At 46.4% G+C, this 103,641-nt stretch overlaps 13 protein-coding genes across 15 annotated transcripts; 6 read left to right on the forward strand and 7 right to left on the reverse strand.

Moving 5' to 3' along the window:
- The first annotated feature begins 6,548 nt into the window (after positions 1–6,548).
- Positions 6,549–7,118, forward strand: LOC6597170 (cuticle protein LPCP-23). The gene has a single exon (XM_002022312.1). It carries the CDS (start codon positions 6,549–6,551, stop codon positions 7,116–7,118), a length of 570 nt encoding a protein of 189 aa, XP_002022348.1.
- Positions 7,119–9,281: 2,163 nt separating this feature from the next.
- Positions 9,282–10,544, forward strand: LOC6597169 (zinc carboxypeptidase). Its single transcript, XM_002022311.2, has 2 exons — positions 9,282–10,012; positions 10,082–10,544. The coding sequence occupies exons 1-2, from the start codon at positions 9,282–9,284 to the stop codon at positions 10,542–10,544; spliced, it is 1,194 nt and encodes a 397-aa protein (XP_002022347.2).
- A 760-nt stretch (positions 10,545–11,304) lies between these two features.
- LOC6597168 (carboxypeptidase B) lies at positions 11,305–12,634 on the forward strand. The gene has a single exon (XM_002022310.2). It carries the CDS (start codon positions 11,311–11,313, stop codon positions 12,424–12,426), a length of 1,116 nt encoding a protein of 371 aa, XP_002022346.1. The 5' UTR covers positions 11,305–11,310; the 3' UTR covers positions 12,427–12,634.
- Positions 12,635–13,840: 1,206 nt separating this feature from the next.
- Positions 13,841–16,752, forward strand: LOC6597167 (cytochrome P450 4d8). Its single transcript, XM_026989879.1, has 4 exons — positions 13,841–14,067; positions 15,154–15,607; positions 15,685–16,244; positions 16,310–16,752. Exons 1-4 carry the CDS (start codon positions 13,911–13,913, stop codon positions 16,660–16,662), a joined length of 1,524 nt encoding a protein of 507 aa, XP_026845680.1. The 5' UTR covers positions 13,841–13,910; the 3' UTR covers positions 16,663–16,752.
- LOC6597199 (probable cytochrome P450 316a1) lies at positions 16,677–18,554 on the reverse strand. Its single transcript, XM_002022308.2, has 4 exons — positions 18,265–18,554; positions 17,776–18,208; positions 17,173–17,723; positions 16,677–17,108 (listed from the first exon to the last, which is right to left on the reverse strand). The coding sequence occupies exons 1-4, from the start codon at positions 18,419–18,421 to the stop codon at positions 16,780–16,782; spliced, it is 1,470 nt and encodes a 489-aa protein (XP_002022344.1). The 5' UTR covers positions 18,422–18,554; the 3' UTR covers positions 16,677–16,779.
- A 15,380-nt stretch (positions 18,555–33,934) lies between these two features.
- LOC6597198 lies at positions 33,935–34,697 on the reverse strand. Its single transcript, XM_002022307.2, has 4 exons — positions 34,584–34,697; positions 34,357–34,524; positions 34,167–34,292; positions 33,935–34,098 (listed from the first exon to the last, which is right to left on the reverse strand). Exons 1-4 carry the CDS (start codon positions 34,644–34,646, stop codon positions 34,021–34,023), a joined length of 435 nt encoding a protein of 144 aa, XP_002022343.2. The 5' UTR covers positions 34,647–34,697; the 3' UTR covers positions 33,935–34,020.
- A 4,378-nt stretch (positions 34,698–39,075) lies between these two features.
- On the reverse strand, positions 39,076–39,843 carry LOC6597197 (pupal cuticle protein G1A). Of its 2 annotated transcripts, XM_026989874.1 has the most exons (2): positions 39,277–39,843; positions 39,076–39,150 (listed from the first exon to the last, which is right to left on the reverse strand). In XM_026989874.1, exons 1-2 carry the CDS (start codon positions 39,841–39,843, stop codon positions 39,076–39,078), a joined length of 642 nt encoding a protein of 213 aa, XP_026845675.1. The 2 variants fall into 2 exon arrangements, with proteins under 2 accessions (XP_026845675.1, XP_002022342.1); XM_002022306.1 differs by having other exon boundaries at positions 39,076–39,843.
- A 1,590-nt stretch (positions 39,844–41,433) lies between these two features.
- LOC6597196 (cuticle protein 76) lies at positions 41,434–42,024 on the forward strand. The gene has a single exon (XM_002022305.1). The coding sequence runs from the start codon at positions 41,434–41,436 to the stop codon at positions 42,022–42,024; it is 591 nt and encodes a 196-aa protein (XP_002022341.1).
- Positions 42,025–43,076: 1,052 nt separating this feature from the next.
- Positions 43,077–44,553, reverse strand: LOC6597195 (protein late bloomer). Of its 2 annotated transcripts, none has more exons than XM_002022304.2 (5): positions 44,405–44,553; positions 44,154–44,333; positions 43,961–44,095; positions 43,708–43,887; positions 43,077–43,644 (listed from the first exon to the last, which is right to left on the reverse strand). In XM_002022304.2, the coding sequence occupies exons 1-5, from the start codon at positions 44,429–44,431 to the stop codon at positions 43,534–43,536; spliced, it is 633 nt and encodes a 210-aa protein (XP_002022340.1). In that variant the 5' UTR covers positions 44,432–44,553; the 3' UTR covers positions 43,077–43,533. The 2 variants fall into 2 exon arrangements, with proteins under 2 accessions (XP_002022340.1, XP_026845619.1); XM_026989818.1 differs by having other exon boundaries at positions 43,529–43,612.
- Positions 44,554–52,408: 7,855 nt separating this feature from the next.
- On the reverse strand, positions 52,409–54,620 carry LOC6597194 (pickpocket protein 28). The gene is made up of 6 exons (XM_026989774.1): positions 54,063–54,620; positions 53,740–54,000; positions 53,477–53,681; positions 53,148–53,418; positions 52,836–53,094; positions 52,409–52,771 (listed from the first exon to the last, which is right to left on the reverse strand). Exons 1-6 carry the CDS (start codon positions 54,608–54,610, stop codon positions 52,525–52,527), a joined length of 1,791 nt encoding a protein of 596 aa, XP_026845575.1. The 5' UTR covers positions 54,611–54,620; the 3' UTR covers positions 52,409–52,524.
- Positions 54,621–56,846: 2,226 nt separating this feature from the next.
- Positions 56,847–67,203, reverse strand: LOC6597191 (DNA N6-methyl adenine demethylase). The gene is made up of 8 exons (XM_002022300.2): positions 66,981–67,203; positions 66,797–66,904; positions 64,097–64,175; positions 61,523–62,517; positions 59,198–59,335; positions 58,299–58,750; positions 58,043–58,219; positions 56,847–57,892 (listed from the first exon to the last, which is right to left on the reverse strand). The coding sequence occupies exons 1-8, from the start codon at positions 67,123–67,125 to the stop codon at positions 57,803–57,805; spliced, it is 2,184 nt and encodes a 727-aa protein (XP_002022336.2). The 5' UTR covers positions 67,126–67,203; the 3' UTR covers positions 56,847–57,802.
- On the reverse strand, positions 59,406–60,828 carry LOC6597192 (putative mediator of RNA polymerase II transcription subunit 12). The gene is made up of 2 exons (XM_026989894.1): positions 60,373–60,828; positions 59,406–60,309 (listed from the first exon to the last, which is right to left on the reverse strand). The coding sequence occupies exons 1-2, from the start codon at positions 60,799–60,801 to the stop codon at positions 59,521–59,523; spliced, it is 1,218 nt and encodes a 405-aa protein (XP_026845695.1). The 5' UTR covers positions 60,802–60,828; the 3' UTR covers positions 59,406–59,520.
- Positions 67,204–76,532: 9,329 nt separating the features above from the next.
- LOC6597190 (ras-related protein Rac2) lies at positions 76,533–78,354 on the forward strand. Its single transcript, XM_026989749.1, has one exon. It carries the CDS (start codon positions 76,684–76,686, stop codon positions 77,260–77,262), a length of 579 nt encoding a protein of 192 aa, XP_026845550.1. The 5' UTR covers positions 76,533–76,683; the 3' UTR covers positions 77,263–78,354.
- The last annotated feature ends 25,287 nt before the right edge of the window (positions 78,355–103,641 follow it).

The following is a 103,641-nucleotide window of genomic DNA, read 5'->3' on the forward strand; positions in this document are numbered from 1 at the left end:
TGATGTATGGTTAGTGCTTCAATACAATTTCGACTTCACAATATACAGAAACTTAAATGTTGTTACGAACCTTTCTTTTTTCTTTGGGGCAAGGCCGGCTAGCCAGTCATCCCACTGCTGGGTGCTTTCCAAGCACTCAGGTCGCAAAATATACATACTGATTGGACATCTCGGACATTGAAACAACTAAAAAAACGGACAAAACAATTTCAAACGGACTCTAATCGACAATCAATATCCCATGTACTTGCCCTAACATAGACGTGGACCAGGTCGAGGTGTCGGTGTCTTACCTCTGACGTGCCCATCCTACCTGAGATCCGGGTCATAACGTTCTGAATCTCCCTGCCATGTGCAGTCACCCTCTCGGTTTTGCGGATCCTCCTCCCCCATACGAAACAATTAGAAATTCATTATTTTATTTCCTTATAATTTTTATCTCAACTTCACAATTTTACATATGGATACCTGTACTACCCTACGCATGCCTATTCATGCCCCACTCATCTTATTCTTACGGGTGGTTATATAAATAAATGGATAGGAATAACTAATATAAGAAATATAAATAATTTTATATATGTATGTATGTATGTACGTACATATATAAGAAAAAATATATAAATAAATATGGACGGATTTAAATTAGAACTTTAGCAATTATATATAAATGGGGACATCTAAAAAAAAAGAATTGAAGTAAATAAGTTACCTAATGCCATCCTCTCGCTGCCTAGCAGGGCGATGGACCCGCGCTCCGGCTCAGGGTTCCGTTATTGGAAGAGATCGGAAATCTTCTCTCGTAACGGAATCGAAGAGCGCGCGGATCTCTTGCCTATTTTGGCCCTGCCACTCTGTCTAAAACTAATTACGCCCATCTCGCTTCAATGGTGTTTTGCCTATCGATATCTTTTGAATGCAACAATGTAATACTGGAGATAATATTGATATTTAAATATATCGATATGGCAATGATTTGTAGGTGATATTTTGTTTGGACTGGCGAAAATATTAATATGCATATTTTTGTGAGGTATATAATTCTCAGCAAATTGACATTATTTCTTCTTCCACGTCCAACGCTAATAGACACGCGACTTTTGATTCTACTCGATATATCAATAGAAAACATCGAGTGTGTTTTTTTTAATATACGATGATACGTCACGCCGTTCTATTTCGGTCAGTCTGGCAGGGATGCTCTTGGCGGGTCACTTTTGAATTGTGCTTCTTTTCAACTAAATCTGAATACATTCGCTGTTCTAAGGCCTTTTCACCTTGAATTAGCTAAAATAACCAGGTCCCAAAGGAGTTCCTACCAACGAGTACATTCGTACAAATAACTGCGCCTGAACTACATAAAAACGAAAAAACACATGTGTAATCCACCCCGACACCCATCGAATCCCCCTCTCCATTCCCACTACCAGGGCCCACCAGACTACCCTTCCGATTAAGCTGCCTTTGACTGCATCCTGTGGGAATTTTTCGGCACTGCACACGGAAGCGGCGCTTGAATAATAAAGAAAAGGAAAACAGGGGAAAGTCAACCAAGACGCAAAGGTGTGGAGGAATCTTTCGCTTTGAATATTTAAGTGGCGCTGCGGCAGCAGCAGCAGAAGTAGCAGGATGGGTAAAGCAAACCGCAGCTAACACAATTTTCCGTACCGTAACCCACGTTGCAAGAAATGTGCGGAAATTTGATTTAATGTCTGCGATTTTGAGCCTTTCCACGGTTTCAAAATGATTGGGCCGCGCCGAGCCCTTGTTCTTGCGGAAATGGGCCGGTCCTGGCAGATTTTTGAGTGGCGGCGACCCTGGGGAGATGCTTTTCAAACGGCAGGAAGATCAATGCACATTTTCTTAAAGGCAGAATTGAATTATACAAACGTGATATTTCTTTGGGCCATGCTTAAACGACACAGCGCCAGCCTGTACAATGTAATTGCATTAGTGACACAGACAAACAAATGCTTTCAGATAGACCTTTATGGTTAGGTGCAGGATCACAATTTTTTTTCAAGCCTTCAGCAGACTCTCAGCTCACTCGACTCACCAGGCGAAATCTGAATCCCAAAACCCAACACACAGGCAACCACTCCACGCTTAATACATACGAAACACGCACTTTTGTTTGTTTTCCTGTGTAGTTGTCACATTTTTTTTCGGATATCTTGAATTTTTTTGTACTAATATTTATATTAGCAGCAAAATTAGTTTTACACATCGCAAAGAAATAAAACACCTCATGTCCTGAAACGAACTGACGCAAACAAATCAAGGCACTCTGAGAACCTGTAGCGAAGTGTGGAACAGTGCAATTTTGTGACATTTATATAAATATGTAAACATATTTATATGTAAAGTACTGTTGTGGGTCTAATGAGGAATGAATCCGGCCCGTGGCCTTACTAGAATATACAATTTGTGTATATGTTTTATGTATTGTAATTCTAAATGGGATACAGGCTAAGCCCTGTTTAAACGGGGTAGCAGTAGATTGGCAGAATTTACTCAAAAATAAACCCCTTGCTGCATTGAAATTTAAATAATTAGCCAGAACAATTTCGCAATTGCAAAATAGTCGGAAATAGCCTTTGTTGATGGAAAAAATCAAGAGTTTTTTGGTTTAATCCACAGCATAGTAATTAGAGAATCTATATAAATGATTTATTGAAATACGAATATACTACATGTATGTACATAGTAACATGCACATTTCTTTTGAAATGTGAGCTACGCATAGCTTGGCGAAATAAATAATAATTATTACAATTTATACACAGCCCGTGCCTTGGCCTGGGCTGGCGCCTGGGCCTGGGCCAAGTGCAAGTTTCACAATTTACAAATTGCTTTTAAATGGGCTGTAAAAAAGTTTTAATGAGTTTTCCCACCCCCCACCAGCCGTCCGACTTCTAAGCACCACATCCCTCGTGCACCCATTCCCCCCCATCCTCCTCCTCCGGTCGGCTATTGCTGTTTATGCATTTTCATTATCATTTTCTTTCATTTTTTTTGTAAGTATTTTGTTGTTCGCGTGTGCTGCCCTGCCCTCCCGTTTTCCGTTTTCCATTTCCATTTGTTATTTAGCAAGTATTTTTCGTTATTTTTCATTTCAGTAAAGTTTGTCCTGCCAGTGGCACAGGGCGATGGGCGTGACACTTGCTGTGCCATTGAATGGAAAGCGCTTGGACTCGGACCGAAGGACGCTTAATGAAATTATATCAATCGGGGGGGATCAGCCAGGACAGCCACCCCCAAAGAGCCAGGTCCTTCCAACGTCCAGGCCACGTCGCTCTGGCATCTGGCAAATGACATTTGCTTTCTCCAATTGTTCATATTTTCATTAAGCGCAATTTGAATTTCCCCAAATGTGTAGCCCGCAATCATTTTCTCTGGCAGTACAAGCTTCAACTTCGGAATCGGATAGAGCCCCAGCTCCAGATCCTGTTCCTGTTCCAATTCCAGTCACTGCCGCAGCCACAGCTTCAGTCCTTCCTGTTCCTATCCCCAACACTGGTTGTAGTATGTTGCCATTTCTAATTTCGTTCTGGTTCTGGTCAAGTACAAGGTCCGTGGGCAGGTCTCACGTCAAATTAAATCAAGCTGTAATATAAAGAAAATTGAAGCCAAGTCCCCTTTGTGCCATAAAGCACGGCGATGAAGAAGAACAAACCCTCGGCGCAGCAGGGGAACGCTCAACGTCAAGACGCGATGAGGCAGGAGGGTGGAGTCATGGGGGTGCAGCAACTGATTGGCAATATAACACCAAGGAAGCTCTGGCTTCAGTCCACAGAGGCCCTTAACCCGTATGGAATGGCTAGGAAACAGAACGAGATTAAAACACATTTCAAACACATAACGACGGCTGAGTTCTATTCTGTTCCTATATGAAATATGAAGTGAGAAATCCGCTGAGAATTATAATTTAAATCACGATTTAGAAGCCGATATGGAACCTCTTTTAAACTGAATGAATTTTGATAGGTATCCAACTAGTACTGCTCCGAATCAGAGCATTTTCCAATTCGGACATACATACATATGTGCCGGAGTCTGTGCGGCTCTGAGTGCAAAAACATTTCGGTGGGTCCTGTAATTGCCTGTAAATAATTTCCACTTACCAAATGGCATTTTCCAACTGCACTGGCCTCATAAATACCACCGCGAACTAGCCAAACCGAACCGAACCGAACTGAACCAATTTATGGTCCACACTTAATCTAAGCTGTCAATGTGGATGCAACAGAGCAACCGGAACAGGCCAAAAACCCTCTGAGTGGAGGGGGGAAACACTACTCGCATCGCATCGTAATTGCCGAGGGCATTACGACAAAAACGTAAAAGTGTTACGTTTCGAATTGACCAAAGTGAAGAAGTCGTAAAGTTTTAGTTGCATTCTGCCCTGGGGCTGTGCCTGTGCCTGTGCGGGTGCCGTCTTCGTCTTCGTTTTCGTCTTCGCCCTGGCATCGGACTCTTAATTTATGTTTCAGTTCCAATTAGCCAAACGAGGCGCGGGCTTTAATGCTCCTTTCAGCCAGTGGTAATTGACTTTCGGCCTGGCCCTGACGCGTCATTTGTAATTGTATATCAGCGGCAGAAGCAGCAGCAGAAGTAGCAGCAGCAGAGGAAGGAGGGGGCGGGGAGTGCATGCCAGGCCAGCAGCGTTTATTAGCCATGGCAAAATGCAGCTAATTGAAGTTCAAATTGCGCTGCTTCCAAGAGTTGCAAGGTAAAAGGAAACCGTTCAAATGTAGGTACTCCCAATCGGCCTCCCACTCGCACTCACGTGTGATTCCTGTCAGTTCAATAAACATTAAGGCAGACGACAATGCAGACCTAGACGTAAACGAAGACGAATCCACTTAAGGCCACGTAAGCATCAAAAAAGAAAAATTCGAAAATAGCCGCCGAGAAATCTCTAGTTGACTCTATCTATCGACTATAAAATACTTCCTACTCGCGGAACAAAAAAAGAAAGACTAACGCGTTTCATTCAATGCTGGATCGGCTAGCTATATTCAATAGAATTTTTGGAAATTATTTGGCTAATTTTTAGATATCCTGCACCCGACGAAAACAAATAATAGGACTATAACTGCTATATCTTCCGGGTAAGATAACTTGTTTCTTTTGTCTGTTACAGCATTTGTCCCGTATGTGTGCGGGGTATCACAAGAAAGCCGAATAAAGCGAAAGCCAATTCAAACACTTCCCACACAAAAGCAAAGGAAATAAAATCAAGCATAAATGCAATAATACAATTTATGTGCCAAATTTCATAAGGACCATAATGGACACAGCATACACTCCCCAGCACACAGCAATAATATACCATATCGAAAGGAGCCAACAAAGGTGACTCTGAAGTCGGACTCGGAGTCGGAATCGATGTAATCGTAATCGCATTTGATGCCGAGATGTTGATGCTATTTGTGTGTCATTTTCATTGCGAAAAACTTTTCCGTCTTTTCCGGCTAGCGGCAACGGTCAGGGCAACAATGTCCCCCAAACAAGCGCGCTTCCATCCATCGTTCACCCTCTCTGACACCCCCACTTCCAATCCCTGTGCCTTTTGTTGCTTTTTGGCCAAGTTAACAACATTTTCTTGACGTTTGCCAATTGCATTATGACTCAATTGGGGGCTGAACGAACGATTTTATGGACAGGAGACGGCAATACTGTGGCAACATCAACGCCAGAGCTGGACGCTTCAGAAGAAGATGGCTACGGAAGGAATAGCAAAAGTTGATCTAGGATCCGATGGTGTTCCGCATCTGTGAAAGAACTTTCATGACCGACTTCTTAGAGGAGCAGCAGCAGTGAAAGCCCCACAGATTTTACTTAATTCTGCTACATTGTTGTTCTGTTTGTTACACACACGTACGTACTCGTTCATATAGCCGTATGTTTATCCGGTATCCGTTGGTCCGATTGAAAGGCTTGAAGAGCACACGAAACGGAAAATGCATTAACAATTTGGCTGCGTCGTTAATGCATCTCCAACGGGCCATAAATTGTGCTGGCCGTTGTATGTTTGGGCAATGCCGTGCACTTGATGGCCCTTCAGCGGTGAGCTGCCGCCTCCCAACATCATCTCCAGCTCCATCGCCATAGCCATCGCCATCGCCATCGCCGTGGCCAGCCGTGGAATGTGGAGCAAGTGCGCCGACCTTAGGACAACAGGCCAGGCCCGAGCATTATGCAATGCCTAGGCAAAGACGTGAATTTCGGTAATTGGGTCGACGACACGCCCTTCTCCAGCACATGCCACACTTGCTCCGAGCCTCGATGGCTGTGGCTGCGGCTGTGGCTGCGGCTTCGGCTGTCAATGCTGAATTGATTTGCCACGATCAAGAGATCGAGAAATGGATTTCTGAAAGTCACGCAAAGCCCAATTGCAAACGGGTTTAGGCCGTGCGGCAGTGCGGGCGGGAACATTATGAGTAATTGCCATTGCTGTGGGCCATATGCTGCCTGCCTCCTATATATGCCCCAGCGGCGGACCCAAATGGCAACAGTTGCTACAGATATCCCACAGCTTCAACATGGCCCATCAGTTCCTCAGCTTTGCCGCCTCCCTGCTGCTTATCCTGGCCCCCGCCTGGGCCGGCATCATTGCCCAGCCGACCATCGGCTACTACGGCGACGAGCACGCCGTTGCCCACACCCAGCAGAACGTGGTGCGTAGCTTCGACGGCACCGTCTCGCACTACGCCAAGTCCGTGGCCACACCGTACTCCCAGGTGCACAAGCAGGACACTCGCATCAGCAACAATGTCTACCAGCCGGCGATTGCCAAGACTGTGACCTACGCCGCCCCAGCCCAAGCTGCTGTCTACAACCATCACGCCCATCCGGAGCCTCAGCTCTTCACCCAGGCAGCTCCTCAGGCCGCCGTCTACCATCAGGCAGCTCCTGTGGCCAATGTCTACCACCAGGAAGCTCCTCAGGCCGCCGTCTACCATCAGGCAGCTCCTCAGGCCTCTGTCTACCATCAGGCAGCTCCTCAGGCTTCAGTCTATCACCAAGCTCAGCCCGCCGTCATCCACTACTCACCGGCAGAGTCCGTTTCCCACATGAGCTTCGATGGCTTCGGCACCCATTGGGGATTCTAAGGGACTCATCTCTCTTCTCTAAGTTGTTAAATTAATTTTAATAATTACATAAATCGTGCGTTGAAAGAATTTCTTTGAAGATTTTTCTCAGTAAGAGTACCTTTGATGAGGGATGGATTTGCAGGAATGAAACTGCAATCGATAGCTTTTGGAACACAATATACGTAGCTCCTTTGAAAATATCTCATAAGTGTTCTCGAACTTCGAGCTTTCAAATGCCCGCTCCACATTCTATCCGAAAAGATAGATTTCAAATTTTGATTGCAATTAATTGAAATGGGTATCTCGACAACAGTCCCATAGCTTCAATGTAAACTTGAGGTATGGGGTAATTCATCTTTCACAAGTGCTTTCAAAAGAGCTATAGTAGAGTACAGAGAAATGCATCTTGCACTCGTAGATCGCAATGCTGATATGTTTTTGTCTTCATACCCTACTGTGACGTGGTTCAGCGACATATCTCAGATGTAAATGTAGGAATCTTTTCACATTTCCGTCCGCATCCCGGTGGACCTGGCTCACGAGTCCTTCGCTTGGCTAGGAGTTGGTCTCCGGATGCTCTTGCCTGCGGCCCGCTCCGTGCTTATCGCCCACGTTCGGAGGCTGCGTAAACAAATCATAAAAATCCACACAAAGTGCACTACAAATAGCCCCAAGTAGGACATTAGCTTGGGTCCTTGTTCGGTCCGTGCCTGGTTGCGGGCCAGTCGGATGGGAATGGAAAGCCAGTGGGGTACGTGATTTGTGCAGCGCAAACTTAAAAATCGGACATGGAAGCTACGTGACTCGCATGGCTCGCAGTCCAAGGACCTTTCCGAGAGAGCAGGATAGGAAGCAGTCGGTAGCCAGCAGCCAGCAGCCAGCAGGAATCAGGATGCTGCCATCGACTGACACAGCTTATGAACTAATAATATTTCCCCCTGCCCTCGTAAATTATGCACCTGGACAACTGCTGTGCTCGAGTGGCGTAATCTGGAAATTGAAATCACATTTTTGCAGCCTCATTAATTTTGCAAAGAATGATCTAAGGACAGAGCCCCGGCCATCGCCGTGAGAGTCAATAGTCAATTTGTGTTCAAAGTTTTTTCCACATAGTTTTGCATAAATGATAGCTTCATTAGCTGGCCATCAAAGTAATGGCCAAAATGATTACCAGAATGGGGTCCAGCCACTGTTGGAGGGCACTGTTCTCTCCCATTGGCGAGGCAAATTGAAAAAATGAGCAAATGGCAGAATGAAGCCATAAACTCCGCTTAAATGCAATAGTCCGGGATACCCAGAAGCCCCCACTTTTGTCCGCCACTTGAGTGCTAAAAGGCGCAATGATAAAATATTTGCCTGGCCCGGGCCAAGGCAAGTAAATTGTTGGCTCAAAAGTTGAAACAGCCAACAAAAACTCCGGGGAGAGAGCGCGAAAGCAGAGATGAAGAAAGGCCGTGCTGTCAGTTGCTGTTTTTGTTTAGTTGTTGCGGCTAAAGTTTGCTCCGTCCTTGTCCGGATCCTCATGGCCATCACGGCCAGCATGGCCCCATGACCATTCGCATCGCCATCCACATCGCCGCCACGGCCAAAAGGAAAGCCGGCAAAATAAAAATGCAAAAAAATGCCCAGTAAGACGTATTTATCAACATAATTACATTTTTTAATGGCTTTTTAAACCGCAAAATGGCAAAGCCGTAATCCGAGATAAAACTGGAGCACAAAAATGTACGAAATAGAGACAACTTCTTTAACATTCCCGGCTTGTTCCGGAGAACCTAGAAAATGTTATCTCAATTAGTGGATCGTACGCTGAAAGTGTTTCGTATACAAGAAGATACAGTGAGGCTTTCGAGGATCTTGTCATAGATACACATATCTTTGGGGCTGTGCGGGTGGGAAAGGATTAGTCATTGGCGGATATATGCATTCGCATACGCACGATGAGTCTATTGGCGATTCCACTGATTCAGCCAGAGCCGATCTCGCATTCCCTGGAAAACTGACGGACTCATGCCAAGTTGGATATTTAGTGCATGCTGATACGATTACATAGTTTCTGCGCGACACAAGCCTATATAAGGGCTGCTACATGAAGGAAGCAAGTCAGTGCAACTGGTCGAACTTTGTGGCAGCATGGAGCGAGTTGTGTGTCTTCTTTTCTGCATCGCTGTGGCAGCCGCCATGGACTTGCCCAATCCTGATGAAGCAACACCAACAGTCGACTGGACGGATGAACCAACATTTACACTCGGCTTGCAAGATGAAACAGAACTCGACTTGGAGGATGAACCAACACCAACACTCAACTTGGAGGACTTTTACGGCTACAACAGCATGATGGAGTATCTGAGAAACCTGAGCCAGACCTACTGTTGCACAGTGACCCGCCAGTCGCTGACCACCACCTACGAGAACCGATCCGTTGAGCTCGTGAAGATCTCGGACGGGCAGGGGACGTCGGAAAAGAAGGTCATCCTGCTGGATGCGGGTACCCACGGCAACGAATGGATAACCACCACAGTGGCCCTGAAGATTGTACACGAGCTGGTGGTGAATCAGGATGCGCATGCCAGACTCCTAGAGTCCTGTGACTGGTACGTACTGCCCATGGTCAATCCGGATGGCTACACGTACTCGCTGGAGCAGAAACTCAAGCTCTGGCAGAAGAACCGCTCCCCGCACGGGGGCCAGTACGGAACCAATCTGAATCGCAACTATGACACGCACTGGAACTTGACGGAAGATGCCCCAACACACAGCCAATACTATCCAGGGAGCTCCGCATTCTCCGAGTTGGAAACCTTGGCAGTCGGTGGTCTCATGCGAGATCTGGTGGAGACGAAACGCGAGTTCCTCTACATAACTCTGCACACAGAGAACAAGTCGATCTTCTATCCTTCGGTGTTCGATACGTAAGTTCTACATATATTAAACCTCGAAATCGGCTCAGTTTTTATCTCTCTCGCTCTCTCTCACTTCAGGAAGACAGGCAAGACGGATGGGCTCCTCCATGCTATAGCTCAATTGGCCAGTGGCGCAATATTCGAAAAGACGAGGTCGGTGTACGTCCCCAGCCTGGCCTATGGATACGACGGTGTTGGCGGCACCAGCCTGGACTACGCCTACGAAGTCGGCATCCCATTGCTATTTGCCTTTGAGATGCCCGAGATGAGGGCGGAGGCTGAAAGCAAAACCACCTTCATCACCCATCAGGCCATGGAGGGTTGGGAGGGAGTCAGGCATCTGGCGTTGGGGGCGCTCGAAATGTATAGCCCCAGTAAAAGCAGTTCCAACACCACCAGTCCACCATCTGATGGCTCGAAACACGCCAATTCGACCTGTGCCCCAGCCACGAATGATGCCCCATCTGTAGATGGGAGCTTTGGTCTTCCCGCAGCCACTTTCAGTGCGCTTCTGGCATATCTGGCCTTGGCAGTGATGTAGTAGAGATAATCACTGATCAGCTCCAAAAACATTTTTTTTTTTTTAATATTTAGAATTACGAATAAAGAACAAATAAGAAACTATCAAACGCACAGTTAATTAATCACCCCATACAAGTAGAGGGCAATGAAATTTATAATTGTATGTGTTTTTGAATTTGCTCTCAGAGAGATTGGAAAAACTCCAATGAATTTGATTTCACTTTCGATGCTCGAGCGAGTGACGCGCCTGCCAAACGCCACATTGCATCGTCGGATAAACTCAACCTGTTCGAATTGGATTTATACTTTGCAAATTACATCAGAATAAGCTATAGCTATGGACATAAAATATATAAACATATAAGTATCAATCGGCATTCACTTTCCCCGCGAGAAAATTCATGGGAACTCATCTACAGTCTTATCAATTGTCAGAGCCCAATCTCAAATAAGAAGCCGTTGTGAATTCTGGTGAATTCAATTGATTAAAAGTGAGCTCTAGTGTCCAGGGGATATTGGACTTGACTCTCGTTTGCTCTACAGCTGATGAAAGACAAGGACTATAATATTGATCAATCAGATAAGTCATATTAATTATGAATGGTAGTATTTTAATATTTCCATTCGAGTGTCGAGGGTAACTGCAGCTTCGACCCCAAGCAGATGTCTCTCCTGATGCCCGGCCATCGGCGAACGATGCTATATATAGCGCCGATGATCGAGGACAGAGCTAGTTCCGCTGCTTCTCGCTCTCTGGAAACATGCGGAGAGCTCTGTGTGCGATAATGTTGTTCGTGGCCAGCGTCGACCCCTCGGCGACGCTGGGGAACGTAGGATCGCCAGAACTGGATCTGAGCGATTACTACAGCTACGAGGGGGTGATGGATTACTTGGATACCCTCGCGAAGGACTACCCCAATCGGGTTTTTTTGAAGGATGCAGGCCGGACCTACGAGAACCGCATGTTGAAGACGATAACCATATCGAACGGCGATGGGGTGCCGGGAAAGAGAACAATCTTTATGGATGCAGAATTGCACGCCCGAGAATGGATGACCCCCATGGCCGCGCTCTATGCCATCCACCAGCTCGTGGTCAATTTCGCGGAGAACGCCGATCTACTGAAGAACTTTAACTGGATCGTACTGCCGCTGGCCAATCCGGATGGCTACGAGTTCTCTCGCAACTCAGACAGGTGGTGGCGCAACAACCGCTCCCCGAACGGCAGGCAGTGCTTCGGGACCAATCTGAACCGCAACTTCGATGTGGCCTGGGGGCAGGGATATTCCGAGCTGGCAGATCCCTGCACCGAATCATACGCCGGCAGCGAGCCGTTCTCCGAGGCGGAGGCCCGCCTAGTGCGGGACATAATGCATGAGTTGGTAGACAACGGGAGTGGCACAATGTACCTGTCCCTGCACACAGCAAACCGATCGATGTTCTATCCGTGGGTATTCGAGTCCTCCCCCACAAGGAACCATCACGAGCTCAAGGAGATTGCTCGGTTCGCCACGGACAGGATACTGAGGGAAACGGGTACACAAATCAAGCCAAAGCAGGCCTATTACTACGGCGGAATGGTGGGCGGTACGAGCCTAGACTACGCCTTTAAGGTCGGCTTTCCATTGTCCTTTGTGTTCGAGATGTCGGGCCTGGCGTTTGGTGTGGAGTACAAGTTCTTTCCACCGCCCACGGCCATCCGAAGGCTGACGACAGAGACCTGGGTGGGGATACGCGCGCTGGCCGAGAAGGCCATTGAGAAGTATCCACCCGGGAGAGCCATACCTGCGATTCAAAGAAAACCTGTCAGCAATAGGGCGCCAGGGAGTCAGGACTTAAACATCCTTGTTGGTTTACTGAGCACACTTTTGGCATACGTAGCCAGCCATTTCACTATTTAATAATTGAATATGTTTTCTATAATTAAAACGAATGACTGGTGTTGTTTTTTTTAAAGAGAATATTACCACCGTGTGCTGTAAGCTGCCTCCACAGATTTTTGTATAAATTTAGTTACGTTCGAGCTCTGAAACTGGTTTGAAATGATCCATCGAATGCATAACGATTGCATTGCATGTTGTTAAAACACTTAATTTGCAAATAAAGCCGTTTAACTATTATGCATACACTGCACAAATACACAAGTTTTATACAAATGTTTGTTTTTTTTAGGGCAAGGGAATTCACAAAACTTTAAGTTTAAAATTCCCCCCGAAAATCTGTAAATTTTCGGCATTGGATTCTCTGGGGTTCTTTGAAATAATTTCAATATCCATCCATGGGCTGTCTCATCCTCTTCCCCGTCTTCCCCGTCTTCCCCGTCTCTCACTTCCCTTATTCACTTCATCAGTCGATTCTCGCAATACGCACACGCATACGCCGCGTTGTCGGCTCGTCTATCAACGTGACTTGGCTGCTTCGTCTGGTGGATATGTACATATGTACTTATTGCATGTACGTATGTACATACACGGTGGACTTGCATATCACTGGCATTGTCGGATGCATTTCACATGCTGCAATTAACGCAACAAATTGCATTTTTAATATGCAAAATTAATGCAGAAAATCTTTCTGTCCGATGCAGCGAAGCAACAGAAACAGAAACAGAAATCGAGACAAAGACCTAGACTGAAACGAATGCGAAACGCGATATCCAAGGATTTTATTTATAAAAGTCATTGTGAAAATTGAAAATTCACATTCTGTCTACAATTGACCGCCGCCTGTCGCAGCCCACATTTATACTCTCTCCCATCCCGTAGATACAGATACTGGTCGGTACGAGGTACGAGTATTTTAAAAATAATAAAAAGCCATTACAAAGTCAAAGTTGCCTGGCCCAGGAAACTGCTGTTAATTAGTTTTTTCGAAGGCTGCTCCGGCAGCTGACCGTCCATCTATCCAATTGTATACCCATCCATCCATTTGTTACCTCCACCGCCCTCCATTCTGGAGGTCAGGTCAGGGCAAATGTTTTAATTTCCGCACGAGTGTCTCTAACGGAAATTACTTCAAAAAAAGTTCACGACTCCTGGCCAAATGCCCCACAAAACCCACGCTGCCAATGAGCCCCGGGGGAACGGACTCCTCGTTATCGCGCGACGGGCCAGGCAATCGCCACTGAATCGAGAATAATTAACATAAGTAATCGTGCCATTTACTTACACTTGCTCAAGATACTGGTAGTCCGGTTAGATTAGCACAAGTGCCGCTCAATTATCGGTTTGGGTCCGAATGGCATGCACTTTGTTTTACATTCGAATCGGACTCCGATTAGATAGATACTCGCACTGGCAATCGTAATCGTAGTCGTAGTCGTAGTCGAAGTGCGCCTTGCAGGCCTATCCGATCCGCGGATCGTCTGTTCGAGTCAGAGTGCAAAATGCTGCTGTTGGTGCTGGTCCTACTGCTGGTGGCCGTTGGCTGGCTCGTCCATCGCGGCCAGGCGGAGCGTCGCCGGGCCGTGTCCAATCTGCCGGGACCCATGTGCCCCCCATTGCTGGGAGCCCTGCACATCATGTCCAGCATGAACCCAAAGAGTATGTAATTAAATCGATCGTAATAATGTCCTGTCTGTAAAAACGATAATCGATAAAGTGCTCTCAAAACCGAATCAAAACTGAATTTTGTAGGGGGTAGATCGCTGATTAAGGTCCACCCCATTCCATCCACATTCTCCCTTTTTCCGCTGATGCACGCGAACGCGAAAAGCAATTACAAAACCACAAAAAGTTTTCAATTGTTTACGAGCACACTTTGAAATGTACTATTTATTGCATATCACTTGACAGAGAGAGAGGGAGAGAGACAGATCAATCTACGCTTTGCTGCATAGTGAGCATATTCATTCATTTGTTTTGTTCTCTTGCTCTCTCTTAACCGATAAGAGCTAGGTGTAATCCAGATGGGATTCTCTTTTTTTATAATTCTCGTTTTTTTCGGAATTCATGCTCTCTTGGTTTTTTGGAAGCTTCATAGAACAATACGATAATGCTGCTAATCTTCCCATAACCTACTGAATCGCCGATTCTAATTGAATGAACGAATGGTCTACACATACACACAATACTTTAGGCAATATTCTGAAAATGAAATGAATTACTTATTGATGCTGTCAGACAGAAAATAAACCACAGATTTCAGGGCAATCTTGGAGATCTGCAAATAGGGCGGATTCCTTTGAGCGGATATGGAACTTGGGACTGCCAACTGGTTTGTAGGAATTCGCAACACTACCCTTAGCCTCTGTTGTAATTATTGGTATACCAGTATCAATGCACTTGGAACCATAAAGATGAAACAAATATATACCAACTGCCTTTATCATGCAAACATTTAATCTTACTTTAAAAATACTTTTTTGTGCCAAACATTCAGTGCAGATTAAGAGGTGTTTATGTTTTCAGTAAATAGCACTTAAGCAGCCACTTGAGCCCAGTACCTTATCATATTTGCATTCAGATGTGGTTCAGGGGAACTATGGAACACATATGCATATCTATTAATATTGTTAATAATTATTTATGAGCTTCAAAAATCTTTGGACTAAAGAGTTAATGATAACGCTGCCTTGAGCGATTAAAAGTTATCATCAATGTTTTTTTCCTGATCTTCTCCAACCGCAGCCTTCATCAAAGTAAGCGGTGAGAATATGCGCAAATATGGACCGCTGCAGCGGGTGTGGATTCTGAACCGCCTGCTGATAATGAGCGCCGACTCCGAGATCAACGAGCAGCTGTTAAGCAGCCAGGAGCATCTGGTGAAGCATCCCGTGTACCGGGTCCTGGGAAAGTGGCTGGGCAATGGGCTGCTCCTGAGCGACGGCAAGGTGTGGCATCAGCGCCGCAAGATCATCACACCCACCTTCCACTTCTCGATACTGGAACAGTTCGTGGAGGTCTTTGACCAGCAGTCCAACGTCTGTGTGGAGCGCCTGGCCCCTCGGGCCAATGGCCAGACCTTCGACGTCTACCGGCCCATCTGCATGGCAGCCCTGGACATCATTGCGGAGACTGCCATGGGCACTAAAATCCACGCCCAGGCTGCGGAGAGCACTCCGTACGCGGAGGCAGTCAACGAGTGAGTCCAGTCATCCATCCATCCATCCTCAAAGAGAGCAGAGAACCCCGTTCCAACTCATTAGTCTCTGATTGCAGGTGCACTGCTCTACTGAGCTGGCGCTTCATATCCGTCTACCTGCAGGTGGAGCTGCTCTTCACGCTGACCCACCCGTACATGAAGTGGCGTCAGACGCAGCTCATCCGCACCATGCACGACTTTACCACCAAGGTGATAGAAGAGCGCCGGCGGACACTCGAGGAGCAGCAGGGGTCCAAGTTGAGCCCGTCTCCCGACGACGATGTGGGCAGAAAGCGACGGATGGCCCTGCTCGATGTACTGCTGCTGGCCACTGTCGATGGGCGTCCGCTGACCAATGACGAGATCCGCGAGGAGGTGGACACCTTCATGTTCGAGGGTCACGACACCACCACCAGCGCACTGTCCTTCTGCCTGCACGTGCTGGCGCGTCATCCGCAGGTGCAGGAGAAGATGCTGGAGGAGATACTCCGGGTCATAGGCACCGATCGCAAGCGGCCCGTCACCATCCGCGATCTAAACGAGATGAAGTACCTGGAGTGTGTTATTAAGGAGTCGCTCAGGTTGTATCCGCCCGTGCCCCTGGTCGGACGAAAGCTGCAAACGGACTTCAAGTACAGTAGGTGTCAAGTAGTCTAAATAGAGTGCTTTCTCCAGGCTCCACTGCTCCCCATCTTCTTGCAGGCCACTCCAAGTACGGCGATGGCGTTATTCCGGCCGGATCTGAGTTCCTCATCGGAATCTATGGCATGCAGCGGAACAAAAACGAGTTCCCCCAGTCCGAAGAGTTCATCCCCGAACGACACGAGAACGGGGAGCGATATTCGCCCTTCACCTTTATCCCCTTCAGCGCCGGGCCACGGAACTGCATCGGCCAGAAGTTTGCACAGCTGGAGATGAAGATGATGCTGGCCAAGATCGTGCGCGAGTACGAGCTGCTGCCGCTGGGCGAGCCCGTCGAGTGCGTCATCAACATTGTCTTGCGCTCGGACACGGGCTTCCAGTTGGGAATGCGCAGGCGCAACGATACACAATGAAAAGGTATAACAGGTGTTGATCTGATGCATTCGTGCATTTAGAGTTTACATTATTACATTCCAAAATATATTCATAAATATTAAACAGTATTATTAAACGGGTCCATCCTTGTGATCCTATCGTGGCTTCAGAGCCAATTGAAAGCCATTAGATGAGCCCAGAGAGAGTCGTAAGTCGAGGCGAGGGGCATCACCATAGGGCAGCAGCTCGAAGTTTAAGAGGATTGGGGCGATTAGGGTCTTGAGCAGCACCATGCTGAACTGCTTGGCCGGACAGCAGCGTGGACCCATGCTGAAGCTGTAGATCTCTGGCGGGGACTCCAGAAATCTCTCCGCCCGAAAGTGGCTCGCATTCAGATAGCGGTCCTCGTTGCGCTGCATTTCAAAGAGATTCACATATATCTCGGCGCCAAAGGGTAGAGTGCCGTCCCCCACCTCGCTATGAGCTGTTGGGGATCATACGAAAATCGGATCAAAGATATATCGTATCTCATTGATACGAGCACTCACTGTAGGGCATATCCTCGGTCAAGTGGCGGCCGACAATGACTTGGGGTGGGTAGAGGCGCAGCGTCTCCAGCAGCACGGCCTCCAGGTAGGGCAGCCGTCGCACGTCCCAGCTCTGGTCTTCTCTCTGAGCCTTCCGTAGCTCCTCCAGGCAGCGCTGCTGAACAGCCGGATGACGGGAAATCGTGACTAGGGAGAAGCAGAGGGCCGAGCTGCAGAGCAAGTATCCTAGATAGTTGCAGGTATTCAGCTCTGCACAGATGTCGTCGTCCGAGATTTCGGGATTATGGTTGCTGGCCAGCAGAATCTCCAGCAGTGATTGATGCCACTGCGCAGGCAGTGGGTCAATGCGATCCACCACCACGTTTCCAGCCTTGAGTTGCTCCTCCTGCTTCTGCAGTCTTCGGCATCGATCGATGTGCTCTTTGTGCTCGTCATTCAGTTGCTTGATGAGTTGCGCCTGTCGCCGCCGTAATAGGGGAGAGCTGACCCAGAAGGTGAAGCGGTTCACCGACTGCAAGCTCAGGAATCGCTTTCGGTAGATCTCCGTGAGGCTAAGGGAAAGAAGCGATGCTCTCAGAGGAATCTATGGGGCGCGTCACTCACCAAGTGAAGGCCTCGGAATACCCCTCGCTGGGGCGCACGCCGCAAGTGGTCAGTACCATCAGATCCCGCACAGCGGGTGCCACAATCGTCCAAGCATCGAACACATCGCGTTGTTCTGCATGGTCCGCCAGTGTCAGCTGCAGTAGCACCGCCTGCTGGCGACACAGCTCCGTCAGCGGCAGCATGTTTCCCTTGTTAAAGATGCTGCCTATGAGCCCGTGACGCTGGGTCCACTGGTTCTTGTCGCACATGAGAACGCCGCCGCCCAGCCAGTGCCGCATCAGCTCATAGCCCGTCTCCAGATGTTGCTCGCTCTGCAGGACTTGTTTGGCCAGCTCGAGGTCCGCCAGCGGCATGAAGAGTCTGTGGAAGACCCAGAGGCGGGTCACAGCTCCGTACTTAGCCAGATACTCGTGGCTACGCTGGAAGAAATCTAACAGGCCAAATCAGAACAGAAACGTTCCCGCAGGAGCCTCCAGCGCCACTTACTTTGCGGCTTGAGGAACAGCAGCTTGTGCATCGCCCCCATCAGGGGCCAGGAGAAGGGTCCTCCGAGATTCTTGATCAGCGACCGCTGCCGGCGCGTCCTGAAATAGTTGATGGCCGAGGCCACGCAGAAGCACAGGAATGTGGTGGTCAAGATCATGGTTGCAACTGAGCCACGGAGCCGCTCCTCTCTATGCTAATCGAACCCTTTATGGCCGTTGCGATTGGTGTCACTAATCTCTCAAGTGCCTACCAAAATTGGCAGTTCTTATCGGTGGAAAACACTGGCAAACGGTGTACTTATTTAATGTGTGAAATCGTTCCAGCCAGGGATGGAATTTTGATGAAATCCTTGACAGTTCATAAAGTTTTTACTTTTCTCGATAGGACAAATATGTCGAAGAATATGTTGAGTTGAGAAAAGCCTGTGAATTTATTTTAGAAGCAGCTGGGGGTTTAAACTATAAGTATCCTTATCCTTATCTTTTATAAATTGTAATATTTCAATGACAATTTTCAAATGCGTTCCAGTTTGTGTTCCACAAAATGTTGTGTAAATTATTTGCTACATGCGTTCCACAGAATGTTGCCAGTGTTTTGTCAGCATGTTGCCATAGCCAGCAGCATGTTGCTATGATGGCAGGAATAAATGGTCGAATTTTATGTTTTCTGGAAGCTGTGTAAATCGACTCAAATTAACGTTCTAAAACTGTTACTGGCACAATTCTAGGGGAAATTACTCAGAAGATTGGTTTCTACGATCGAGGATAATTTTGGAACCCCGAAAATCTTCTTCAGAGCTAATCAAAAGAGTGTCTCTGTAACCTCTGTAAAAATATGTATGTACATCGAATGCGCGTTAACAAGCCAACTTGATTGGCCAAGACGAAAATTGCCAATACCCAGCGGAGGCGCAGGAGTAGGAGGAGGCAGATGGGGGCGTGATGTGTGCGCCATCTGTAAGATACGAGACACAAGATACACCATCGAGATTGTGGCACGGAATTTGCTAATAAATATTTAAATACTTACCTAACATTTATTGCTGCTGCTGCTGCTGATGGGGGACTCGCAACAGATTCAGAACTATTAAACCAACCAATTTGTGGCAATTGTCTGGGGGGAGGGGAGGGGGAACGTCTCCCCAGACCGCTGCCACTTGGCCAGCGGGCATTATCCGGGCCCAAAAGCAGCTGTTGTCCTGGCAAACAAATCTTTTGTGGACTGTGGTTGTCGGGGTCACGGCGAGGGTTGGTCAGCTCTCAACCCTTTCCAGAGTTGAACTGTCAAAAGTACATTTGCCTCGGTTACGCCACAGAGGAAATATCCTTGAAGCATGTAATGACAATATCAGGCGGCCTTCCCATTCTGCCCTGCGGCCCTTTGGGGATCTGGGCTCAGAGTTTCTCAGCAGTTGAGGAGTTAAGCAGTTGAGGAGTTGAGGGGCCTTGAGTGCTGTGTGTTGTGCTCCATTTTCATTTTGCGGCGTTGATGAAACTTTAATGACACACCACACGCATCCAACACTGGAGGCCATGTGTCCAGCTTCAGCTACAGCTACAGCTACAGCTACAGCTCTGCTTTTGTATCTCTAGTACTTTTCTGCCCAATTTCATTTTGGGGCAAACAAAGCCGGCTAATGGTGGCTAATGAAGCCAGTTTTATTGGGGATTTTTTGGGTCGGTGAACCCCAGAATAGAGCACTCCCAGGTTGGCCATATCCCCATCCCCGGCACTTTGGAGTGTGTGCTTGCATGTATTTATGAGGAATTCATACGTCAATGTCATGAACAACTCGAATGGAGCCCCAAACGGAGTGCAATGGCCAACAGCCACGTGACCAACAGAAAGCACCAAGCAGCAAGCAGCAAACAGCAAACACCAAACACATCCTGGCCCTGTTCTCCCGTATGCAAATGAACAAAAAATTAGATGACTGCGCTATGACAACGACCAGGACAACGATGACGACCAGGACGACGACGACGACAGCGGTGACAATGAAAACTGAGCGAACTACTCGTACGAGTAAAAAGCCAAAGTCCGAATGTTGTTGCGGTTTACGCAAAAAATGGCATTGCAAAAACAAGGGAAAAAGGTGCACCGAAAACGGCAGCAGGATACAAATCCTTTCACAGGCCTCCAGAACATGCGCCTAGTTCCTGGCTGGAAGGCAGGATAGAAAGCTGGCGAAAAAATTAAAACAAAGACATAGCAACAATTTACATTCCCATTGTTCGCCTCTGTCCTCCAAGGGCACAAAAACCGCCAGATGGGTAGATACACAGATACATGCACCGTCACAGTGAGTTTCAGAGCGTTAAGACGGTTTACACATTCGAAAAATACTCTAAAAGGCCATATAATGATGGATTTAAAGCAGTTTATAGAAAAGAGATTGGCTTTACTAAGAACATAAATGCAGATACAGCTGGCTGATATTTTCGAAACGCACTGCACATTCGCCTATAAATTGCAAATGCAGTTGGTCAGCCGGCAAGTTAGAGAAAGAAACGAGAACACACACGACACCGCAGCAAGGACAACGATGATGATGATGATGATGATGGCGATGGCGATGGCGATGGCGAGGAGGAGGGCTGTCAGCGAGAGGCACGCCACTAGTCACCGCTAAAAAATTGAGGCGGAAAAGACATAAAACCGCCTGAGAGTGGTCGATCAATACGACACATACTATGCCCTATCGGGAACAAAGAATATATAACTCAGATATGGTAACATGTGATGGAGGAAAAGGGGTTTAATGAAAGTACTTCCTAATTTTAGCCACTCCAAAACTGGCATGAGTTGTATCACGGCCATTTACTCGTTTGTTGTATGCAGGGTATTTGGTAGACCATGTGGGTCCGGAATATTTCTCGCCATTGTCGATGTTGGCATTGTTGTACGGGTGGCGGTAGCTTCTCGCTGTTTGCTGGCACCAGGAAGCATTTTGCATGAATTGCCCATAAAAGTGATATGCACATCAAGATTGTCTGATATGAGTGGGGCGATAAGCGCAAAAATTTGCTTACTGGGCTCCCACCGACTTTCGAGCAACTGCAAATTGTTGAAAATTGTCGGAATTCGCTAGAAACTTTAAGGTCTCTCGCTGGGACACAGTCTTAATCAAGACAAACTACATTTGGCTAGACATTTAATTCGCGAGTGCCGCAAAAAGGATGCCATCAGTCTCAGGCACGCCCACCTCCCATTAGCCATCAGCCATTAGCCATCAGCCATCGCCCATTATGACATTGGGTTCGGTTCGGCGCGGTTCGGTTCGGCCCGGTTCGGGTGTGCTGTTAGCCCACACACTCGCATATTAATAGCCCACTATCCTACATACTCGTAGCTTAAGCTCCCATGCTACCAAGATCCCCAGTTCCCAGATGTCATATGTCAGGCAGCTGTAATAATGCTAGCTGATGACTGCGTTATGATTACTGTCAACGGCAGGCACACGGCACTCCATGAATAAGCAGATGAGTCAGAGAGGGAGTCAGAGCCTCTTACTTTTATGCACATACATAGTATATCCTTGCGGGCTTATCGCGCCACCCACCCTGCCCCGTTCCACATGTGACTTGAGGCGCCCCGCAGCGCCGCTGTGGCAACAACTTTGACTCTGCAACAATTTATCACAGCCAATTTAACCACTTAAGTGTGGAAAAGGTTTCCGGCAGAGTCAAAGTGTGCACTACAGCCATACACATATGTACAAATGTACACTTATACATACTCATACGCGTGTGAATAAATACTCGTATATGTATACATACTCACAATCCATATCCATGTTGAGTAAAATGAATGTAAAATAAAATATTGAATGAAATAACTTTGGCAACAAGGCTGGCCTGCCCATGTCCCCAGCGGCATTTCAGGCACGAAACTGACCACGCTACACTCGGAGAAATATATGAAGGAATGATTCAAATAAAACGTTTAATCTGGGGTCTGACTTTCTGACCATCTGCTGACAATTTGGAGAGTATATTTCTGATTTACCAACATTCTTTTTTCTCAGTGTACCACCGCTGACCCCTCAATGTCTGCATATGGATGCGTGTGTGGCATCTGTGTGTGGCAGTGAGTGTGCAAGTGTGTCTGCTGGCAGCATTTATTTGTTTACAATCTGTTTGCGCAAAAGCTGCCGCAAGGCTTAAAAATCTGCATTTGCATTCTGACACTATTCGTGGGTACATATACGGATAAATGTACACACATACATATGTGTCTTCATATACATATGTATGGGTCCCGAAGTATTGGCTAATTGAAGAAGACAGTTACCTTGTAGGTACCTTCCATACATGCCATCGATTCTGAGCGATATTGATAATCATCTATCAGATTAACAGAATATATATTTTATGGATATATTTCTATATCTTTATATATTTAGGTTCGTTCGTAGAAGAGTGGATAGCATTGGCAGCCTCAAGCCTCTGCTCCTTTTCGTGTGGGCCAATGGGATTGGTGTTACGGAAGGAAGCGGGTTAGTGCCTTCTTCTTGGTCAGCAGCTCCTTAAACGTCTTCGTGTGATTGCGGTTCTGCGCTCTTCGCCCAGGAAGTAGTCAGACGGAGGCGCATCCACTGAAAGAATCCTGCCTTAGAATCCTGTTCACTGCTGAGAAAGCTGCTGTTGCCTAGCAGAATCGGTCTTATGGAGCTTGCAGATCGAAAGTCAGAGTGCAGCGACCAGAAGAGAACTGCTGGTGGATTTTTATGCACACCCACGGTACTGGGATCTTCGCCCGCCTTCTCGCCGTGGTACATGGATCCACATGTACTTTAAATACGCAGTACCGGATCTCCTTCGATTGGGAGTTTGTTTGTTTTTCATTTTATTTCTATGTTTCTTGCTTAAATATAATATTTATAGACACAAGCTTTCGTGATCTCCTTAAGAGCTGAAATCCGCCCGACCGTCATTTATTCAACTAAAGCGAGGGACTCATACCACATGAAAATCCGCTCCTCTGTAACCTGTTAATTGTTCCATTTAACAGCTTGGATGAGTACGATTCAGACCCATTCGCTGCTCACTCTTCGCCATATGCGGAACAGGGTCTGAAAGGGCTTAACCGTAATGCGGGGGGACCACTTATGTGAGAGGGCATCAAATCGGCTTTCGTCACACTCTCCCTCTCTACCCATCTCACTCTCACTCTCTCGTGCTTTTCTCTCTTTCAGACGAACACACAGCCATGCGAGTATGTGAATAAAAGTGCAAATTCATGTTTAGTTTGACAAAATCTGTTTAAATCCAAAGAGCAAATGCCAGCAGTCAACTCCGCTCAGCTCTCTCGCATGAGAAGGATTTGAGAGGAGGAAGCGGAAATCACAATCAGGAAGCAGAAGCAGCAGGATTCAGAAGGTAAATGGGTTCCTGGCTTCTGGGGCTGTGGGTCAAAGGGAATTATCCGCTGTCAATGAGCTCCCAGTGGAAGAACACGGACCAAGACACGAATACTTGTTGCTTGAAAAGGCAATTTTCACACTCATTAAAAATTTGCATAATTACACCAGCCTCCCCCCAAGCGGAGTCGGAGCTCGGTGCCCCAACCGGAGGACTCGAGGACACTACGGACACTCATAGCCTGCAGCCGGAGCGCAAATGAGCTTTCCATGGAACTCCAGCGTGAAGAGTCGCGGCCCTCTAAGCGCCACGCGAATGTTGAATTATAAATGCATGGAAATTAAAAACAATTACATGAAATTACATTTAACACCCCCACACAAACACACACACACAAATATGTATATATTTAAACAAATAAACTGTGCATAATGATGCTAATCCCTTAAGTCAGCCCACGGAGAGGCCATCGGTGTGGACTGTGGACAGGGTGTGGCTGAAAAACGGGCTATCAATTTGCATTGCGTTTGGCTCATTAGCGTCCAGGCTGCCGCTTGCCACTTGTACATTCTGCCTGTCTATGGAATATTTATACAATTTATTGCCTTGTATACAACATTCGTCCTCCGAGAGTAGATTCAGAGGTTACAAACAAAAGAAAACTTCACAATTGTTCTCATTTTCATCTGAATCCGAGAACACTGTACGTATGCATTCAATATTATGTTCCTGCATTAACAATACGTTATTTTGGAGCACACCTCGCCGTTCAACCGCTCATGAAATTTGACAAAATACTGCGGTTTTCGCAGTGTCCTGTTCGGAGCTGCGCACACATTCCATAAGCTTGAATTACAGCGAAAGCCAGAAAAATATTTATTTTACATATTTTCGATGGCCGATAGCTACCATAAAGCATACTCGAAAAGCGAGTAATTAAATGTCAACAGTGTTGAGTCGGACAAAGAGCCAGCAAACAGTTGTTATTCGATGAAGAAACCAAATTGCATTCCACTAAAAGGCGAGCAGATTCGATAGCAGAGATTATCAAATGACAGAACAAAAATATTTAAAGCACTCCCCCACCATTTTCTGGGCATCAAGTTTGAATAATATTCAAGACATCCAACTAGGACAGGAGACACTCCCGACTCCCACAGACTTGTTCAAACTTATTGGCCAGAATCGCGGAATTTGCAGTGAAAACTGCTGCGTCGCTAAGCCGTAAGTCCGACAAGAAAAATCACTTTTCCCCACCCGACGAACAGGACAGCAGAGGCCATGGGAAGGAGGACAGGGATTTGGCAGAGATTTGCTTTCGATTTTCGATTCAGACTCCGATTTCCGACTGAGTCCCGCTTAATATGCCAAACACAATTTGACTTTTATTCAATATGCAAAAGATACGCGTCAATTTGTTGTTTGTCTGCTCAACTTTTTAATCTTCATTCTCTGGGCTTCCACTGCCGTCCACCTCGTGGAGGAGTCGAGGCGAGTCGAGTGCGAGTGCACTTTAAGTCTTTAATCGGGAGATGCTCACGTGGCTGGCATTAACTTCGGGCTAGTGGCAACATAAAAGATGTTGCGGCCAGATTTATGTTGGCAGTTTTACAGTTATTTTAAGCACTACCCTAGACAAACCGAGTTAGTCCAAGTCCGAGTCCAAGTCCGAGCGGAGGCGAGGCGAGGTGAGGCTAGCGGCGAGGAGAGCTACTTAAGCCCGTGCTGAGCAAACTTTTGCAACTATTAAAGTATTAAGTAGAAGTGGATAAAGAGAAGCTACCGCAGTCAGCTAACTGTAAATGCATTCCTGCCACAGCAACAGCAACAGCAGCAATAACAGCAACAGCAACAACGACGGCAGCAGCATCAGGTTGCAATGGAAAACTTTGTCTTGGACTGCTCTACTTATGCGGCATGCCCCAACACTTTCTGTTTGTTCGAGGACAAGGCAAAAACTGGCTTAAGCACACATAATAAGCGTTGGGTACCGTGCCCCGTGGTGTGGGTGTGTGGCTGGGTCAGAGCATGTGTGTGTGCGCCAGGGTTGCCAGCTGCATTGAATAGTCAATGGAATCCATTAGATAATGTCTATCTACACTGTGATTTTCTTGCACGAAACGAACAAAAGAAAACTGGGGTTACACTTCTCAGACAAACTTTCAGATAAATATGCAGGACACATGACAACCCTGCCTGAGTCCCTTTGCGCTTAACATTTTTTGACACATGATAAGAGCAAAACGAAATGTCAAATGCTTTTCAGCTTCCTACCACTCTTTCTCCCCAGCCCCCCCGTCCATCCACCCCGCATTTTTCCTATAATATGCATCCTCTTTAGCCTTAAATCAATGTTGACAAAAGTTTTATTGGATAAGTTTGTTTAACGACAAGCAAAAGTACGAATAGACGCACACGAAAGGGCAGGTAAAAAGACGAAAAGTTCTACTTTTTTGTTGAAAAATCAAATTGAGCAAAAGTTGATCTCAAACAGAAAAAGAGGAGAGTGGAAAGCTTGAAAAGTTTTCTGCAAAAATCGTTGGACGCGATAAGTTTGTAATTTGATTTGTGCTCAATGTGCGCGCAATTGATTAGCCATTCTACCAGTTCATGAATACCCTCAATGCCCTGGTACTCACACTCGCACTAACACACATACATTCAACAGCTTCTTATTCACCTTGCAGCCAAGAGCAGGTCTGGAGGCAGGAGGTCCTGCTACTACTATCTTCATTTGAAAGTTCGCCCTCTGCTCCAGTAAAATTTTGCGGCAAGCACTAACAACTGTTGCAGGACTCTTTCCCACACACACAAATACACGCCCACCAACAGACTGGCAGCATTGTGGCTTCCGACCGCAGACTCCTGCTGTTTAATATGCTGTTAAATTGCATTAAAATTTGAAAGAGTTGGCATGCAATCGGGGTTTTGGTCAGGCCTTCTTCCATGTGGTGCTTGTGCCTGTGCTGGTTCTGGTTCTGGCTGGCTTCCTAGATAAGCGCATTACAAGCTGCAGATCAGTGTGACCGTTTATGGTATAACCAGGCAGGCTCCAGTTTTCACTTACTTTTGCGTTTTCAGCCAAAAAGTTTCGTTTTTGTTTTAAGGTGCTCCCTTTTCCACGAATTTGTGGCACATTTTCTTAAGTGCTGTTAGGCGCTCAACATCCTCTGTTATCAATTATCAATTATTATAAATTTTCAATGGTTTAAGGACCGTTAGAGAACAAATATTTATAAAGAAGGCACGAAGGCAATGGTCTCAAATTTATGTTAATACATCAACAAGTCTTATATTTTTTCTTTTTGCTCTTGAGATTCATTTTGTTGTATAGAAAGGCGTTTACGTTTCAGTTCGGTAGAAAAGTGTTTCCGTTTTGAAAAAGGGAAAATCTTGCGCTTTGTGGAAACGGGAGCACAAAATATTTCGTTTTCAACAGTAAATTGGACATTTTTTGCGACAGTGAATATATATTTTTTTTATTTTTTATAAAGTACTTATATGGAGATACTGTATTCTGATTTTCAAGAAACGAGATGTTCTCTTGGAAAACATACGCAAACTGAACGCAGAGCTCAAATGTCAGCCAGCAGTAATTGCCTAGGAAAATAATTGAAAATGAATTGAGAGCGTGGAGTGAGCAGGATCCTGCTCCTGCCGCTGCTCCTTACTCTGACCCAGCCCCTGCCACTGCCCCTATCCCTGTTATTGCTCAGGACCGACCAGAGTGAGAGCTTGTAGCGCATTTAAAATGCAATAACCGGATTAGATTGTGTTGCTGCCGCATCAGCATGTCCTCGCCGGACTCGCAGTTGTTGCTGTTGTCGCATGTTACTCTGGTATTTATAGAGTTTTAACGCAATCGCAATTTCGGTTGACATTTTGCGCTCTCGGCCATTTTCCATCCTCCATCCTCCATTGTGCTCTCTGCCGTGGCCGCTGGCTGTCGATAGACGTCTACAGGTAGCTCGTTGCTGTTGCTGGCCCCCAACTTCAGCCCCAAACAAAGCAGCTTCCCATCTTCCTGGCCACCCAGCTCCCGCTCCCGCTCCCGCAACAGACACACACGTATCGCTGTCTGCTTTATGAAAAATGCATTTTGTCTGTCGTCGCTGTTCCATGAAGCGCACCACGGCCGTGTGGCTAATATTATTTCATTTGGCTTTGGAATACGCCATTCTGTGGCTGATACTTTATTTTGTCATTTGAAAATTTCTATTCATTTCTATTTAAGTGGCATTAAATGAAAATGCTTCAATTGGTCTCCGATGTTACTATTGGAGCTTACATATTGAATGGATTTTCAAGATTGTGGGCATCTTTAAACAACATGAAATTGAGAAAATGGCCAATAGGTGTTTGTGTTTTGGTCTAAACACAGTGTGAGTGGTCTAAAAAAAGTTACAGAAGTGAAAAGACCAGCTTGTTAGGTGTTTTTCTAGAATATTTTGGATTTGCTGTTGGGCCGATTGTTCCTATAAAGATACCTGCATAAGAAAGCATATTTTTAATCATTCAAAAACCTTTCAGTTCTAAAGAAAAGAAATTGGCAGGAAGGAAAGGCACTCGTGCATACATAATTCTATGTCTTACGATAAAATCAGAATATCATAAGCAAATCACTTAGAAAGCTAATCAAATATTCGAAATTTCACTTTTTCGTTTACGTATGCCAAAATGTGAGTGATTTTCCAAGATTTGTTTAAATCTGGCTTTTCTTTTGGCTGACACCCATCTGCACGAATCACTTTTAAGAATAAATATCATAATTTTTGTTCAGCCCAGTTCGGCCTTCCATCAATCACAAATTTGACACTTGCAACACCTGTGGCTGTGTAAGCCGCAGCATCCACATCCCCTTGGCAACCACTACCACGGCCTGTACCCTTGCCCTGCCCTGCAGTCCTTTTCGGGGGAGGATTTTTGTATGCCGTATATGCCATATTGATGTTCGTACAAATTAAACCGAATGCAAATAAGTCAATTTCTGCTCAAACACGAGCGAAATTAATGTGGTACAAAATAAATACGACAAGATAAATGTATTTGGCATTGAGCGGGTGCCAAGTAACAAGATAAACGGATCCCCATCCCCATCCCGAGCCCCATCCCCATTCCCATCCGTATCCGTATCCGTGTCCCCGATGTGCTAATAAAAATACACGAGTCCGGGTCCTGGGCCGTGTCCTTGCAGACAGCGTGTGAAGAGTGCCCCTGGCCCTGTGTTTCCCTGTGTTTTCTCTCACGTTTAGCATTTCAAAAGGCGAATTGTTTATTTTTTTGTGCTTTTCCTTTTCCTCTTTCCTTGAGCTTTTCCATTCAACGCTATTTATCAGCCTTTGCCTCTTCCCATCTCTCCCTCTCTCCCTCTCTCTCTCTCTGGCTTTCCTTTGTAACCCAAGTTCACTTTCGTAGCTCGCTTTTGCAGTTAACTTCTTTGTAGTTTCGCTTGCTTATTCATTTCCCTTTTCCCACACACGTGAAAAGTTATTTTTTTTCTCCCACAATGAAAATGAAACGCATTCGTCCTCTCTCTTTGGGAGTGTGGAAAATAAGCGCAAAGCTGGAAAACTTGTCACGTGATAAACTCCGAAAGGAAAAGAATGTCACGTACCAAGAACGCAGCGACAACCTTTGCCACTTAAAGTTTTAAGCTCTGAGACAGAAATATGTTTTAATTCCATAATCAGCTTGCACTTGGCCGAAAACCAAAATCAATTCCCCATTGTTTGGCCAGCTAGAATGAAGGACCCATCCCATTCCATCCCATCCCATCCCATTCCATTCTGATCCCCGAAAAATCGCAGCATACTTTGGCGTGCGACAAATGCTGGTCACGTATAGCCCCCACCCCAGTCAGAGGGCGAGGGACAGATGTTGGGGTGCACTTAGCATTGCTACATAATTTCTGATGGCGCCATTTTAAGAATTATGAATGCCACGTGACTTTTGCCGGGCAAATGAAAGGACCCGGAAATCAGGGATGGCAATTTCAATGCTGAGCAATACCGGAATGATACACTTTTAAGGTTGTTGCCAGAAAATGAGTCCCAAAGAATGATATTTTTATAGGTGTATGAATCAGTATGGGTGTTTTTTGAATCGGAGTTCACGGAACTGTATGATCATGAGGGAATAGGACAGCCCAGCTGATGGCAGGGGACACTCTCTCTCCTGCGATTTGCCTTCCCTTCAGACAAAAAGCCGTTGAGTGTTAAGTTTTGCAATCGAGCACTGTAAAGATATATACAATTTGTAGCCCTATTAAAACCTACCCTATTGAGCTGTTTATGGCTTTTTAGATGAATCTATCCGTACGGGTGTCGCCTAATTATGTTTGAACATCCTCCTTATAAACTGATAAACTAGTCACCATTTTATCTAGTTAAATCAAAGGTGTTTTTATTGCCTGTAAACCTAAGAGTACAATTCGAAGCCCTTTAGCCCCACAAGCCTCCCGATATGTAGCGGAGGCTTAAAGCTGCTCGGCTTTCGAGCTGAATTTTAATTTATATCGTCTGGCAGAGAGCGGCCTGCCCTTGTGGCACCTCTGCGACCGGTCAAAGGTGTCACACATAAACCATTCAATCTGACAGTCAGCAGTCAGTCGGAGGAGGGAGACAAGCGAGACACAACCGATAGAGAATGACAATGCCCAGCGTTGACCGCAGTCAAACTTTCGATTTCAGTTTGTTAACGTGGCAAACAGGACACAGGTATACAGGTATACAGGACACGTTGCCACGGCACCATTTCACCATTTTACCGTTAGGTGGGTTAGCCGTGTGCTGCAATTTATTTTTTCTGCACATTTGTAGAGAGTATTGGTCGGTTTTTGCTGCTGCCCCTCGTTCCACATTTCCACACTCGTTTCGGTGGTGCAAATTGCGCACGAAACATGCGAGTGGGTGGGTGGTTGTTGCAAAAAACCAATTTGTAATAAAGACGGAGAGGAGAGACATGTTCCCGTACTACTCCCACCCGTATTGTGGGGCGGAATGAATGAATGGTGTGGCGAGGCGTGGAGGGGGATTATGTGGCATCAAAAGATGTTGACACATCACGCAGTCGGTATTGTTGGCGTCTCTGTCTCTGTATCTGGCATTTGAATGCTTTCAATTAACTCTATGTAGATAAATAGGAGAAACTTGCCGCGTTGATTGTGCCACAGTTACTCCGGAGAGCGGATCCTTGCTTTAAAGGCTCGCAAAGCGCACAACAAAAATGAAACATTGCACAACAGTAAATTACGCGAGGGCTGGGGCAAAATGGCGCTGGCGGAAATTGCATTATCAGCGTCAAAAGAGCAAAGGCGCACAGACAACGTTGCAGGCCCCCACCCCACACCACACCACCCCCCTTGGTGGCATGTTTTGCCGCCGGCTTTTGCCGCTTCCACTTCCTGCCCCGCCGTGGCGACGAGACAATGAGTTGTGATAGCACAACTTTTGCAGCGGCGTCGCATAATTACACTTACACGGGACGAGCGGGGAGAGGGGAGAGTGGCAAGGGGCAAGTGGCAGCCAGAGCGAGTTACTGTTACTCAAGACTGATGAGCAGTTTATGACTTGACGCTTTCGCAGGGCTTTTAATACCGTTATTGTGGCGCATTTGTAACTGGCAGTTAATAACGGACACGATGCGACGCGCTGCAGTTTCAGCTCCAGTTCCAGCTCCAGCTCCAGCTGCAAAGTGGATTACCCCCGGTTGGCCATTGTCTGTGTGTGGCATGCCCCGTTCATGATCGTTCAAGCCCATCATCCGCAGCATTTATATGAAATTTTAATGAATTGTAAAGCCAGGACATCTTGGAGCAGCCAGAAGCAGGGATACCACATACCACACACATGTGCTCTATCTGACAAACATTATCAGACAGAGAGACAGACGGAGAGAGAGGGAGAGAGCTGGAGAGCGGGTCTCCACTTCAAGTTCAATAAAGTTGAGTGCCTCGCACAAATGGAAATTTTACGCATACGCCATCTGAGAGAAAGAAAAGCGGGGAAAAGTGCCCTTTAAAATCACTTTATTATGCGAGCGTGTGAGAGCATTTTCCAACCCCAGCCTCCCCCCCGTGTGTGTGTGTGTGTGTGTGTGTGGACACATTTGTTGGGGCGACAATTTATAAGAAAATTCCAATCGAACTCCGGGCATCGCTGGGCAAATGTCTTTCGGCCGATAAAAACGTACCCGGCACGCGCTTTAATCATGAAAAATCATATTGAATGCTCCGCTCGATCCCGTCCCCCGTGCATCCAGGATAGTAGTAGGCGTGGCAGCCATTAAATGAATATTTCAACAAATTTGCCTTTACAAGCTCTCGCTCTGCAGGATATCTGAGAGGAGACACACACACACCCACACCCACACACTCGCCAAACAGCTGCACAATTTCCGTAGAAAACTTAGCATTGGAAACTTTTGTGTGCGACTTCTGCCAACAGCAAAAACAACAACAACAAGAACAATAGGAAGGGAGCTCAAACTTTGGGAAGAAGCTGCATTTTAAATGCCCTTTAGAACTGATCTATTGACGGCCAGCGAGTAGCCAATCCAGAACATACATTTTGTGTACATACTCGTATTAGAACAGTGTTTAACATAGTACATCAGGAAGCTTTAACCAACAAGAAGAAGCCTCTATTAGATCTAGGATATCTAACTCTATCCCTCTCTCTTCAGAGAGTGTCCCTCTTTAAATAACTGCAGCTTACATTTCGATGGAGATAATAATTTCTTTACAAAGCTTTTCAGCTTGTTGTTGCCTCCCTCTTTAGTCAAAGCTAATGTCTGCATCGGAATACCCTTCCATGCATACCCTTCTCTGACAAGTTGGAAGTTTCCGCCGCATGCATTTCAATTGCGTTGCCGTCGACGCCAACGTCGACATTTACATGCCAAGTCATTGGCCAAAGTATTCCTCCCCCAAAACCCCGAACCCCCACGAATGCCAGCACCCATGGAGAGCGGCCGCCTGCACTGTGTCTTACATCTCTTTGACTCTAATAGATTTTAATCAGCCGCAGGACATACGCCTGGACGAGGACAACGACAACGGCAACGACGACGACGACATGCTGTTATGGCCCCAAACCGCTTGGCGACAATCGCAATTTCTCCAAGAGAATCGCCCCCAGGGGCCTGGCCTGGCCGTCGCAGGCTTTAATTATGCCAGTTGTGGAATTAAAAGTATGAAAAAAGGAACACGAATATTCAATTTTTGGGCATATTTTTCCAAGTATTTAAATGGGAGCTCAGAACACACTTTTCATCCCCAATTTGGTTCTAGCCAGCGGCCGGCGAAGCACTCACAAAAGTAGATGAGTGTTAAGGTGTGAGTGCTGGGGAAAGCGCGTTTTTTCCACACAATTTACCCGCAACACCTTCGGGGCAGCGGTAGCGAACACCTCTAATGAGCCACTCCAGACCTAAGCACTTTTCACCCGACCCCCACACACACACACACACACACACACATCCTTGAAACTTGCTGCACTTTTCAGCACTTCGACACGTTCTCCCATACACACATACACACACACACACACACGAGGAGGTGAGGAGGTGGGGAGGTGTGGCAAAAGAGTATTTTCTCTTTTTTGCGTAATTGGCCAAATGCTGAGTGATGTGGCCGGACGGGCGACTTTATGGCCAAGAGAGAGAGGCGGAAAAGTGGCGAACAAATTTAATACCCTTATCGGTATCCGTTGCTGGCCATAAAATGGCCCGCATAAACCAGAAGGGGATGCGGAAGAGCATTACACATTTCGTTTGGCCCATCTGAAATATCAGCCATGGACATCTGGGCCAATAAAAGTGTCAAATGAAATGCGTATAATGAGCATCGTTGTCCTCCTCCAATCGAACGATGTCCGACTGCCGCTGGATGATGACTCCTGACCGACTGCGAAAGTGTTTTAAAATGTAAAGTGTCATTATTTGTGTGCATCGTTAAATTTCATTTAAAGCAACGCCATCAACAGCATTAACATCAACGGCAGCAGATGACAGTATTGCCCTCTGGTATCGCAGGACCCCCTGGCGGGGGTCACAGCTTCCGCTTATCTGCTCATTGCGATCTTTATTGGCTGCCGTTATGGTCCTGCGGGTGTCCATAATTCCGCATGTAATTTGATTACCCACACAACCCCCACAATTGTCAAGCATTCCCCCATCCTTCTGTCCCCCTTGATATCAACAACTTCATCGACACTTCGAGGACATTTCCAGGAGGAAACTTTAAGGAGGAGAGTGGGGCAGAAAACTTAATGTTTGGCGAGTGTGAAGGCAACTCTTAATTAGTCCAATTATACAAGATTGTATTTGATAATAATCACATTAATTGCTCATGGTATAGACGGAATATTCTCAGGTATGTATTTCCCAAAATTTCCTAACGAAACGGGGGGTCTTCACCATCGTCATCCTTTACCCTCAGGCAAAAACACGTAAGCAGCAAAATGCAGATCACCTGGGAGGGGATAGGGAGAGGGATAGGGATAGGGATAGGGATTTGTTACATAGCAGATCAACGCTTACCGCTGCAACCAAAGTCAGCTTGTACCAGTGGTGGGTGACCACCAGCTCGACGACTCCTCCCTGGTTCCCAGCAACGATCCAGAGCGACATCTTCCCCAGGAAGTAGCTAACCAATGCGAAAATAAGCTGAAAGTATCTTGAAATGCATATTAAACTGAAGCTATCTACAGGTTCTCTGACTGCAACACACCATTTGCATAAGCTTAAGATTCTGGCGTATCGCCGCATATAGGCCCGCACAGAGGATGGCTATAAGGAAGGAGTTCAAGACGAAGCACAGCACGAGCAGAAGTTTGCCTTTCATTGTTACCTCGTTTAGGTTTTGACCGCCCTCAATTATGTCCAATACATTGAAAAGCTGTGGAATGGGATGCGCCATGGGTTTAGCTAGGGACGGATGTCGCTGGGCTAACTTACTACCAATAAAAGAATGCTAAGCACCACTGAGATCTTTAGAACAAGCACGGTGCAGAAACACATCTTCTCGACCCTTTTGAAATTTTTAAATATTATTGTTCATCCAGTCCCAAGCACAATTGACAATTTTCTCCACCCAACGGAGAATAGTAAACCAATATGCAAGTACATCAAAGCATAGCAAGAATAGGGGACACACACAGGAGATCTTGAGGGCCCAAACGGAGGTTCTCGAAGGCTCGTTCGCCATGTTTCAGTAGTGTTTATAAAAATGTGACAACTTTTCCAGCGCCAACGTAGTTATTTACAAGTGTTGAGCCACAAGATGTTTAAGTGGCCCTAACTGGGTTCTGCCACATGTGTCGAGCAGCCAGGAGGACAAAGGGGCCACCAGCAACAACATGGTTGACAATTTCCAGTTGAACGCACAAAGCAGAGACGTCTCCTCCTGCTCCTGGCTGCTTGGGGCAGACCCCCCGCTCGGGTTCTGTTTGTGCTCCATCTGCTGATGCCTCCTCTGTCCTCTGTCGTCTGTCGTCTGTCGTGTCCTTTCCTATCTTGCTAAAATAATCGCCACAATAATCTGTCAACGACAGCTGTTGATGTCATAAAAACCTTTTGAAGATGTGAAGATGTCGTTGTTGTCCTTGTTGGGGCCCACATACCCCCCACACCATTTACATCCACCCTCAACAGGCTAATGATAATTTGCCACAATTTACACTCAAACCTGCCACAGCAACAGGACTCCCCCCAACCACAGCCACTGGCCTTCCCCGCACTGTTGGCCCGGCCCCAAATGGCTGCGATAAAATCATTGATGAAGCCAGAAGCTAATTGAATGTTAATCGCTTGGCATTGACATTGCACGTGGCAGGCAGGCAGCCAGCCAGGCAGCATAGCAGGCAGGAAGGGAAAACGAGAACCAGGGTTAAAAGATAGACAGGTCGGAGAAAAGAAACCTGGAATCGAGTCGACACAGATGCGCAGATAAGGCTCAAAGGTAAGCGGTCAATTTGCATAAAGTAATGATAAATCAACAGCCAAGACGACCTTCGAAGGGCCGCTCGCCTGCCCCGCTCCCCCGCTCCCTCCACACACCAACCAAATCCATTTGTTTTGTCCCGCAACAAGACTGCAAATAAAATACAAACAGTCTTTAAATTAAAAATTAAATTTTAATCAGCCTCGGAGCTCCGCGATGCGTATCAGCGGAGGGCTGCCCTTTGTCTGGGTCTTCGTCTGCGTCTGCGTCTATGACATATCGCGATGGCTGTCGAGATGGGATGGGATGGGATGAGACGAGTCTGCTTTCTTTTCTACTTCAGCCCGAGTGGCTCTGGCATTTGTGCATTACTTTGTGGATAAGCGGAGCAATTTGTTTGCGCTGGCGAGGAGGGGAGCCTGGGCCTCGTTGAGGAAGGCGAAATTCAAGGATCAAAATAAGTAGCGTTATTTCGGAGTATTCAAAGTTTATATTTCAGTTAATGGACCACTAGCTGCCGGGGCTATCGGCTTTGTTCAAAGTTGAAACATTTAAAATTAAAGGAGAAACATGGTGAGTCGACTCACATGTTTATCCCGAAGAAAGCTTACTATTTGGTTATGCCTCTGCGAACAATGTATTGTATTGGCTATTAGCACCCATAGAAACTGACGCGTGTACCGTGCCACGGAAAACATCTAAAACAGACACAGGCCACAACAAGGCAACAAATCTACATACATTTGCTGCCTGCTGGCGAAATGTTTCTGTTGCAATGGCATGCTTCAACTACGGCTGTCCCTGACAGCGGCAACATTAAACGCACTCACAGTTGCAAACTCAGGCCAGGAACAGGGACTGGGACAGGGACGGCCCTTTTCTGGTTCTGCGGAGTCCACGTCCACGCCGACATACAGATACACGCCTAGATGCAAATGTAAATGCAAATGCAAATACAAATACAAATAGAAACGGACAGACACCAGAGCCCCATCAGATGCATCAATTGTCTAATTGTTTGCCGAGACAGAGTCGTCATAATGTCCATCAAAATGCTGTGCCATGCCCCACAGTCAAGAATGCAGGGGGGAATGCGTGTCGTGTCCTTGTTCCGTCTAAATGTCTGTGACGGCGTCGCCTGACCCGAGCACTCGTTCGCCTCAGATGTGGCATCCAGTGTGGCGTCTGCCAGTGAGGCAGGCAGTGAGTCAGGCAGTGAGGCCCGTGGGATAGGTAAATTTGATTTATGACTTATTATGCGTCTTATGTCCAGCCATAATTTAATTATACCAGTACACAGCCCTGTGCAGGGCACTACAGTCTGCTACAGCACAAAACCGAAACGACTCTGTCTGCAGTTTTTCGCCCTGCCACACACCCATACACATGCCCCCACACACAGATAAATACAAAATCTGCCACACATAATGCTGTTATTTAAATCATGAAAATTCGCTTACCTAAATTGCATTGCAACAATGGCATGTCCTCACTCGGCTACACTGGCGGAAAAGCTGTCCATCTGCAAGGACGAGAATACTCTGAACAGAAAAACTACTAAGAAAGGGATTCGAGGCAATGATTTTCCCTCAGTGTAGGCCTGCCGTCACTGCCTCCCTGCTTTTCTGTGTCATCTCTCCGGCAGCTTGGCCAAAAATTTAAGCCCAAATGTAAATGTAATTAAAGTGCAGTTAGGTCACACAGATACTCGTACGAATGTATCTGTGTCTGTTTCTATAGAGATGCGAGTGTGCTTGGCATGCGAAATGAAATTGAAATAAATTATTGACTAATTGTCAACTCAGACAAGGACAATGTGGCACATCTTCTTCTTGCTGTCCGTGTGGGCCATGAGGAATGAAGCATGGGGCGTGTTTGCAATCAAATCGCAAATCAAAACCAAACAACAACAACAACAGCAACTGCAACAGCAACGACAGCTAATTTGTCAGGGAAAAAGTAGAAGCCTGAGACACCCCTCACTCTACTCTTTTCGGCCACGTTTTCATTTAATTTAATTTGATTGTTCTTGTCTGGCCCATGGCCAATGGCCCCAGGGATGGATCAGCTCCATTGCATGTCTCATTAGTGTCACCTTAAAGAGGTCATCAAATTTAAATCGCCCCGCCCCGCACCGGCGCCTCCCACTCGGGTGATGGCTTGAAGAGCCTTGGCGCCTCCACTCCACTCCAATCAAGATTTTGAGTTAACTTTAATTGGTGTAGGTTAAATGTGACTATGTCTGGTAATCCAAGGTCAGATAAGCACTACAGAAGACAATTGTTACTCCGTTACCTGCAAAATACGCGTAGAAAAAAGTTCACTCAAGCAATGGCGCCCATTTTATCAAAATTTGGTTATTCCTTTATAGATTAACGCTTTAAAAGAGAGAATTTTAATGATCCGATTGGTTAGGGTATCCCACACTTGAATCTGGCTCCCACTCCCATCGAATGGCTTATGCAACCCGAGTGGTTCGCCTCATTCCCGCTCAAATATCACTGTCATAACAAGCATTAGATCTGTCGGGCCAAGATCTTTCTCTCTTTCTCTCCTTGCAGCGACCTGTCAATAGATCCCATTGAGTCCATTAAGTACATGTTTGAGTACCTATGGATACATTATGGGCACTATGGGCACTTTGCTCTTGGCAAATGTCAAGATTAAACTGGTTTTTGTGGACTGCGACTGGGACTGGAACTGAAACTGTGGCAGCATGTAAACGATTAATGTGCGGTGGCGTTGCGGACCCGTTATGAGAGCATAAATATCCGTTAATTAACCGACGATGATAATAATAACAAGTGCAAAAGTAAACGCGTGACTGTCCGCGTGTTTTCGGGTTCGTGTCCGGCTGCCAATGGCCCCAACCGATTTCAGTTTATATGGATTACATTAACTAGAGATAACGATAGCCCTTGCAGAGGGTATAATGAATATATAATAAGAGAAAGAAGCATTATTGATCCAACGGGCATCAACAGCCGTCGACATCGTAAACCCAAGTTCAGATTGCTATATCATAAGCTAACTGCCGTTGGATTAATCTACAGAGAAGGGTATCTTCAGTTTCGGCTAGCCTTTCTCCCATTTGATAGATCTCTTTGGCTTCTGGTCCTGGGGTATTAAATCCAATTAAAGAGCCGTAATGTAAAGCGCGAATATACACGACACGGCCACGCCTCCGCGACTTATCGCAAAGCTGCTTAAAGCAGCCGCCCCTCCGACTCCGACTCCGCCTACGCCCCCGCCTCTGCCCGCCGAAGGCCGATGACGTAGCGGAAAGCAGCTGCCAAAGTCTGATATAATGTCTGGTCTGGGGTCGAGCCCATTGTTCGATCCGTACCTATTCCGCTTAGCCCGCGCCGATTGAGGCCTGAGGTTAGGCTGCGGTCACCCGGAAGGTCTGCTCTGCTCATGTTTGACTTGCAACAATCGATCTTTGTTTTATTAACAGGCAACATTAACAAGAAGCTTTAACAATCTCTGCCTCCGCGGAGAGGTGGCCTAGAAACCCCAGTGGGTGCCGAATCCATCGAAGCTCATGTGCGAGACGCTGGTGGCGGGCGAGTACTGGACGGTCTGGGCGCTGCCGTAGCTGGACACTCCCAAAGCGGGGGCATTGTGGGTGTAGGTGGTGGCAGAGGGTCCGTGGTTCACATTAGTTGTGGCCAGGGGAGCGGCATAGGACACAGTCTTGGCCAGAACGGGAGCGGGAGCAGCATAGACAGCCTTAGTCACGACGGGAGCTGGGGCGTACACAGGAGCAGGAGCGGAGTACACGGTCTTGGCCAGAACTGGAGCGGGCGCAGAGTACACGGTCTTGGCCAGAACTGGGGCTGGAGCAGAGTACACTGTCTTGGCATAGACTGGAGCCGGGGCATAGACTGGAGCAGGAGCAGAATACACAGCCTTGGCCAGAACTGGGGCAGGAGCAGCATACACAGTCTTCTGTACAACCGGAGCGTGAACAAGGGTCTTGGCCACTACAGGCGTGGCCTGGGTGTACAGCGGAGCAGCATAGGTGGTCTTGGCCACGGCCGGGGTGTAGACATTGTTCTGGATGCGAGTGTCGCTCTTGCGGACGCTGGAGTAGGGCGTATCGACGGCCTTCGAGTAACTGGAGACAGTGCCGGCGAAGGAGCGGACCACGTTCTGCTGGGTGGAGGCTACTGCGTCCACAGACGGGTTGGCTACGGCCACGTGGCTGGCCAGGAGGCCGGCTTGGGCGTAGGCCACCAGGGCGCAGAGGGTGATGAGGTAGCGGAAGGCCATGTTGTGGATAGCGACTGGCGGATCGGTGAGAGACGAGTCTGAAGAAGCGGATGGCAGGCTGGCTGGGCTGCGACTGATGCTGATCTGGCCGAAATGTTGCGGCTTATATACGCGTCGGACGCGTGCCAATCCACTGGTCCGCGGTGCGCTTTTTGGCTATTGGTAATTGGAAATTGGTAATTGAACTGCCCACAAAGCGATGCCTGTTCACCTGTCCGTTGAGTGATTGGCGCAATTTCTCGAAAGCCAATTTGCTCACATAAATTAAACGCGGTAATTAGGCTTAGGGGCGATGCGTTCAGGGCCCCCAGTGTAAAATTAATAACAATTTGCCAAAAGAGCGCAAACGGAAGAGCCAGGCCAAAATAATCACAAAATTTGTAGCTGTTGCCGGAGCGGTAGGTGTAGCTGTTGCTGCCCCAAAGAGTCGCATCCCAAGTTGGCAACACAATTCAATTTGGAGCAGCGTCAACTTTGGTAATTTCAATAAATATTCATCATGCGCTCCGTGAGCAGCGGAGCTGGGAAATTCATTTCCCAAACTTGCGAAAAACAAAAAGAACTCCCGGGGAGGTGGACCCACAAGACAGAGAAGCAGTCCTTAGAACCGAAATGCTGGATGCCCTATCCATAAGACGTAAGACTTATCTAATGAAGTAGGAAAGATTGGGTTGTTTTTTGGATCATTTGCGGAAGATTCTGATTTATCGGGAATTAAGGTTTGTGTAGTATATTTACGTGCAGTTCTTTAAGAGATCCAAGTTTGGTTTTATTCCTTGCCACAGATTCTCTGTATATCCCATGATGATATTCGATCTTTTCCTTCCCTTTCCCCAAAGCATCACATCTGCATTCCTCCCCCCAGTCTCTTATGTCCCTCTTGAAGGGCACAACAACTTCTCAAACTCTCTTGGAATAAAAACAAACAAAAATCATAAACAAGTCGCTGCCACCAACGCCCCAATTGTGGCACCAACCCCCCGCTGATACAAAAGTTGACACAACATCCGAGGGGGAACATCCCCCTCGATAGACAAGGTACAGAGGGGGCATATTTGCTGCTTGAGTTGAACTCAATTTAATGGAAAAATACGCCGAGCAAATAAAAGTTTTTCGCTGTCGTTTCTTTTGGCTGCTCTGGAAAATTTATGAGCTGATGATAGTATTCAAAATAATTCACTTTCCCGCCGAAGTGTGAGGCAGGAGCTTCTCAGCTGGCCTCCAGTTCACTTACGAAGAGATGGGCAGGGCACAAAGGTGAAGAGAGAGAGAGAGAGACATGGTTTTCGCGCAGTCATTTGTCGACCCATTGAACCAGTTTTGGGCCTGGCTCTGTCTCTGGGTCTCTACGAGTACACGTCGAAGCGGCTTAGGCCTAAGTCAATCTGTCACACACATACAGAGACCCTCAGAGCCACATTCGACTCGATGGCCGTGAAATTTGGCAATAGGTTCGAGGTTTTGTCGGTTTTTGTCAGTTTTGGCTATAAAAACTGCGAAATCGAAGCAGTTAGGCATCAGTAGCAACTACAGCTCTATTCCATCGTCAGTTCCAGTTCCCATTCGAAGCTCAAACCAACTCCTCCAGCCATGGCATTCAAGTACGTCCTGTTGTCCTTCTGCGCTCTGATGGGTGCGACCAGCGCCGGGTTCGTGGCTCCAGCCACCACCTATGCCGCAGTTCCTGTGGTGGCCAAGCTGGCCCAGCCCCACTACGATGCCGTGGGCACCACCCAGCAGAACGTGGTCCGCTCCTTCGGCGGCACCGTCTCCACCTACTCTAAGAACGTGGTCACCCCCTACTCGAGCGTGAGCAAAGTGGACTCCCGCATCACCAACAATGTCTACACCCCCAAGACCCTGTACTCTGCTCCCGCTCCAGTAATCACCAAGTCCATCTATGCTGCTGCTCCTGCTCCAGTCTACGCCAAGACAGTGTACTCTGCTCCCGCCCCAGTTCTGGCCAAGACCGTGTACTCCGCTCCTGCCCCAGTGTACGCTCCAGCTCCCGTCGTGACCAAAGCTGTCTATGCTGCTCCAGCTCCGGTCTATGCCGCCCCTGCCCCCGTCTACGCCAAGACCTACGCCGCCGCAGCGCCCACTGCCTTCGTCAAGTACTCGCCCGCCGCTGTGGTCTCCCACGCCAGTTTCGATGGCTTCGGCTCCCACTGGGGATACTAAGCGGAAAGGAATGGGTACTCCTGAGGAGAGTCCTGCTGACCGCCCGTTGACACTTTGTTGATTTGTTCGTACGCAATAAAAAGCTTCCAGTAGTCGCATAAAACACGCACTCGCTTTTAAGCTAATTAGGGGAATGGGAACGCCCAGGGTACGGGAACACAGATGAGGAACGGGGTGATGGGACCCACAAAGGTCCGTGCACATGTTGCGCTAATTAAAATGTTCCAGAGAATCAATGATAGCCAGTAAGGTGAGTGGTGGGTGAGTTCTCAAAGGGTGGGTCTCATTTTCAGGATAAACCTTTTTGGTGCTGGCGGGTGGCAGAGTTTCCTTTCAGAATGATAATAGAGCCATCCACTAGAAGCCTCCCAAAGCTCAGTGAAACACAGTTTCTAGACTCCGTTCGAGATCTCATAAGTAACCCAAACTTAAAACTCGATGTACCTTCAAATCTTAACTGTTTTGTGGCATAGCACTTTCACACTTTCCATTTCAATGTGTATTTCCCTAGGTTCTGCCATTTGTCTAGCGTTAAATGGGGCGTATGTGTGCCAAGTAATTCTCTGCCCATTCCATTTCATCCCACACTGCAATCCCCTGAAAACTGTGGCGTCTCTGTCTGTGTCTGTCTATGGATCTCCACATAGTACTCGCAGCCCCGTTGGACTATTTTTTTCCCCCAAATATTTAGTGCAAAACTTTCTGTTTGTCTTTGTGGGCAGGGTGCCGCAAAAAATTGTTGGCCAAAGTTTAATGAGCCACATGACCCTTTGGTGTTCAGTTCGGTTCAGGCCCTGCCTTTGCCGCCATAAACTTTGGATGGGTTGCTCCTTCAGCAGCTTGACCAGAGTGTTGTTAGGGTTATGGGGATGGCGGTGGCGGTGGCGGTGGCTAAAAAGTTTCCGCCAGAACACCCATACGTATAAAAAAGGCATTAACGATGGGGGCCGGAGCAAACTATTTAGCCATAAAGTTGGTCGTTCCGCTGGACAATTTTGTATGCATATTTTATGGATTTTCAAATGCTGCAAAATTGTTTTCCACGACCAGAATTTAATGTTGACAACAATAAAATTTATGTACGGACATAAAAGAGGAATAAACTCGTGATGGGGGAGATGTGGGCTGGTGTGGGTGGATTTGGATTGTCCTTGAATATTTGCCGCTTAGCTGCATTTGCATATTGTTGCGATTCGAGTCGAGATCTCCGTGTCCGTGTCCGTGTCCGTGTCCAAATCCCTGGCTATCCCTTGGCATTTGCAATACTTTTTCAATCGCCCCGACATGCTTTGTTGATTTCTTTATTGGCTCATCCATATGCATGCCGGACACTGGACTCGGGACATTGAATCCCTTTCGGCAGACTCAAGAGGAGACTCGAGTGTTTATCGTTATTGATTGCATCTGGTGAAATATGAGAAATCCAGGCAGAGTCCAATCCAATTTGTCCCGCATGCCAGTCCCAATTTCAGACCGAATCCCAAAACCGAATGCAAATGCAATTTGTTATTACGGCGGTAGGTGGAGAAGCGCAGTTGTCAGTGCTCGCAGGGAGCGGGCTTCAACCAGGTTGCGCTCCAGGTACTTCCTGTGGAGGAGGATGGCCACAATCAGGACGTACTGAAAACGAGGCTTTGAATACTTTGATGGCCCAAAACGTATGGCGTATGATTTTTGTCTCACCTGACAGGCGATTGATACCAGCTCGGTGATGGCCAAGTCAGAGGGCGTAGTCTTCTTAGTCGCACAGCCAGACTTGTACAAGTCCTGGGACATCATACTGCGGTGCTTAAAGCAGCTGCTGGGCACCAAGTCCTTGTTGTAGGTGTAGTCATCGGGTCCCATCATGCCGCAGCACTCGTACTGCGTAAAAATATCATCGAATATCATCAGGGAAGCAGCGATATGGGGATGAGGATGAGGAACCTAGTATCACCTTGTTCTCGTAGTACTCCAGACTCATGTGTCGTTTCCAGATGACTTCGATGTCGTGGATAAGCGGGTACTCATGAGTCAGCAGGATGATCATCATCATCTGCAGCCATGTTGCCAGGAACATCAACATTACGACCTGCAAACAATACTCGAAGACGATTCATTGCGTACTGATTGGATGGGATTCGACTCACAATTCGCAGCCCATTGGCACTCTGCTTAAGCACCACGACGGCGATCGCGCATAGCAGAAATATGACCAGAACCCCCACTGCCATCAGTATGAGCTGGTATTTCAGGAATATGCACCGACCGCACCCACTGATCTGAGAAATCGTCTTCATATAGCTCAGCATGTCCGCTATGTTCAAGGCCTGTACGATACCCCATAAAGGTGCTGCTAGCATGGAATTCTACCACTACCACAACGGCTGGAATAACTCACCAAACAGGCGCTTATGAGACCGTACATGAACCATTGACAAATTGATAACTTCCAAGTTTTGCGTATCTTCCTCTTGGCTGTCGCGACTTCCTCTTTCGATATATCTGAGGCCGGCTCACTTAGCGGTCTTTTTGATAGCCCGAAACTTTGAATTTTCTCTCTGATTTGTATTGCTGCTGCCATTTCAATTCAAATCAGCAATTAAATAGGAAATGACATATCAGCCTCTCAGATACTGATCATTCACTTGACCCTGGGCTGCACAACTCGGTGAAAGTGCGCAGCTGACAACTCTTTTTTGCAGGTATCCCCATTTCAGGGATGAGATGATTACCCGCTGCACTCATCCGCTGAAGCTCTGCCAAACACTTAAAGAGATCTCTGGAATTTGCATAGATTTAACTTGGCAGCGTTTCATCGTGCCGGCATTCATCTTCAGCCACGTTGACCAAGGATGGGATTCCGGATTGGGCATGGGGATGGGTAATGGGATGGGGATGGGTATGGGGATGGGGTCGAACTAAAACTACACAAAAACAGAGACATGCATAGGGAAATACATGGCGAGCTGCTATGGAATTTTTTAATCAAACAGTTGCCATTAATTACTGCGAAATTCTGTAGCCACATAACAGACATTTTTTCGACAGGCAGCCGCTGGAATGAATGAAAAGAAAGCTGAATCGTGCAATGGAAAGGAGCAAATAAAGCGTTGCCAAGCTGCCAAGGCGTGTGCCCCCTGTCCTCATGTGTGTGTGTGTGATTTGCCGTGATTTCTACCGACTAAAGGATACCCTCTGCTCAAAGTAAGCTGATAGCCATCTAATGGGAATGGAATACACCCTTGTCCCCTCCGAATACTGGGTACAAAGAGAATGCCAAGAGGCAACCACAGCCAGTCCGTGCTCCGGCGCTGGAGTCGCCACCAGTGCAGCAGCACCCGCATCCGAGGCAGAGACTGTGGCAGAGGGCAGCAACTAAAAATCAAATTAGGTGCAAACGAGCAACCGTCAGCGGCAGGCGGCCTCTGGGTGGGAGTGAATGCTGTGGAAACCAGAATAAAAAAGAATGGGTAGTGGGTCTGGGTTCTAGGCGTGGGCGTGGGTGTGGGCGTGTCGCGGTTGCGTTTTGTAATGAATAATTTATAATGCGCCCCTCGCTGTTTTACTTGTTGTGTGTTTTTGTTTGCAGCTTTTAGTTGAGATTAAAATTTTGTGGTTTTGCACTCGAGCCTCGAGTTAAAGTTCTTTTCAGCGAATTGTAAGTTCTGCCACGACTTGGAAGGAAGCATCCTGAGGATACCCCAGAAAGAATGGCTGGCTGGCTGGCTGGCTGCCTGACTGGCTGATAAATGTGCGTGTGCGGGTGTCAAGTGCACGCTCGTGAATTCAATTTGATACACAAACTGATTTATCGACTCGCTGTGGCAGTGCCACCATCACCATCACCATCACCATCCCCCTTTGTCTTTCTTTCTTCCACTATGCCTCAACTTCCTGCCACACGCCATTCATAAGTCAGTCCGTCAGTGGGAGCGCAGTCAGAAGTCAGTCGGAGCCGGAAGTGGAGACGATAAAAAATTACATACACTTGTAACTGTTGTCCTCCAGCCCCATACAACCACCACCCCACCAACCACCTCTTCACCAGCTATGTCTCGACTCCACAGGGTTTTCTACTGGTACTACTCGTAGTGCTCGTAGTGCTGCAGCCGCCCCCTAACAAGGTTAATTTGTTGCGATCGCAGTCCTCTGTCATTTATCTTCCCTGTCAGCGGCAACTCCTCCTTCGGAGAGATGGAGCCAGCATCGTTCTAATTTGAATTTAACAAGCTCGCAGGGAAACGGCAGAAAAGGAAGTCAGACAGTCAGTCCATCAGGCCGTCAGTCTATCAGGGAAGCATTGAAAATTAAAAATTTATTGCCAGCCGGGGTGTCAATCATCGCTGGCATCATTCTCAGCCAGAAAGTAATAAAGTAACGTTGACAGAAACGCAGTCCATGAAGAAGCGGTGACCAGCGGTGACACTGCAATCGAAATACCCTACTAGAATAGGCGAATTAAGTATTCGAATGCTCCCCGATTATCCCTTTTTGGTGCTCTGAAAGGTAGAAATTAATGGTAGCTGCAGTCACAGCTTTTTAATCGCCCAATTGTAGACTTTCCCTGGTTATCAGAATGTAACTATCAGTCGGATTAACAAACCTATTCACAAAGGCGACGTATCCCAATCGAAAGCATACAAAATCTCGATAAAAATCCTGCCACAGAGTTTCACACACACTCTCACCCACTACATCATCATCAATTTGTGTGTTGTGTGTCTGGAGCACCCTCGAAAGCCCCCCGTTAGCCCAACCCAACACTTCGCCTCTACCCAGTGCTCTATCTACCTAAACTTTCCACCAACCCAGCACTCGGCACACTATCCATTGAACGTTTCAATTTCACTTGTTGGCTTCGATTGTCGCCCGCAGCCGATGGTTGGGGGAACAATTGAAAGCGACACTTTTATGGTTTTCAGATTTGTGTCCCCTTGTATCGCTCTCCAATTCTGCTCCACTCTGTTCCACTTTTTAGCAGTTTTTTTTTCTGGACGGTGTCCGCCCCGTGCTTTATTACATTTGAGCTTTGTTCTTTGGGTCTTGTTCCCTAATTGAGAAATTCTTGGGCGAATTGCGAGGGGCAAAATTGTTTTAAAGTGTTTGCAGTCTTACTTCCAAAGCATTGCATAATAGTTTCAATAATTTTATTTTTATTCGAGCCAAGTTCTGGTCGGGGTGGTGGCCGTGCTCGGGTCGGGCTGGGCTCTTATTTCGGGGAAATAAAATTTTGTTACATATTTTGCGGCGTCAAATGGCAGCCACAAAAATGAATGAAATCGTAAAATTTCCCCCTCCACTCGGACCGGACCGCAGTCAGAGAGAGAGAGCTAATAACGTACACTCGAAAACCGGATGCGCCACAGACCAATGCCGCACAAAAGCTGACCCCACTCTTAACCCACTGATGGCCACTGTCCCTGTCCCTCCCCCACTATCACTATCACAGCTAAGTCAGCATGTGTGTGTTAGTGTGTGTTTGTGTGTGTGTGTGAGGGATTTAAGTGCCGAAACCATTTTTCGGAGAAAGCGAGGAAGCGGAAACTGAACGTCTGACATAACCTCAATTTGTATGCGTTTCGTTCGTTCTTTCATTTGTTTGTTTGTCTTTGTGTCTCTATCTCTGTCTATTGCTCTCTCGTTTTGCTGGAGATTGCAATTGCATTGGTCCCCTTCCTCTCGCGAACTCTCGGCACTGAGTTTTTCTCGCGCTGTGTAAATATTTGATTTTTGCATTAAAGTCAATTTGCTTTCATGATTCCGTAATTCATTGTTTACTCACGCCAACTTCTATTACGCCTTCAGCCGCACCCCTCACGTGGCACCACCCCCTTACAATTCAACCCACCCGCTTTGATTGTTTATTTTCATATCCCCCTGCCACAAAGCCAGCAGCTTCCTGCACCGCAATAAATAGGATATATTTTTATAATCCATTGAATAATTTTTTATAAAATAAGAAAGCTTTACCGTAGAAAATGTATTTTCGAACAATTATTGTTCATATTTTGGATATTTCACTGGATTGCGAAATTGTTCTCAATTTCTCTGAGTGTGCCGTTCGGCATCCCGCATTTCCGCTGCATTTCCACAGACACGACACCAGGCCGGGCTTTGCGATATCCGCATCATCTTTGTTTGTTGCTCGCAGCTCGCAGGTTTTCCTTCCTACTATCACCCCTGTGGCACTGCCTTTTGTCTGCCCCCAATTCCCTTGCCACAATCAACAATCCACAGGATAGTCCCTGCCACAATTCCAGCTCCAGCTCCAGCACCAGCACCAGCTTCGGTCTGTTTTAATATGCGCACTCAACGTTAGAAATTAAATCTGGCTCTCGAATGTTATTTGCGCTTTTCGTTTATTTATTTATTTATTATTTGCTTACGCGGCTGGCAGTTCCTGGCACCAGCTCTAGACCCGATCCGGGATCCGGGATCCGGGATCCTGGTCCTGCCCCAGTTTTCATTAGGTAATGCATAATAAGCTCAAGAGCTTGTGCAAGTGAATTTAATTTATATTTTTGTGTATGTATTGTACGACTGAAAAGGTCTCTGGTATGGTCTCATGAAAAAGCAATTACAAAACTGAATATGAATTAAAAACTTGGGATTTCAAGTTCCATTGTTAGTGACGAAACGGGTGAAAATGTTCAACAGGAGTGCAATGATAAAAAGACGCCTTAACCATGGATTTCAGCATCATGTAAATGAAAGAAGATAACTACCAATAAACAGAACCCCCATCCCAAATGAGCGCCCATATGTCGAGAGTTTATTGCTTCAACTTAGCAGCCACTTAGCCCCCAGACATGGCCATGGCCATCATCAAACATCAAAGCTTTTATGTGGGATCGCACGGGAAGCACAATGAAAGTCAGGCATTACCTCATGCATTACGCAAGATGCTGTGCTTGGAAATGGCAAAGTCAAATCAATACGACCCACCATCAGTATCCCTCAGATATCCCCCCATCCATCCATCCATCCATCGAGCATCCATCGAGAAGCATCGACTGGCAGCATTATTATAAGAGGCGCGTCGCGTGCAATTTTAACGAGCTTACGCATTTTATCGCCAGCAGCAGAGGCAGAAGCAGCAGCAGCACCAGGAGTACGGAGACCGCAGGAGAATACTGTCATCGCCTCATCATCAACAGGCGATGTGACTGCAGTAAAAAAGAATCTAATTTAGTGCGAGGTTTGCATACAAATTGTGCTCCGACCACGACCACAGCAGTAAAGGAATCCCTGCGTGACAATGAGGCGAATGGTGGCAGTGTGGATATGAGGTTGAGGGTGTTAATCCGCCATTGATGTCACGATATACATTGATTCGCCATTTGGCTTATGCATTTTTCATTAATTGTCTTGTCGCTGGCAATCTCAACTCCCTTTGAAAAGAGTGTGTGTGTGTGTGTGTGTGTGTGTGTGTGTGTGTGTGTTAGAGGTCTGTGCCAAACAATTTAATCAGAAATTCTAATTCGAATCCAAAGTTGGGTTCAAGTTTTTAATGACTTTTCCAACTCCAAGTCTATGCAGGCTCAAACTTTCAGTCGGGGCCCAGCGTCAGAGGAACTGCAATTACTGCAATCGATGCCAGCGCTCGAGCAGGGGCTGGGGCTCGGGTGTTGTGGATGCTCTATTCTGGCAGGTGGCTTTCAAGTTAGACACAACAGCAAACAAAACCAGGTAGAACGCAAACCGCTAATCGCGTTACACAAAACTTTGCCTCAAAAGCAAAAGCTCTCGCGGCAGGCAATCGAGTGCGAAATTCCACATACGCCCCGTGTGACGCGGTGCTGGCGTGTGACGTGGCGATAGCGAAAGCATTCAAGTCATTTCCGCTTAGGCAATCAGTTTGACGGCATCCAGGTGAGCCGAGACATGACACATGAGGCCGCGTGCTGTTGTCGCTCTGCATTTGAATGCCGCAAAAGGCTGCTCGGCGTAACCGACACACAAGCAAATAAACATGGCTGCCATCTGGCCACTAGATGGGGCACAGTGCATCACTTATTTCAAAGAAAATGGCGAAAATATTAGAAATACTTGGCTTATAGAATAGCGATATTCGCAGCACGGTGTTTCCTCAACCGGAAACAGGAAACCGGAAATTTAAAGCCTTGCCAAGCAAATCAAACGATTGGCCGCGACTCTGCTTCCACTTTGTTATTTGTTGTTGCTATGCAGTTGATTGTTAATGTTGCATTCGTTGCCTCTGTTGCCTCTTTTGCCTCTGTTGCTTCTGCCAGACACTGCGGACAGTTTGAGTTGCATTGTGCAAAAGTTTAATTACAATTTGTATTTTTTTTTCGAGATATTTTCCGTAAAAGCGGAAGAAACTTTTTATTGATATTGTTGTGCAGGGGGGGGCAAAGTGGTATCCGCCGCCTCAATGTCAAGTGTCATGTTATCCCCCGACTTATTCATGTCTGCCAACAGGACACAAAGCGGTGGAGAGCTTCAGCCGGAGCGGAACGGAGGAGAAAGGAGAAATTACTTGCAAATTGATTACTGGTATTGCCAGCCCTGACTTTGAGTGGCTTTTACCCGTACTGCTTAATAGCCGATGTCACATTATCAGCGTCTGAGCGAACCGAATGATGTAATGCACACACACATGGTAGTGGATCCCAAGGCATGGGATGCCACCACCAACTTTGCCGCTACAATAATGCGGGAGCTGCAGACAGCAGAGAGGCAAAGGCGAGTGTCGCCGGAGTAAGAAGGAACAGTTGTGAGAAGCAGCAACATTATTCGAGCAACAGAACAGTGTGCAAAATTTATAAATATAAGTTTGCAAAAGTAGCGTAAATAAAATAATTGAATACAAAAAACAAAAACACACTGATAAGCAAAAGGGATAGATAGACAGACACAGCCATTCACTCACACATACTTGAACAGGGGAATACATAATTCGCTAAGAGAGTTGACAGAAGAGAATGAAAATGATTGGATATGAATCGCAAGGGAAAGCAGGCAATATCTCTGAGGAGATCTGAACCCTCAATTGTTTAAACATCGTCTATCATTTCAAGATACTTGTACATACATGTGTACAATATTGTCCTTCAATTTGTATGGATTAGGGCTTGTTTATAGCTCCGTTCCTGCCAAATATGAAGATTATTCTGACCACTCTGTACTCTGCTACTCCTTGGACCAGCTTCGAACTATCTTCCAGATATATTGAAGCACCTCTCGTGTGCTGGCTGTAATCAATAAAGCTCTCGAGACAGCCTTGGCAGCCATCAGTCGGAAATTGTCATAAATTCATTTTTATATGTGAATCAAATTGGCAGGCACGAATGCGCCACCGAAGTGGAAAGTGCCTGAGGCAGATGGCTATGGAAAATAATGCCCAGTGCCACGCCCATTGGAGATCTGGAATTGTTGCACTCTGTGCCGGGCGTTATGAAACTTTTGCACATGTGCATGGAAATTTTATGAGGTATGCAAATGTGTCAACTTTATTTGCAATATTTCGACACATTTCGACACTTGTTGCCATAATGTACTGCGCCCAGGACCCTGTGTCGACGCCGTCCATGCGATCCATGCATATGTACATATATCAGGAGCTTCGTCGCAGGTCACGTACCGTACCGTACTACAGTCGCGCACAACTGTTGCACAACTCTTTGGGGTTCACTGTTGCGTGCCGCCATTTGCACGGGTTCATAAGTTCCGCTGCCTGTCTGGCAATTGAATTAAAGTAAATGACAACGAATGCATACTCGTATATCAGTATACTGCATCGACGTTGCAATTTTAAAGCCTACTTTCCAGGGACTCACCGTGTGGCTGTGGCTGCGGCTGCGGCTGTGGGTGTGGCGGTGGCTGTGACTGCGGTTGGGAGTGGCTAAGTTTGCCTGGGTGGGAGTGCATAATTGCAGCTATTGTTTAAATATTTGCCAACATAATTAACTTAATTCAATTGGATTTCCATTAGAGCCGCACGCACAACTTGAACACTCGTAGTCGCAGTCGTAGTCGGAGTCGGAGTTGGAGATGGAGATGGAGGCTGAGGATGAGTGGAGGTTGAATGGCTGCCGCAGTGTTTGCTCAGCTAAGGTAGCCCCACCATCTAAGGATATCGAATCAAAGGATTGGCCCCGCATAGCATATGAGCCTAAGGAGAAGAGTCATCCGACTTTGGCTTCGACTTCGATGACGTTGTCTATTGACTTTGGAAATCGAATCGAATGCGGCAGCAAATCACACAATAAAATAATTGATTCCATTTCAAATGCACACACACCCGGAGGGACAACTGAAGACTTGGCAGGATGTGCGGGTCGTATCGTGTATCATCTGGTAGATGCCAATGCCAATGCTGGCAAGGATACGACTCCTTTGGCTGTCTGGTGCTGAGTACAACTTTATTTTCATTGTTTGCAGATTAAACATTTAGCGCAGCACACATACGGAGCAAAAAAAACAAAAAAAATACAGACTACCAGGGGCAGCTCTGTGGCCAAGTGCCACTTGGTTATTTATAAGGAGGCCTTTCCATTAGGCCTCCTTGTTGACCGCTTGCAGGAGCTCTTTACGGGTCTTGCGGCGCATTCGCAGATTAGAAATGAGACGTACGGTGCAGAAATAGACCAGCTCCACGATGCTTAGCATGGAGACGCCCATGAAGAGGCCCAGGAGACCGCCGCAGTTGGCCAGAAAGTCGGTGGTGCCGTAAAGCTCGGAGCGGCGCGAGGTCAGGAACTGGGCCTCCTTGAAAAAGAGAGAGACACGCGACATCTTCATCCTGAACAGCGGGGAAGGAGCTGTGAGAATGGATCTTGTTATGATCTTGTTATTTGGTTGCTCACCCTTCTAGCTTGGTCTGTGTCTCCTTGCCCTCGGGCGTGTCCCTATTGATCACCGTCTTGTAGTCGAAGTCCGCCTGGGAGATCTCCGCCTCGTAGGCTATTGACGTGCATGACGGCAAGCAGTTGCACTCGGTCTCACCGCGGGTATTCTCCCCTGACGACACCAACCCCTGGGTAAACTCCCTGAGCAGCAGCTCGTCCTCCGCCTTGTGGTAGCACTTGACATTGGCCGCGCCACAGACGGGCATATTCACATTGCCTGTACGGGGAATCCATGAGGGAGATTTCAAAGATTTCAATTGGGCAACTTACGCGGCATCGAGAACTTGACGCATCCGCACTTGGTCAGGGTGAAATTGGCCAGACACTCCAGTTCGCAGTTGCTCTGGGAGTAGATATTGAAGAAGCGCAGATCGCGCTCTTTTTGGAAGTAGCACTGCCGGCGGCCCGGCTCGTAGTGCTTCAGTCCGTCCGAGGTGGTGATGATCTTGGGCCGGATAGAGATGAGCACCTCCTGGTCGAAGGGTATGCGGAAATACTGCTTCGATACTTGGGCCACATCTCCGGGGGTGTGTAAAAGAATCTGAAAGGGAAACATAAGTTCTGTTTTTGGTGTGTTCCGAGAACGAGAGATGCTCCACCTTGAAACCCTGAACAGGACCACGGCACATATCATCAAAGTCCATCTCCATGCCACCCATAAACAGGTAGAGACCAGCCCTGGATCCAGGCCCCAGCACGCGATTGGGATACGGGGATGTATCAGCGCTAGCGCTGTAGCCATCCTCCACATTCCAGTCCATGGACAGACGATTCTCCTCGCGGAATATAAAATCGGGAATGATGCTGGAAGATTCTCTAGTGTAAGTGGATCTCGCATCGTCGGAAACTACCCACAACTTACCCCTCGGGGCGATAGATCTCGGCGGGACTGAGCGAGTTGAAGCTGTAGCAGACTCCATCTTCGGTGACGAACTTGTGGAAAATGTCGCTGCACTTGACGGGCATATTGCGCCACTTGCAGTTCAGGTAGGTGTCGTCGAAGAGAGGCGACACCTCGGTAAGTGAATCGATGATCTCCATGCCCTTTTTGGTGTTCTTGCCGAGGGCAATGTCGTGCAGATGGGGTTCGCACACCTGGGTCACGGCGGTATACAACTCTTTTCTATGGACAAAGAGTACCATCAGGAATGGTTGGGAGCAGGAGCGGGAGCTGGAGCAACTTACTGCTTATCGGTGAGATCCACTATTCCACTGACGTTGAGGGCAAAGTCTCGAACCTGGTGGTAGCAGTCGGTGAAATTGAATATGGAACGTCGCGTCTTCGTCTCGGGACAAACGGTGACGGCCGGGAAGGGGATCTGCCAGACGGGCGTGGATTTCTCGGCGAAGCTGACGATCACCGGATTGTTGTTCCACTTGTCCCAAATATTGAGGGTCAGCTTGCAGCAGGTGAAGATGGATAGCAGCAGAACGCTGACCCAAAACAGGCGCTCCAGCCAGGGGCGCTTTTTCTCGCCCAGATACCGAATGCCGTGGATGGTCGTGTAGTCGCAGTATTCATGGATGATGGCCTTGGCCGCCTGAAAGCCGCTTCCGTACTTAATCTGCTTCTTGGTGTCCACCTCGTCCTCGCTGTCATCCGAGACGGTCTCCCGAAAAGCTGGCGCCGCCCTGGCCATCAGAGCAGCCCGCTTCCACTGGTTCGCGCCGGACAGCTGGACCCTCGTCAGGTCGTGGCTAGGTGTATGTGGCTGGGTGCTGTCGGTAGACATGGTCGAAACTGAATCCGGTCCGACCTGCTGCAGTTGCGTTGACTAAGTCAGGAGAGCGCACGCAAAGGCTTCGTCTTTTATAGCTGGCCGGAGAGGTGCGGCTGCCCAGGAAGCCCGTTGGGGCCCTGGATCTGCCCCCGAAGGATTCCTGCACGCATCACGCATCGTATACGCGGAAATTCGTCAGGGCTTGACGCAGAAAAAGGACAGAGAATGGGTGAGGGGGACTGGGCGCCTCAGTTTTCGGTGGCGTTTCAATTACTTCATTCGCTAAGCTGTTGTAATTTGCAAGCTCGCACCCGGCAAAAGTCGGACTGTAGAGCAGTCCCGGGGGCAGCAGCAGCCAGTCGGAGTAATTGTCAGCGCTGACCCAATGCCGGCTAAATGTTACCTTCGAGCCCGCTCTGGGTGAGGCATTCTAATTAGCAGTCGCGCACTTTAAGCTCCCCAAGCCCAGGGCCTGGGCTTGGGCTTGGGCTCGCTTCAACCACATCTGCATCCGGTGTCGAGGTGCACCTGAACTATGGCAAAATTGAAAAGGCTGTTGTTCCTGCAACTGCTAGGTGCAGGGCCCAGGCTTATGCATTTTAAATCCCGGCGTCTACTCAACTGCTGGCCACTCGACTGCAGGCGCTTAGCACGACCTCGAAACAAAATGGCAAACGGCCGCAGACGCAGACAATGTCGAGTCAAATCCTCAGGTTAAACGCGGCATAGCGGCACAGTAGCAAAAAGGAATGGAATATTTGGCCACTTGAGCACTCAATACACTACCTTTCCTTTCGAAAAGAACATAAATATATCTGGAAGCTTTTTCATACCAAGTCCAAAAGCAATTTTAAATTAAAAAATATAGCTATACCAATGCCTCCGAAGGACTACTGCGCGCATCATGCATGCATCTCAGGAGTCGGGAGCCAGTCTGCACACAACAAAAATTCGGTTGGCTATGTCGATTGATCTATGGTTCTTTACCTAAATCATACAATATTTAAGGAGTTTTAAATAACTCTTTACCATTAATCTTGAAATAAACAGTTTAGCTGTATTTCGAGTATTTCCAAACATCAATGTTGCCGTAGAAACTACAATTTAAAAAAAAAAAAAGGAAACTTGATATGGAACTACATATATATAATATGCACAAGATACAAGAGTGTAAGTAAATGTATCTAATAAAAACCGATAGGAAGGCAAGAAAAGGAAATTCATTCTGATTGATAGGAGTATCCCGATCATTCAAATATATTCCACGCCCAGATCATTCGCTGTATATCCGATGTATTGGCCAAAAGATCTGGGCTATATATCCCGCCTAAATAGGTGCAGATCGGAGAAGGGTCTATTTCCCAGGAGAAAAATAATCCAAATTACGCTGATTTCACAGTTTCGGGTGTCAATCGTTTGGCAGGACTCTTCCGATCACGAAAAAACATGTCAAGCTCAGATCGGCTGTTGTATAGCCCAGCCAAAAGATCGGGTCGCTATTTCTCGGCCCAATAGTGGCAGATCGGCGAAAGACCTACTCTCAGAGATTCGAGAGTGCGACGATCTTTAATGTTCGTAAAATATCATATTTAAGGACCTCCTTAATATCACTTTATTTATTATAATTTACAAGCAACTGTCCAAGGCTGATTTGAAAGTCATCATACCTTTCTTTTGTGGTCCAAAAAAGCGCCGCAATAGCCAGTGGCAAGGACATGAACAACAAAAAGGGGTGCATCAACAAGAGGCGCCGCCACACACAACACGATGCGACCGTTTTCGTTGCGCAATTTAATAAAGTTAACTGCATTCTGGCTGGGCATTGTGTCTAGGTTTTTGGGGGCTGGAACTTGCAACTCCACGACAGCCAGGAACTCACCTTTTGTTGGGACTTTTCATTATCGTGGCGCTTTGCTTTCAACAATGTTGGCATTGTCCTTGCCCTCCCTTTTTTCTGTTGCCTGTTCTCGGTTCTGGCTCTAAATATTTACACACTCCACTGTCTGGCAGGGTCTGTCGTCGGTGTCGGTAGGGTCTCTCACAGTCTGGCGATCTTCATTTATTTTAATGAGCTCGAAAATAGAATTTCTAATGCGTCGCCGAAGACCCTGCGAGCTGTTGCACCCAAGGACAGAGTCTCAGGGTGCCTAAAAACTTTCCCTTTCAAAGTTCCGCATTAAAAAGATTCAACTGGATATGTGTATTATCTGTATATGTATATATATATATGTATTTGGTATATCCATTTGTTTAATACATTTCATTTGCTTGTTTATATGCTTAAGCTGGAGGACATTGAATTGAATGTTGTTACCTTTACTAGTTACAAATTTTGGTTGCCTGCTAGTACATAAAGTATAGGTTTATCCTATTTACATAGCCGCTACTTTTGATATTTGTGGGTATTACAGATTATATAGTTATTAAGTTTACGCGTATGTGATTATAGTACTATATAATAGAGCTCTCTGCCGCACAAGTTTCTCCGAATTTGTTTTTGAAACACCTGTTGTTCCTATGCTACTTCTGATATACTTCTGATATACAATTTGCGTGGCTTCATTTTGTTGTCTCGCTACGATAATTAAGCTTGATAGATTATAAAAAAAAATTAAATTACAATGAAAGCCTGGGCATTAACAATGATCTTATGATTCTTTAATTTGTATCCTTGTAATTGCTGTTTAACTATATACAAAGCTCGTTGCCGTTTCCCGTTTAATCTGCCACATTGTCCCATTGTAACATTATACACATATCCCCCACTCTGCGGACAGACGCTGACAGCTTAAGCCTTCCATAATTTTACCTATACGTTCACTTTTGCAGTTCTGAAACCCCAACAAATATCCTCGTTTGAAACGCTAAACCCAAAGGACATGCGAACAACCCAAACATAAAAGACCAATACGATTACAATTATTGTACACTTGCATACGAATATACGTATACCTCGTACACCTCTTTGTAATTGTAATAGCTACCGTAGTTATATCTGGTTTATCTGTATGTCATACGTACATATGTATATCTATAGCTAATTTAAAATGATATGTTTGCTGTAATTAACGTCCTCTTCCCGCCGGTTAGTCTGTTACAAAAATACTGAAGAATTGCACTTTTATCGGGTATCGGATAAAGATAAACACCTCACAAGACCCCAATCCAAAGGCAGTTCTCTCTGAATACTGCTGCCCGATCGACCTATTGTGGGGCCAGGGCCAGACTCAGGCTATTCGACATCAGGCTCAGAGCAGTGGTCGCCGATGGTGCCGTAGTGGGGCCAGAAGTCTCCTGCAAGTGTGCGAAAGAATAAACAAAAATATATGAGTTCTATATGGAATTCAGATACGCTACAAGAAGCCTTGAATCGCACTATTGCAAGTTGCAAGCAACAAATTATAAGCAGGAGTGCATCTAATCGAATGGGTTTTCCATACTCACAATACTCAGAGTTCGCACAATGCAGGCGCGAGTGGCCGGCGGCTCATCGGGCTCGAGTCCTGGCGAGCTGCCCCGCGAAGATACGGACCCGTTCAGGAGCTTCTCGTCCGAGTGGTGCGTCTGCTGCGAGCTGCTGGACATCCGGCCGTCCAGCGACAGGTCGTCACGCTGCTGGTCCTGCAAGAGAATCGTTTTGAGCATCAGCAGATCTCTTAAGGAAGTTGATGGGGTGGGGCGGGCTATCCATGACACGCACCTCCTTGGGGCTGGGGCTTGGACTGAACTTGATGTCCACCAAGCAGTTTGTATCCGTGTCGCTGGCAGCTCCATTCTCTACCGATCCGGCCAGAACAATGCCCTCGCCTGTGGGCGACATGTGGCCATTGCTGGTACTGTGCTTATTGTTGCTAATTTTGTGATTGTTATTGGGCTCCTTGTTAAGTGTTGATGACGCAGGCATCTGCTTTGTGGCAGCCTCATCAGCGGCCAGCGTTGCATGACCATTCTCCACTGTTGCACTGGCATTGTTCAATGTGTGGTTGTTCGTGGCGGCGCCGCTGTTGGTGGCATTGGCATTGGCTGCCTCATCGCCCAACTCGTAAATGTTAACCATGTGCGCGGCCTGTGCGTGGACCATCAAATCCCAGGGATTGGCGAAAGCATCCTTGCAAACGGCGCAAAGCAATTTGGCGCTCGATGGTGGCGTTTCTGCGTTTGTGTGTGTGGGGAAACATGCGAGAATTAATTAGTTATTTAAGTTGGAATTTGCAGAAGGCCAACGTTGAGGCCCTGTCCGCATAAATAACTCAATTTTAAATGCATTTGCAAGCAGCCGCAAGCCTCAAGCCTCAGGACCATGGCACAACCAGACATGCTGGATATGGATATGGTTATACGGATCTGTAGCCAGATGTTGCTGACTTGCAAACAGGCCAACTCCTCACTCACTCACTCACAATGAGCCTTAGACAAACACTTTGGTCTGAGACTGGGCCTGGGTCTGGGCCTGGCCCTGGGCATGCATCGGGGGCAAAAAGTGTTTAACAATCATAAATTAATTGCCAACAGACAAGCTGCCACACCCAGTCTTAGTCCCAGTCCCAGTCCCAGTCACAGTCCCAGTCGCAGTCCCCATCCTGCCCCACCGCCACTTACTTGCACTGGCCGCAAAGGCAACATCCTGGCACTTGCATGTGAACCTCAGCTTGCAATAACTTTTCTTGTGGTCCAATAACTCAGACAGCTCGCCGAAGCATTCCCGGCAATTGCCGCAGATTAATGTGTCCGGATTGCCTGGAAATATGCGATAGAGTGGCAAAAATAAGTTGTTTATATGCTTCCAAGATCACTTAATCACTTAATACTCTCTTGTGAACATTCTTCTAACATTTTCTATTAGAAGAAACTTCTTATGTAATTTTTATAATACCGAATCAAGTAACAAAATATATTTAAAGGAGAAACAAAAGATTCATATCTCAATGGATACGATCGATCATATTCCTCATGTTGATGGGCCAGAGCTTGACTTCGGCCTGCAGCAGGCGTTGCCTGTCCAGGACTCGACGCTGATTGCGGCTAGGGTTCATCAACGGCTTTCGCTTCATCCTCTGCAACTGCATATCTTCGGTCTCAATCTCATTTTGTCCAAAGGCTTCGGCATTACTTTCCTGGCGATATCGGAAACGGTTGGCGAAGGCATCGTAATAAAGATCAGGATTGTAGACATGTCGGCCGGTGCGGGGCTGTTGCTCATGCTCCTCGGTCTCCTGACTCTGTTCCTCGTCCTCTTGAGACTGCTCGTTCTGGAAGTTCAGGGAGAATCTGATGGGCATCTTGCCGCTCTTTTCCTTGGATGGCTTGGTGCAGCAGGATAGCTTCTTGGTGGTCTTTTTTTTGGGCTTGGGTGTGGTGGTCTTTGCTTTTTCCTTGTTCTTGTCCGGCTTGGCAGGCTTTACATCCACGATGACCTTCTCCCCATCCGTGGGCTCCTCTGTCGTTTCCGCTTCTTCAGGAAAGTCCGTCTGACATTCTTCACTGTCCACTGAAATATCAGGAGCCGCGGTGCAGCTCAACGCAGCCCCATTCAACTCCGGCTGGTACTTTGGACGCATCCCGAATAACTGTTGGAGCTGCTGCAGCAACTGGGTTTGATAGTTTGTCTGTACCGTTCTCTGCTGCCGAAACTCCTCCTGTGTGATCTGCTCGTTTTCCTTGACCGACGGATTCATAAACGGAACCTGCTGCAGAAACTCGTCCTGCTGTAACTGGAAAGGGTATTGTGACGTGAATTGCTCGTTCTCCTTGGCCTGCGGATCGATAAACGGAACCTGCTGGGCAATCGCCTCTACCACGGCAGGCATGTCCATTAGTTTCTTGAGGGATTCGTAGGAAAGCCTCGACGGCATCAACCGGGCGAAGGAAGCAACATTCTCCTCTTTCTTCTGCTGCTGCTGTTGACTTTTCTCCCCCATCTGTGGCAGGCTCTTCATGCCACTCCGGTAGCCGCCGGCTACCGGCTTCTTGAGAAGACTTTCCTTTAGACTCAGTACCCCGCTGACGTAATCATCCGCCAGACGTGGCGGTGCCGCCAAAGGTGCAGATAGGGGGAACGACTGCCACAGCGACTGCACAGGCTCCTGAAGCTGGAACTGTTTGGGCTGGATGTGCAGGCTATTGACGATGCTCAACATGGCAATCAGAACGACTAACTGGGCGACCGCTCCGCTTACTCTACCACTTGCCTCGTGTGGAAACATTTCTCAGTTTTAGAGAAACACACAGAAGGAATCGACAAGCAGTTATTTTTGACAGATTTATCAAAGAAATACTATTCGATTGTTCAATGCTGATTCGTGTGATCGATTTCGAAAATGTGTGTCATCAATCAGGCAGGCTCAGGTTTTCCCTTTCGGCAAAATGTTTCGATTTACTTTTGAAAACCACAAAAGATATGATCCCGTGTTCACAAAAAGCAAGGTTTTTCGTTTACAAAACGGAAACATTTTCCTCGAAGAAATAAAAAGTAAACGCCCTTTTGTGCAACAAAAAAAATCTTAATTGCAAAAGTAAAAAAATATATGATTTTTCAATGCATTTACATATAATTTACACCATTACCAGGTTAATTTTCCTTGTGCCTTCTTTATAAATGCTTTTTTTAAGCCAACCTCAACCTCAACATTCAAAATAATTTATCAGAGTAACAACACTTTTCCTTTTCCTGCTTACAGCTGACACAGCTCGATCGATTATCGATACATCGCATTTCTTAGTAGTTTTTAAAAGCAATCGACTTCCAAAGATTTTCGTGCTCTAGAAAAACAGTACGTTTCGTGATACTGCTGCTGACTCTAAAGATAAAATCTTACAGAACTGCTGGATGAACCCACAAACTGTCATTAGAGTCGACCACACACACCCATTAAAATATTCCTTGTGGCATCGCCACCCTCCAATATCATCCAAGTCAATACTCACTGTACACTTTGAAAGGTCCCCAGTGCTGATGCAAACTTAATTGCTCCTGTGCTTGTTGTTGCTGCTGTTGCTGCTGCTGCTGCTGTTGCTGCTGCTGTTGCTGTTGCTGCTGTTGTTGTTGCTGCTGCTGTTGATGTTGCATCAATTGGCTGTGCAACTGAAGCGGCGTTGCCGCCTGATGAGGCTGCGGCTGCTGTGGGGACAATGCCAGCGTCAATGGTTGCAGCAGACATCCCAATTGTTGTTGCTGCTGCTGCTGCTGCTGTTGATGATTCTGCTGATGGGCAAAGGCTGCGGCCCCATTCCCAACACCGACTCCAACTCCGACGTTGACTCCACCCGGGTACTGCTCGGCGAGCGCCGTTTGATTAGCAATTATTGCTGACTTTGCATTTTGCGGCGATGTCGTCGCCTGGACAGCCACGCTGCTCTTCAGCTGAAATCCAAACTGCTGGGGCTGCTGCTGCTGGTGCTGGTGCGGATGTGTATGCGAATGCTGATGGGGATGCTGGTGCGGATGCGAATGCTGTTGCTCCTGTTTGTATTGGGACCAGTGGAGGGCACCGGGAGCCGCCGTTGTGGCTGCCGTGGTGGCCACTGCCGCCGCGGTGGCGGCATTTGAGAGCAGACTCTGCTGATGCAGCAGCAGCTGCTGTTGCGGCAACAAATTGGCCATGGCCGCCATGGCAACGGCAGCCACCTGCTGCTGATGATGGTGCTGCTGTTGCTGCTGCTGCTGCACTTGCTGCGCCTGCTGCTGCTGTTGCTGGTGCTGGTGGTGGACGGCTGCCGCCGCAGCAGCGGCCACCGCGGCTGCACTGTGATGGTGCTGCCCATGCTGCTGCTGCTGCTGTTGCACGGCCACAGCCAGGCCGTTTCCATTGGTCATCAGGCGCTTCCGCTTCTTTGCACGGACTCCATTGGAGCCTCCGCCGCCTCCGCCGCCACCGCCCCGCAGCAGGGTTGAGGAGCAGTAGCTGTCGTAGAAGTAGTCCCTGAGGGAGGCACAAGCAGACGGAAGGATATCATTACACAGGAGGTAATACGCTCGGCAAACATTTGCTCGCTAATTGAAGTGTCGGGGACTGTCTGGAGAAGCCCCCGAAAAGTATGCAACAAAGAAATCAACTGGATACCCTTTCCCATTAACTGAAAATGAACAACCTGCCAACTGTTGCCCCACCGCAGTGCAGTGTCTGTAAGTCAGTCTGTCCGTCTGTCAGTCCCTGGCCATCAGTCCGTCTGTCAGTCAATATTTGTTTAGGCCCCGCATTTCCCGCATTTCTGGCTGCTCTGCCGTTTGTATTGTCATTTGGCAATTTTGTTCGCCCTCCCGCCGGGCTATGTTGCCAGTGATTGATGCAATGACCCGAGACACCCTTCTCCCCCGCCTTCAGTGAAGCCAGCCATTTGTGGTCAAATGAGTACCGGAGTGGGCCATTCAGGACTCTGGGTGCTGCGAGTGGGGGTGTGGCTCAACAATTGCGGCTTTTTCGGTTGGTTTGTGTGTGGTCAAGAGAGTCAGTGGAGAGGGTGGACCTGGGGAGCGGCGAAAATGACTGAAAGCAGCCGTTTAATGACGAACAGAAGAGCACCTGGACTGAGCGAATCCACTGGATGGGGCTGGAGCGTGACATGTTTGCGTTTTAATTACAATCAAGTCGATGTCAGATGGATTTCCTCTCCTGCCCCACGGCGATGTCCTTTTAAAGCCGTAACGCATTTCACTTCGGCGTCATTAAGCTTAAATTAAATATTTCCACACGAGTGGAAAAGGCTGGCAAGGCGGCGTGGCCGGGACTCAAGACCCAAATAAATTGTGGATGTCGCTCAGTCATCATTAAGGCCGCGCCAGGACAAACAAGTGCACATGTCAGAGCCAGTACCAGCTCCAGCACCAGCCACAGCTCCTGGCGGGACAGTCAGGACAACCAGGACAACCAGGACATTATGGCATACATTGCAACTGTCACTCACAGCGCAGAACTCGCAGAAAGAACTCGGAGTGTGTTGACGCAGCACTCGAACTCTCTCCCCACACGGACACGCGGACGAGCGGACGAGCGGACACGCGGACACGTACACAGGAATACTCGAGTGACCCACACTGCAGACGGGAAATGGAGACGAAAACTTGGCCCGTAACGGTTACGGGGAACGGGGAACGGAGAGACTCGGCCAGCAGTTGACAGCCAAATATTTTATGCCAGACGGGCGATGAAACAAAGGACGCCCTCATGGCCATCGCCTGATGAATTGTTCCTTATTTGTTTATTTATTTGGGCGGAACTTTGGGTCTGGCCCATACATAGACAGACCAACCCCATGGTGGCCCATGGTAACCCCAGAACAGTCCAAGCGAAACCGAGCGAAAGTCAAGCCGTTAAATGATATGTAAATAAACTCTAAATGAATGCCACATGCCACATGGCGGCGTTAAATTGACCAAAATAAACTTTTAGATTAAATTGAAATGAGCTGCAATGGAGATGTATCCCAGAAGGCATTCCGAATAATCGTAATCGTAATTTTCCCGCGGGGGAGGGCTGGGGGGGGAGGGCTGGGCGCACTCACCAATCGTTTCCCGTCTTGCTCACATTCTGTCGCTTCCTTCCGATCTGGTGTGCCTTCGGTTCGGCCACCATGTTCACATCTGCAAGGGAACAGAGAGAGAAAAAAGATTAGATGGATTCGGATTCCCCATTCCTAATTGCAAAAGGCAATCTGCTGGGGGCCCAAAAAAAAAAAGTATAAACAGAATACACACAAATTTCGGGGTCCTTTGAAGTCATTGTCTTCTAAACAACATCATCCACAAAGACCGGCAGGACAATAGGAGGAATGGAATCCTTTCTCTATCTGGGCGGGGCCTTTATCATTTCAGATCCTTTCATTATGCAAATGAATGGACGAGCTGTGAGTGATTAAAAAATTGCTATGCTCTGTCTGCATGCATATCCACATTGGCCAGCTGCATTCCCAAACCACGACTAATTCAATCTGACATCACTTCACCCCCCCAATCATTAATCTTAATAAAACTGCACCACAGGCGAAACTGTATACATTGTCAGTTCTTGTTTATGCATAAAAAAAACAATGAGGCCGGAGGTGGTGGCTTTCAGGAAGTCGCAGAACAAATGCCCTCTACATTCATTTATGAAATGGAAGTTGCATCGGAGATACAAAGCTAGATTTCAAGTAAATTTACAACAAATGCTTGATTAAGTTGTGTATTGATTAAATATTCTCTTTTCCACTCTAAAAACTGTGTGAAAACTCAGCTGTTCTGCTGTTCTTTTCGGTTAAAGGGTATACAAATATCTGGAAGCAACGGATTCATGCATTTCATTTTTCAATGAAAAGGGTGCGACAGAGGCTGGTTTTTTGTAGAGGAATCTATGGGAGGAGGGGGCGGTGCAAGGGGGAACAAATGGTGGGAAGACACTCGTACAGCCCACGCTCGTTCATCATAATTCATGACAAAGTTTGAAGTGCGACGGCTGCGCCGCTGGGGGGCTTAGGGCCAGAAGCTACGCGGCCAAAACACAAGCCGCAGTCAAAGGGAGGGGAGAGCGAGGGAGAGAAAGGAAGAATCAGAGCAGGGAAATGGGAGTGAGACGTTGCTATAACTACAAATTGGTGAGTGAAGGAGGGGAAAGCTGATGGTGTGGGTGGGAGGCGTGATAGCTTTTCCACTTTCTTTTTTTTCAGGGCCTTGTCTTTGCCATCTTCTGCTTTGTTTCAGTATTTTCCATTCCATTCCTTGCCTTCCTCTCTGTTTTTGTTTCCTGCTTGCCGCCCTGCTGTCTGACTGCTCGGCAGGCAGGCTATAATTAAGATTAAGGATAAAAGCATAAGAAGGATTTCCACTAAGGCTCCTTCTCCTGCTCCTGCTCCTGCTCCCCCTCCTCCTCCTGCTTCTGGCCTCGGTCCAGTCCTGCTTCAATCGGTTTAGCTGCGGCCTGGCAGCATTCCACCCGACTCCAGAGTCAATGGCGCGTAGCAATGAAATATTACAGTCGGCAGCGGCGGCTCCACTTCACTCTGCGACTCGAGAGCTGTTGGTTCTCGTTCCTAATCAGAGGAATTAGCATTCCACATTTAGCGTTCTGCATTTGCATAAGCAGAGCGAAAGCTTTTTATGAGTGCTGTTAAGTTCTTTCTTTCCATTTGCCTGCCAGCGGGGCGTATGAATATGAAGCATCCGCACCAGCACCGCTGCCAGCCTTACATCTCCATCTCCATCTCCAGCTCCCATTCCCTTCTCCCCCTCCATCATTCTGGCCATCATCTCCATCAGCTGACACAGCGCGCTAAGTGCATTAAGTTGTTCTTCACACGAGCAAAATGGAGGATTCACAGCCAGAACGCACTGCCAAAGAATGGCGAAAGCGAATCGGTGGCACGTCAACGTTGCAGCTGCAGCTGCAACTGGCAACTGGCAACTGGAATTATTTCATTAAACGCTCAAACGAAATTACCAAGCAGCCAGCCAGTCAGCCAGCCAGCCAGCCAGTCAGACAGTCATCGGTAGTGGCTGCCAGGTAGTCAGGCTGTCAGACAATCAGACTGTCAGACAGACAGACAGGCAGCACAACATTGAAATTTCATTAAAAGTATCGCGCCAAGATTTATGTCGGCCGCACTTTAAGTTTCTGCGGCCTGCAGCCACTTCCGCTCTGGCCGGGAAAAATACTCAGACAGCCGCTTGTGGTAGGGTGCCTAAGATATGGCCACTACACATGCCAGGGTCGCCGTTGCCTTTGCCTTTGCCTTGCCTTTGCCGTTGCCAGCTCGGCTCGGCTCCTTCATTACCATTGCCTCCTACTATGTATGTAAGCCAAAGCCATACTCATCCTCAGATTCTGACTACGACTCTCCCACTTTGCAGCTTTTTTCGCGCGTTGGTTCGATTTTAGTGCTGCGCTTCCGGTGCCGGCGGCCATTAACCTGACGACCCGCGCTATCCTTGTGCCACAATGGACATGCAACTGCAGCGGCCCGGCCCGGCCCTTGTCCGGGGGCGAGGGTTAAGGTCTGGAATGTCTATGCAAAGCAGCTGCCTTCGACGTGGAGGATTTTTAAAGTACAGAGCGTTTCGTTTCTTTAAGAAGGAAGCATTCAGGTTTAGTGGAATATTGAATCAGGATATTCTCTTTGATATTTCATCAAATATTCATTGATAGATGTGATACATATCCCACAAAACATCCACAACCACTGTTCGTTCCTTCCTTTAGGTTTTCTAGGCCTACGGCCAGCAGTACTCACCTAGGGTCTGGCTGAGGACCGTCTTGCCATCCTCGCCGTGGCAGGCATTGCGGGCATCGAAGGGGTTGGTGAACTGCACAAAGGCATAGCCCTTATGCATGGATATGCCTGCGACAAAAAGCCAAAGAGAATAACGTTACGTATGCATATAATCGTAGAGGAAGGACTTTCTGTTCCGACTTACCCGCCAGTCGGCCATAGATCTGGAACATGCGTTCCACATCCGTTTTGGAGCATTGGAAGGTATTCAAATTGCCCACAAAGATGCGCGAGTTTACCGCCTGCGGATCCTGGGAATTCGTCTGGTTGGACAGCTTTGACAGCTTCATGGTTGAGGGTGGCAATGTCACCGAGATGGAACCAGGACCAGGACCAGGACCTCCCAGGGACACGGGCACGTTCACGGGCACCGGCGCAGCCGCGGCGCACGTGTGTCCAAAGTACAAGAAAGCAATCCTGGCGACTCCTTGCTGTTCCCCTTTCTGTTGTTTCTGCTGCTGTTTCTCTGACTTTTCTGTTACTTTTTCTGCAGCTGTTGCTAGTGATGTTCTTGCTCCTGTTTCTGCTGACTGTTTGTGCTACTTTTTGCAGTATTTTCCGCGTTTGCCGACTGTTGTTGTGGCTTAGACGGCGCTTTGCTGACGGCTTTGTTTGCACCGCTGCAGCTTATTTCATTTTCAGTAGGATTGAGTCCTACCCCACGGCTCTGCTGATTCCTCACTTTTCCAGCGATTCCAAATCTGTGACTGGCCGCAGATTGTCCGGCTTTTGCTGGGAAATCTGTAAAATAAGACCAGAGCAAGTGCGTCCACAATAAATAAAAATCGCATCCACTTTGTTGTCCTTTTGTCTGTCTGTGATCCCGTTCCCATTCTCATTCCCATTCCCATTCCCATTGCCCATTGCCCGTCCATGTTCCTGTCTGTCGCTGTCGCTGTCGTCGTTGTTTGTCGTTCGGCTTAAATATCAAATGGATATCACCGTAGCGTAGCGTATCGGTCGTATCGGTTTCTGTCCGCGTATTTGCGTTTCATTTATAAGGACATACACACACACGAGTACTGCGTATATGGCAGGGATTCTGTGTTGTTTTTGGGGATTTGCATCTTATCGCGTGGCAATTAAAATGCAAAAATGCCTTTTTAATTGAAAGGAACTTTTTCTGCCTTCGTTTCTTTTTTTTTCTATTTAACCTTTCCCTTAAAGAAGAGGGAGGTTTTTAGGGCGCCGTGTAACTAATTTAAGATATATTTTAGGGAATACCGACTGCCTTCAGCAGATTGCTGATCAGTTGAATAGAAATTGGAATAAAAGGCACGAGAACTGTGCAAAGTCAATCGCATTTATTTAAAGCTCTTTCCAAATGCAGAGGAACGACTTCCTGGAATTTAAGGGGATTCCCTTGTAAGCACTTTCCCTGGGTCTTCTCTCGTTCTCGTTCATGCTTCCCCGTTTCCTTTGGAGTCCCTCTCATATTTATGTCCATTTGCTTTTACTTGGAACATGTTTTGTGCTTGTTATTAAATTAAATAACTTTCAAATGGCTTACACATACGAGCAGTACGAGGACGAGGACTCGCTTCAGCAACACCATTACCCCTCGCAGGATTCACAGTTTGCCAACACCTCGTTGGAGCAAGAGAGAGAGAGAGAAAGAGATATGTAAGGATATGAGAGAGAGGGGAAGGACGTAACTCTGTCGGCGTCCATGTAAAAGTGAAAAATTAAGCGTTTTTATTGCGCTTTCGATGGCGCAACACTGCACTGCCTTCTGCCGCCTGTCTCCTGGCCTCGTGCCACATTGTGGCAACATGTGTGTTCAATGTGTGCGTGTGCGTGTGATGTGTGGAGGTCCTTTGCATAGCTCTCATACTCCTCGTCTCTTTCACTCCACACGAGGAAGGGCATTAATATGTACAAAAGACGTGCATGAAATAAAAATAAAACATGCAGCAATAAAAATAAAATACTCGTGTACTAGCAAATTGTTAATGTGATTTTTATGCAATCGCTCGACGCTATCCAGACCGGTCTCTCCATCCCCTCCGCTCCACTCCCTGTATTTATTGCAGATTTATGGCCACGCGGCAGTTGGTGTTAATTGGGAAAGCTTTTTGGGAAGCCCCGACTTGAGTCTAATGCGGAGAGAAATCATCTGATTAAAGAGTGTTAAAGGAGAGCCAAAATGGTAGATGACACTGTGCCACGGAATTCGAATATATCGATAATCCATAAAAAACGTTTTACAGCAGAATGATATTGAAACAAATTAAAACCTGACTAAAATGCATTGCATAAATATTGTTTTCGAAACTTTAAGCCATCCCCGCAGATGTATGTAAATATCAGTAAGCCCAGAAAATAGGTGCAATTCCTTGAGAATGGTGTATCATTGATCGGTATCAAGGGTTTTGGCCATCATTTTTATTAAAAGCGTTTTTCGCATTGTTTGGCATAAATCAAACAGGGTGCACAGATAGACAGTGACTGACAAAGAGAGGGAGAGGGCCGGAGAGATAGAGAGAGTCAGACAGAAAGAAGGATATAAGAGAGGGTAGGAGGAGAGGGATAAAGGGTAGCTGGGATATTCATGGCTCTGGCTGCATTGTGCGCCAGTTATGAGTGAAAGGCTCTTTATTTATTATAATGGCATTCCTGCCTGCCATTCTCGCCTCATCCACATCCACATCCACAGCCGCGTCTTCCGGCCTGGCTGCCCGAATCATCCATTCATTCATTCACCCGTTCAGGCATTCACCCATTCACTCACTCACTCATTCAGTCAGTCACTCATTCAAAAGCTTTCTATTTTTGTGTCGCATTGTCCTTGCAAATGAAGGAACATCCCTGCGAGGCGGCATGTAGCCGCCGGCTCAATTCCGAGCTTCCCTCATAACGGCTTACGTTTGTTTCCCCCTCCCCACCACCGCATTGTTGTGGCTGTGGGCGGGGGGAGGAGGTATGTACAGACAACAATCGGAGCAAGAACCGTATTGAATAACCGTTTGAATATGCAACACTTTTCGTGGCCTACTTTTCGGCGCCGGAGGCGTTTTAATGAACGCAACTTTAATTAAGAAAAACACCAAGAAGGAAGAAGGAAGAAGGAAGAATCACGATGACGATGACAAGGCCCTGACACATTAAAGCTGCTGCAGCTCCTCCATCAGCAGGTGGCTTAGTCGCTCTATGGCTCCTGCTCCGGATCCTTGCTCCTGTGGCTGTGGGCGGATGTGGGCGGATGTGTGCTCCTTCAGTTAAGAGAGTGCCTCAAAGTGGTTAAGTTAACTCAGATGCTTAATTATAATTAACTGCACTGCCGAGCGGCAACCCCCAGCCCAAGCCCAAGCCGAAGCCCAAGCCCAAGTTCAACCGCTAGGAACGGTGCAGCGAATTGCCGCAGTTCTTTTCCTTGAGCCTTCTCTCTCCTTCCCTCTCCGCCTTGCCTCTGCTCTGCTGGCGTTGTTTTAGGCCCAGGACAAAGCCTGCCAGTGGCTGCACTTTTATTTTCCAGACGCCTGAGCGCAAAAGTAAATTAAGACGCTTTCGAGGCAAGTAAGTTAGTAAAAGTCCCGGCCAAGGCAGTGGAGTCCCCAGACCCACAGCCGAACCGGCTTTACATGTGAGCTGAACTTTGTAATTGCGTGCGGAAAACACACACTAAAATGCTCTGAAGAGAGTCGAAGAAGCCCGACGAACGAATACTCTTTGGAGTTAAAGGTAAAAAGAGGGTCTCACGGCTATATTTTCCATCCTTTCGGCCGAGAAACTTTTGTTATTTTGTCAGCAACATCCCCTTTCTTCCTGCAGCCCAAAAGAATGATTGATTTTCATAGAAGTGGCATCTTCCTTGCAGGACAAGCCGCTCCAAACATTCTGTGGACTCTCGTACCCATCGAGTGCTTAATTACTTCAGCTGCATCTTGTCCGGGATCGAGCCGCCTAATGCCCTGCATTGTCTACGGCTTAAAGTCAACGACTTGTGTGGACTATATTTCTGGCTTCTTTTTTTCTGCACTCGTGTTAAAGCGTTCTGATGGGAAACGCGACGTGCTATAAATAATGCAGCAAGCCATTAAGCAGCCGCTGCCGCTGCTGCTGGAGCTGGAGCTGTAGCTGTTGAAGAGCCAACGAGGTGGTGATGCCCTGGCCAGGATTATCGGAGGCAGGCGATCAAATGTCAAAGGACACATTTCGTCACCACGCCTGTTGCTATTTACAGCCTGCAAGTGTGGGCAAGGGGTGGCACAGGCACATATCATCTTGTGTGTGTTTCTTTTTCCCATCCATACATATGTACATATGTTTATGTGACAGAGAACTTTTCATTTCAAATTGCTCGGGGGAGTGATGACGATGACGGCAGCCCTAATAGCGCTACACAAAAAATGAATAGACATCTCCGTGGCCCATTCAAAAAGCCGAAAAGTCAACAAAAGGAGCCACCAGTGGGGTAGGATGGTCGGTCGGCTACGGCTACGGCTACGGCTACGAGTCGTGCCAGATAGAGCGACAAATAACCCAAATTGAATGGAGAGCACGGGAATGGGGATGAAGGCGGTGGAATGATGATGATGGCATGTGTGTATTGACAAGGCAGCAAACAACTTTATTCATAAGCAGTCAAACAGGACGAAGCCCGGACGGACCCGTCCAGACCATAGCAGCAGACGTGACCCTCCCGACCTGGCCAGGCCGGGACAGACTGAATCCGCCCCCCGCCCGCCTCGAATCCGGGGAATGCATATGCGACCAGAGATGACTTCACGTCTGCCTGCGATAACTCAGTGGAGTTTATGGAACAGAGAACGCTGGGCCAGACCAGGATGCTGCTCCTACTTCCCATCCCCATCCTTAGCAAACTTTTAAATTCCTCAAAAGAGCTCAACATTGTCGATAAGCGGTGAACGTGCCCGCTGCGATGCTCTGCACCCGCTTTCTGTTGGAGTATTCTCGGCTCCGTTCTTAGTTCATGTTTGGACGTGTGCAACAGGCTGAAGAAAGAGGCTCGTGTGCCTAGGCCTTTTACCAATGATTTGAAAATATCTGTGGTACGCACAGTTCCTTTAATTCTTGGAGTCTTGCACGGATGGGACATGCCTTTTGCACTCCTATTAGATCTTCATATCCACATATTTTACAAATAATAATCCGGAAAATACCAGGATATGAGGGACATACCATTCTGGTGCTGCTAATTTATTGTAATTCACAAAGCATTTTACAAAAAAAAAGCAAGGGAACAGAAAGGGACTCAGATATACGTATCGTATGTGTACGATATGCAATGTAAATGCAAGCGTGCGAGTATTAAGTGCCAACTATTTGCATAAATAACAAGAAATTAATAACAAACACACGGCACCATGGCAGCAGCCGCACAAAAGTTAATAATTGCTGCATGTCAACAGCAGGAGAGGGTTCGCAGGGGGCCGGGGGCCGGGGCGTGCGCCTGTCATGTGGGGCACATATAAATGAAAAATATCCCAAACGGAGGCGGCGGTGGGGGCGGGTTAACAGGAGCAGCCTCGACTGAAATACCATTTTATCACTTGACAGTAAATGCGTTTTATTGCGCTGCTCATTAAATAAATTAAATTTGCAAACGAACGGCAACGGCAATGGAAAATGGAAACGGAAAAATGGAAAAAAATAAAGTATTTAAACAATTACCCCCAAAGAAAATCCACGCGCTTTAACACGGCGGACATGCGACGGATGGACTGCCATCTCCGCGGGAGTCCGAAATGCCAGTGCAAATTTCACTTTTCGATCGCCGCGAATGGAATTCATCTATATATGTATATATTATTAAGTTTAATTGCTGCCAGAAACTCCAATGCCACATGCGACAGAGCGAAAATATACATTTAATTTATTTATAATTACTCGAAAGCAATCTTAAAAGGTTGCACATCCCAAATTGCTCGAAAATTTCAATTGAATTTTAATTAATAAACGGCTTAAAACCGTGATGCTGAGCTACGAGTAACGACAGTTTAAGACGTCCTTACCCCTTTGCAGCCCATTGACAGAGTGGATCGCGAGATCGAACGTTTAATTTTGTATAAAGCCTGAAAATATGCTGTCAAATATACAAGGTTGCGATATTGGGATCTTTTATATAACTTTATTTTTGAGATTTTTGCTGGTGCTAGCTATGGACGAGAATTAACGATAAATACAGGGGAGCAAAGAAAGAAAACAATTTTAAACAGTCTAGAAAGTTCGGTTAGGTCTGGAAGGAACCGCAAAGTCAATCTGGGTCCATGTATCACTCATCCATACACTCACGATAATTGTTCGCTGACCCTCTTGCGGCTGAAGAAACGAACGATAAAAAGGGTCTCAAGAAAACTGCTTTTCCCTGAAAAACCCACCAAGTGTTTTGCAATCATAATTATGAGAGTAATATCCGATTTGGGAGCTCTAACTACAGACACAGGCTAGGGCATCTGTTTACAGGACTGTTAAAGTGTTAAATTTATTGCTGGTCGTCGGCATTGTTATTGTGGGTCCTGTCCGACGCTGCAGTCATGTGGCATATATTTGTTTTATTCCGCTTTTTTCGGGTCGGGTCGGGTTGGGTTGGGTCGGGTCGGGTCGGGACAGTGGTTCTACGGTTCAGACTGCGGTTCTTTAGCGTGCATTCATTCATTATCGCCCCGTCTGTATCCGTATCTGCATCTGTGTGTGGGTAAATGTGTGTTTGTGTTTCTGTGTGCGGTCCGTCTGGTGTGGCAATAAAAATGGCTTGAATATTTTCCAGTTTGTTATGCATTTCTCTGCCACTTGGAGTGCAACAACAATTATGAATAACTCTCTGCACATAATGGTCCGGAGCTGGCCCGGAATGTGGGGGCGTGGCATGTGTGTGTGTGTGCGGGATCGATTACGGGCGAACGAACGGAGAGTGGGGTGCGGAATATGCGCATATACATATATCACTTCACCAATTACGTGGCAGGGAAAACAGATGGGGTAGAGGACCTATGGGAAGGCAAACGATGACGTTTGCGACAGTAATCAAATAATTGTTGCTCCGACTGGCATATACATATTCGTATATTCGAGTATATTTACATATCATTCCTTTACCATATCTCTCTTTTCGCTTTAATTATTTGCACAGTTTTCCATTTTCCATTTTGCAATGGATCCGTCGGTTCCGAGCGGGTCGGAATGGGGGGTATGCTGTAAAAGGATTCGCGGATAAACGTCTGAATATGCCAGCGATTACCGCGAAAGGCTCATTGTTGTTATTAAATCTATGTCATTTACTCTTAATTTTTTGAATGATATGCGTTTGTTATCCGCTTATCGTATTTTCACAGCCTGGCGGTAATTTTATAACCAGTAAAGACAACAATTTTATTTTTCAGCGGAGAGCCAAGCCTTCAGGTCTCAGCTACGACCTGCTTGGTTATTGGCTTCAACTGCTTGAACCAAAGCTTTAGACTTTGAGAAACACTGCTTCCAGGAGCATTTCATGGAAAAGGGAACCAAACCTGCAGGTTTCAGCAGCAAACTGCTTGATCATTTGCTTGTGAGGAACTGCTTGAACCAAAGCTTCAGGTTTATTAGACGAACTGCTGCCAGGAGCATTTCATGGAAAAGGGAACCAAACCTGCAGGTTTCAGCAGCAAACTGCTTGATCATTTGCTTGTGAGGAACTGCTTGAACCAAAGCTTCAGGTTTATTAGACGAACTGCTGCCAGGAGCATTTCATAGAAAAGGGAACCAAACCTTCAGGTTTCAGCAGAGAACTGCTTGATCATTTGCCTGTGAAGCGAAACTGAACCAGAGCTTTAAATTCTTAGATTTTAACAGAATTGAACCAAAAAAAAGGTTAGTCTTTTTTTAACTTTATTCCACAATTAAGTATCGAATTATTTTCCAACATCAGTACTTTTTGAAACACCTGACTCCACTTAACCATCGAATCCTATATCGGGATTCCATAACTGCATGGAATCGAATCCACACGCACGCATTCCACCGAAACAGAAACATTTATTCCACTTGAATGGATTCCATTGGTGATTTAATTGTTGCGGATTTTTAACAATAAATTCCATTAAAAACATTTTGAAATAATTTTGATTATTGAAATTCACACTCATATTCATTCAAATGAATATTTATAGTCATATTCATATTCTCAATCACATGGGGACCGCTGCCAAAGCATTGGCGCCCATTTAATTATCCAATTACAGTGGCATCAGCGCAAGAAATTAACTTAAACGGAAAAACATTTCCCAGGCAGAACTTTAAAACACTTCGATGCAAAAATGCACGGAAATTCATTGCATGTGCTGGAAAATTGTGGAAGTGGGAGGCTGGGAGTTGTGGGCAGAACGGAAACAACACACACAAACATCGGTTTTTGGTTGGATTTTTTGGCTATCGCATGTGGCTGAATGCGGATTCGGTTTCGGTTTCGGTTTGGACCTCGGTTGTGTTTTGGGATTCGGTTTGGTTTGCTGTCGATATTTTGTGCATTTTTAAGCCCTTCAAAAGGTGGGTATTATGTTATTGTAAAGGCTTTTTGCAACGCATGGATGGTATCGTTCTAAACGTGAATGCATCACTTCTCGGTCTCTGTCTAGTTTTTCCCTTCTTCCAATTAGGAAATTATCTGCAAGAGTATTTGAAGCTTCGGTCTTCGAAGCGCCGTCTTTCAGCCAACACACGCATTTTTGCGGTCCATTAAAGCAGTCAACGGCAGAGGGAGCAGAGCAGAGGCAGCGCAGCGCAGCAGCAGAATCCATTGGTCGCTGTGTATTGTATTGTAACTAATTTTGTGGAAATTGTCGCACGAAAGAAATGGCAACGACAACATCAACAGCATCAACGGCATCATCAGCGGCGACAGCGATAGCATAACGGGCAGGGAAATTCATGGAAAAGCCGCAGACAAATATAGAAAACTCTACAAAAAAGACCAAAGCAGGGTCAACTGAAGAGAGAGCGCTGCCTCAGCCTCAGCCCCAGCCAGCCACAGTCTCGCCCTCTCTGCGACTCTCTTGCTCGCACAGCAACGATTAACGTCACCACATGTGTGGATGGTGGATGGATGACTCACTCGGCGCGGCGCACTGTGACTAATTTTTCGAGAGGCGACTGTGGCTTTGGCTCTCTCTGGCACTGGCTCGGGCTCTGGGGAGCGTGCGCAACACACTCAGCGGCAGGTAGCTGGCGCACTCGAGCAAGCGGGATGGCCTATGTTCGAGTGGCCGCATACAGACATGGTAGAATCAAAGCGGGTATGGGGAACTCAGCAAGGCCGCTCGCTATGCATTCAGTAGCGAGAGAGTGGCTGGCAAACAACTAGGGCCCCCGAAGAGCGGAGCCCAACCTATGCACCATGGCCCCACAAACTTTTGGAGAGTGCCAACGCGTTGGATTCTGTCAGCAATTTTCATTGCTTCTCCGCTCACTGAAGGCGTCGTTTGGGTGTGTTTTCTGTAGCTGCTGGCCATCGATCGCATGCACTTCTGGAGGCAGTCTCCTCTCCCCTCTGTGCGGGCACTCAATTAATTCATTAACAAATCTTTGCAAAAGAAAAAAAAAGAGAAACAAGAACAGTGTCGGCGCATATTCATTGATTGCTGGAATAACTGTTGATCTGTTATTGCAATACACGAAACTGTAAGTGTTTGTGCGTGTTTGTGTGTGTGTGTATTAGTGCGTGAGCAAAAATTATTGTATAATCGCCAAAAAAATAAAATAAAAACGCCAACGCCAAAGCGAGAGCGAGAGCGAAAAACTTGTTGAACGGCAGAGCACCCCGAACACCCCCGCCGAACCAACGAACCACCGAACCACTGAACCACCACCCACCAGCAATCTATATACATAGATTCCACAGCAGCGACTACGTCATGCAGGCCATCAAGTGCGTTGTTGTTGGCGACGGAGCCGTGGGCAAGACCTGCCTCCTGATCAGCTACACGACCAATGCCTTCCCCGGAGAATACATCCCGACGGTGTTCGATAATTACTCGGCCAACGTGATGGTGGATGCCAAGCCCATCAATCTGGGACTGTGGGATACGGCCGGGCAGGAGGACTACGATCGGTTGCGTCCGCTCTCCTACCCGCAGACGGACGTCTTCCTCATCTGCTTCTCGCTGGTCAATCCCGCCTCCTTCGAGAACGTGCGGGCCAAGTGGTACCCCGAGGTGCGTCACCACTGCCCCAGTGTGCCGATCATTCTGGTGGGCACCAAGCTGGATCTGCGCGATGACAAGGCCACCATCGAGAAGCTCAAGGACAAGAAGCTGACGCCCATCACCTATCCGCAGGGTCTGGCCATGGCCAAGGAGATCGGAGCCGTCAAGTATCTGGAGTGCTCGGCTCTGACCCAGAAGGGCCTGAAGACGGTCTTCGACGAGGCCATCCGCTCTGTGCTTTGTCCGGTGGTGCGCAGGCCCCCCCGTCGCATGTGCAAGCTGCTGTAGGGCGGCAACAGCAACAGCAACGGCGACGGCGACGGCTACAGCGACGACGACAAAGAGAGAGAACAAACTGCAGAAAACTCTTTTTTTGCACACAAAAAAAAAGAAAACAAAAAATATTGCATGTGGTTTACAGTTAAAGCTAATGTACGTGTGAGAGACCGTGTCAGAGTGAATTTATGAGAGAGAGTGCATGTGTGGTGAGTGGATGAGTGAGCGAATGAGTCAAGGTGTATCAATACAAGGTGAGGCGTTCCCAAAGAGTGCTCTTACAGCAGGAGACCTATCCCGTTTCCGTTCAACTCGAAAAAGAAATCGAAAGAGAGAGTGGCAAAGAAAATCGTCAATGCGATCAGCAGGAATCATGCCTCACCTTATAAAGAAAACCAGCAGTAATTTTTTTTATTGTCAGCTTTATGTGTGATGTGTGGGGGGGGTGGGGGAGAGCAGCTACGCAGCAGCAGCAATAATCATTGGAAGTGCATCCAGCAGGGCGAGGCGGGGGGCCAGAGAAGCACCCTGCCTGTGTGGATTGTGGCTGATATGTGAGTGTCTGTGTGTGTGAGACAATGGGTGTCTCAGGCAGCAGGAAATGTATGACAAATCAAATAAAATTAATTGTAAATAAATCTAGATACACGCAAACACGCAAACATACACACACACACTGGCATTGCAGGAGATAAGAGCTGGGAGCCCCGCCCAACGCCTATCATCGAAGTGAAGAGTCGCCCAATGCGGGTCGAGAGGGTACGGGGGATATTTGGGGGTACTTCCAGTTTTAGTTTTGTTTTAGTTTTTTTTGCATTTGATTTATATAACGTATGAATAATGTCTGAATTATGTATGATTAATGCCACACTAAAGCCCCCATTTAGCACTACTTTGATGTTAATTGATCCACTGATATATTTATAACTCTTTTTTTTTTTGTTTTTTAATGAGAGTGCGTGCGCAGACACTTTGCCAAATTGTTTTTACCGACCCGAACCCTAATTTATATACATACATATATTAACCATAATTTACTACTAAAGTGTAATGTTAATAAAACAATACCATTGTAAAAAGCAAAATAAACTGAATTCGAGGGAATCATGGGCCTTCCAGCGCTGCACTTCCAATGCAATGCGCTAATGAATGTAATGCAGGAATCATAGCAGGAGGCTATACACGAGTGCATCTGTATTAGTTTTATCTGTACAATTTGCCCATAAACATCAGCTTTTTGGCAGCGATTTAGTCTGGAATACATTTTGGTAAAATAACAGCATACTTTCGGGTGGCAGCCACAAATCGTACACGCATCAGAACTCTAATCTTATCGTCACAAATTCTGATAATTATTTCCGATTGCCGGACGACCGGATGTCCAGAATCCCCTCGGTCGCCGTTGACTAAGCAATTTGCCAGGGCCTAATCATAAACAATATTTCCCATCATTCACGGCTTTTTTCTGTTGCCAAATTCTATCTATATTTCGATTGTCATAATGAGCGAAAGCGACAACGACGACAACCGCCAGCTGTTGATTGATTGCCCATAGGACAGCAGGAGTGGAGGTGTGGAGGCGTGGAGGTAGGTGTTGTGTAGAGGCGGGACGAATGTGGTGCTGCTGCCGGCTGGGGCTGGTAGAGGGTGTCGAAAATGTCAATGGGCTATGGCTCGTTAGCGGTTGGGTCTGTCCTAGAGATGGTCGCGTGCCTCAAATGTACAATCGAGTCAGTTAACACAAAATATGTACTGCCTTGCCTTCAAGGAATAATTTTCCCATGGAGGGAGTCCCTTCTGCCTAGAACATCATTGGATGGGATAGGACTGTGATCAGCAGAAAGATCATTCGGAAATAGGAATGCGATTCATAGAATGGGAATTCGATTCTTGAAATGGTAATCTTAACAGCTAGTGAAATTCGATCCAACTTTATCTTTTTATCACCAAAGATTGCGAAACTTTAACCAATAAACAGGCATGGGGAAGCACTTTTTGGAGATAACATACGTATTCGCAAACATTTATAATCTAATTATACAAAATGTTGGGAATCCTACAGCGAGAGCCCCAAAAAAAAGCACACATATGACTGTGCGGCAAAAATTTTCAGGAAAAACGAACCAAAGCTTCAGGTTTCTGTGGATCACCTGGTGGTAAAGGGAAAATAGACCACCCCTTCAGGTTTTAGTGGCGAACTGCTTGCAGGATGAAAAGAACCAAACCTTCAGGTTTCAGCAGCGAACTGCTTGATAATTTCTTGATCATGGACCAAAGCTTCATGTTTTAGCGGAGAACTGCTTGCAGGAAAACGGACCAGAGCTTCAGGTTTTAGCGGATAACTGCTTGCAGGATGTGATGAACCACAGATTCAGGTTTCAGCGTCACCTCATATAGATTTGGCTCTCAACTTCTTACGACGGACATTTTCGTGCTTATGTACATATGCGTATTGCTTGCACGGACCCGCACGGAGCACAGCACGTGGCCATCTCTAGTCTGCATCTCAATTCTCAGTGTGAATTTGGCAAATAATTACGTAAGGCAACCTGCTGTTCCGCCTCCTAATAAAGGGGACTCCCCTCTCTCCCACTTACACACAAAGCTTCTCAAAGCAATTCAATGCCAGGCACTGCCTCTGATGGATGTGCTGCTGGCACCACCGCTGCCCCGGTGCCCCGGTGCCATGCCACCCATCATTTTTGTCTGTGACGCGACGAATCGCATAATTGACCCACATTTTGAACAAACATCTCTGCCAGAAGAGAGATATAATCGTACGCGTACTCGTTCGCGTAAAGAGGAGGCTGTACTATGCTCTAAAGTCAATTTAATTAGCATAAACATTCCCAGAGCGTCTGGGAACTGAAACATGCACCTTTGGCACCTTTCGAGGAGGCGGAGGAGAAGGCGTTGACGGAGGTGGCGCTGACAGGTGCGGAATTTACAGAGAATATCTTGTTGCAAGCCGCATGTTGCAGCCCCCGGTTAACTCGTAAATCGTATGAGGAGACATTGATTGTAAATAGTGTCAAGATTCTTTGTAATAAAAATACTTTTCGGGAACAACAATGTTGTTGCTGGGATTTTGGCATCGTATGTAGCAAAGTTTTTTTTAGGGTAGTGTTAATTATGCCCGATAGTCAAAGAATATAAATATATTTCCCTCCCCTTACTCCTCATAAATATAAATCGATCTTCCGCAGAACCACAAAACCACAAAACTCTTGCTATATTCCATAATTGATCAGCTTTTTCTGACGATTCTCTGATTCATGAACAATCTTAAATGCAATGCAATTGAATTACGCATTGATCTTCACTAGATTTCTTTGAATTTCGAATCTAAACAATTCTAGATAATCAAATTCAAAGATAAATAAAAACAAAAATGCATATAAATAAAAGAGTCTCAGGTAGAATGAGAAGAGATGGAAATCCAACTGAAAATTGAGTAACTTTAATGTAATCTATGGATTATCCCTTGATTATGCCCACCATCTAATCGGGAATTGGGAAAACTGCAGACTACGGACTGCCACTCGAACCGCTCTGCCATGCAAATCCACTGACAAGTGTCCCATAATCAGGGCCGACTGCAGAAATGTAAAATGCAAATGCCAAATGCCAAATTTATGCACTGCATGCGTGAAATTAAAAGGCTCCCCAGGGCGGCAGGACCTGTTCCCTGTCTGTGCCAGGACGGTGCTCTGCTCCATCGAATGGCCCGCACAATTTGGCCGCGTTCAATCGGTTAACAATTTGGCTAAATCAATTATACGCACAACGCACAATGCGAATTCAGATGTTTTAATTGAGAGATTTTCCAGGGAAAATGTACATAGAAATTGTAGAAAGCGGAAAAAGCCGAAGAAAAATTTAATACGAAAATTGCTGAACCCAAAACGAAGCGAAAGAATTCATAGCTGGCCACAAATTTCCTACAAAATGCCAATAAAATACGCTCCAGCGCAGAAATTCCATTGCACATAAGGAGAAGGTAAATTCTGAAAAAGGAAGGCATGGAAACTGGAGGGAGGGAGTGGTTTTGGGGGCAGGCAACAAATATTTCACACTTCCGCCTGGCAGCTAGAGAGAGAGAGAGAGAGAGTGGCGGGGCCACCTGAACCTCTGGGCCACCACTGCCGCGGCGTCTGTCAGCGATGCCAACAGGATATGACAAGCTCGACCATGGACTCTTCTCCCACCTGGCTGCCCCAACAGCCCGCCTGCCCCTCGCCGTAGTATTTCAACATACTTCCAGAGGCAACTTCCTGCCAGAACACATTGCAAATTATTATGTGAGTTTTGGGCGGGGGACAGGTGGTGCGAGGCTGGAGGGGTTGGGTATTCCAAAAATTGCCAAACGGCTGTTGGTTTTGGCTCACAATGGAACAACAAATGGAACATGGAACGGATGCTGGAAATTGGGGAACATCTTGGAGGGAAGACAAACACATCGAAGGACAATCGATTGCATTGGTGGTAATATTCGGCAGAAAGTTGTAGATCACAATTCCAACATACGTCACGCCGTAAACTTAATAACCTTCTGGCCTCTTCTTTTAAAGGAACTTGCCCCCAAATAATGATTCAAATGAAATGAGGGGCTCATATAAGACCATCTATGATGCCATCAAATATTAGCACAAATGAGGTTATGGATATTCCATATCATGGGCAAGGCAGGACACAAGAGAACAGGACTATCCAATGGCCAGTGGGAGGAGAGCCAACAAGTTTTGTGGCATAGCCAATATCCGCTGCAAGGACAAGGCACACACAGCGCACACAGATATCTTCTTTGGTCTTGTTATTGATAATCTTTGTCAGGGCCTGACGTGAGCTTCGACAACAGCCAAACAAAAAAGTAAGAGTCATGGCGGCTGGCAGCTGGCGGCTGGCAGATGGCGGCTTTGTACAGGACACGGCCGGAGGAGTAATGAACCGAGGCACGCCACAGACCGGCGACAAAGCCGTGTTTGTCCGGGCGATCGATGCAGGCTGCAAGCGGCGTGTTGCAGAGTCAAGAAGAGTCGAGGAGTCGAGTGTATTAAAAACAAAGTCACACTGTGTGTCCTGCATCCTTGTGCCCATCGCTGGCATCGCAGGCTGTCGTTGCCAAAGTCAATGAACAGGGACACGGACACGGACAGGAACAGGGACACGATACGGACACGGACACGGACACGGGATATGGACTGTGGAGCAGACAGGATATGAAGCGTGTGCGAAAGTTTGCCACAATTAGGATGCGGATGCTGCCTCTCCCGGGCAGACGCTGTCCGCTCCCACTCCCTCTCCAGCTCCAGCTCCTCGCTCAATAAAAAACTTTAAAGTTGCGTTTAAATATGCATTCCATAATTCATGGTCCTCCCATCCACTCCGCCGTCCGCAAGGAGCTACTGTTTGCAGTCTGCCTCGACAGAAGCACGTTTCCGCCATTTTGTGGGCGCTGCCAACTTGTTGCATGCCGCATTTGAATGCCCACAAAAGAGGCATGACACCCAGACAGCGGGGGGCGTGGGGCGAGGGGAAGCCCCATTCTATGGGCCTGGGGAATGTTGACATCCCGAACATGCTGAAATTTCCGCTCTCGACGGGCGGACATCGAGCGATGCCGCAAGCTGAAATGCTGCCACAGTCTGACATTCAAACCGTCGCCTCCTCCATCCATCCATCTACCAATCCACCATTTCATCCACCCCCCACCCACGTGCAGGTGTGTGCATTCTACAGTCTACCTTCTGCATCGCTATGGGGGCAGAGGCTTTTCATTTTCAATTAAATACAATTACATCGGCCAACTGTCAGGTTTTTCAGTTAATAATGAAAACTGCATTGAAAATTCGAGCCAAATCCACAGACGAGACACAAGACGGGCGGGTGACTCGAGGGCAGCAGCACTTAGAAGCGCCCCAGGTAGAAGCGCCCCAAGGTGTGTGTATTTTTTAATATATTTTTACCTCAGCTTTTCTTTATTTTTGACCGCTTTCCACCTGCTTTCCTATGCTGGCTGTAACACAGTTCAAAGATTTTCCTTATTCTTTGGCTTATTTATGTTTTGCACTTTATAAATATTTAACAAAAACAAACACAGCTACAAATACAGATACAAATACAGTGCGTATGCAGACAGTCAAAGATCGGTTCTATTTAGATTTGCATAAAATAAATGCTCTGTAAATAAATATAATTCTTAAGGGGCACCCAAATCGAAATCAAATCAAATCAAATGATTTTACTGTTTTGATTATAATTCTTCCACTATAAATATAACTAGAGCAGTCGAAACTGATTCCCTCGCGGCGCAGATTGACATTAATTGTTCAAATTGAAGCGGATATCTGTGGGGAGAGCGGGAAGAGTGGGAAGCGTCAAAAGAATTCTCTCGTTCGTACTGTCTGGGGAAATTCCTCTGAAACCATTACTCTTTATTTGGAAAGATGGATGGATATGGGAGCGGGTTATAGTTAGCAGAAACTGTGGAAATCGGGCTAGAGTGCTGATAGATCCAATTATACAATGCAGTCGAAGCAATCTCCAATCGTTTATATGTTTAAGAGTCCCTTCACGATTATCATTGTCTATGCATGTCTTCTACGATCCCTCATCTTGAGAAAAACTGTTTCAGGCGTGAATACTTGCTGAGTTTTCGCTGACATATTTCAGTCACAACATTCAGGCATTCATCTCCCACCCACTAAATTATTCAGATACGAGTATGTGTACACCCCCCAAAAAGCTCTTGCATTTGACACGATTTCTGGGAGTTACTTTTCCTCCCTCAAACACTGAACTGAAGGACTCTCGGAGGACACTTTATCAGAGCTCGCGAGGCTTAAACAATTGTCGCAAATGGAGCCTCGGCGGCTAAGTGGTTTTATTTTAAATCTTTCACGTTCATAACGTTGGGAAGCGGAGCAAAGCCAGCAGAGGAGGGGAAATCTGCAGGCAGCCTTATGACAACAAGTTGCTTTCGAAACAGAAAAAAACCCAGCAGTCGCGACAACTGTGTTGTAAGCGGAATAATTTGGTTTTTCTGTTTTTCTGCTTTGGTTCTTCCAGCGCTGAACACTCAACTGTTTGCTAAATGTCAGTCTTCATTTGTCAGGCACTCCCAATGCCAGGGCCAGGGCCAGAGCCAGAACCAGAGCCAGAGTTCCCAGAGGCACCCAAGCGGCTGGCTTAAGTGGCTTCATTGTCTGCTGGATACAGATACAGATACAGATGGAACAGATTTGTTCTACAGATATACGAGTATATACATATATGAGTGGATATATCCCATGTACAGTTTAATCTAAGCTTTAAGGACTCTGTTAGCTGCACTGAGTCCTCTGCTACCACTCCTTCTTCATCATTTCTCTTGATAGACGTTTAAATTGCAGTGGAAATTGTTAAAATTTCCACCAGAGACATGCTATGGCACTCCTCGACTGCCTGCCTGTCGATTGTTCCTCGATTCGTTTCGGTTGTCTGGGGGGAGGGGGGGGGGGGGGGGGGGGGGGGGGGAAGGCTCATACAGATCCTATAAATATTTATTATGCACTTTCAAGGACTAATTCTGATTAATTTATCAATCGATTTGCAGGCAAGCCTTGACATGAAATGTCAGACGCTCGATTTATGGCCCAACATTACGAGCATTGCCTTGCTAATTATTTGGCTTTTGGCGTGCCTCTTTGGAGCTGCCAATAGCTTTGGCTCTTTCTCTCTTGTTGTCTTTTAAGCCGGAATCAATAAAACCCTCCTCGGCAAAAGGTGCGCGGCATGGCAACAACAGAAGCAAACGCAACAGAAGCCAAATAAAAACACAAATCGAATGAAAGTGAATTTCACGCCATTGGCCAAAGCGACTTCCTGGCAGGAAGGCATCAATCAGCTCGCAAAAAGACTACCGTTCTATGCCACACATATATTTATGAGCCTCCTCCATGGCGTATGCGTAATATTTCTGCGATTTGTTGTGGGAGAAACACTCAAGAGTTGACCCTTGCCCCTGGCCATATGAATATTCATTGGGCTGTTTGGCAATTTGGCAAATGATTCTCACAGATTTACGAGCAATGCGAACCTTGGAAATTGCCCAAAAAGGAAATCAAAGTGTGGTGGTAACTGAAATAGTGCTAGTTAAAATGAACTTCCTTGAACTTTCCACAGACGCCTGCAACGTTTTTCATTGCATGGGAATTAAGTGAATTCCATTCCAGAGGTACAGAATAAGCTCTGCCGATTCAGCTGTTAGTTTAAACTACATTTCGAAATAGTTTTAGTTCTTTTTAAATAAATATTCGTACTCTTTTCCCCCTCGATACGGCACGACACGACAGCTGCTGTCCCACAAAGGAATGCTAATCAGGCGGCAGCCAGAGGGAAGCCAGACCAGTGGGATTATCGACCTGGTCTTATTCCGGGGTTCGTGCTCCCTAATCTCTAATTGAACTCTTTTTACTTTCAGTTACTTCTGGTTGGTTTCCCCATTGCTGCCAAATAGGGCATGCAAATGCCCTCACTCCCTTGCCACTGCTCCTCTGCAAACGACCTTGCGGGGGCATGTAGCTGTGGCTGTAGCTGTGGCTGTGGCTGGGGGCCATCTTGTTCAACTCAAACCGCAATTGGCTGTTACATTAACCCACACAATGCACAGCTCATAAATTAGCAGGCATCTCAGCACCTGCAGATTGCAGTTGCCATTTCAGTTGCACATGCAAAGAGGCACAGATACACAGATACAGAGGTGTAGAGGCAGAGGCAGAGACAGGGCAGTTGCCAGATGGCTTTAATATGCCTGGAATTTCCCCTTAGACCCGTCATAAACATAGAATTTGATTTTGACTGCAGAAAAGATTTGAATAGTTTTAGATGAAAAGTTAATACACGACGGACGGGCCCCCTACCCCCTTCCCGTCCTTTGATGGTCTGGGAGTGAAAACGGGGGCTAGAGGAGGGGCTAGTGCAATGCGGTGCGAAAAGTGGGCAGGGGGCAAAGGTGCAATGAGGTGAAGGTGAGCCGCCGCTTGCGTGTATGGCCAGCCATATGATCTGTTTCAGGTGTATTATATATTGAAAATTGTTTTGCGTAGAAGTTCTCCACAATATCGGGCGGGGCGACGACGACAAAGTTGTTGAAATTTTTATAATATTATTACAATGCTGGAAGAGAGCAGGGCAGAGCTGCAGAACAGAACTCGTTCACGTGGAACTACTCGCATAAATTAGGCGCACATAAATAAACAGCATTGCGAGTGGGGCAAGAGTTGAAGATGAATCAGTTTCGTGATTTGGGGGCATATGCTGGGGCCCTCATCTGCTGTGTGACCTGTGGAGGCAACACAAAACAAAGTTACCGAAAGCAATTAAAAGGCCATAAAGTTTTCTCACACGCATAAACGATATATACATCAGAGCCATAAACCATAGGCACTATATAGTGTGTCTATTTATCTGGGCAATCGTCACCTGCAAACTCTAATCGGGGCACATATGCTCCAGCCAAGGATAAGCCGTTTCCTGTTTGAGATAGTTTGTTGATGAAAACTATCATTGTGTAAACGATCCTTCGATAGTTCCATATTAAATTAAAGGTCTTACGATGCCTAATGGCGCTCATTGAAGATTGCCAATTGGAAATACCATTCCCATTCGATTCTCTTGAGGACAAGCCAGAGAATCAGATGTTAAACGCTATTGATCCCCCATTCAAGGTGGGGAATGGGAATAGCCATCAAATGGTCCTATCTATTGCCCTCTGTGAGGCGTTCAATAAGGAGAAATACGTTTTTAATAAACGACCTGCGACAGTATTCAAGTATTTGCTGTTTGCCATTTCCTCTGCCAGTGGTAGTAGTAGGAGGCAACTCCCCAACTATATACATATATTCATCGGCACTAGCAACGCGACGCGGCAATAACCGAAAAAAACTAATAGCCATAAATGTGGGGATTTCTAACCAAAAACAGGCCGTAAAAATTTCACTGCCTCGCCATACGTGCGGCCATACGGAGGATAAACCGAGACCGCTCCCTGTGCCGCCGTGTGTTTAACAACATGTTAACATGTTGACTATCGCAATGAACCAACCTTTCCGTCTGCGGGGCGGGTCCGTAAATCAGGCAATCGACTGTGAGCCGCAAGCCAAACACACAAACTCCAGCCCCCTTTCCCCTCTCTCTGCTTCCGGGTACAGCGTTTCCCCCACAGTAGGCAACATTTTGTGGTCTGGCGGCCCATAATATGATTTAACTTGCGGTTAAATGCCCGTTTGCATTTGTTTTGATTACCGTAACCGATTTTTGGTTTGTTTTTGCACCTCATTTGGGATTTTTAAAGGGACCGAAAGCACCTACAACACCTATAATTCATGAATGGCTTCTTTAATTAGTTGTTCATTGATTGAAAATCGGTTTTCAAGCATCCTAAATATATTGTCATAAGAAGTTGGTTGGATTATTCAAGCAGCAAAACGCCAATTGGCCAATATTTAGGTTCATTTTCTTCTGATCATTAATAGTACTTGAAGCAGCAAGTCCGTTCATCTCTTTGTTGCAACAATGAAAATAGTATTTTTTTTCTCTTTCTTTAATTAGCAGCCAGATCCGATCTGTCCCTAGAAATATCCATTGTTCTCCTCGCCCCTTTCTTCCCTTCCTTCTACTTCTCCTCTGCTGTTCTGTTCTGTTCTGTTTTATTCTGGTCTTTGCCTCCTTTTCTCATTTATTTATCTCTCCACTCGGACGGCCTGCCTCGTTATTATGCTGTTATTTATATTTCAGCGCGAAATTCGTCCGGCCTCCCTCCCCTCCCCGAATGTTGCACAATTTTATTTTTTTGTTGGTTTTTATGTCATCAAACATGTTGCGTGTCTTGCCGCCGTGTGCAATTTAACCGCTGACTGGTGCAAGGGGGTTGTGGACGGGAGGGCTGCAAAACTTTCGCCACGTAAATGATTTGTTTTGTCAATTATTTTGTTAGCCAAAACATGCAACATGCAAAAAACAAACGAAGGAAGACTCAGACTCAGACTCAGACTCGTCTCTCAGCTGATAACATCAAAACAAGGGACTTCTTCCCCCCGAATGAACCCACGGGGAATGACTTTGCGCCCGTTTATTGGTTCAGTTGTTAATTGAGAAGGCGTGGCAGGACAAATTGCATCAAGATAAATAGACAAATTCATTGGTGGAAGCAGAGCTATCAGCCGCAGCCGCTCCACCAAGGGGAAGTCTGACATGATTTTAGGAAGTACCAGATCGGATCGGATCGTATCGGATCGTATCCGATCACATCGGTTCGGGAGTGGATCACATAGCCATCTGTTTGGAGAAGTGCGCTGCGCGTCCACTTGCATAAATATTTATCGCTATAGCAGAAAGCTAATTATTTACCCGACAAAAGAGAGATTAAAAAATCATGAAACACATGTGCAGTCGTTGCTGTTCTATGCCGTACCGAGTACTGTTGTTCTGCTCTCAATTTTCAAATTAAAAATAATGCACATTTGTTTTGTCCGCATAAAAAACAACTGTAAAGAATGGGACGAATGGGGATAGAGTTCTTCATGTGGGGTGTGGGGAGAGAGGAGGGTGGAGGGTGGCCAAACGGAACACATACTGAAATCTGTTTTCTGAACAGGCAATTGAGTGATGGATGGATTGCCAATGGCCCCTGCCGCACCACTCCCATTCAGCGTTTCCATTTGGTTCTCTTGGTTTTTCCTTTTTTTATGTCTTGTCTTAATTAACATGCGCAACGGTTTTGGTTTTGGTTTTGCTTTTGGTTTTTGCTGTGACAAATGTTCGGGGGAATATTTATAGGGTCTGACGTTAGGGTATTACCTTGGAATGGAGCCGAAACTCTTACTCTCAAAACACACACACACACAAGTGAATTTCAATCGAATTTGATGAGTCCTCTGATATAATTCATTTGCTAATGATTCGCCTGGCTAGAGCACACAATTTCCCAATTCATTGCACTAAATTTTGTGGCACTAATTGCACTTAGCCGCAATCGCGATAACTCAAAAAAAAACACACTTACAGCACGGCACTGGGCAGTGTACAGTGTACAGTGGGCAGTGGGCACTGGGCAGACTCACACGGGCACAAGCACTCAAAATTCCAAATATTATTCTCAAAAAATTCAAAACGTCTCAAATCGTTCTTCAAAAACAGATCTTTCAGATGATTTTTTGTCAGAGAAAACACGTCCGTTACAGCGTGTGGGCCGTTGCCAACTGAAACGAAGGCTACATGCGAATGCAGTGTAAAGGCCAGGCAGGTCTTCGCTATGCGATGGTTCACTCGGGTGCTGCTCGTCCAGGCACTCGGCTGTCGGTCGTCGTCGTCGTCGTGGTCGTGCTGCCAAAAGCCGGCAAAACAAAATGTAAATAACGGTTGTATGCATTGTGTGGGGACGGGTGGGGAGGGGGTGGGAGTGCCAGAACAGCCGGCTTTTGGTTGAGCTTTGGCAGATTTTACGCTTTTGCCGTACGAAAAGCGACTAAGCGTCAGACGAATGGGCATGCCATCACCATCGCCTCAGCTCCAGCTCCGGCTCCCCTTCTGTTTGCTTTGCGGCTTTTTGGGGTTGTTAGAGAGCATGTCTGTGCGTGGCTGTGTGCGTTTGTTTGTATACACTTCGGCTTTGGCCTGCAATTGGCGGGAAACTTTTGTGGAACGCATTGGCATTGGAGCAACATCTGATGAGTTCTATATGAAAAATTATTATAAAACCTATCTAGGAAAGAGCACCCATGCATTGACTGCATAATTATCTATAAAAAAAAGCTAGTTGTAATATATTTTCTTATAAATTATCACACATTTCATTCCACAAGGCGAAAATATTTCATAGCTTTGCAACATGCTGCTGGCCAAATGTTGCCAGCTAATATTGCTCATGCGCCCTGCTGTACCATTCGCCAGTTTTCTTTGTTGTTTTTCTTTTGGGCCTCCCCCTAGTGCTCTGCCCTGCCGCCGCCTATAGCCAATCCATTGCCTATCCCAACCAACAAGAGCGACCGCCTAACGCTACCCAAAGTGACAACCTTTCAGTTTTATCGCCTCTCTATGGGTGTGGATTGTAAGTGTGTTCGTGTGTGTACGGGTGTGTGTGTTTAAATAATGTAACAGTAAATTAGCGTGTTTGACACACTGGGGGCGTGGCCAACGGTGCGTGCCTCGAACAATCTTAATCAAGTTAATATTTGTAATTTGAAGATGAACAGAAGATAAAAGAGGAACCTGTTGGCAGGATGACCTCGAGAAAGATTCACTTTTAATGATCCAACGCTCGTATTTTACCTTTTGACGATTATCCTGATGGAATTGAGTCAACGTTTCCAAGCGTTTGGGAGGGAATTAATTTGATATTAAAGTTTGAGTGGGGAATTCCCATTAATAATAGGCGAAATTAAGTTTCAAAGTAATTATTGCCACGGAAATAATTAACACTTCAAAGACACAATCTATTTGGTTGTAAAACCAAGACTTTGACTATCGCAGAGATTTAATATTTGCTTTTAAATAAATACTGTTGCTTTCCCAGCATCCAAAATAATATTTAACACTCAATATCAATCAATTTTTAAATAGTGGACACGCTAATTAAATAACCCATTACCCTTAAAAGCGTCAAACATTTTGCGATTCATTCAATCATAATATGAAATATGTTACTTCATTAAGAGTGATGATAAACGCATTCATTTGATTGAATCTAATTATGTACGAATTTTTCTCTGCTTCATAAAATCGAGAGGAAAATGCATAATTTTCTATTACCGTCCCTGGCCAATTACAACTTACAACAACAATGAGGGCCCGCTGTTTTTCCCCACTAAAAATATACTCAACCAACAACGAAATCGAAAAAGAAAAGCCAAGCGGAAAATAATCAACGCCAAAAATAATCAAGTAAAAATACTTTTGACGATTGTTTCGAGAGAAATTTACCCATTAATCAAGATTCTGCTACCATTTCTACATCTAATAGTTTTGCGTAGAACCCGCTAAACATATTATATTATTCGAAAATATTCCATATACAGGGATTAACAATTTTACAAAATATACAGGGAAAAAGGCCCCTGCACACTCGCATCACATTGTTCGCTCAATAATTTAATTTGATAACTTCAGCGTTCAATTTCTCATTTCCATCGAGTATATTATACCCCTTAGTATCGCAGTATTATCCTGTACAAAAAAGAAATCTCGTTGCCGAGAAACAACAAAAAAGCTAAAGACAAATAAACAAGCGGACGAACCGAATTGTGCTCTAGAACAATAAGATATTATTGCTATAGGAAGCACCGCCACGGCAGATGGGGAGGAAACAGAGAAGCAGAGAAGCACAGAATACAAATTCGATCGTTTCTCCCAATTCTTTGCGAGCACTCGGTCTGTGAACGTGGAGTGGGGCAAGACGTAGACAGGGGACGGAGATCTTTTGGAGGAAATCTGTGGAAGTCGACAGCAGGCGCCACCAAAGGGCACACGATGAGATGACGCTCTCCCAGAGTTCGGCTGGGTCCCGCCACCGAGTGATCACAGACTTTTCGCACCTGTACGTATTTTTGGTTCATTGCCAAATAGTCTGAAAGCAGCAGCGACTGACTATGCAGATATATAGACATGTACTTGTACAGTGCGTTTCAGAACTGTAAGGATTGCTAGCTCCGTTTTATTAAGAGATATTATATGCCATCTCCCGTGTTCTCCTCGGAAGCAGGAGTCTGTTGAGGATTGAATTCCATTTGATACATTTATTCCTTCTGTTGACTTTTATCTCGTTCGATCTTTACGCATATCAGTAGTCTTAACGTTATGAAACCCACTGTATTTATGTAGAACTATCTGTTTGATAGGGGTCTTCATTGGGTTGATGCGTGCGAGCAAATAATTTTTTATGCACATTCCCAGGAATTAATTTAGTTGGCTTTATTTTATATCTCACTCATTTTCCCCTCCATGCTTTCCCTTTGGCCAAATTGTTGCTGTTTATTGTTACACTGGGCCACTGCCATTAATTACAATTTACTTGCGTATACTTTTCAATGAAAAAATGGTAGGAACTAAAAGACAAAGTACCACGGAACACAGGGCCATAAATAGTTGAGATACAGTTGCGAAGATATGCAATGGAAGTTCAGTGTAACCCACTTTATTAACTCTTCAAACTTCAGACCTTCTACAAATTATAATCATGGCCAATCAATTGTCTCCACCTCAATGAAGGTTTTTCCATTAGGGGCATCCTGGAGATCGGTCCAATTACATTTTAGTGTGCAGGCATAACCTTTGTTTCGCCCCTCGCTTCAGCCACTCGAACACGTACAATAAATCTGTCTTTTATTTGCAGCAATTAATACATTCGAAAACAACAGAAAGCTCAGGCCAGGCCCCAAAGGGAATTCGCGGGCCGTGACTTCTTGGCCTTCCTCCGGCCCTCCGGCCCTGTGGCCCTGTGGCCCTTTGGGGTAGCGATACTCTCTCTGGGATTGCCTGAGTGAGCTGCTTTGTGGCTCTGTGGTTTTTTACGCTTCTTGTGTATTGCGCCAAGAGAATGCTGTTGTAATTTATGCCACGGCCCTGAAATATGCGAAGCATTTTTAAGGCTCAATTGTTATGGCTGTAAATAATACTGGGTGATGATATATGGGAATAGCAGGCATATTTGTGCAGTTCCTCAATGGCTCAATTATCATATTTTCCAAATGATTAAAAAGGCTTCGAGTATTTTTGTATGGCTATAATTCGGTTGCTTATGTATTGTTTGTAGTCTTAATTTTGGCTAGAAGACGTTTTCAATGTTTTCTAAAATCGTTTGGGTTCTTGGGGCTCTCCATCACATCTTTTCTTTGGCTGAAGGTATACCACTAAAGAAAGACGAGATTTTGAATATTTCTTTAGGATATTCTAATGAATAGTCAGCTGGATCCTTAACTAATTCATTAACACCCACCATCCATCTCAATGGAATACAGAAGATTGACCCCCGCCCCATTCATTGTAAATGGATACCCGCCTGACGTGATGAATGCATTTCCATGGATTTTCGCAGGCGGCATGAAATAAACCCATCAGCCCAGGAAATATCACTTACGAGAGTCATTCGAAATAATTGCATAATGAATAGGCAGGACGATAGCAGCACTATCCTTAAGGCTGCTACCAGAGAGCTGCGTGTGGTTAATCAGTCCGATTAATCTACGCAAGACGAGTGCAAGTGTTTTCCAAGCGGGTATACCGGAAACTGGAACAGGCACCCGCCGCTGAACAACCCCTGGCAGCAGTCCCTTCCCGTTGATGATAATGTTAATTTGCACATAAGTTGCACGTGTAGCAAAATGGGACTGACTGGGTCGGGCCGGGTCGAGGGTCGCTCCAGCAATTAATTTACTTTGGCAGGACATGCGAGCGCCCGCTGAGACGATCCGAGCTCTGAACCGAGCGTAACAGATCCGTCCGGGGGGTGTCCCTGTCGTATCCCTGCCTCCTCATTACCGTTGCGGGGCCATTGTCATATGCCAAGTCCTTTGCGGATGACAATGTGAAAGCCGCATTTAATTGGCATTGGGAATTTTCCGGAGCAGGGAAAATAATGAAATGGAATGGAATGGAATCGTATGACAAACAAACGGAGAAATGACAATGACAACGACTTCTGCTCAGGCTCCCGTCCTTTACCGTCCTGCCCTATCCTGGTGGCCTGTCCTGCCCTGCAGTGCTAGTCACAGTTGGAGACTTTTGATTGACATGTTCTAAATATTTACAGCACCGTGCAGTGCGTTACACAACTGTAATGCAATCGAGAGTCAAAAATTGTCTGCAAAGCCCAGCAGAATATCACGACGCCATGTTTTTGCTCGGTCCATTTAGATACTTAAATAAGTTATGCTCTTCATTTTCTAATTACATTTTTGGAACCCTTCTATATGTAGGTCCAGTTCGGTCACACCTGTCGTGTACTTTTGATACGAACTGTATTTGCATATGCATTCGTATTTGTGGTATTTGCACTGAATTTTCCTTGATGTGAAAATGAAAACTTTTTGTTGAGTCAACGCAAACGGAAGTGCAAATCACGAGTCTTATTAAAAGTTTATTTTTGATCATTAAGTGAATAATGCAAATATTTCAGCATAATATATCTCAATATCTGTAAATAGCATGAATAATTGGTCAGGTGTGCGACAATGCGGCTGAGAAGGAGAGAAAATCATTTGCATTTCATTGCAGACCAACAAAATGTTGAAGTAAATTTTGCGGCCGAGGAGGACCCAGAATCAAGATGGTTTTCTTTCTGCCATTCAGAGGAGCGGAAATGACGCCCATAAAACGCAACTGCCGCATGTGGCAAGAGGGGGAATACGTGTAGCTAAACAACCGTAAAATGTATGCATACCCTTCCCCACACTCGCACAGACACGCACCCTCGCACGCACACACGCACGCGGCACTGTAAAGACAATTAGTGTAAGGCAAACGCGCATTTGCCTCGACAACCTGCCCCTCCCCCCTCATGCCCGGCCTCCTGCTCTTTGAGCACCCCCCAAAATCCTACTTCGTGACTTTTGGCGCTTCCTTCGGATATGTTTGGCTTCCCCCCAGCACCAGTCGCTTACCCCTCCATACGCCCTCACCTCCCGTCCCGTCATACCCTTGCAGAGGGTATTATGATTTTGACCAAGTCCTCCAAGACAAGGAAACCCATCTGACTAAAGCCTGGGGTAGACGATCGAAACCGTGAATACGGATCGGATGTCTACTCATGTATATCTTATACTTCCCTGAGGAAGAAGCCACAGACTACGATATAACCGACTTCCACAGAAACGATGGCTCTGCAAGGGTACATAGGTCGTCGGCGATCCAATGTTTCCATTCCTATATTTTTACAATTTCAGTTACCATTTCACACATGAACATTTCTTTATTTGCACAGCCCGAGAGTTGGGGCGCATGAAATAAGGTGCGGCAGAGGCCATAAAGCGAAATTAAATATAAAAAAATACTTACATTTGAAACAGAAAAGGGCAGGGAACAGCAGAGCCAAGGATAACCAAGTCTTTGACTTGAGATTTAATTTTCGAGAGCGGGTCCCCAAAAACGCTCCCCTCAAATGTTGTGTGTAATATGCCGTTTTGCGTTTCCATCTGGAATTGAGTTTATCCCGAGACCTAATTAAATGCCGAGCTTGTCTTGTGGCAAGGTGGTTTGCCGAGATGGGAGGCATGGGAATGGGAATGGTTTAAAAATGCGATTAAGGGATTGTGGGTATGGATATGCAGACGCATATCCACAAAGGAACAACCTACTCTGAGCAAATAGAAAACTTAATCAAATGCAAAGCTCGTTTAAAACGTGTACTTGGACAAATGAAATTCAATTTGTTGAAAATATTAAGTTGACTCTGATGCTACTCTGATAGCAAAGAAGAATCAAAAGTGGCGGAGATTTTTGTTGATTTTCGATGGATAGTTTGGATAATCTTCTGCAGCATAAGTCAATACAGAGTGGGCTTTCCTTCGCTTAAGTTATAGTACCAATTTGCCTGCCCAATTACCAATTCAGTTGGACCATTTATTACTCAGTTCTCGACTATCCCAAGCAGCATTCAGTGGCCGAACACACGCCATTGCCACGTGATAGAAATTTTATCCGAATGTGTGGCAAAAACGGCCTGGTTCTTGGCAAAAATTAATGAATTCCCCCCGCACCATACCATGGAGAGCGGCTTTAAGAGCAGTGCCTCCAATCGAATTAGTGAAATTAATTTTTGATGATATTGAAATTAGTTGCAGACACCGCACCAAAAGTCAGGCCACAAATATCAAGCCCAGTCCTTGAGGGAGTGTTGGCCTGTCTGCAGGGGGTTGCACGAGTTGTATGCGAGATTCGGGGAACTACAAAACACTTTTGGCCGTCCCGCATTCCTATGTGGCGTGTGGGTGCATAAATTTACTTTGACAGTCGCAAGCGGCGCCTTTGACATCCGGGGTTGGACGGGGCACTGGCTCTGGCTCTGCGCTATGCTATGCTATGCTATGCTCTCTTCGATTCGGTTTGACTTTGGTCCTGTCGATTTTCATTGTGTTCTTTTCGCCTGGAAGGCGCTGGGGTAGCTCTCCCCCACCCACCATCACCATCACCATCACTTGACGCTGCCCCCGCAGTGGCGACGTCTTCCACCTACATTATTAATGACTCTTCGACATGTGTGTCAGGTTCACCCAAGTTTTTGTTGAAAAGCAATTTTATTTACTCTTTGTAATCAGTCAGAGGGTGTATTGGGATCGCACGAATGTATGCAACAGACAGGAAATTCTATAAGATATATGTACTACCAATTTCAGCTTAGATCTTGGATATCGGAGCATATGCGATATGTTGGAAGCCTTTTTGGGAATGTTTGGGAACCTGCAGGTGGCCTTAAACTCTTCCCATACAGAAAGAATATGTTCTTTGGTAGTACCCATATCAACATAAGTATATTTTCGTTTAGTTTTTAACGGGTATCCCAAATGTCGAAATGTCGCTTAGCCATAGCATTCTTCCCACTTTTGCTGTTGATTTTCGATTGGTGCTTATAAATTAGGGCTGCTATGTGTCATGTTATTATTTATTGTGTGCTGCAAATTAAATGCCAAAATATGTTAAATATTTAATGGAAGGCTGCTTAAAGTTTTCCTCGCCCACTCGCTGCGGCTCTCCCCATCTATTTATCCGGGGCACACGTGAGACGGAGTTTGAAAGTGGCTACATTTCCTACATTGTCCTTGTCCTTGGGCACCCACCTACCGCCTCCCTCCCCCACCGTGTAGAGACACCCCCGGCAGAGACATGATAGCACTCTAACTACTCTACGGGTAGGTGGGTGTTTGCATGTCAGCGAGTAATAAGCACAAGGGCCATAATAGTTTTGCCAGTTATTTTATTTTTCTTTCTTTCTTCAGCCATCCTCTGGCTTCACTCTGGCTTCACCCCGCCCTAAAAAGCCTTTGCGCCTGAAATTCCGCCACGATTACTTGGCCCTGGACTAGGAGCCTCCTGCAAAAGGCAGGAGCCGAAGAGGCAGACCGCATCAGAGCCCCGCCAGACCAGGCAGAAAAAACCCAGCCAGACGCCTCCTCGCTGGAGCGTCTTGGGAGGCAGACATAAATGTTGGACATTAACGGGTAATTTTCTTGCAATTTTGTAGTCGTTAGCGTTTTGTGGCAAGGACGATGACGCGCCGCGCCGCGCCGCGTTGACAACAGAAGGCGAAAATTTAATTTTCCCAAAACATTCCGCCAAAGGATGCATAAATATTTCAGCTAATTTTTGTGGCATGGCAGCCAGAAGAAGATTTAGAAAATTGTTGAAGCTGAAAGAAAGCTTTAAAGTGGATCAGAAGGCAAAGCAATTTCGAATGGAAATCCATTAGCGGCGGACAAATTTGTAATTTCCGCTCTGGACGCACGCACGCAGGACACAGCAGGACATTCGCCGGACAGGCCGTGCCGCTGCTTTTGAGGTGTGTTCGCTCGTTCGGTCAGGTAATTTCATTTACCTTACTCATTTAGCACGTTTCTTTGTATGAGTCGGAGAGTCGGGGAGTCGGGGAGTTCGGGAGTCGACCAGGGTGCTGTCCAAAAGGGGGGATTACGAGTAAATGAGGGTGGAGGTCATTTTCCGGCTGTTTGCATGATAAAAATCACATACACTCCTTAAATTTCAACAGCACGCGATGCCGGATGATTATCCTTGAACCAAAAAAAATAAACATAAAGAAATAGAGGAAACGAGTGTGCAAGCCACTCTCTCGCTCTGTGCTCTGTCCTCTGCCGTGGCCTTTGTCTCCTTGGCCAGGAGCAGGCCACTCAACCTTTCTGACTTACTTGATAGAAATTAATGCTCTGGCTTTTTCGTGCTCATAAAATTTTATAGGGAATTGTCTGCTTTTCATTTGCCCAGCACACGCGACACCACCCAAAGAGGAGAAGGTCTTTAAGCAGGCCGCTCTTTCTGCTACAACTTTCTAATGAAATTCCATAACCTGGCAATCAAAATCCAGCACCCAAATGACCAGAAATATGCCCAACACAACGTCACCAGAGCGACGGCAAGATTGAACGGAAGTTGTAAATTATTCAGTCTCACACTCCCACATCCCAAGGACCAGAGGGCGGCTCCAGTAGTTCCGACCTTACTGACGAAATGTGACCCTCTCTACACTGTGCAAAACGAGGGCAAACGTGGGAGTCGCAGGAGTGGCTACGGCCACGGCTCTACACTTGCACCCGATACTCAGTCAGTAGGGCTTACCTCCGTCAGAGGATGCACACATTGCATGACGAAGAGTATCTGAGAAAAAGAGTAGGCGCGTGGATGGCTGGCGTAGCCACTGAAAATTTACTTGTGCCTTCTGGCTACAATAATAATCCGTTCTAATCTTTAAAGATGCGGCAATTCTTAGTCCATTGTAGGGCGGAAGAATGGACACAAAATTTCGTTGCTCTAACTCTTATGGTCTCTGAGAACTAGGCGGCAAACAAGACGGTAAGACAGACAGGGCTATATCGACTAGGCTATAGATGCTGATCAAGAATATATATTAACGTTAAGGGGTCGGAAACGCTGCCTTCTGGGCGTTACACACACCACTTTCACCACAAATCTAATATAACCCTATACTCATTTTAAGTATCGGGTATAAAAAGAACGGGCAAGGACAGTGGCTCTATTTTTATAATATTATAATTTATGGAGCCAATACAAATTGGTATCGGACCCCATGACTACCGCATGCTCTCCTCACTCTTTATCTTTTGTTATCTCTGTTCGCAAAAGGGAGGGAGAAGTTGAAGTTGTTGGTCAATGCGTGGAGGAGGGATCTCCTAATTTTGCTCGCCATGAGAGGGAAAGAGTGGGAAAAGAGGATTCACGACCTATAGTTATGTTCTTACGTTTAGGCTTGAACTCCGATTACCATCTTTCCACCTAACGAATCCACCTATGTATTTCATTCGAATTTTATAATAATGTTTAGATTTTTCCGCAATTGCTTTTTATTCCGCTACATCTATCTCTCTTTCTCTCTCTTGTCACACCAACACCAGCTGTATTGCTATCTCGCTTCCCTCCAGCGGGCGCACCCTGCACGATAAAGAGTGAGAAAGACAGAGAGAGAAATAGAGGATGATAAGAATTCATTAATCTGGTAGATATAGTCAATTTCTGTTATTCAGCCTGGTTGCTGGTTTCTGGCACAGATTTTTGTCCTTTGCGGGAACGGAAGGCGACGGAACGAAATTTCAAAAAGCCCTTGTAACAGGGTGATATCACATAAGTATGGGCTTAAAATTTGCTTTCTTTAGCCGTTTTAGTCTCTGAGATCGGACAGACACACATGGCTATATCTACTCGGCTATTGATGATACAAAATATATACACTTTATACGGTCGGAAACGGTCCTTCTGGGTGTTACACATATCCACATCCCCCACAAAACTATTGTAATCGTATCCCTAGACTCTTCAAGTGCCAGTTATAAAAAACAGTATAAGAGTTACGTCATTCCTCATATAGGTAAGTGATCTTGACAATCAGATTACTAATTCAGCCTGAAGACTTTTAAAATTAAATTAGATAATGGTATAGCAAAATGATATAGATCATGATTTGTTGTCTTTGCTTCTAGGACTCTTATTTGAATGATTTTCAATACATTTTAAGCTTTAATCTATACTTAATCCACATCGAATCTTGGATTCCAAACGTGCTGTTTGCTGTAGAGCACATCTCGCGCCCAATTTTGGTCAGATCAGAGTTCAGATTAAGCTGAAATATCCACCCAATCTGCCAAGCTGCAACCTGTCTCCGGGCAGGTCTCCTGGCAGCAGCCTAGGCTCAGTTTAATTTACATTTATCCACACGTTTAACCAGTTTGCAGCCAGCCCCACCTCCAGTCGTAGTTCATTTGCCAAGTCTGGGTCCTGGTGCTAGTCCTGGCCTGGCCCTGGTCCTGGTCCTGGTACTGGTCCGAGTCCCCATGGTGCCTTGGCGGCACACATACACAAACAGGAAGCTACTGACACCGTACAAAATGTTAAACACTTTGGCAACATTTGCTTAAAACTTTTGCGCCCGTCTCTGACTTCTGCACGATGGAGATGGTATGGCCATGGGGGGTGCCAAGCCTGCAGCCAAGGATGGCCATGGGTGGAGTGGAGTGGAGTGCTCTACAACTCCCTTCTATCTGCGGTTGCAGCACACAAAAAGTCACAAGGCACAATGCAGTTAAACCAACAACAGAAACAGCAGCAGCAGTAGCAGCAACAATGGCAATGGAAAAGGTAAACGGGCAAACAAAAGGCACGCCCGGAAATGGCAAAGCTGCTTGACTACAACAACATCAGGTGCGCACGAACAGGACCAGGAGCAGGAGCAGGACCTGGAGCAGGAGCAGGAGCAGGGTTCTGGAGCAGACGCCACCTGGCCACTCATTGTCGGTCGCCATGGTGAATCCTCAGGTGTTTTCTGCACAGTTTACTACGTTTTTCATTTAACAAACACTGGCTGGGGCTAGAGCCATCCCCCATTAATACCCTACACTAGGGTATTCCAATTCTGATCTGCTGTCTTTTTAATACACAGCAAAGATCAGGTTACCATACTAAATGTGTTCTCAGGTGCCACATAAGCCATTGATCATAAGCCCTCATGTTAACGATGAATCTGCCAGGGTATCCAAGGCTTCGACCCTTTGAAAATAGGCTTCCTTTCCTGTTTGTTTCTGGTTCTAGCTTTGGTTCGGGTTCGGGTTCGAGTTCAGGTCGTTTGTCCTGCTTGTTCCTGGCTGCTGCTCCTTCTGTACGTCTGTTTGTTGTTTGGTTTGCGGTTGCCAACGGACAGCAAACGACACCTTTTGCTGTGATTGTTGCTGCTGCGGCTGCTGCTGCTGTCCGAGCATAATTAAAAATTCACATAAATTTAGCTTAGCGTTGACACACACACACATTCTAATTGGGTTAATTATGTGTCGCCTGGACCTTAAAAATGTCAGCCAGCTACGCTCTTACCGCAGCATGTGTGAGTGTTGTCAGCTCCAGTTGGACAGGCGAGGACTTCCAAGTACATTAACAGCAAATTATGTTGTCGCATATGAGAGGTGACCGGCAAAAGAGGGGGTGGTTGGGACAAATGTGGCAGACAAAGGTGGAATTGTGATGGTATTCCCAACAGAACAGAGGACTTTAGCTATTTCCTCTATACTCGTACCTTTGAGCATGATAAATTATTCATGGTAAATTCGGTTTTCCAACTAAAAGATATAATTCATTTATGATGAAATTTCATTGAACAACTTTTTTACTATTTCCCTTTGTAAAGCGGTTAATTAAGTCGAGAAAATTCCTTCAACTATAAATTTTAATTTAGTTGAACCCTGAACCATTTTCCCTCACCTCCTAAATTCCTTCAACTTCCCGACTTCAAACTACACCATTCTCCATCAATGTTGACTCTAAACGCCTTCATTCTTAATGCTGATGCCTTTTATATGCTTAAATACACATATGCCCCGTTTGACATGTTCCGGACTGTGGTCCGCTTTTACGGCGGCCACCTTGATGCATAATTTAGGCCACAATTTCAGCCAGCTAACGGCTTAAGTGGCCAGAAAAAAGTTTTTATGTCGCCGGGTCTACGTGTGCGGTCCCCAAAGGCTGAAACCGAGAGCAACAGCAGCGGCAGTAGTAGCTGGCGGAGGTGGCAATAAAACAGATTCAAGTCAAGAAAATTACATGAAAAGTGCGGCCAAGAGCCACATCAAAAATAATAAAACATAATAATACTCGTAATAATAATAATGCGAGGGTGGTAGGGAGGGGTGTGCTACGACTAATCCGAAATGTTCAGTGGCACTCGAAGAAACCAGAGACGCACAAAAGTATGCAACATATAATGGCAAATGTCAACAGTCTGAACAGAAAGGGGATTTGCCTTCTTTGGGGGCCCTGCTGGAGAGACGGAGGAAGGAAGGAAGCCAGCCAAGGCGAGACAAAATTAATTACTCTACGTGGAAATGTAATTACGAAAATATTTAGCCCCCAGCTCAGCGGCATGCCAGGGCCACAGAATGCCATTTGTCAAGCGTTCTCCCGCCGAGCAGATTTCTTCGGGTCAGGGCTTTGGGGCCTGATATCATTCACAGAGAAGTGTCCCCGAGTGAGGGGCTTCCTTCCTTCCTTCCTCCCTGCTGGCCCTGTGGTTTGCCTCAATGGCACCAATAATATTCCGCATTCTGTAATTAATGATTTATGAGCCTCAGCAATTAATCAAATTAATCAAAATTTCATTAAACTTTGACGCAGTGCAGCAACGCCTTTTTAAATGCCTCTCTGGAATAGATTTCTTTGCCCACAACCCCTATCTATATCCTCATTATCTCTCTTGCTGCTGTCTTCTGACATTTGTGCGTGCCATATGCACATTAATTCCGCAAATGAAAAACTTTTCCACCCAGCGCGTGGAAAAAAGTTTACTTTATGGCCCACTTACACACATATATACTCGTATGTATATGTACATATAAGGGGCCACAGAACGATGCGGTTTCCTTTCTCATAGGGTCGGTTCTGCGGTAATTATCCACTCAGCAACGGCCTACTGGCGCTATTGCGTTACTATGTAAATTTACTCGGAGGGAAAATCGGAATCGGATTTGGAATTGGTCTGCAGTTGCAGAACAATGGCCTAGATGGTTTTGCTTTAGCAAAAGGTGTGATTATGTTGTACTCTAAATAGCAAAGACATGTACATACCTAAAACAGGATGCTCATTCATTGATTCATCCACTTTCTTTTCGTTTCAAGCTCCCCTCCAATTGCATTCACAAAGATAAGCTAAAAATCGACAGCTCAATTATATACATATGAATAGTAGTATACATTCCGAATCATAATCTGTGATTCTTCAAATGCCTCAGCCCCAAAAGTATGCCACTGAATCCCTTTTGTTCCTGCCAACCAAGCGGCGCAAATTGAATTCCGACCCAGAGCTACAGCCACAGCCAGAGCCAGAGTCAGAACGATTATGCGGATGGCTATGAGGACGTCGCGGATGCCGATGCCGATGCGGATGGCTATGTCTCGCTTACAGTGTTGACAGCTCCGCTGACATCGCAAGCCATAAACACGGCTACCCAGGGATAGCTTGGCGGCTGGTGAATGGGTGGCGGTACGGACCGGGTCTGTGTGTTGCCTCCGGGCGTAAAACCGCAAAATTTAATTCCCTTATCAAAAAGTGACAAGCGTGCGTAGTTAATGCAATTTTGCAGCGCATTTAACATGACGTGACTGCCTCTGAAGAAGAGCTGGAATGAAAGAAAAAGCTGATGA

The sequence above is a fragment of the Drosophila persimilis genome, unplaced genomic scaffold (genome assembly GCF_003286085.1).
Source record: "Drosophila persimilis strain 14011-0111.01,24,50 unplaced genomic scaffold, DperRS2 tig00000431-arrow-pilon, whole genome shotgun sequence".
In the NCBI taxonomy this organism is placed as follows: Eukaryota; Metazoa; Arthropoda; class Insecta; order Diptera; family Drosophilidae; genus Drosophila; species Drosophila persimilis.

What these genes read in the sequence shown, in the direction of transcription:
- LOC6597170 (XM_002022312.1), top strand. Translation starts at nt 6,549, where the DNA reads ATGGCCCATCAGTTCCTCAGCTTTGCCGCCTCCCTGCTGCTTATCCTG.
- LOC6597169 (XM_002022311.2), top strand. Translation starts at nt 9,282, where the DNA reads ATGGACTTGCCCAATCCTGATGAAGCAACACCAACAGTCGACTGGACG. An exon ending in TATCCTTCGGTGTTCGATAC is followed by an intron (nt 10,013 to 10,081) that starts GTAAGTTCTACA and finishes CTCTCACTTCAG; the next exon opens with GAAGACAGGCAAGACGGATG.
- LOC6597168 (XM_002022310.2), top strand. Translation starts at nt 11,311, where the DNA reads ATGTTGTTCGTGGCCAGCGTCGACCCCTCGGCGACGCTGGGGAACGTA.
- LOC6597167 (XM_026989879.1), top strand. Translation starts at nt 13,911, where the DNA reads ATGCTGCTGTTGGTGCTGGTCCTACTGCTGGTGGCCGTTGGCTGGCTC. An exon ending in GTCCAGCATGAACCCAAAGA is followed by an intron (nt 14,068 to 15,153) that starts GTATGTAATTAA and finishes CTCCAACCGCAG; the next exon opens with CCTTCATCAAAGTAAGCGGT. An exon ending in TACGCGGAGGCAGTCAACGA is followed by an intron (nt 15,608 to 15,684) that starts GTGAGTCCAGTC and finishes CTCTGATTGCAG; the next exon opens with GTGCACTGCTCTACTGAGCT.
- LOC6597199 (XM_002022308.2), bottom strand. Translation starts at nt 18,421, where the DNA reads ATGATCTTGACCACCACATTCCTGTGCTTCTGCGTGGCCTCGGCCATC. An exon ending in TATTCCGAGGCCTTCACTTG is followed by an intron (nt 17,724 to 17,775) that starts GTGAGTGACGCG and finishes TCTTTCCCTTAG; the next exon opens with CCTCACGGAGATCTACCGAA. An exon ending in GACCGAGGATATGCCCTACA is followed by an intron (nt 17,109 to 17,172) that starts GTGAGTGCTCGT and finishes GATCCCCAACAG; the next exon opens with CTCATAGCGAGGTGGGGGAC.
- LOC6597198 (XM_002022307.2), bottom strand. Translation starts at nt 34,646, where the DNA reads ATGTGTTTCTGCACCGTGCTTGTTCTAAAGATCTCAGTGGTGCTTAGC. An exon ending in TTAGCATTCTTTTATTGGTA is followed by an intron (nt 34,525 to 34,583) that starts GTAAGTTAGCCC and finishes CCCATTCCACAG; the next exon opens with CTTTTCAATGTATTGGACAT. An exon ending in AGCTGACTTTGGTTGCAGCG is followed by an intron (nt 34,099 to 34,166) that starts GTAAGCGTTGAT and finishes ATCCCCTCCCAG; the next exon opens with GTGATCTGCATTTTGCTGCT.
- LOC6597197 (XM_002022306.1), bottom strand. Translation starts at nt 39,843, where the DNA reads ATGGCCTTCCGCTACCTCATCACCCTCTGCGCCCTGGTGGCCTACGCC.
- LOC6597196 (XM_002022305.1), top strand. Translation starts at nt 41,434, where the DNA reads ATGGCATTCAAGTACGTCCTGTTGTCCTTCTGCGCTCTGATGGGTGCG.
- LOC6597195 (XM_002022304.2), bottom strand. Translation starts at nt 44,431, where the DNA reads ATGTACGGTCTCATAAGCGCCTGTTTG. An exon ending in GTGCCAATGGGCTGCGAATT is followed by an intron (nt 44,096 to 44,153) that starts GTGAGTCGAATC and finishes TATTGTTTGCAG; the next exon opens with GTCGTAATGTTGATGTTCCT. An exon ending in TGGTATCAATCGCCTGTCAG is followed by an intron (nt 43,645 to 43,707) that starts GTGAGACAAAAA and finishes CCTCGTTTTCAG; the next exon opens with TACGTCCTGATTGTGGCCAT.
- LOC6597194 (XM_026989774.1), bottom strand. Translation starts at nt 54,610, where the DNA reads ATGTCTACCGACAGCACCCAGCCACATACACCTAGCCACGACCTGACG. An exon ending in GTCCTGTTCAGGGTTTCAAG is followed by an intron (nt 53,419 to 53,476) that starts GTGGAGCATCTC and finishes TTTCCCTTTCAG; the next exon opens with ATTCTTTTACACACCCCCGG. An exon ending in ACACAGACCAAGCTAGAAGG is followed by an intron (nt 52,772 to 52,835) that starts GTGAGCAACCAA and finishes CCCGCTGTTCAG; the next exon opens with GATGAAGATGTCGCGTGTCT.
- LOC6597192 (XM_026989894.1), bottom strand. Translation starts at nt 60,801, where the DNA reads ATGTTTCCACACGAGGCAAGTGGTAGAGTAAGCGGAGCGGTCGCCCAG. An exon ending in TAGAGGCGATTGCCCAGCAG is followed by an intron (nt 60,310 to 60,372) that starts GTTCCGTTTATC and finishes TACCCTTTCCAG; the next exon opens with TTACAGCAGGACGAGTTTCT.
- LOC6597191 (XM_002022300.2), bottom strand. Translation starts at nt 67,125, where the DNA reads ATGAAGCTGTCAAAGCTGTCCAACCAGACGAATTCCCAGGATCCGCAG. An exon ending in CAAGCCCCAGCCCCAAGGAG is followed by an intron (nt 58,220 to 58,298) that starts GTGCGTGTCATG and finishes ATTCTCTTGCAG; the next exon opens with GACCAGCAGCGTGACGACCT. An exon ending in TTGTGCGAACTCTGAGTATT is followed by an intron (nt 57,893 to 58,042) that starts GTGAGTATGGAA and finishes GCACACTTGCAG; the next exon opens with GAGACTTCTGGCCCCACTAC.
- LOC6597190 (XM_026989749.1), top strand. Translation starts at nt 76,684, where the DNA reads ATGCAGGCCATCAAGTGCGTTGTTGTTGGCGACGGAGCCGTGGGCAAG.